General features: G+C 36.1%; 6 protein-coding genes and 1 long non-coding RNA gene across 8 annotated transcripts; 2 read left to right on the top strand and 5 right to left on the bottom strand.

Moving 5' to 3' along the window:
* Window positions 1–159: 159 nt before the first annotated feature.
* On the bottom strand, window positions 160–9,431 carry plpp7a (phospholipid phosphatase 7a (inactive)). Its single transcript, XM_056458697.1, has 2 exons — window positions 8,830–9,431; window positions 160–1,146 (listed from the first exon to the last, which is right to left on the bottom strand). Exons 1-2 carry the CDS (start codon window positions 9,299–9,301, stop codon window positions 758–760), a joined length of 861 nt encoding a protein of 286 aa, XP_056314672.1. The 5' UTR covers window positions 9,302–9,431; the 3' UTR covers window positions 160–757.
* Window positions 9,432–11,956: 2,525 nt separating this feature from the next.
* Window positions 11,957–22,748, top strand: fam78aa (family with sequence similarity 78 member Aa). 2 transcript variants are annotated; one of them, XM_056458698.1, is made up of 2 exons: window positions 11,957–12,862; window positions 19,177–22,748. In XM_056458698.1, exons 1-2 carry the CDS (start codon window positions 12,603–12,605, stop codon window positions 19,703–19,705), a joined length of 789 nt encoding a protein of 262 aa, XP_056314673.1. In that variant the 5' UTR covers window positions 11,957–12,602; the 3' UTR covers window positions 19,706–22,748. The 2 variants fall into 2 exon arrangements, with proteins under 2 accessions (XP_056314673.1, XP_056314674.1); XM_056458699.1 differs by having other exon boundaries at window positions 12,782–12,866.
* Window positions 22,749–44,560: 21,812 nt separating this feature from the next.
* On the bottom strand, window positions 44,561–46,880 carry LOC130228700 (uncharacterized). The gene is made up of 3 exons (XR_008837800.1): window positions 46,774–46,880; window positions 45,710–45,775; window positions 44,561–44,676 (listed from the first exon to the last, which is right to left on the bottom strand). It is a non-coding gene; the product is annotated as an uncharacterized LOC130228700 (long non-coding RNA).
* Window positions 46,881–47,133: 253 nt separating this feature from the next.
* On the top strand, window positions 47,134–55,656 carry LOC130228655 (xenotropic and polytropic retrovirus receptor 1 homolog). Its single transcript, XM_056457085.1, has 3 exons — window positions 47,134–47,290; window positions 54,123–54,259; window positions 55,378–55,656. Exons 1-3 carry the CDS (start codon window positions 47,180–47,182, stop codon window positions 55,541–55,543), a joined length of 414 nt encoding a protein of 137 aa, XP_056313060.1. The 5' UTR covers window positions 47,134–47,179; the 3' UTR covers window positions 55,544–55,656.
* A 3,040-nt stretch (window positions 55,657–58,696) lies between these two features.
* On the bottom strand, window positions 58,697–61,751 carry LOC130229741 (nucleus accumbens-associated protein 2). Its single transcript, XM_056458696.1, has 6 exons — window positions 61,476–61,751; window positions 60,338–61,182; window positions 60,074–60,250; window positions 59,834–59,939; window positions 59,533–59,630; window positions 58,697–59,303 (listed from the first exon to the last, which is right to left on the bottom strand). Exons 2-6 carry the CDS (start codon window positions 61,134–61,136, stop codon window positions 58,768–58,770), a joined length of 1,716 nt encoding a protein of 571 aa, XP_056314671.1. The 5' UTR covers window positions 61,137–61,182; window positions 61,476–61,751; the 3' UTR covers window positions 58,697–58,767.
* Window positions 61,752–64,438: 2,687 nt separating this feature from the next.
* On the bottom strand, window positions 64,439–105,585 carry qsox2 (quiescin Q6 sulfhydryl oxidase 2). The gene is made up of 12 exons (XM_056458695.1): window positions 105,256–105,585; window positions 90,313–90,413; window positions 87,587–87,635; window positions 87,372–87,477; window positions 84,998–85,088; window positions 79,626–79,771; window positions 79,389–79,532; window positions 76,504–76,633; window positions 76,286–76,408; window positions 73,948–74,098; window positions 71,424–71,612; window positions 64,439–66,736 (listed from the first exon to the last, which is right to left on the bottom strand). Exons 1-12 carry the CDS (start codon window positions 105,488–105,490, stop codon window positions 66,228–66,230), a joined length of 1,974 nt encoding a protein of 657 aa, XP_056314670.1. The 5' UTR covers window positions 105,491–105,585; the 3' UTR covers window positions 64,439–66,227.
* Window positions 105,586–109,942: 4,357 nt separating this feature from the next.
* On the bottom strand, window positions 109,943–125,424 carry LOC130228729 (centrosome-associated protein 350). The gene is made up of 9 exons (XM_056457166.1): window positions 125,303–125,424; window positions 122,449–122,711; window positions 117,453–118,981; window positions 115,691–115,765; window positions 114,717–114,869; window positions 111,640–111,876; window positions 111,415–111,555; window positions 110,235–110,360; window positions 109,943–110,125 (listed from the first exon to the last, which is right to left on the bottom strand). The coding sequence occupies exons 1-9, from the start codon at window positions 125,323–125,325 to the stop codon at window positions 109,985–109,987; spliced, it is 2,688 nt and encodes an 895-aa protein (XP_056313141.1). The 5' UTR covers window positions 125,326–125,424; the 3' UTR covers window positions 109,943–109,984.
* Between the last annotated feature and the right edge of the window lie 18,755 nt (window positions 125,425–144,179).

Genomic DNA, 144,179 nt, shown 5'->3' with positions numbered 1-144,179 from the left:
AATGTACAAACGATATCGTACAAATTCAGACGAATTAGCCACTAAATCAAAAAGTTACAAATTGGCGTGAGATCTGGGCCTTCCATATCAACATACAGTTTCATATAAACAGCAACTCAATTTCTGTTGCAAACAAAATGTGCTTGAAATGTACAGTACGAATGCTTAAGTTACTTTATTAATATAAACGTGACGCATTCAAGAGTATCGTCAACTGTCAGTACTTCTGAATTCAAACTCAAGGCAACCAAACCAGTCCAAAGAGTCTCACAACGGTTGTTTCATTCACAACACATTGTAAATATTACGTACGATTCCAAGAAAATAGAAAACTGAACTCCTTGTGTTGCTTGATAAAAGTCCCTGAGCAAACGTTTCGCTCGCTTACTGTGATCAATAAAATCCAACAGCCGACCAATAAAAATCACACCTACCCAAATGGCCTTAATCAACGTTAGCAATATAAAAAACAAAATAAAACAAACATACTTGCGTTAACATCCTTTCTTCTTAAGTGAAAGGATCAACTGCACCCAATGCTTTCCCAAAGCATTCCTCCAAACTTTATATTGCTTTGGCAGAAATGGAACAAGAAATTGAGCTTATGCATGTGTGTGTTTGCTGCTTTGAATAACGTTTCTAGAAAAGTACATGTATCTCTCATGCACTTTTCAGTATAGGTGGAGGGCACTTAACATGAACTGATCAAAAACAAACATGCAGCGACTTTTGAAATCCTTCAAAAGACACGCAGCAATCAGTAAAGGGGGCTCCAGTTGAACGTTCCAATGGATATTAGAGTCTGGCAGGTGTTGGAGGACAGCCATACCATCTCCACTAAACTATAATGGAGGAATCCCAAGGCGAAGCCGCAGCCGACGTCTGTCAGATGGTGGCGGCCCAGCAACACACGGGACATGCCGACCAGGATAGCCCATAACACCAGCAAAATACGCAGAGGGACTGCTAGCACCAAGTGCGCTAGCAGGAATTTCGACACCATGACTGCTCGGCTCGCATGGGCCGCTGGGAAGGAATAGATGTCCATGGCCAGGTAGTCGAAGAAGCCGGGTGGCATTTCCCATGGGCCTTTACGCTTCACCAATTTCTGCATGCCTGATACGGTCATCACGTCCAGCAGCAGAGCTATAAAGCAAACACATTTAATGAAAGATTAATGAAAATAATTTGTCACAATTTACAAAAGTATTGAATAGTTAAGTTTTTCTGCCATGATTTAAAGCCATAACACACTTTGGCACTTTTTTTTCTGCATTTGAGAGCTCACAATAGTTTTCCATGCAGATCTTGTTCATGTTTAAGTTGGACATGCGAATTTGCCATCCTAGCAGAAAGCTGTCAGGTTTTAAAGCGAGTTATTTTTTTCTTATAAAACAGTTCTATCTGGTTCTCGAATCTAATTGGATGATAGTCGTGCGATATTCTGCTGTAACAGCACTCCTACAGCCTCTTCACCCTTGTGTATTACTCCACCAACATAGAGTGACAGCAGATCAATAGACTCAATACAGTTTGACAAATTTTACAGCTGTTGGACAACATAATGTACTTCCGAGGACTTTTTAGGTGTGAATGTGGTTGTTTAAATGGCAACTACGCAGTTTATTTATAAGAATAGTGCCTTTTAAAATATAACTGGAAATTCAGCACGTGGCGTGGGAAGCAATCAGCCAGTCATACTGAGCAGAACAAAGATGGCTGATGTTCAGCCATAAGATGGCGACAGAGACCACAAAATAAGTCCTTAGGGGAGAAAAACTACCTGTAAATTTCAAACTACAACTGATCAAATCATTAAACTGGTTAGTGACACTCTAAGTCAGGCATGTCCAAGCTCGGCCCTGGAGGGCCGGTGTCCTGCAAAGTTTAGTTCCAACCCCAATCAGACACACCTGGGCTAGCTAATCAAGCACTTATTAGACTTTCTAGAAACATCCGTGCAGGTGTGTTGAGGCAAGTTGGAGCTAAAAGTAGGAAGAAAGTAGTAAAAGGAAGAAAGTAGTTCCTCATAAAAAAAACTCTGCGTTTTTGATTTTCTTTTTTATATACACAATTATGCAGCCAAACTGTTGTATAAACGCAATATCACACTTGTAACAGTGCGATATGGCTGTATATCTGCAGGCTCAAACCAACGCACGCCTCCCACCAGTGCCGATGTACAACCATATCACACTGCTACTCCTGTGATATTGCTCATTCAGCCGTGCTTCTTATATTGCTACACTAGGGACTATATGCACACTGACTTTTCATTTTCAGCCAGGCAGCCCAACTGTCTTTCCAATACAAAATTGTCACATTTACGTTGTCTGATTTCTATAAAAATCAGTGATCTTCACTGCCTGTTAGATATACGATATGAAGTGGGTCTCAGAACGGACAAGAAGCACTGCAATAAATTCAATTTCACCCCCGCCATGTCTTTAAAATATGACTGTTTATTTTACCCCAGTATTTTCAATGTAATTTCTGCAGTACCCTTTTGCTACTGACGGCGCTAGTGGTTACAACGGTCTATCTCGTTTTACGCTTGAACAACTAAATGAATGCTTAAGTCTATTTAACTGATTGTATTTTAATTACATTACAACAACGATGGTGTAAAAACGCTTTCACCGGAAGTTTATCGTTTGCGTTAAACACTAGCTGTGCATAGAGTCCATTGGAAAGACGATGAGCGTGGTTTTATTTAACAGAAATATCATTATTGTGACCCCACCATTACGCAACAGATTCAAATCTGTTCAATAGTTGTCAACATCTTGTCTTGTGTAACCAAACGGTCAGACTGATGATGGATGACTGATCGCAGATATCATTGGTCAAGTAACAGATATGTTTTGGAACAATATATCGTAAATTTATCCACATCGTGATAATAGTATATGCAATACATATATCGCAGATGTGTGATAAATGACATTTATTTTATGCAATGATTCTTTATTTAAATTTGACAAATCAGATGAGGCCTTGCTATCTTTAGCCCCGCTTCCCCAGTAGTTGCTATTCAGCTATTGGCTGGAGCAGCTCAAAGGTGAACCCAGTGCTGAAAATAAATACTGATTATCAAGACAGGAGAGGAAAATGACAACAGCATCAGACAATCAGAGTCAGAATTTCTGCTGAGGTTTTCACTCATTCAGTGTTTTAAAGACTTAATTTTTGCATCTCAGCACAGTTGTTTAGTCTCAATTTGAAATAATTAGTTTAAGGAGTTTATTTTAATATCATTAGATTAATTAATTATTTAAAAACATAGCTAATACAAATATATTGTAAGAAAAATTGTTAACAACAATTAAAAACAGCAATTTTGCATGTTTAATATTTTTCAGTATCATGTATGGACATACATGGCTGAAATATTTTGCTAAAGAAATAATCTCATACATCTGGAATGGCATTAGCTGTGAGTTCATGATTAGAAAATACTGTAGGATTTGAAATGTTTCTTTTAATAAAAAGTGAAATCAAATTAGTATTATTATTTAAAAGTAAAAAAGGTTTTCAGTATGCCAGCCTCAGTGAGATCACATATACTCGTATTCCCTCATCCACTGACCTACAAACCCAGCAGCATCCTTACAAGCTGCTGAAACCCTTAAGCACAATGTGCTTTCAAATTTAAATCTGAACACAAACACAGTCTTCCTTACGGTCTTGCTCATCTTTTCGTTCCCAGATATGAACATAACTGACTTGAATTCAACGTAAACAGTTGAGTCCAAAAATGTATATCATATCTGAATCTGCTGTCCGTCTATCAGACAGAACTTTTTAAAAATCCTAGTTTTAGTTACTAGTATAAAATATCAATGTAAGAAGTATAACATCCCAGCACACAACGTCATAAGATGTTAGTATTAGGTTAGATTTAGGTTGTGACATCAGGTAATCAAAATGTGATGTCTAGCCAGCGTCTAAGGACGTTATTTTGATGTCGAATAACGACGTCAAATGACGTTAATATTTGGTTGGTTTTAGGTTGTGTTGGAAAGTGACCAAAATCCAACATCATATTAATGTCAAATACTAACATTAGTTCATCAGGTATGGCGACCGAAATCCAACGTCTGATAGACATCATAGTGTTAACGTTCACACAATGTCATGCTGTAACATCATTAGATGTCGATATTTGGTTGATTTTAGGTTGGACATTGACATCGGCCTGACATTGGGTTCTGATGTCAACCGGATTTTTATTTCCAAACAAAATGCAATGTCCCCCAACCTTGGGGTACAGCAGCAATATGAAGTCATGTTGACGTACTGTGCCTGCTGGGATATATAGTATACTCTTCCTTATTACAATAAAATCATAGTCACTCTTATTTTGTTGCAAAATAACAACAATTTTAATGCAGATAATGTGGTAAAATTGTTCATTTAGTAAATTTATGATTACCAAATTAAAATTGGTTTAATTTTCAGACTAATAAAAGCAAGACTCATTTTCGTGAGGAGAGATTTGTGTTGGTTCAGAGGCAGACATTTCTCAATTACAGCAGCAAGTGTGGGACCAAAATAGTAATGTTTACTCTGCTGAAGGAAAAAAAAACAGTAGAAACCATTACATAAGTTCGAATGGTAATAAAGGACGCTGTATTGGTCCACTGGGTCTCTACTGGATTGCTTTTTTATTCTTTCTTTCTTTTTTGCCAATAAATTCTAACGGAATATGTGTTGAACCACATTAGGAACCATTAGGGTGTATCAATTTTGATGGTTAGTAATGCTTTTAATGAGGGTTTTTTGATGGTTTGTAATGCTTTTAATGATAGTTTTAGTAGAAACCATTATAACTTCTGAATTGTGCTTCATTCAGGTGAGTGGGCTTGATAAACCAGCTGTAGAAACACTCTTTGCTCTTATGCACCTGACACTTTATCTAAACTCCATCTTACAAGGACTTAATAATGAAAGCAGTGTTTACAATAAATGTCCCACAATCATGTTGCACTGCTTGCTTCAACCTTAAATAACCCTCAAATATTCACCTTTAATACCTCTCTTGCACAATATCCTGCACAACATTGTTCAGTCTCATGTAAAAGTCCTTGTATAGTCTTATGTGTATAGTTAGGTATTTTATAGTATATGTTAGTTATGCATAGTTCTTTTTAAAATAGCTCTTACTGTATGTCCAGTGTTGTGGTTGTATTTATGTATGTTAATTATGTAGCACCGTTGTCCTGCGAGACACAACATTTCGTTCCTCTGTTTGTCCACACAATAAAGCTCAACTTGTCTTCTGTGGTGATTTCTAATGTTTTGTTTCTTCTTAAAGAGATAAACATTCAGTGCTAATTTACTGTTCAAGAATGATAAATGTCGGAATACTTTAACTTCTATATTCTATATCTTCTATATTTGTTTTTCATTGGGGTAAATTTGGTTTCATATTATTCGCACATTCACAAATTTTTTGACCAGTGACAATTTCTGACATCCTACTATGAATACTGGGGCTGAAATCGTATGTAAGTATAAATAGGGTTGGACAATAATTTGAAATCAATATACAGTTGAAGTTATTTGAATTGAATTATTTTAAGGTCAAAATTATTAGCCCCTTTAAGCTATAATTTTTTCGACAGTCTACAGAATAAACAATCGGTATACAATAACTTGCCTAATTACCCTAACCTGTCTAGTTAACCTAATTAACCTAGTTAAACCTTTAAATGTCACTTTAAGCTGTATAGAAGTGTCTTGAAAAATATCTAGTCAAATATTATTTACTGTCATTATGACAAAGATAAAAGAAATCAGTTATTAGAAATGAGTTATTAAAACTATTATGTTTAGAAATGTGCTGAAAAAAATATTCTCTCTGTTAAACAGAAATTGGGGAAAAAAATAAACAGGGGGGCTAATAATTTTGACTTCAACTGTATATCGCGATTGATTTTTTTTTCAATAACAGTGATATGATTTTAAACCCATTTCTGATATTTTTATATACATTTGCATATCCATATTGTATTATATATATATAATTTTATACAGTATCCTTTGTCAATGAATAACATTCAGTGCTCAGCCGTCAGAAAGAGCGTAATGTCACTTGCGTGATGACATATCACAGGCACACTGCCAACGCTCAGCAGTTGGTTAGGTTCTGTTGCAGAAAGTTTTAGCTACAAATCAGTGCCCTGAACACATGTGAATGAACAAGCTTTTACAAGTAAGAATTCAGACGAAATAGTTGATAAGTGAGGAAAGACCAGTGGTGTAAAGTAACTAATTACATATACTCAAATTTCTCAGGAATTGTAATTTACTAAGTAGTTATATAAATGTGTACTTTTACTTTCCCTTGAGAACATTTTTAGTGCTGTATCTGTACTTTTACTTCACTAGTTTCCATCAACCAGCAGTCACTATTTTATTTTTTCTTGTCTATGGGGATTAGAAAAATCAGTCCTGTTGTGATTCCTGTTCAATCAAAATCGCACATAGAAGGTAAATCGCATCATAATGAACTACCTAAAGACATGGGCGATTTAGAATTGCAGCAAACTGTTGGAAGCATTGAAAGTGTCCAAGAAGATATCCAAAATCTTTACACGCATTGACCCAGAGACTGTTAAGATGCACGTCACTGATGAGAAGATGATGGATGTTTACTGTATAATGACCGAAATGGTCTTAAACACCCAGCAGGTACAAGATGTCAACATGACGTCAGATTGACGTTGTACCCTAATGTTGTGGAGACGTTGCATTTTGTTTGTAAATGAAAATTGGGTTGACATCAGAACCCAACATCAGACCGACATCAATGTCCAACATCCAACATCCAACCTAAAACCAACCACATATCAACGTCTAATGATGCTACAGCTTGACATTTTGTGGACGTTACCACTATGACGTCTATCAGACGTTGGATTTTGGTTGCCATACCTGACAAATAAATGTCAGTATTTGACGTCAATATGATGTTGGTTTAAGATTTTGGCTCGACGTTGGATTTTGGTGACTTTTTAACAACCTACAATCAACCTAAAATCAACGTCATTTGACGTCATTACTGGACATCAAAATAATGTTTTACTTAGACGTTGGCTAGACATTAAATTTTGGTCACCTGACATCACAACCTAAATCTAACCTAATATTAACGTCTTATGACACTGTGTACCTTCTGGGCAATCACTAAATGCACTACAGAATGTTACGTTTACACACATCCACAAATTACATGTAAATGCATCAGCTTTTAACAGCGTAATACTCACTACTCTTGAGTACTTTTGAAATGTCAACTTTTTACTCATACTTTAAACAATATTTACAACAGATACTTTTACTTATCTTGCACTACATTTTTAGGCAAGTAAAGGTACTTTAACTTGAGTATGATTTTTTAGTACTCTTTGCACCTCTGGGAAAGACTATTTCAGTGGTGTGGAAGTGGTTCGGCTTTTTAAGTTCCGATAAACTTCAGGCGCCGACTAGCACATCAAATCTGTTCCGCCATTTGAAGCAGTTCCACCCAATAGAACATACTGAGAGTCAGAAGATGAGGCATCATAAAAGTTTAAGCCAACCAACCTCACCATCACCACCATCAAAGTCCCTTTAAGGTAAGTCATTTCACTCGGCGGTCATCATTGAAACGCCTCTCGGGCAGTATGCTTGGGCACTCTGTTTAAATGGGGAAACATCAAATTCTCCAAAACTGCTTCCCAAGCTTACGATTACATTTTATATTATGAATAACAGGTAAAATTAAACAACAACTGTCTCTTGCCATCTCAATTGCCATCGCTTATTGGCTCCCGTACTAGAAGGTGGGCTTTATTTGCCATATAGTGATCGCTGATTGGCTCCTGTACTAGAAGGCGGGGCTTCATTCGCCATATTGACCATCCCCCTCCTCGACACCGAAACTGAAACCAGCTGTGTCAGAACAGCTACCTTACGGCAAACATTCTAAATGTCATAAAGACATTACTTTTAATATATAATAGTAATATGTAGTTAATTAGCTGAGACTTTTATTTATTTGATAGTTTGTTTCACATTTCTTGTTTGTAAAGGCTAAATACAAATAAAAAGTGAACATTTTTTTTGTACTGTTTTTAGAAAAAAATTTGTTTTGGCAGTTTTTTCTTAGTGTCTTAATATTGTCAATATTCATATTGAAATTATATCTTATCGACTGAAATTAAGAAATATACCGTGGTATCAATTTTTGCCATATGACTGTGAACAATGTTGTACTTTGATAGTCATTGGCTGCTCTTATGATTTTCCAATTTAGAATTTCCAAAGAATACTTTTCTGAAATTATATTCGGAAGGCAACAGTCTTATGTCTTATGCGAATATTAAGCCAACTTTACCTCAGTTTGTTTTTCCTACTATGAAATTCATTGAGGTAAAGTTGGTTTTATATTCACACATTCAGACTTTCTCCTTAATAAAATAATTTCAGAAAAGTATTCATTACAAATTCTAAATAGTGAAATCATAATATCAGCTAATGACTATCAAAGTACAACACTGTTCACAGTCAATTAAATAGTGCTAATGTTGTTTTGAAGTCATATTTACATGCGACTTCAGTCAGAACATTTAAAGTACCATGGTAAACAATGTATGGAGCTGTCACTGTACAAATGTACCATCAATATTAAAGTCAATAGCTAAAGGATTTTAGCTTTCTTCAAAATATCTTCTTTTGTGAAACTCCAAAAACCCTAGAACCACCTGAGGGTGAGCACATTTTCAATTTTGGGTGAACTATCCCTTTAAAAGAGCACCAGTCTTAACTCAGAAAACAACTCACCTAGCAGCAAATTGACCAAAACCTCTTGCCCTGCCAACGTGTTGCTTCTCATAAGGCACACAAGGGTGCCGAAGACCCACGGGATGCCGTGTCCGGTGAGCGCGAGCAGCTTGATCATGGAGCGCACGCTTCCCCACGACGACGAGGGGTGCGCGCACACGCCGAGCCGTTTAGACATGCAGATATCAATGGCCAGAAGAGAGTTCATGGCGATGCCTTTGAATGAGGGGTTTAGCTGCATGCAGTCTTCTTCTGGCAGCTCCTTCTTGTCTTTGTTGTTCTCGGGCTGCGGATTATCACCCTGCTGCTGCTGATTTTGCTGTTGTCTCTGCGACGGCCTGCGCGCGCCACCGCGAGATTCACCGCCGCCGCCGCCGCCGCTCTTCATCGGCTGATTTAGAGACATAAACTCGGGTCTGTTCAGCACATTGTTCCGTTCCCTCACCCTGGATCGAGTCTGGTTCGCAGGCATCTTGATTTCGTCCGCGCACCGTCTGCGTTTACTGTCCTGTTGTGCGCGCAGAGAGACGCTCTACCGTGTCCGTTCCCGGATCATGTCTTGCTCCGTTCTCAGTGTTGCGACTTCTAATTCCAGTTACGCTATAAATAGACATTCCAGCCGCTCGGATACATGAGACGCGCGTCCACATGCCGCCTCATTACAGCTCAAAAGCAGGATAAACAAAGCACACTCACGGTCCACCTGCTTTAATGCAAATGAATTAACAGACAGACAGATAGATAGATAGATAGATAGATAGATAGATAGATAGATAGATAGATAGATAGATAGATAGATAGATAGATAGATAGATAGATAGATAGATAGATAGATAGATAGATAGATAGATAGATAGACTCAAAATGACTTCTGCTTGTTTAAACTACTTATTTAAAATGAGTTGAATCAACGCAATTACGTTTTTTTGACAACTTAATTGTTTTATGTTCACTTAAATTTGTAAAAACAATTAAGTTAACTTAATCGATAAGTGTTGGGACAACATGAAGGAATTGTGTGAAACCCAGCATTTTCACAGTGTACACCAGGAGCGTTGACATAAAGCTCTACTGGGGCACATCCTCCCTCAAAAAATTAATATATTTTTATTATTATTATTATTATTATTATTATTATTAATAAATAAAAGTATAATTGTTATTATACAATTATTATTCTAAATAACAGAAATGAATCCTTAATGTAACTGGAAAACAATCTAAAGCCACAATTGGAGTGATAATAAGATCATTTAAGAAATCTTTTGCATAAATATTAATTTCATTAGAATGAAATTCTATAGAAAACAAAAAGATGCTTTATAGAATTATCTGTTGATTTACTTGACACATGGCCAAAAATTGGGTATATTAAGTCTTACTTCCCTGACTCATCATCCCTCCTTTTTGCTTCATTCAAAAAAACCTATCAGGAGTTGTGCTTAGTCAAAATAAGATCACATCATATTATTTAAACTTTAGTTTTGATGATTTTACCCACATAAAAGGCCGTTACGCTGGTTTCATGTCACATGAGCAGCACATATTTTTTCGTCACACATGTTCAGAGTCGGGAATCATTGTATTTACACAATGCGGTGTGTGAGATGCGCTGAAATGCTTTTTTTTTTTTCTGCGCACATACATCAGTTTGCTTTTTGATTAAACCACATTGCTTTCACCAGCGTTGGTTCACTGTAAAATGCAATCAAAGCACTTACTGGGGCACGTGCCCCAGTAAATGGGTCTAGCAACGCACCTGGTGTACACTCAAAAAAATAACTCATTGGATGAACTCAATTTAATTGAGGGCAGGATCAGTAAATTTGTTTAGCACCAACTAAAAACAATTTTTACAAAATTAAATGCAATTGAGTTTGTCCAACATGATTTTATCAAAAGTTTAAATACATTTGTATTTTTATTTAACTTCTATTAAACTCAAAGGTCTGATAGTATCAGGTATGTCTATCAGGGGCGTAGCAACCAGGTGGGGATGGGGGGATACGTCCCCCTCACTTTTAGATACAGAACATTTAGAAACAGCTAATTAATAATAAAATGAACTTAAAATTTTAAATCTCATTCAACTTTTAAAATGTCCGCTGCACCCCTGATGTCTATTATGTGTTGTACATTTCGAAGTCTCTAAGTTTTATTTGAGGTTCTCCTAAGTGAACTAAAACTAAAAGTGACTGTGGGGGAAACCGGAGCACCCGGAGGAAACCCACGCAAACACAGGGAGAACATACAAACTTCTCACAGAAATGCCAACTGACACAGCCGGGGCTCGAACCAGCGACCTTCAACGCCACAGCCTACCTGAGTATTGTTGCTCACCATGTCCATCCCTTTATGATCACAGTGCCCATCTTCTGATGGCTACTTCCAGCAAGATAACGCGCCATGTCATAAAGCGTGAATCATCTCAGACTGGTTTCTTGAACATGACAATGAGTTCACTGTACTCAAATGGCCTCCACAGTCACTAGAGCTCAATCCAATAAAGCACCATTAGTGGAATGGGAGATTCGGATCATGGATGTGCTGCCGACAAATCTGCAGCAACTGCGAGATGCTCTCATATCAATATGGACCAAAATCTCAGAGGAATGTTTCTAGGACCTAGTTGAATCTATGTCACGAAGGATTAAGGCAGTTAAGAAGGCAAAATGGGGTTCAACCCGGTACTAATAAGGTGAACCTAATAAAGTGGCCGGTGAGTGTAACTTATTAGCAGCTAACAAAACCAATTGTATTGTCTATACTGACTTTTTATTGATTTATTTTATTTAATCTCATTTATACTGTTCGCTACACTCAAAATATTGTTGCTTGTTCAAACTACTCATTTAAAATGAGCTGAAACAACACAATTATTGAGATTTCGTTGGGACAACTTAATTTGTTTTGGTTCAATCCACACAAATTAGTTAAATCTTTAAAGTTAACTTAATCTATTTGCGTTGGGACAATATGAGGAACCCTTCATTTATACAGTGTTGAGTACCTGCTTTAAAACTACACTTCCCAGGATGCAAAACGTCGCCAAGAAGGGAAGTCTAATTCTAAGCCGCTTGGATAAAAAAAGCCAACAGCTGAAGTATTGTATTACACTAGAGGAACCTGACCACCCTTATAATAGGGCAAGGGCGACACAAAATAACCCGACCGGTCGCCCTATTTAGACCTCTCAGAAATGAGGCGGAAAATCACACAACACCGGCAATTAATTTGACACCCACAATTTTGGACTCAACTTGTGCCAGAAGACGCAGCGTGCAGCTCGAGCTGTAAAAGAGCCTCAGTCAATGGAATAAATAAACTTAAAGTAAGGCTAATGTTGCATATTTATCCTGTCATCCGGATGGACTCTCTGAATTATGGAGCGACTCAACGACATACGACTTTTGACAGGAGCGGAGCGTAATAACAGGTCGTAATGCCGCACAATTGGACGACACCTAACAGGTGCTACTCAAACATTTCTGATTTTAAATACAGACGACATATGAGCTGACATCATATATGCTATTTTTTTAGGGAAACCAACACGTCATAGCTATTTATTACTGGATCGAACATGTAAGGTTTGTTGTTGTATGTTTGCTCGACTGAAAGAGGGGAAAGACCTAGGATTTATGTTGGGAGAGATTACAAGAAATACGAGGTGATCCAGTGATCTTGTTACCAGAGACTTTTTTTCTATCATCATGAATTTGACTTCTTTTGGATACTGATGGGTGTTTGTGCCACCGCTCTGAGCCTCTATCATGGGATGTGTGCAGAGTGTCAAACTCAAGCCAAGTTTTCATGAGAACATCACAGTCCTGGAACTACAAGCCTCCATCGATCCCAATCCGACAGTCCTGGATGAGTCCTCAAATGTGGTTCTGCGGTACCGCACGCCTTACTTCAGGGCATCCGCTCAGGTGCAGGTGCCACCCATGCTTTGCAAAGAAATCTGGACTGTTGGATGGATCCAGGCTTGCAATCAGATGGACTTCTTCAATATATATGGAAACGAAGGAGTGTAAGTGAGTTCACATAACGCGAGAAGATATGAATAGTCTTTTGGTGCCTTTATTGGTCTGGGCTTCTACCTTTTTAAAAATAAAAGCAGGGTCCTTGAATATATAGCTAATATTTAACAGCTTACCAGCATTACTCTTAAGCCCTTTAATGGCATTGGTGTTCATGATGTTGTCATAAAAATAAGCATCAACACATTAATAGTGTAGAAGCTTTAAATCCCTCCACATGTTATAATGTGTCAATTTTACGTTTTTACCATTATTTATGGAATATATAAAATGTTGTTCATTGAAACAATAGTTTTGCAAAAATGCATATTTATTTATTTATTTATTTATTTATGCTTTTTAGAACAAGAATCTTTTGATGGCATGTATTAAAAGCCTATTATAGGACCACAAACCTCCAAATACTACACTGTTAACCATTTCTAGTACTATCTACAGTACCTTATGGGCAGCAGTTTGCCAGTAACTTACTGTAAGTCAATTACAGCAAAAAATACAGCATTTACATTTACAGCACCTTTTATCTTGCTGTATATGTATTCACAATATTGTATATATCTTTACTGTAAAATATATACAGTCATTTTTAGTGCAACTTTAAAATGCAGTAACATACTGCATTACTGTCCTACAGTAAAATTCATATTACAGTTCATATTACAGTTAAATACAGTGTAATTTACAAAAATTGTTAACAGTGTTGTAATTAAAATATACTTCTACCTTTCATATCTATACATTTAGAAAAGTTTTGTTAGAAGACATATTTAATCATTTATAATCTATTACAAATTTAGAACATTCACATATCTTTTGATTAATTTATTAACCACAGGTCAGAATTAGTAAGATGTTTCATATTAATCCAAATACAGTTATGCTGAACAACTATGGAACAATAATATATACATTAACGGGGACATTTTAATTGAATTTATTTTGTTTTGCATATATATATATATATATATATATATATATATATATATATATATATATATATATATATATATATATATATATATATACAGTTATATATATATATATATATATATATATATATATATATATATATATATATATATATATATATATATATATATATGTACAGTTGAAGTAAAAATTATTAGCCTCTCTTTCAATTTTCTTTTCTTTTTTAAATATTTGCCAAATGGTGTTTAACAGAGCAAAGAAATAATTTTCACAGTGTGTCTGATAATATTTTTTTCTTTTGGAGAAAGTCTTATTTGCTTTATTTCAGCTAGAATAAAAGCAATTGTTTTTTTTTATTTATTTTTACCCAATTAACCTAGTTACGCTTTTAAATGTCACTTTAAGCTGTATTCAAGTCTCTTGAAAAATATCTAGTAAAATATTATTTACTATCATCATTGCAAAGATAAAATAAATTAGTTATTAGAAATGAGTAATTAAAACTATTATGTTTAGAAATGTGTTGAAAAATTATCTCCATTATTGGGGGTAAAAAATAAACGGGCTAATAATTCAGGGGGGCTAATAATTCTGACTTCAATTGTAAATACTTTTGTCGATTTAATTTGATGCGGACACAAAAGTTTGTGACCATATGTCATTGAAAGTAAATGTAACTTCACTTTAAAATATTGCTTCACTAAAAAAAGCAGAAATACAATAATAGTAAATACTTATTGTTTTTTATATATATACATTTCTAATAAGAAAATAAATCTTTTCAAAATTTGTTTTCGCTTTTTGCCCCACTCGTTACCCTTTTGCTTGTTTTCTTTGAGTGCAGTCAATTACTAATACATTTTAGAGCTAATACATTGACCAGTACCAGTATACACCATTTCAGGTACAAATGTGTACCTTTTAAGAGATAATTACTCAATGACAGCTCTTGACCTTTATTTCTGAGTGTATATATCATATAGGACAAAAACAAACCATGTATATATGCATCTCATGTATCATATAAATATATATTAGGATAACTTTGATAAACTATTTAGATCCATGATGATTACTATAATTAATTTCTGCTGTGTAGTTTGGGTGGCACGTGAGACTATGTAAAAGTGATTTCTCAGGATGTTAGTAATGTTTGCGAACCAATTTCCTGAGATTGTTTCCTCAACAGCAGAAAAAGTTGAGCACACCCCAAGCAGGACAAAAGGCTTGCCATTTACTAGCGTCAGTCTGGGAAAACTAGCTGAAGGCTTTATTTTGCTGAAGGCTTTAAAGATTGTATATTCAAATTTCCATGAAATTAATATTCAGTCTCTTGCAAATAATGGATTTTTGCACTGATGTCGTAGAAAAGTCTATTTAGGTTCCCTAATGAACTTTTTATGCAAAGTACTTCAAATAACCATTTAAAGCGTGCATTTTTATGTATAGGTTTTTTCAGAAGCCCAAGCAAGAAAATTTGAGTTTAGCGAGCTAGTTTGAAAATTTTAATTTGTAACTTTAATTTAGTGGCTAATTCCTATAAATTTGTATATCATTCATATAGTTTAGTACAATTTGCTCATGCCTCCAATAATGGGATACAAAATGCATACATTTGAATTAGACATTTCCCACCAGGCATTTCTTTGTTTTTGAAAGACATCTAATAGATGCCCAAACAATATCTAATAGACATTTTTGCTGATACAAGGCCAAATGAAAGTTAAAATCTAATAGACATCCAATAGTCCAAAAATGAAATAGTCAATAAATAGACAGATACAAATACAAAAAAGCCGGCCTTTTAAAAAATACATCTAATAGATGTCCAAACATATATGTATTTGCAAAAACAAGGTTAAATAGAAAATTAAAATCTAATAGATGTCTAAAAGTAGTCCAAAACTACTACTACTAAGCAGGCTTTTTTTTAAATACATCCAATAGACATCCAAACATAGACGTTTTTGCTAATACAAGGCTAAATGAAAATAAAAATCTAATAGACATCTAAAATAGTCCAAATATCAACTAGCCATCAAGTAGACAGAAAAAAAAGCAGACATTTGCTCAAACAAGACTAAATAAAAATCTAAATCTAACAGACGTCTAAAAATAGTCCAAACATAAACCAGTCATTGAATCGATATACAAATACAAAAAGCCGGCAATTTTTTATTTTTTTAAAAAGACATCTAATAGACGTCCAAGCAAAGATGTTTTGCTAATACAAGGCTAAATGAAAGTTAAATTTAATAAACATTTAGCAATAGTCCAAAAATGAACTACTCAATAAAGAGACAGATTCAAATACAAAAAGCAGGCATTTTAAAAAATAGATCTAATAGACGTCCTAAATTAGATGTATTTGTCAAAATGAGGCTAAATGAAAATAAAATTCTAATAGATGTCTAAAAATAGTCTTAACATATAGTAATCAAATAGATGGATGCAAATACAAAAAAGCTATTTTTTGCTAATACAAAATGAAAGTGAAAGTCTAATAGACATCTAGCAGTAGTCCAAAAATGAACTTGTCAGGCATTTTTAGTTTTTTAAAATACATCTAATAGACGTCCTAAAACAATGCTAAATGAAAATAAAAATCTTATAGGCGTCTAAAAATAGTCCAAAAATAAAGTAGTCATCAAATAGACAGATACAAAAAAGCAGGCAATTTTTTTAAAGACATCTAATAGCCGCCTAAACATAGATGATTTTGCTAATACAAGACTAAAGGAAAGTGAAAATTTAATAGACATCTAGACATCCAAAACTGAACTAGTCAATAAATAGACAAATACAAAAGCAGGCATTTTTAATAAAAAATACACCTAATAGATGTAAAAACATGGGTGTTTTTGCTAATACAAGACTAAACGAAAGTGAAAATCAAATAGACATCTTTCAATAGTCTAAAAATGAACTAGTCAATAAATAGACATATACAAATACAAAAAGCAGACTTTTTTAAAAATACATCCAATAGACATCCAAACATAGACGTTTTTGCTAATACAAGACTAAATGAAAATAAAAATCTAATAGACATCTAGAATAGTCCAAACATCAACTAGTCATCAAATAGACAGATACAAATACAAAAAGCAGCCATTTTTGTTTTTTAAAAATACATCTAATAGACGTCCTAACATAGATGTATTTGCTAAAACAAGGCTAAATGAAAGTGAAAATCTAATAAGCAATAATCCGAAAATTAACTAGTAAAAAAAAAGACAGAAACAAATAAAAAAGCATTTTTTTAAAATACATCTAATAGCCGTCATAACATAGATGTATTTGCTAAAACCAGGCTAAATAAAAATCTAATAGACGTCTAAATATAGTCCAAGCATAAATCAGTCATCAAATAGACATACAAATACAAAAGGGCGCCAAATTTTTATTTTTTTAAGAGACATTTAATAGACGTCCAAGCATAGATGTTTTTGCTAATACAAGGCTAAATGAAAGTGAAAATCTAATAGACATCTAGCAATAGTGCAAAAATGAACTTGTCAATAAACAGACAGATACAAATACAAAACAATGCTAAATGAAAATAAAAATCTTATAGGCGTCTAAAAATAGTCCAAAAATAAAGTAGTCATCAAATAGACATACAAAAAAGCAGGCAATTTTTTTTAAAGACATCTAATAGCCGCCCAAACATCGATGATTTTGCTAATACAAGACTAAATGAAAATGAAAATCTAATAGACATCTAGACATTCAAAAATGACCTAGTCAATAAATAGACAAATACAAAAGCAGGCATTTTTAATTAAAAAAATACACATAATAGATGTAAAAACATGGATGTTTTTGCTAATACAAGGCATCTAGCAATAATCCAAAAATTAACTAGTCAATAAATAGAAACAAATAAAAAAGCAGGCTTTTTTATACATCTAATAGACGTCCTAACATGGGCGTATTTGCTAAAACAATGCTAAATAAAAATCTAAGTCTAATAGACTGGTCCAAACATAAACCAGTAATCATATAGATTAAAAAAAGCAGGTAATTTTTTTCTGTTTTTTAAAAGACATTTATTAGATGTCTGAGCATAGATTTGTTTGCAAAAACAAGGCTAAATGAAAGTGAAAATTTTATAAACATCTAGCAATAGTCCAAAAATGAACTACTCAATAAATAGACAGATACAAATACAAAAAGCAGGTGTTTTAAAAAATACATCTAATAGATGTCCTAACATAGATCATTTTGCTGATAAAAGGCTAAATGAAAACTAATAGATGTCTAAAAATTGTTTAAAATAAACTAGTCTTCAAATAGACAGATACAAACAGAAAAAGCAGGAAATTATTTTTTGTTTTTCACAAGACATCTAATAGACGTCCAAACATCGATGTTTTTTCTTATACACTGAAAAAAGTGTTGCATGCAAAACTGTTGCAAACAATTTACTTGTGTTGAATTTAAACAAACAAATTAAATTGAGCAATGTTCAATCCAAGGAATCATCTTTGAATATTTTTTTTCAGTGTACAAGGCTAAATAAATGAGAAAATCTAATAGACATCTAACAATCGACCTCTTATTCTGCGATGCGGAAGTGTGCTTGTTTTTGCGATTGTCTTAGAACTTCCAATTCATTTGACTATGGGAGAAATGACTAGGAGTAATGAACAGCAGAAATGCGGTAAAACTACTTGCTCTAAAACCAAGTATGTTCATGAATATACATAAAAAGTAGAATAATATAATAAGAAAATATCAGTTTGCGACATCGAGCAGCAGAACGAGCTGTTTTCAACGTCTAAAAATTAGTGGAAGTAAATGAGACTGGAAGTGTCGAGCCAGAAACAATGGCTGCGTCCGCTTGTACGTGAAGATAAAGTGATCAAACAGACAAATACAAAAAGCAGGCAATTCTTTTTTGTTTTTTAAAGATGTCTAATAGACGTCCAAACATGTCTGTCTAATGTCTATATGATGAATATTCTATTGTTCAACTAGTGTAGAAGAATAAATCAAATCTTTTCATCTTATAACATGACCATGTGTCTTCTGAAGACCCTGGTCAAACGTTTTAATGCATATGGATTTAATTCTTGTTTGCTTTATGCACTTTTTGAAATGAGTTTTGAGTGAAGGCACTGAAATCTCCCAGTTGCATCACTCAGTATGTTTACATGGACAGCAATATTCCAGTATTCAAGTCTGCGTGAATCAGAAATTACAAAGACTTTTATTTCAGTATGGCGATGTATTGAGTAGGGGGCGGGGCTTTCTATTTGCGCATCTTTCCCTCAAATCATGACCAATCAAATGCTCTCTAGTACGTGACAAGCCCCGCCCCTTCAAGACGCTTCTCATTTGAAAGATAAGTGTCATCTTCCCTTTTCAGATCCAGCTGGGAGCTGCCCGAGCTTAGATGTGGGCAGATTCAGGCCATCAGTGATTCGGATGGCGTGAACTACCCCTGGTATGGCTGCACCACCGAGATGTACACCATAGTGGGTCCCACCAAAAAGAGCACCAAACTCACCGTCAGCATGAACGACAACTTCTGCCCGAGTGTGACGTGGAGTGTTCCGGTGGGCACCACTAGCAGCCCTCCTCTCCTGAGCGCCATCCAGAGAGACCAGCGCTTTACCACCTGGCTGGTGGCCATGAATGAAACCACAGCCGAGATGGTGCTGCTCCGGACCATCCGCTGGAGGATGCAGATCTGCGTTAAAGTGGATCCCAAGAGGCCTCTGGGTCAAAGAGCTACAGTCGTGGAGCCACTGGTCCAGGAACAGCCTCAAGTCCAAGTTCGCAATGAACCCATCCCAATCAACGCCTTGGTTAAGCCTAACGCCAACGATGCCCAGGTTCTGATGTGGCGGCCTAGAAACGGGGAACCCATTGTGGTCATTCCCCCAAAATATTGATCCCATGAAGGATTTTTCCTTCCAACTTGAACTGAAATGATTTGACAAATGAATTAAAATGGGCGAATTTGGGTAAAATATGGCAATCTTAAAAATTTTAACCCAAACAGTCCTTATTTTATTTACCCAAAATATTTTCTGAGAACATGGAGCAAGTCAGAAAATATTAAAACAGGGTTACTGATTTATAATTATGAATGAACGAAGTGTATTTATTAATGACTTATTGTTGAATTAATTCTTATTGTGTTTTGTTTTTCAATATTTTAGTATTTGAATATTTTTAGTGAGAAATAAAAAACCGTGTGGCCTTTGCTTACTTGAGATGTGGCCTTATACATTAACTTAAAATGATTTGCTAACACATCATGTATGTTGATTGTGTGATAAACACTGTAAAAAAGTGATTAGTTGGCTTTACTTAAAAAAAATGAGTAAACCTGTGGACTTAAAGAGCATCTATGATGAAAATCATCCTTTGTAAGCTGTTTGGACAGAGCTGTGTGGTGTTATAGTGTGTCCACTGTCATATTGGAATGATATAAACCCAACAAGTCTTTTTTTTTTTTTTCAATACTGACGTTAAAATAGGACCCAAATTCCAGTGATTTTGAGGCCCACCGCAACGTGACGTAGGAGTGCGGTTTTCCCCACCCAATGAATTGATTGACAGGTGCCATGTTTCTTTAGTGTACACATGTCTACAGAACATTTTTTCGCAAATAAACTGGGATTAAAATATAACTCTCAGATTTTTATAAGATTAAAACAACAAAGACAGTAAGATCGCTATGTAATTCCTTACTGATATAATCACCACGGCCGCATGGTGTCAGTAAACGCGCATATACGTGTATAAAACTCACATTTCAGAAAGGCTTGAATAAACTCCACCACACGTACATCAAATAAACTCACTTGGTGTTTTTGACTAATGAGCTGTATTTCCAGCCTGATCTCACGAGAAATCGTAAGTATTTTACGTTTTGTCAGTTTAGTGGCTAATTCGTACAAATTCGTACGAGTTCATTCGTTTCGATTTTAAAAAGGAGGCGTAGCACCTGACCCCACCCCTAAACACAACTGTCATTGGGGGATGAGCAAATCATACTAAATCAGACGAATTAGATCGTACGAATTCATACGAATTAGCCACTAAATCAAAAAGTTATGAATTGCCGTGAGATTGTGTTGGTATTTCAGCTTCATCCAAGTTTGTCACTGACTGCTGTTTATCTGACAACGCATGATGAGAAGCAGACGCATGTGGGAATGGTAGGCGGGGAGAAGCAGCTCATTTGCATTTAAAGCCACGGGCTACAAAAACAGCTAGAATGTATTCAGGCACCAAAATGGGCAGATTCTGGAGGCTATAATAAATAATCTGATGAGTATTTTAAGCTGAAACTTAACTTTATTCTGGAGACACCAAAGGCTTATCTTACATCTTGTAAAATACGTGCCCTTTAAAATTAGTAAGCAAACAAACTATGTGCATAATTATGAAATTAAGTAAACTTAACAGTACCAAGTACCAAATTTACTCTCTTTAAGTAAAGTCAACTTGTCGCTTTTAAGGCAATTGGTTTACTCAGTTTTTTAGCGTAGTAACTAATCACTTTTTACTGTGTATTTATTTGGTAACGCTACATAAGGGTTTCATGTCAAAAGTTCATGTAAATCAACATTTATGAATGGGTCAAAAATGAGACATCAGTTTTAGCGTCTGCATTACCACAGGGATTTCTATACACAGAAAGCACAATAAATCTATTGTGTGTGATAAAATGTCAAAAATAAATAAATAATTAAATATTATATCATTTCAATCTTAAGGTAAGCAACAGTATGGGGTCTTTGTTGTCGCATTTTACGCTTCAAAATGCACCACAGATTCTCTATTGGAAACAGGTCGGGACTACAGACAGGCCAGTCATGTACCTGTATCCTCTTCCTCCACAGAAGGGACTTTGTAATGTGTGCAGAATGTGGTTTTGCATTGTCATATTCAAACACACATGTACAAATATCCCTGATAAAGAAGGCAACATATTGTGCTCTAAAATCTCTATGTACTTTTCAGCATTAATGGTGCCATCACAGACGTGCATGTTACCACGGTGATTTATATACATAGAAAGCACAATAAATCTATTGTGAGTTTAATAAAATGTCAAAGTATAGATAATATATCATCATCATTTCAGTGAAACAGAAGTAAAAACAAAACAACATTCTTATTCTGACTGTACGCATTAAAATATATACGTCAATCCTTTTATAGAGCCTCTTAATGTGATTTTCCCTTTGGGGATTAATAAAGTCAAACAAACAACAAATAATATGCCATCAATAGATCATTATTAATATGCCTGACAAGATATTTAGCCATATATAGCTTATTGTTGCACCAAATTACAGGAAAAAGTCAAATGAAAGAGAAGACAAACACTGAAAAATAAAAATGTAAAGACAAAAAGTCAAGACAACAAATACTTTTATGTTGTTTTAACTTATTTTAATAAGGTTTCAACTAAATTGTTTGAGTTATACAAAGTTTAACTTAACATTTTTAGTTTGATGTAAGTTGACATGACTAGAAAAGTTACTTCAACTAAAAAATGTATCAGCAAGAATTTGTTTTACAGTGTACTAATAGTTGAAAATAAATAAATAAATAAATAAATAAATAAATAAATGAATGAATGAATGAATGAATGAATAAATAAATAAAAGTTGTTAACATCGTAAGTTCAATGATGCATAACCCAATGTTGAAACCAAATGAAACCTTATTGTACTGTTTGTAGTCTGGTGTGGCCAAAGTGTGTCAAACAGTTGCCTTTTATTTTGTACAAGACATTTGCAACGTCACTTGTGTCTTGTAGGATGTTCCCTGGACTAGAACTGTGAATAATTTAGTTGTCTTCTCATGTTGTAAAAGGCAGCTTTTCAGGAGCACAAGCTGTAATTTAGGTACTTCTTTTATTTAGGCATGGAGAACTGTGAGAACTATACAATAAAATCAACATGTTACACTTCACTGTGTTTTGTGTGATCATTCCAAATGCTCAGAAAGCATAATTGTAACTTTAGCTGTGTTATATTATGCTTCACAACAGCATTTGAGTTTCATATTTATTTGATGACTGTATGACCGACAACGCAAACGTTGTTCTTTGTTTCAGAGCGTCTTCTCAACAGGGACTATATGACCTGTTTCTAAAATACTCCAGGATGCCCTATTTTTTTTACTCTTATGAATTCATTGAAATCTCCAAAGCCTTGCATCTGCAGGGACTTTTATTTGTCATTTTTTGGTTTTATTAATACATATTGGTAGGCCCACATGGAATCTGTGCACACAGAAATCCACAGATTTTTAGCCCATCATTGAGTCTATGTATTTACTTGTGTAAATGTGTGTAAATTTATATTCATTCAGTTTTTAAATTAATTTCAGTAATATTATTGTGATATAATAATAGTAATATTAAAATGTTCATATGATTTATTTACAATACATTTTAAAGTAATATTTTCTGTCTTTTAGTGGATATATTATATGAGAGACTTGCTTTATTTACCAAATAAGTGGATCTAATTGGATTTGCACTCTAAATATTAAAAGTTAAAACAGTACTATTTTTCATTTCATTTATTACATTTTTAGTAATGATACTCCTAAAATTCCACATAAATCCGCAGATTCTTTTATGAAATTCTCTGCAGAATTAGCAAAAATGTCCGCAGATTCTGTCTGGCCCAACTTGTCACGTTGTTTTGTAATGAAGTATAAATGATCCAACACGCGACTGAAAATTGCATTAAGAAAAAGTGCAACATTTAAAAGTTGCAATGAAAAAAAAATGATAACCATGATATTGGTTATTGAAAAAGGGGGAAAAAGGGTAGGTTCTTGATCCTATACAACAAGCACAGGATGTCAACATAATGTCAGATTGAGGTTGTACCCCAGCATCGTGGGGTGTTGCATTTTGGGTGGAAGTGAAAATTGTGTTGACGTCAGAACCCTATGTCAGACCGACGTCAGTGTCCAATGTCGGACAGACGTTGTATTTTGGTCACTTTCCAACACAACCTAAAAACAACCAAATATCAACGTCTAATGATGTTACAGCTTGATGTTGTGAGGATATTAACACTATGATGTCTATCAGACATTGAATTTTGGTTGCCATACCTGACAAATAAATGTCAGCGTTTGATGTCAACATGACGTTGGTTTAAGATGTTGGCTCAAAGTTGGATTTTGGTCACTTTCCAACACAACCTAAAATCAACCAAATATCAACGTCATTTGACAATTTTTGGACACCAAAAAATGTACATTGAATTTTGGTCACCCGAAATCACAATCTAAATCTAACCTAATATTAACGTCTTATGACGTTGTGAACCTGCTGGGTATTTATTAGTTATTGATTGGTTTTCTGTTTTCTTTCTGTAAAGTGTCATCGTCCGCTACTGGGCTGGCATGCATAACACAACACTTTAAGTAGTTTTTGCATGTCCAATTGAAGTAGGATATTCTTAATATCGATTTTTAATCTATTGTTTAAAAAGATTCACATAATGGCTTTGTGTGTTCCTGTGCATGAAACTTTTCAAACACCTCAGTGAAAATTATTCTACATTATATCATACACTTGTATACACCACCTAACAAAAGTCTTGTCTTCCATCCCAATTGTAAGAGCAACACATAATAACTTAACTTGAATAACTTGACTTCTAGTTGATCATTTGGAAAAGAAGCAGAAGGTTTTTCCGATGAATCATCTGTTGAACTGCATCCCAATCATCACACATTCTGCAGAAGACCTACTGGAACCTGAATGGACCCAAGATTCTCATAGAAATCAGTCAAGTTTGGTGAAGGAAAAATCGTGGTTTGGGGTATGGGGGTGTGCGAGAGATCTGCAGAGTGGATAGCAACATCAACATGGACATTTGTGCTGCCTATTACATGACAAACTACAAGAGAGGGCAAATTCTTCAGCAGGATAGCGCTCCTTCTCATACTTCAGCCTCCACATCAAAGTTCCTGAAAGCAAAGAAGGTCAAGCTGCTCCAGGATTGGCCAGCCCAGTCACCAGACATGAACATTATTGAGCATGTCTGGGGTAAGATGGAGGAGGAGGCATTGAAGATGAATACAAAGAATCTTGTACTTCTAGACAAAGTCAGAACTTACTGTCCTAATGAAATAATTAAAAATTAGGGCATGATCATGTTTTATTTTGGTAAAATAAGCGTAATCTAGAGGCCTTTGTCTTTCATATAAACCACTTCTGATACCAAATGATCGACTAGAAGTCATGTTATTATTTGCTGTTCCTAAAACTTGGATAGGCGACAAGACTTTTGTCAGGTAGTGTATGACTGAATTACAATCTATTTATGAGGTAATTTGACAATAACAATCCCTTATATACATTTCTCACCATCATGTTCTTGATTTCAGAAACATCATTGACTTGTGTTTATCCTGTTGATTTGTCAAACGTATTTGGGTACTTTTGAAAATTTCTGGATTGTTCAGTCACTAGATACATTTATTCATTACATATCCACAGTAAACTATTCCTAAATGGCAGATTTGATTTTCCCTTTAGAAAGAAAATGATAAAAATGTTAGTTTAAACAGTGCATGTGAGCTTTTACATAAGATTAAAGATATACAAGTCCATGACAAGTGTGTTTAAATGCTTAGACGACCCATTAAATTATACATGGCTTCAGTGATTCTCTGTGCTCCTGCACTGTGACTGCCCTCCCTCCACGTCTCATACTTTCTATTGTTATGACACACACACACACACGCAACACACACACACACACACCTGGAGAAAGCCTGGAAGTCTCACACTCAGTGTTGGTAAAGCAGTCCAAATGACATTTTCGGAACATTCGTCTTTACAAATGATCCCTGAATGGAAGAAACAATATATTAGCTTTGAGGTAAGTGAATGCATTACTTACACACTTTTAAGTCTAAGTAGTATAAGTCTAACTTTTCATGAATAATTAACCAAATTAAGGTCCGCTCTTTATTTTTCAGAGTCTGAAGTCAATGCTGAACAAAGAAGATAGGCTTAATCTCATTCACTATGGTAAGACACGACCAGCTTGTTGGTGGTTTTTGTTGGTGAATTTCAGAATTCCAGTGAGAGAATTCTTGTATTAAAGTAATATTTGTTGTGCTGTGCAGTATTAAGATGTTTTTGTAGATAGGATTTTTCAATTAATTTGAATTCTATAGCGCTTTTTACAATGTAGATTGTGCCAAAGCAGCTTAACATAGATGAAGAAAAAAGAGTAAATACCGCATTACATCAAATTGTGAAACATTCCAATTTTGAGCTTGTCCATTTTTGATTGACCACATTAGTGCTGCCACTGCACCGATCCGCTTGTCAATCTCACGTTCCATCCTTTCCTCACTTGAGAACAAAACCCCAAGATACTTGAACTCCTCCACCTGGAGTAAGGACTCTCCTCAAACCTGGAAATGGCAAGCCACCTGTTTTGGTTAAACACCATGGCCTTGGAGGTGCTGATTTTCATCCTCATCCCAGTGCATGCAGGAGGTCCAGATCTGACAAAGACAACAGGACAACAAATAGCAGAGATGAAATCCTGTGGTCCCCGAACCAGACCCCCTCCACCCCTAGGCTGTGCTTAGAAAGGGCAACCCTGCCGAAATCCAAAATGCACTGGGACCAAGTCTGACTTATTGCCGTCAATGTGAACAAAACTTCTGCTATGTTCATAGAGGAACCGGAAAGCCCCTAACAGAGCGCCTCCGATCCCATACTCCCAGAGCACCACCATAGAATGCCACGAGGGACATGATCGAATGCCTTCTCCAAGACACACATGTGGACTAGTTGGGCATATTCCCACGAACCCTCTGGAGCTGGTCCAGTGTTCCACAGGCTGGACGAAATCCCCATTGTTTCTCCTGGAACTGATGTTCAACCATCGAACGGATCTTCCTCACCAGGACCCAGGCACAGACTTTCCAGGGAGGCTGGAGAGGATGTGATATTATAGGGTGTGATCCCCCTGTAGTTAGAACACAACCTTCAGTCATCTTTCTTAAAAATGGGAACCACCACCCTAGTTACCAAGTCCAAAAGTAATGTCCCCGACCTCCAAGCAAAGTTGTAAAGATGTGTCGGCCAAGACAGCGCAACATCATCCAGACTTATGTTACATAGGGTTTATCTCATCCACCCCGCTGCTTTGCCACTGTGAAACTTGCAACTACCTCAGTGACTTCCACTTGGATGATGGGCCAGTCCACCCCTGCATCCCCAGTCTCTGCTTCCTCAATGGAAGGCATTCAGTGGGATTCCCAAATTATTCAGAGTTCAACAGTTTCCCATGTCCACTATAAAGTGTTGGTGTGGAACTGTTTTCCCATCCTGAGGCGCCAGATAGTTTGCCAGATTCTCTTTGAGGCCAAACGGGAGTCTTCCTACATGGTCTTCCCAAACTCTTCCCAGGCCTGAGTTTTTGCTTCCACGACTACCTGGACTGCAACAGGACAACAAATAGCAGAGATGAACTACCTGTGGTCCCGAACCAGAACCCCTCCAGCTCTAGGCTGTGCCTTGAAATTCTGCCAATAAAATTAATGAACAGAACCAGTGACAAAGTGACAAACTTCCTGCCAGAGTCTAACATGCACTGGGAACAAGTCTGACTTATTGCCGTCAATGCGAACCAAACTCCTGCTCTGTTCATACAGGGACCGGACAGCCCCTAACAGATTACCTCCAACCCCATACTCTCAGAACACCCCAACAGAATGACACGATTGAATGCCATCTTTAAGTCACACATGTGGACTAGTTGGGCATACCCCCATGGACCCTCAAGCACCCTAGTGAGAGTATAGAGCTGGTCCAGTGTTCCACAGGCTGGACGAAATTCACATTGTTCCTCCTGGAACCATGGTTAAACCATCAACCGGATCTCCAGTACTCTGGCATAGACTTTCCAGGGAGGCTGGAGAGGGTGTGATACTATAGGGAGTGATCCCCATGAAGTTAGAACACAACCTTCAGTCATCTTTCTTAAAAATGGAAACCATCACCCAGTTTACCAAGTCCAAAGGTAATGTCACCAACCTCCATGCGAAATTGTAGAGCTACAAATTTAAAATACATAAGGTGTATCTCATCCACCCCCGCTGCTTTGCCTTGGCGGAAATTGCAAACTACCTCAGTGACTTCAACTTGGGTGATGGGCCAGTCCACCCCTGCATCCCCAGTCTCTGCTTCCTCAATTGAAGGCATTCAGTGGGATCCACAAAGTATTCAACAGTTTCCCATGTCCACTATAAAGTGTTAGTGTGGAACTGTTTCCCCCTCCCGAGGAGCCGGACGGGTTGCTCAATCTCATTTAGGCCAACCAGGAGTCCTCTTACATGGTCTCCCCAAACTCTTCCAAGGCCCGGGTTTGCTTCCCAGCTACCCAGGCTGCAGCACGCTTGGCCTATTGGTTCCCATCAGCTGCCCCATCAGAGTCCTACAAGCCTACCAAGCTAGGACTCCTTCTTAGGCTTAACGGCATCCCTTACTTCCAGTGTCCACCACCGGGTTCGTTCATTGATCAAATCAATCAGTGAGTTGAGTAAAAGAAAAAAATATGGGTGAAAGGAAAGGAATATGTTGGAATTTAAACAAATGTGAAAGAAAAATAGAAGAGAACAAATCTTTGGCCTTTTCTTTCAGTGGAGTACGGAGACAGAAGTCCATATGTTAATACAATGTGTTTGTACTGTCCATATGTGAAGAGATCAAAGCATCCAAGGATTATTTCAGTCTTACAATATCACATAAATATGCACTGTGTGTTTGCTTCACAATAATAAAATAAACACAACCCAAACACGGAAAGAAAGCAGCATGAAAACATCTGATGATAATGATACGGAGATGTTTGAACAAGCTCCGCAGTTAACAAAGCGTAGACTATTGACTATATATGAGACTATAATTAATATGGAAAGAATGGAAGTAATATATTCTCTGCTTGACACATTGACATTAGTGTAGCCTACAGAATAGCTTTTTCGGTGTTAGATTTTCATATGAATATTAGTCAAGATTTTCATTAGGAATTCTGGCAAGATCCAGTCCAATCTCTCAAAGAAACGTAACTGTTTTTTAACGTATTGTCAAAAAAGTGGCTAATTTGTAAGAAAATGTGTGATTTTTAAAAGGATTCATGCTAACAAAGCGTCATTGGGGGATGAGAAAATCTAACTAAAATGAACAATGAGATCTTACAAGTGCAAATGAATTAGCTAAAAACTCAAAAAGTTTGAAGATCTTTTTTTTTTTTAATTTAATGTATGCTATTCAAACTTTGGCAATAAAAAAGGCATTTAACACATGAAACGTCTCACATGTAGACTCTTTAAAATGTTGCCAAGGTATATTTTGACCACCATTTTCATTCATTCATTCTTTTTTTCAGCTTAGTCCCTTTGGGTCACCACAGCGGAATGAACCGCCAACTTATCCAGCATATGTTTTACGCAGCGGATGCCCTTCCAGCTGCAACCCATCACTGGGAAACATCCATACACACTGATTCACACACATACACTACAGACAATTTAGCCTACCCAATTCACCTATACCACGTATAGTTTTTGGACATGCGAACATGGGGAGAACATGCAAACTCCACACAGAAACGCCAACTGACCTAGCCGAGGCTCAAACCAGAGACCTTCCTGCTGTGAGGCGAACGTGCTACCCACTGCGCAGCCACCACCATATTCAACACAGTACAACAAAGTATAAATTACTCCCATTAAAATGAAATGCATGATAGGTTTAATCTTTCTATAGCAGGTTATCCTCTCAATATCAAAGGTGAAGCAGGTCAAATAAATCATTAATAACTTCACAAAGTTGAATACTTAATGAGGGAGAGGACTGAGATGTTGTGAACGGCTGTATATGCACGGAGTAAGTGCAACATTACGACAATATTTTCATTCATCTCTCAGTAATAATGCAACATTTTTCTAGGACACAGTCAAAAGTCTGTGACCAAGGAGTTCTTCAAAAGCTGTGAGGGAGAGCTGGACAAGGTGAACCTCTTCTATTCAGGTAATAAATAGAGAACATATTGAGAATGAATCATTCACAACACATCCATGCACATTCACATTTAATGTTGTCACGATTATTGGTTTCAAAGTAAAGCATGGTAAATTTTCTGATGGTTAGTATCACCAGTCAAAATGAACATTTTCATCAAAAACCATGAGGGTTTTTTTTGCGATTTTAAAAACTTGCCGCAAATACTGTTACATTGCAATTAGCTGTTATATATATAGGCAGTTAATAAATAGACAATTATCAATGTCTATTTAAATTATGGTGTGTTCCTTTCATTTAAAACATGTTATGCACATTATTCAGAATGCTGGGTTAGGTCATATATATATATATATACATATACAGGGATGTTTTTTTTGTTGTTGTTGTTGTGCCAGAGTTAGCTATGAAGCTAATTTACATCTGTAGTCCTTGGGCAGGAAGTTTATCAGTATAAAACAGGTTAGGGTTTAGTCAGGGTTAGGGTTTAGGGTTAGAGTTAGGGTTATGGTTATTTTAGAATTAAATTTAGGGTTTAGAGTTAGAGTTAGGGTTATGGTTAACTTAGGGTTAGGGTTAGGATTATGATTAGAGTTAGAATTATGGTTAGCTTAGGTTTAGGGTTCAGGGTTAGGTTATTATGGTTAGCTTAGGGTTAGGGTTCAAGTTGGGGTTAGACTTTAGGGTTGGGGTTATGGTTAGGGTTAGCGTTAGGTCTCTTTTTAATACAGGGATTTTTTAAATTACATGACATGTTGTGCCAGAGTTAACTATAAAGCTGTTTTACATATGTAGTCCCTGGGCAGGAAGTTGTAACAAGTTTAACAATATAAAAAAAAGTTAGGGTTTAGTTAGGGTTAGGGTTTAGGGTTAGAATTAGGGTTAGAGTTAGGGTTATGTTAGCTTAGGGTTTAGGATTAGGGTTATGTTTATGGTTAGAGTTAAGGTTAGAGTTAGGGTTTAGGTTTATGGTTAGCATTAGGGTTATGATTAGCTTAGGGTTAGAGTTTAGGGTTGGGGTTATGGTTAGAGTTAGCTTAGGGTTAGGGTTAGAGTTAGGGTTATGGTTAGCTTAGGGTTGTGGTCAGGGTTAGGGTAAAGGTTTAACATTATGGTTATGACTATGGTTATGGTTAGGTTAGGGTTAGGATTAGGTTGGGGTTAGTGTTACGTGTGACTTCACAAGACTAAATCGCAAACAAATTTGCAATATCAGTCAGTAAAATCTTTTGTCAAATCGCATAACACCTTTTGTATTTTATAAAGCAGCTTTATGCAGTGAAAAACAAGATAAACATGGATCCCTGTCAGGTAGTTTTCCAAGTGTAGGTTTACAAACAATAAGTTAAATAAAAATCAAACATTCCTATAACAACACACAAAAAAACGACTTAAGTATAAGAAATGATACAAAGATAAGTAAACAAAGTCAAAATGCATAAATGCTTGTTTATGTTGTTTGCCAATGAAGTGCATCAAGCTACAAATTGTATTTATTGCAACACAAAACTTGGTGGAATGCTGGAGTGTGTGTAAAACATTTTCAAACATTTTTAGGTTAACAAAACTGTTAAAATTGTAAGTTATTTGTGATCAATTTATTTAACTGTAATACATTTCACTGTAATCATAATAGGAATTTTAATACATCTGTATTCACACTATCACCCTTTTCTGTTATTAGAGAAACTATCAGAGGCTCACAACAGACTTTCAGCATTTGGGATTGTAGCCAAGGAAGTACATAATTGTACTAATAATTTACCTCAAATCAAATCAAGAACCACCAATATAAAACAAATCAAAATGGCAGTTGGTGAGCTCTACCTGAGCCTGGCCTTTCTGCAAAAATACCAGGTGGACTTTAACAATCTTGAAGATTTCTATTTTGTAATAAGCATTATGAACTATTCTCAACATTCACTACGCCTGATTCCCTGCAGGAATTTAATTACAAATGCCTCTACAAGATCACCATAATGTATGATTCAAAGTTTGGTTCTGAACGTGGAATAAAATGGAGAAATGAGAGGCTCGACACATCTGTGCTCAACACAGACAAAGACAAATGTGTACATCTCATGTCCAAACTGGAGGTGAGAATACATAACGCATCTTTTTATTTCATGGCAGTAAACCTAAACCATGTATCAGTGACTGTATGTGATTCTACAGACATTCATGATTCAGTTGGAGGGGGGCGACAAACTGAGAGCGGCAAAAAGACTTGAAGTCCCAAACCTGGACAAAACACTGGTGAGAACAATCAGCCTCATATTTAAAAGGCAGACAGTAAAGGGTCAGTTCACCCAAAAATGAAAATTCTGTAATTAATTACTCACCCTAATGACGTTCCAATCTTCCGAGACCTTCATTTATATTTGGAACACAAATTAAGATATTTGAGATAAAATCCAAGATCTCTCTTATACTCCATCAATGCTCCCAAGATGTTTAAAGTCCAGAAAAAGAACCAAAAGTTTGTCATAAAATTTCATGTTACTTCAGTAATTCAGTGTAATAAAACACTCCAAAAAAAAAAAAAAAAAAGAGGACAAAGCATGTTTTGACATTGTTTTTGGTTCCTTTTTCTGGACTTCTCCAATGTCTCGGGACCATTGCTGTAAATGAAGGATGAGAGAGGTCCTGGAGGTCATCTTAAATATCTTAATTTGTGTTCAGAAGATAACCGAAGGTCTTAAGGGATTGGAACGACATGAGCGCTAGTAATTAATAACAGAATTTAGATTTTGGGGTGAACTAAGTCTTTAATATTTCAATAGATCATTTTTTTGTGGGTAATGTTATTATTTTTGTACACAGAAAGTTGAAGAGTGGACCATATTTCGAACTGGCTTTAATTGCGGCATCATCCTGGCGTTACTCACCACTATAGCTTTAAAAAGTTAGTAAGGTTTTTCTACCATTTCCCTAAATAACTGCAAACAAATGGAGTTTAAGTAAGGGATAATGTACGGAAGGCTGTTGTATACGACTGAAGGTTTTATTCTTCAAGAACCAGCTGGATGTACATTATCCCATCTATTAAACTGCCACAAAACTAATCAATTAGACACAAAACACAAGCCATGTTTCTATCCAAAGATGCAAATTAAATGAATGCGCAAAACTGGAATATTGCATAAACATTTCCGAATAAAGCACAGTTTCCGTCCAACGAGTCTACAAGAACAAAATTGTTGTTTAATGATAAACTGGCACCAAATATCAAAGAAAAGTTTCAGAGAAGACCTTTTTTCTATATAATAACTTATTTTTGTCATAGAACATGGAGACAAAATGCAATGTGCACAGTCAAGTCATCTTGCTTTTAGAGGCGGGAGACTTTTAGAATCATCTCCAAAAACAACCTGCTGGATGTACATTATCCCAATTATTAAATTGCCGCAAAACTAAATAATTAGACACAAAACACAAGCCATGTTTCCATCCAAAGATGCTAATTAAATTAATGCGCAAAACTGGAATATCGCATAATTCTTTCTACGAATGAAGCACCGTTTCCATCCAATGAGTCCACAAGAACAAAATTGTTGTTTCCTGATAAACTGGCACCAAATATCAAAGAAAAGTTTCGGAGAAGACCTTTTTCGTATATAATAACTTACTTGTGTCTTAGAACACCTAGACAAAACGCAATGTCTGCAGTCAAGTAATCTTGCTTTTGGAGGTGGCTTTTAGAATCATCTTCTCTTCGTAAGATTCTTGTAAGATTTGCATGTTCCGCTGATGTTTTCCATTAAAGGTGGTCGTCACTTCTTTCTCAAAATGTTCGGACCTCATCATCCACCTAAACATACCTGTCACTTTCCGGAATTTTTGTTATCACATGACCTGTTGAAGCGAAATCACATGACTTTTTTGATGCGCATGCTGGAATTTATTCGTTAAATGCATTTCCATTGTAGTTTATGCACATTTTTTCTTATCGGATAAAAAGTTTATTATAAATTATATATATAAATTATAATTTATAATTTATATTATATCATAATTTTATTTCTGCGCATTTTCAAAATATATGCGCACCTTGGCACTTCCTTCCAAGTTATTTTATGCGATATTCCAAAATGCGCATAAAAATAGGTGGATGGAACTATTGATATGAGCTGTAACAATTCACTAGCTCTTTAATAAAAAGAAAATTTGTTTTTAAGAAATGGCTGGATGCAGCCTACATTAACCTACTTATTATTATCCAATCACAAGATGGTGCTAAACAGTCAAGAACAGTGGAGTGACTCACATTAGTGTAAGCCTGCATTATTAGTTTCAACAGTTGTTATCAGGGAACAACAATGTTTTGATTACCCAATCGAAATCAAGAATTCTCAAGAGCTGCGTAATAGTATCTAATACCATGTAGGTTGGTTGTCAGGGTCTCCTTTCTTTCTAATTAAACCATTAACTAAGAATGCAATTATGAAACAACTGTATATACACTCACTGGCCACTTTATTAGGTACACCTGTCCAGCTGCTCGTTAATGCAAATTTCTAGTCAGCCAATCACATGGAAGTAACTCAATGCATTTAGGGATGTAGACATTGTCAAGACAATCTGCTGCAGTGCAAACTGAGCATCAGAATGCGGAAGAAATGTGATTTAAGTGACTTTGAGCGTGACATGGTTGTTGGTGCCAGACAGGCTGGTCTGAGTATTTCAGAAACTGCTGATCTACTGTGATTTTCATGCACAACCATCTCTAGGGTTTACCGGGAATGGTCTGGAAAATAGAAAATATTCAGTGAGCGGCAGTTCGTGGGCACAAGTAACTTGTTGATGCCAGAGGTCAGAGGACAATGACCAGACTGGTTCGAGCTGATATGAAGACAACAGTAACTCAAATAACCACTCGTTACAACTGAGGTATGCAGAAGAGCATCTCTGAACATACAACATGTCTAACCTTGAGCCAGATGGGGTACAGCAGCAGAAGACCACACTGGATACCACTCCTGTCAACCAAGAACAGGAAACTGAGGCTACAATTTGCACAGGCTCACCAAAATTGAACAACTAAAGATTGGAAAACCGCTGCCTGGTCTGATAAGTCTCGATGTCTGCTGCAACATTTGGACAGTAGGGTTAGAATTTGGTGTCAACAACATGAAAGCATGGACCCATCCTGCCTTGTATCAACGGTTCAGGCTGCTGGTGGTGGTGTAATGGTGAGGGGGATATTTTCTTGGCGCACTTTGAGCCCTTTAGTGCCAATTGAGCATTGTGTCAATGCCACAGCCTACCTTCTTCTGAAGGCTACTTCCAGCAGGATAACGCGCAATGTCATAAAGCAATGTCACAATGTCATCTCAGACTGGTTTCTTGAACATGTCAATGAGTTCACTGTACTCAAATGACCTCCACAGTCATCAGAACTCAATCCAATAGAGCACCTTTGGGATGTGGTGGAATGGGAGATTCACATCATGGATGTGCAGCCGACAAATCTGCAGCAACTGCATGATGCTATCATGTCAATATGGACCAAAATCTCTGAGGAATATTTCCAGTATCTTGTTAAATCTATGCCATGAAGGATTAAAGAAGTTCTAAAGGCAAAAGGGGGTCCAACCCGGTACTAGTAGGGTGTACCTAATAAAGTGGCTGGTGAGTGTATTTTGATCCATATTGCTCTGGATCTGTCCATTGGTAAGTCGGCACTAACAGTAGCTAATTTGTTTTGAAAGTGATGAACGAAACCGATCTGGAGCTTCTAAAGCCTCAACTGCAGCTTTACAGAGGAAGCTTCCTGCTGATTGAGTTTCTGTTCCTTATCGGACTTAACATATACTGTTTTAATACATCAAAAATAAATCACCCACTCATCTTTGGACTGGATCCCCGAGACCACCTGTCCTGCTACCATATTTTTGAGGTGAGCTGTGCAATCATGTTTCTCTTCATGTTTAGTAACATTGTGATGACTGTGCTGAGGCCTTATGTGCTTGACTGTACCGCAGATGGCCGTGGGTCTGACTGTGTGCTGGTGCGCCAGTGTTCTGGCTAGTCTTCATGCTCCTGTGATGTCAATCCCACGGCAGCTCCACCCACTGCTTTTTCACAGCTTTCTCCTGTTTCTGCTGTTAAACCCTTTCTCCATATTTCAGGCTCGGGCTCGTCACTGGCTCACAGTCACAATGGTAAGATATGACTAAGATATTATTATGTACAAGGTACAGACTTGGGTCCAATCTGAGTTTTAGTTTATACCCCTTAGCCCAAAGAAAGGGCAAACTCTGTCCTTGAGGGCCAGTATCTCTGCAGAGTTTTGCTCCAAAACTAATCACACTTGAACATGCTAATCAATGTCATTAAGATCACTAGAAAGCTATAGGCAGGAGTGTTTGATAAGGGTTGAAGTTAAACTCTGCAGGGACACCGGCACTCAAAGATCAAGTTTGCCCATCCCTGCCTTAGCTTAGGGCTCTTTTGTCTACCACTTCCCCTTACTCCTTAAAAGGATAGTTCAACCCAAAACTTTTAATTCTGCCATCATCTACTCACTCTTGACTTGTTCCAGGGGATAGGTGTGAAGATATTCCCCTTAGGACACCACTTCACCCTTACACATACTCATATTTTATCAGAGCACAAGAATAATGTTTACATCATGTTTTTATAATCATGGATGTAACCATAAGGATTCAACTACAAGAAACTCACAGAGTAATAAACATTATGAATTATCATTAAAAACATTTGGCCCATCCTCTACCCCCTCCAACCAAAACAGAATCAAAACGCCCTTACTACTTTATACGAGCATGCAAAGCAGAGATGGAATGGTTACAGATAAGAGGTTAAATTAGGATTAGGCCTTCCTTTTATTTGTGCACTCCGCTTGTATAACCCCTCTCACCCTGGTCCAAATGAGATTTGAACCATTGTTTCCAACATGGGGGGCAGTTGTACTAAAACACAGGACACACCAAGCCAACATCAAAGAACGAGCAGCGATGAAAACCAACTGTCAGCTGTATCTGGTACCATCTGGGCCAAAAAGCTTTGCATGAATGCACCTAATTGGACAAAACCAATGAGAATGTACAATTTGCACCAGCACAAGATTATGTTTCTTACCATCCATACCTGCAGGTGGCAATATCTGTTTTGTCATTCCATAAAGATACTAGTGCTCCACACATATAAACTGTAACAAAACGTGTACCATTTTCACATTACTTCTTGCTCACCACAGAGGGACTTGCTTGTGCAAATGTATCTGATAATCCAAGTATGGTGTGTTTCAAACAAGATACATTGCCCTTCAAAGGGCACTTTTAATGGAAAAAAATCATGGCCGCCGTATTGAAGTGTTGTTCCAACCTGAAGTGATCAAAATTGGCTACTTCGAAGCACCCTATGGAATGAAATAGTTTGAAAAATACAACTGATGGACACTTTGGGAAATTATCCTTTGCGCAGGAAAGCTATTTGGTGTCACACATTGCACTTAATTTGGAAGGGCTCATCTCTATGCTCTAATTCCCTCAGAGGGACCCTCGGAAGGGATTAGGGCATAGAGATGAGCCCTTCAGAATGGAATCCACCTTGCAAACGGCAGCCGGCTTCTTTATGTTACTACTTGATTTGCATCATTTGCTTAGTTTTGTCGCTTCAGTTGTTATTCTCATGATCTGATTAGTAGCTGAACAGCCAATCAGAGCACTCTCTTTCACCAATGACCAATTCTACTTGCTCAATCGGACAACCTCCACCTGATGAGAGCCTGACGAGAGGTGACTTGTGGAACCCACCAAACAAACCAATAAGACAGATGCTTACGATTGGTATGACACCGCCCAATGGTTTGGTGTGTCTTGCCATCAACTAGGACACTAAAGACTATTGTCTCCTCTGTGAATCACTAGTGCACATCTTGAGGTTGAGAGTTGCTACTATTTGGCCTTGGTTACATTTACCACCCTACACTTCCCTCGCATCTGTAACGAGACCCGTTTACACCCTCAGGTCCTACTCAGCCCATTTAAATGAGATGCAAACTAGTCTTTTTTCAGCTTAGGTGGCATGTGCACCATTAAGTATCAAGTATACTGAAGATTACAGACCCTCTCTGTTAAACACACCTCCCTGATCCACTTACCTACTCTAAATGGGATCTAACAGGCGTTTCCTGCATGGGAGATTAATGCACTTACGAGGACATTAAACTCTGCATTTACCAAAAGTTGCTGAAGACATTTATATCAGTATGATGATGTATTTACAGGTGAAACGTAATATTAAGAAGGGCCAGGTTTTACTTCATGCTTTTCCTCTCATCTTTCACTCGTAGCAAACTAACAGTTGCAGGGGCGTGGCTAAGGATAATTTAATCAAGCCGTCAAACTGATGTCATTAGAGAAGGTTGTCATTCCAGAGCAGAAGCAAGGGGTTAGATTTTGATTCAAGATTACCAAAGCAAAACGTTTTTTAAAGTGGATCGATTAATTGTTTACCTTAAGATGAACAATGCACGCTAGCGAAATAAACATTGATTGAGGTTTGACAGCTCATACTAGCTGGCCTCTGTTACTTTTGTCTTTTTAGCGCATTTCAAAGTCCAATTCTCACCACACTGACTTTGTTGTCCACAGCTCGCTGATTAAGGGGTGTGTTGCTTCACATGTAGATTAGTTTCGGCTTCCCGCCCAACGTAACAAGGGGGCGGAGCCATGAGCTCACCCGCTCTGTGTTTGCAACATAGACAGGCAGACTGAGAGAAGGAGCAGGAGTGAGAGGATCAGCAATCAGTCGTACATATACGACTCGGACACAGACCAAGCAGAGAGTACAAAATCAATTGTGTCTTTGTATAGTTTTACAGCCAACTGTGTGCTAGTTTCAAGTACCGAGCTTGTACACCGAGACTAATAACCACGCACACTGAATTAACTTTGACTGAGGCACGGGATGCGTTGCTCGAATCCGTGACACGGCACACCAGACACTCTCTGTGGCGCGGCAGAAACATGAAGTGTCCCGAACCGTCGCGCCGTTGTGTGTACCCTGATAGAAACCTATGTTTAGAATTCTAAAATGCATGGCACAGCGTCAGGTACAGCAGCACCTAGTTAAGACCACAGGGAGCTTCTGTGATTGTGGGAAATGCAAACGGCTGAAGTATAAGGTAGACTCAATGAGAAGTACACATATTTGCAAACCTACCTAAAGATACAACCAATAATTCCGATTAGAGCGATAATGTGGAGAATATTGATCTTGTGTTGAGCCCAATGAGCCTTGCATCTAAAAATAGAGCTAGGGTGTTCCTTTAGTGACATCGCTTAGACTCACGCTGAAAATGGCGGACGTGAACAAACAAACTGAGGATATGATGACGTGCCTGTCAATCAATATTGGTGGGCGGGGGGACCGCACTCCTACATAAAGTTGCGGTCGATCAGAAAACCGCTCCAATTGGTCCACCGTTTTTTATGTTGTAAAATTGAAAAAAAAAAAAGCACTGGGTGTGCTTATATCCCCCCAATATGACGGTCTATACACCATACATGCACATATGTCTGTCCAAACAGCTTGATAACAGCTTGAATTTTTTGCCATAGGTGCACTTTAATGGAGAATCAGCAAGAGTTGTAGAATGTCTGAGAATGTCTAATGGGTTTTGTCTAGTGATTGTCCATGCCATTCTGTGCAGTGTTAATTTGCCTTTAGACAGTTGCATTAGTAGTGTGTTATCAGTGTCTTTCTCTGCAGTTACACTGACATGACAGTAGGTGGTGTTTTAACAAGATAGTCACCGAATAATTCAATAAACAAATTTTCATGGTCACATCTGAAAAAGCACATAAACTGACCACCGACTGTCACCTATCTACCTCTGTTTGCTGCCTGCAGAGACAGTATTTATTTTAGCTTTGAGACTTCAGATGCATCAAGGACACCAAGCATTGGCATGCTTCCCTTAGATATATACACACTGAAGCCTCATTAGCAGCTGTTTCTATGGGCTGCTAGTCGTAAGCTGTTTGCCATATGGAACAGACGAAGCCGGTCCTTGAACACCCAAAGCAAGTTAACTAAGTCTGCAATGATAGTTATAGAAATGTATGAATATCTATGTCTACTGTAGACTTCACAGATGATTTGGCTAAAGTACCACAATGCAGCAAATCGAAGATGTTAGCTGGAAGACGTGATGTAGTGACAGAGCAAAACAACAGTGTGCTCAAAACACACCAAATATAAAGTTGGACAAGAGAGAGCGAGTGATCGAAGTAATTTAATTGATGGGAATTATAAGTAGGTCAATATTAATAAGGGTCATCATTCTTATACCACTCTTTACCAATGGATTTCAGTGGCCTCAGGGCCTCATGATAGCATGTTACCTGTAGGACAGTACTTTTTACTAGGGGTGTAATGGATCACGGTTGATCCGTGATTTGTACAGATCACAACCCACAGTTCGGAACACACGGATTAATAATTTTTTTTTACTTGTAGTTTAATCCTAAATTGGTAACAATCACAGAGAGATTGCCTCTCGCTTCATTCAAATCACATGAGGCTTTCTTGTAAAATACAATGATGACGGAAGAAGTTGTGGTAGGTTATTTGGCATGTGATGGGTTTCTTAGGTTATTAAAGGTGTTTTCTGTCACTACTTGTTTAGCATGCATTGATGCATTCAATGTAAGCTGCACGATTAATCATTAAACTCTATAATAGTTTATAGTTTAGATAAAACCACTGATGTTTATGGTAAAGATTAAAATCACCGTCATGTGCATTTAAACTGACGCTCAAAATAGGTGGTGACAACCAGCCATCAAAAATATGCCACTGAATAATTACTGTACTTATATGCTGCAACAGCCCCTTTAAATACGAGATCAATGTTGCTAATTTTGACGCTCTCGCTGCCAGGGCTGAAGACAGACAGCTTTGTCTCCATGGTGGCCAGAGCGACCTTTGACTCTCTCACCGCCTTTGGTGTGAACGCATAGTTACTCAAATATGAAGCATCTAACAATGAAACATGAAGATTTATGAGTGAACTGAATTATTTATTAAAAATGAGACTAAAAATAAATATGGGATGTAAAAATTCTAATGTTTATCGATTTAACGTTGTCAGCAACAGTAGTAGTAAGAGTGAATTTTTCACATTGCTGAATATTTTACCATTTATTTTTATAAATTAATTTTTTTAAATTAGCTGATTATTTCTTATATTTTATGTGTCTTGCTGTACTGTTTTTGTAATAAATGGAAAGCAAATTACATTTGTCTTCTTTTTGGCTGATCCGAAAAATGGTCTAATTCGTGACAAAAAAACTATAATGTAATCCAAATAATGAGATTAGTGATCCGTTACATCACTACTTTTTACAGTATCATGCCCCCATACTGGGGTATTAGAACCCACACCGAGTGCAAGGTAAACACCCCAATGTCCTCACTGAAAACCCTTCTACTGTAGTAGCAGACTATTTTTAGCAGAAAATTGAGCCATATCAGGCCCAACCCAAGGGTTGCCAGATCCAAGAAAAATTTCCAGCCCAATAAATCGTGACCGTGATGTTTGGATCAGTTGAATGTGGCTTTACCTATATATCTTTTTTTATTTACTGACCAATTACTGTTCGTGACAGCAGAATTCACATTTACAAAATCCAATTTGTAAATTCAAACACAATTCATAAATGCAACACACAATTTGTGAATTCCCAAGTAAAAATCATAAATATTTTTGCCAAATGAATTGGATTTGTGTATTTATGACTTGTGTATTGAACTTACGAAATTGGATTTGTGTATTTATGAATCATCTCTTAAATTTACGAATTGGATTTGTGTATTTGTGTCTTCCATTTTGAATTTACGAATTGGATTTGTGTATTTGTGTCTTCCATTTTGAATTTACGAATTGGATTTGTGTATTTATAAATCACGTTTTGAATTGATGAATTGGATTTGTGTACTTATGAATCACGTTTTGAATTCACGAATTGGATTTTTGTATTTATGAATCACGTTTTGAATTTACGAATTGGATTTGTGTATTCATGAATCACATATTAAATTTACGAATTGGATGTGTATTCATGAATCCCGTTTTGAATTTACGAATTGGATTTGTGTATTTATGAATCACGATTTGAATTTACGAATTGGATTTGTGTATTTATGAATCACGATTTGAATTTACGAATTGGATTTGTGTATTCATGAATCCCGTTTTGAATTTACGAATTGGATTTGTGTATTTATGAATCACGATTTGAATTTACGAATTGGATTTGTGTATTTATGAATCACGTATTGAATTTACGAATTGGATTTGTGTATTTATGAATCACGTTTTGAATTTACGAATTGGATTAGTGTATTTATGAATCACGTTTTGAATATACAAATTAGATTTGTGCATTTATGAATCACGTTTTGAATTTACAAATTGGATTTGTGCATTTATGAATCCCGTTTTGAGTTTACGAATTGAATTTGTGTATTTATGAATCACGTTTTGAATTTACGAAATGCATTTGTGTATTTATGAATCACGTTTTGAATTTACGAAATGCATTTGTGTATTTATGAATCACGTTTTGAATTCACGAATTGGATTTGTGTATTTATGAATCACGTTTTGAATTTACGAATTGGATTAGTGTATTTATGAATCACGTATTGAATTTACGAATTGGATTAGTGTATTTATGAATCACGTTTTGAATATACGAATTGGATTTGTCTATTGAACTGTTCTGTGCATGTATGAATTTTATTTTGTAAATGTATTATTTTTTTGGGACTGATCTAGCTCCATACTTTAATGATTGTGTTGAAAATATTTATAACTGAGGCAGGTATATTTCCATCTGTAGCTCCTTGCTTTCTAATGTTTGCTGTAAAAAGTTTTTCAGCCTCTCACATTTTATCAGCCGTGCTCTCGAGAGAATGCACCATCATATCATTCTCGTTTATGCAATAAAATGTTGATATTACAGTGTAAGGTCTTGGCAGGCCCCTTCCAGCCCGTGGGCTTTGCAGAATGCTGGCTAGCTGATCAATTCAACAGTCTTAGCCCTCTGTTCCTTGGCTTGAGGGATCTGCTGTGCTTCTATACCCATCAGATCAGCTGGAGAGATATGTTGTCTGACAGCTCTCCAATCGCGAGTAAGAGGCTAATGCTATCCATTTAATTGTTATCATTTGCGCCTCTGGTATTACAATAATTATATTAGGTTTGTTTTGTATATTTACAGCATATTTTAACACATTGCTAACATGTCAAAGCATGTTTTATCAGGAATTAGCATGTTTTAATATGCTGCTAACATGCTTAGTATGCCACTAGCATGTTTCAACATTATGCTAGCATGTTTCAAGCATGGTTATTGTAATTAGCATGTTATTAACATGCTTTTAACATGTTTTAACACCTTGCCTGCATGTTTCTAGCACGGATATCACACATTATTGAGCATGTTGATGGTAATACTAACATGTATCACAACATGGCTAACATGCTTACATTTTTTTACCATTTACACAGTTTTAGAGTAATGAATATTTTATATAATAATATATTTTATAAGCATGTTTAGCATTAGGTTATATCATTTCTATCATTAGTTAGCATGTTGCTACCCTATTTTAAATGTTAAACATGTTATTTAAAAACTATTGCTACTATGTTTTAAAGTAACATGGTAATAATGTCATTTAGCATGTGAACATGTTTCTAACAAGTTTACTATTTTGCTAGTCTGTTTCAGAGATATGCTAACATGTTGCTTGCATTTTTTAAACAAAGAATAACTCACAGTTATTGCTAGCTATGCTATGCCTTAACAATTTAACAACAAGCTAAAATGAATCTATACGTATGCCACTAGCATGTTTTGACATTGTTGTTAACATGCTTCTAACATGTTTTAACACCTTGCCTGGATGTTTTTAGCACAGTTAGCACACAACATTAATGAGCATGTTGATGGTATAATTAACACATCACATGGCTAACATGCTTACATTTTTTCCACACCATTTTACATTGTTTTTAGAGTGATGAACATTGTATTAGCATGTTTAGCTTTAGGTTTGATCAGTTCTATCATTAATTAGCTTGTTGCTAGCCTATTTTAAATGGTAAATGTTATTTGAAAGCTATCGCTACCATGTTTTAAGTTAACATGCTAATAATGTCTTTAGCATGTTTAACATGTTAGTGTGTTTCTAGCATGTTTACCCTTTAGCTAGTATGTTACAAAAATATGCTAGCATGTTACTTGCATTTTTAGAACAATGAATAACTGCTAGCTATGCTATGTCTTAACAATTTAACAACATGCTAAAATGATTTTACCAAACACTTCTAACATGTTTTAACAGCTTGCCTGCATGTTTCTAGCACATTTATCACAAAACATTTGGGAGTATGTTGCTGATATTATTAGCATGTATCACATGGCTAACTTACATTTTTCCAACAATATTTTACATTGTTTTTATGAGAATAACTAACAGTTATTGCTAGCTATACTATGTCTCAACCATTTAAAACATGCTAAATTACTTAGCTTGTTGCTAACAAGTTAAAACAATGCCAAAAATGGATACAGTAGTAATTCAGTAGTACATACTACTAATTTTATAGTTACTCACCAAAAATGCTTATTGATTATTTTCTTGTTTGTTCCAGCGAGTCTGGACTGTGGACAGTATAGTATGGCTGTAACCTGTCTGATCCAGTGTTTTCCACCATGGCTGAGATTTGCACAATGCCTGAGGTGCTTCTGGGACAGTGGCCACACGCTAAATCTCCTGAATGCAGGAAAATACTTCACTGTCTTTTTGATGGTCACATTCGCCGGCCTCTACAACATGGCCAGAGGTATACCCACACAAATTATTATCTATAATTTAAGATTTTTGTCTATCTTCTAATAATGTTTTTGTATCAAAACATGTTCCTGCATCGGTATCAAGATATGTTTCTGAATTGACCAACCTGTCATCAGGATCCATATTTTCACTACATCCATAATGCTTTGCTTGAATGATGAGAGTAACTTCCATTAAACTGTAAAATCATCATTATTCTCCTCACAGTTCATCCATCAAAAAATAAAATCCAGCTTACCGACTTAAGGCCTGTGCACACCGGGATGCTTTTTGCTCGCGTTTTCCATCGAAATTTAATGCCTCGTGACTAAATAAAGAGCGCCAATATGATCGTGAACTCTAACGCGCAAAACGCCAGACGTAAAAGTGTGATTTTTAAAAAAACGTCTCAAGCTTTTTTTTGTTTTTGTTTTGATGTGCCGTGTCAAAACCTTCTCCGCCAATCAGTTTGGCATTTTTGTTCATGTGCCCAGAGTTGCTGAAGTTACAGTAAACAGCACTTGGAGGCACTCAAGCGCAAAACTGTTAATGCGAGCGCACATTGAAGATGCCCAGTGGCAATATAAACGTGGAGCTGCTTATTGCATTGGTGAACAATAATTATTTCTTCATCGCTAGAGCTGGAGCTGCTCCTTGAACCATCCATGCTTGTTCGAGCAGTAACTTTAACAACAAGCATGTTAACTTCTCTTCTTCTTCTGTCACAAGTTTGAATCAGAAAAAACGTCTCGAAAAACGCTGACGATAAACGCAAACAAAAAGCACCCTGGTGTGCATGAGCCTTTACTTCTGTAGACCATGTCATGAATACAACATAGGCTCATTCTGAAAACGTAGCCCTACATACGTTTCTGGAGATCACAAACTATGTAGCATGAAGTACTTATGGCTGCATTTAATTTTTAAAACAAACGGTGCCGTTCCTTTTCGTGCTTACCAGCTGACTGCTTACCTCTGTACGGACTGCTTTCCCGCTGTCAACAGTTTGTCCAGTTAGCTCGCCATGTATGTCGGTGGACTTAAGACGGAGAGAGGAGATGACCATGATGACGGGGTTCGAGTGCGGTAAAGAACGGTTTCAGAAAGCAGGTAAGACAAAAAACAGAAAACAAAAAATAAAGTAAATAGCAGGGTGAGAATGTGGTAAAATCTGCCGAGGGCTTTTCTTTTTCTGGATTGCATTTTAAATTTGTCTGTTGGGTTTAGGAAATTGGGTGGGCGGGTCAATCTGTGCTTTTTAAAATACTATTGGTTGGGTTTAGGGAAGGAGGAGGGTGGGTCAGTCGATCGGTTAGTCAGTCAGTCAGTCAGTCAGTCAACAGTGGCCTCTGGTGGATTTACACGAGAACAGCAGATGAGATCTTTTTTGAGATCTCAGAAAGCATAAACAGCTGTCTCTGGTAGATTCGCAAAAACAAAAACTGCAAAAAACATACCTCCTACGACATATTTGGCGCTCTCCAGAAATGTATATAGAGGTACATTTTCAGAATGAGCCTGTGTTGTATGAATAACCCCAAAAACTCAAAGAAGTCATTCTGCAGCAACATATTGAATATACATACAGTATATTGACTGTACTACTGTAATACAAAGAAAAAAACTTTTAAAGCAACCAAACACAATGAACTTTTGTGGTCAACCCAGGCTCATTCTGATTACATACCCCTATATATATTTCTGGAGAGCGCCAAATACGTCCAGGAGCTACGTTTTTTACAGTTTTTGTTTTCGCAACTCCTCCAGAGACGGCTGTGTGCTCTTTTTGAAATCTCAAATTTCTCTCGCGGGTGCCATTTGTGTCTGCTGTTACCGCGTAAATCCACCAGAGGCCACTGTTGACTGACTGACTCACCCACCCTCCTCCTCCACTAAACCTAACCAATAGTGTTTTCAAAAGCAATCCAGAAAAGGAAAAGCCCTGTCTGATTTTTACCACGTTTTTCAGATTTTACCATGTTCTCACCCTGTTTTTAACATGTTTATTATATTTTTTAGATTATGTTTTTGTCTTACCTGCTTTCTGGAACCGTTCTTCACCAGACACCATGTCGTCACAGTCAACTCCACTGTGTGTCTCAAGTACGCAGATGTACAGCGGAAAAGCCGTCCACACGAGGTAAGCAGTCAGCTGGTAAGCAAGAAAACAAACGCCATAATACCGCTCTGTAACATTCGTTTTAAAGACTAAATGCAGCCATACGTTCCTCTGGCTACATAATTTGTGATCTCCAGAAATGTATATAGGGGTAGGTTTTCAGAATGAGTCTATGTTTCATTGTGGTGCAACCTTATTATTTAAAGTGTTTTGTTTCAGTTTTTTTTCAAGTGATGACACTGTACTATTTTGTTTGTGTGTATCTATGTAATAGAGAGATCTGCCCTGCTTGTGGAAGTGAATGTATATCTGTATATATGGGCCATGGTTACATGCACAGGCATTGTAGTTACTGTGAGCTGGGATATAAGGATGGACTGGGGATTACTTCAGGGAAACGGCCTACTCAAAGATGAGCTTCTGTACTCCCAACAGGTAAAAATGAATATATAAATAACGTTTTTGTTAAAAAATTATAGAGATATACAGTTAAAGTCAGAATTATTAGCCCCACTGAATTATTAGCCCCGTTTTTTTTTTTTTTTTTTCAATTTCTGTTTAACGGAGAGAAGATTTTTTCAAAATATTCCTAAACATAATAGTTTTAATAACTAATTTCTAATAATTTATTTATTTTTTAGATATTATTTATTTTTTTTATTTATTTATTTTATCTTTGTCGTGATGACAGTAAATAATATTTGACTAGATATTTTTCAAGACACTTCTATACAGCATAAAGAGCCATTAAAAGGCTTAACTAGGTTAATTAGGTTAACTAGGCAGGTTAGGGTAATTAGTCTACAGAACAAACTATCATTATACAATAGGCCTATCAAAAAAAAAAAATATATATATATATATATAGTTTAAAGGGGCTAATAATTCTGACTTCAACTGTAAGTGTATGTGGAAATATTGGACTAAAACGACCATGGTGTGTTAAAAGAACATTTAAAAATACAAAATTGTGCTTTTTTCCTCACATAAAGGTTATATGGCTTGACAATACTACAGTGTGTGTGTGTGTGTGTGTATGTGTTATGGACTTTGACAATTTACACATTGACTGTGAGAGTTGCCAATTCTTTTTTTAAATGTATTAAATTAATGTATATAATTAATGATTAATGTATATAATTAATGATTAATGTATATAATTAATGATTAATCAAAAAAACATACAAACAAAAAAAAAATAATACCCAGTAATGACAGTTTTGTCTGTGACTTTAATTATAAGACCTAAACTTTCAGTTCAAAACACTGGTCTCAAACTGTGCCACAGCCCTGCACAGTTTACTTCCAACCCTTATTAAACCCACCTGATCAAACTAATTAAGTCCTTCAGGCTTGTTTGAAACCTACAGGTAATGCCGCAGTTACACCAGAGTTTGTGTGTGAAATTCTGTAGCACGGCACTGCGAAAAGGGGCGGGATTAAACAAGATGATTAGACATTAAAAAAGCGAGCGATTGGTCCATGTTTTAAATTCCTGTCCAGAGAGGTCAAGTTTTGATCTTCGATTGGTCTCACGCAATCATGTGATGTGATTTCGCAGGTCAGAGTTCACCAAGCTTGAACTTTCCAAGGCAGCGAACATGCGTTTTCAGTCTGCCGCATTCGCGTATGTATGAATGGAAGTCGATGGGGAGAAAAGTGCAGTGTGACCGCAGCTTAAGTGTGTTGAAGCAGGGTTGGAACTAAACTGTTTAGGGCTGTTTGTCACCCCTAGTTAAAAAACATATTCTAAAAGCAAAGCATTTCATTTGTTGCCACTAGAGGGCACGCATTCACAACAAACAAACAAACTAAAAATGTACACCTTTTTTTCATTTACACCAAATTTGCACACCATTTTGCTTGTGCTTATCGTCAGCATTTTTCTTTATTTATTCAAAAGCAATTTTCACTGTAGATGAATAGAGTAAATGTGCAAAATCACTCCCTAACATTAGAAGTCACTAAATGAAGTCATGAAAGAAAAGTGAAATGAAACTCACCATCGAATCCGATTTGATTTGCAGTTACTCTTTATAATAACTCCCATGTTGGTGTGGGTTTCCACTAGAGCTGCACGATTCTGGCAAAAATGTAAATCACGATTTTTTTTGCTTAAATTCTAGATCGCGATTTTCTCATGATTCTGTAAATGTAAAATAAAGGTTAATATAATTAGCCTATTATTATTGGTAATTCTCAAACATGTGGTAAAACAACAATAATAATAATAGGCCTGTGTGTAGGTCTACTATTGCTTAAAATGCTCAATTTTGTATGAACATTATGGTGGACTTGAACAGACTTTCAATATGTCCTGTTAGTTAATTCACAGTAAAATGATGACATCAGAATATAACTATTCATAATCATAAAGTTGATTTATTATGTTTAAGAAATGTGCTTGTCATCTGTCATTAACAGCATTATTAGACCATTTGATTTCACTGGTAAAATTGGAATTTTGTCATTATCAGATTCCTTCTTGCATTATATTCAACATTATATTTAGGCTAGGGGTATTACACTGACAGTAAAAATGTATTTTCATCCACAACACTATGTTTCCCCCACAGTCCAATCACATGCGCCATACGCTTATTTCACGCGACCATTTTAAAACACGAAAGCGAGGCTGGGGTGGGAAGAAACCCAGAAGTATAAGATCAGCACTGTAAACATTGCAACAACATGTTGTGGACTACAAACCTCCAGCTGTTGCCTAGATTTCAAAATGCAGATGTGGTGTAAACATCACTTTAATATCCTTCAGTTCAGTTTAACTTAAATTAAAAGCAGATTAGGCATCAAACAACTTCACAATCTCTTTAAGAGTGTCCTCCTAGGCTTCAGTTCATGGCACCAGGTAAACATAGCGGGGACGCTTCCCTGCTTAAGCCTATGTAACCCGGTGAGCGCTAAAACATTTCAGTCCTCCATAGCACACCCTCGTGTTGTCTGTAATAGTGTTGTTCCGGTTCTAAAGTTTTAAAAACCTCCATTTCCCGCTAACATTTGAGTGCCGCTGAGCGCGTTCTTAAACAGCGCTGATTTGCCATAGTATTCACCAGTGCTCAACAGAAATGACTGTGATTGGCAGTGACGGTCATCAGTTCACCGCACTTCACTGAGTGCAAACACAGACACACGGACACTGGAGTGTTTTAAAGCTGCGAAGATCAGTCGAGTCATCAGTGGCTCACTCGTCTGTGTTTGCACTCTGTAAACAGCGTTTAAGTGCAGTGAACTGATGACCTTCACAGCCAATCACAGTCATTTCTGTTGAGCACCGGTGAACACAATGGGAAATAAGCAGTGTTGCGTTCAACAGCACTTAAATGTTAGTGGGAAATTTACTTTTTTATAAATTTCAGTAACGAAATTCAGTATCGTGACAAGTCTAATATAGTGAAAGAATCAGTTCACTATCTTGAGTTTGATAAATGACATCTAAAATGTGTGTTTGGGATTTGCCGATTCCCTTAATTTAGCTGAAAATGAGGTATGATATCCCTTTATATTTTCACTTTCCATTCAGAACTGACCTGCAGGTCACTTGGAAGACGGTGAAATGATAAATTTTGTGTCGATTTCTCTTCGCTGATAAGATACACAGCCAGGTAAACAACATTGCTGTGTGACTCAGGCGATACTTACAGGTTTCTTCCCACCGCAGCCTCAATTTAGCTGAAAATATGGAGCAATCACTCACTTTTATTAATGTCTAATCATATTGTTTAATATCACCCCTTTTTGCAGTGCCATACGATAGAATTTCTAGTTTCTAGTGTGACCGCAGCTTAAGTTGGTTTGCAAAAAAAAACGTCTGCTAAATGACTAAATGTAAATGGGATTTTCCATGACTTTTCCAAAAATCTTGTGGGTTTTTCTGTTTTTCCAAAACTTTTCCAGGCCTGGAAAATGCCATGTCAAAATTCCATGACTTTTCCAGGTTTTCCATGACCGTATGAACCGTGCTGAATCATTGGTAAACCAGATTTTGACGCTGCGCTTCAAACCAAATTTTTTTAATCTAACAAGCCTGATTCCTTTAAAAATCTTCTATGCTTGGCATTTTGTGCATTGATGTGCATGATCGTCACATTGGCGCCCTTTGTTTTATAACAAGGTGTTAAACCTTGAAAAATAAAACATAAAAATTAAAGCAAAACTAGCGTGATGCGGCATGAAAGCAGTGGAGCTTTTATTATGCCACAGAAGCAGCAGCGCTGTTTTATCCAGTGTTAGTTGCATTTAACGCCGTTACGTAAGTTAAATACAAAATAAATGTAACCGTAATTTGTTACAGTTAATGAGAAAAAATGTATAACTAAATTACAGCTACTAATGAAAATGTTAAAGATTACAAATGGGGTTACATCTAAAAATATTCCTTAAAAATCTGGTATATATTATATAATATTAATCTGTTGCTTTGCCTGTTTTTGATATGCACTATGCCTTTTGCTAAGGATATTTATTAAATCTGCTATTCTGCTATAACTACATTTCTCAGTTGTGTGGCGATAGCTTCACTACTTTCTAAATCAAATAGCTTTTCAGTAGCGAAGATATTTTATTAGTGAAGTAGCGTCCACACAAGCTACATTTACCGATCACAGGTCAATAAGTGACGACACCGACATTCACGGAACTGTGAGGCCGGTGTCCAGCCGATGAAAATAAAGCCATATGACTGCGAGAATGACGATTTCTTCTTCAACCTGGTTTTCGGTGGTCGACAACAAACTTTTTGGTGCATTACTGCCACCTCTGACTGCGGTCGGTGATGTCGCCAACCAATTAGGCTAACACGAGAAGTTTGCTTGATGGAAAGATGACTGAGGGAGAGGAGGTCTAAATATACTGTATAGTTTACTGTAGTAAAGGCTTAAGTATACTATGTTAATTACTATTAGTTCATGATAGTTACTAATGATGCTACATTATGGAGTGTAATTTATTAATGAAGAGTTGCAGGGGCGTAACAGCCATTTTAAAAGTGGGGGGGACAGCTGAATGGTCACCCAAAAGTGATTAATGATTTATTAGCAATAAAGTTTATTTAATAATCTTTTAACCAAAATTCTAAAATAATTACAAAATATTAATAATAACAATAAATAAACAGAACCACACACATTTAAATTAAGCATTACTCTGTGTGAAAATATTTTTAAATACTACAATACAATTGCAAAATTGCAAGTTGATACTACAACTATAACGTGAGATGGACATCTCCATGTGTACTTGCGCCGATGCGTCATTCATAAAAGCAGAACACGCAAATTCTCCAGTTACTCCCCAAATACATGCAAGTAAGTGGTTGGTGAACTTAGAGAGGAGTAGATTCAACTTTATAGTTACTTTCAGTATGTGTATCTGATCTGATTAAAACACATCGGCAAATTATATTTTAATGGATTGTTAGACTACCTTGTGTGTTTTACAAACGGTAAAGTTCTTGTTTTACTAGTACTTGTGTGTATTTACATGTTTAAATCATAAATTAAGCAATAGGCCGTAAAAAAGGCTGCATAATTATAATTGTGATACTATAACACGTCTTTCTCAGCAGAGTTAAGTTGGTCTTGTTTTTGGAAAAAAAAAAAACGAAAAAAAAGAAGCACTTTTACGACGGTCCCTTACTGAGAGATTAGCTCAGCGCTCTCTCTCTCTGGCTAAACACATTTTGCGACTGCTCAAGCAGTGCTCGTAATATTGAGCGAAAAAAAGAAAAAGACAGCTGTAAAACATAACCAGCTTTGTTTTTTTGTAGAGAATACAGTTTAGATCTTTTTAGGGTGAGAGGTTTTTTAGTTAATGTCGTCTGTCACTGAATGTGTCAGGAATACCGAAAACAAAACCAACTTAACCCCGCTGTCTTTTTCTGGCTCAGCGCCAGACAAGACACCAGCACCAGGGACTTTACGGTTCTCACTTCGAAACGGATCAAAAGTAGGATTCTGTAACGTTAGTGATTTACCGTGATTTACCCAGCTGTAGCTATTGCTCCCTTCTGCTTCATCCGTCTTTGACTGCAAAGTGAATGAATGAAGCTCGTGGCAGAAGCTAAAGAGATTCGCGCTGTGATTGGCTGAGTGATCGTTCACTCAAATCAAGTAACAAGTCAGAGAACACTTGCGGCCGCTAGGTCAAATAAAACGTGTGGGCCAGTCGGGGGACAGAATAACCTGTTTCCAAAAAGTGAGGGGGACGTGTCCCCCCCGTCCCCCCCGGTTGCTACGCCCCTGAAGAGTTGTAAATATATATATATACAATATAGTCCTCATTCCTAAATATTTCCCATTAATATAAATTACTATAGTATTTTGAAGGTGTAACACCTGGTTTTATTGGATTTTTTTGTTTTTGCTGTTATATACTATAATTTGTTTCTGTTTAGTACAGCATATTATTTACAGTAAATAACTGAACTGAAATATTATCCCTCATATGTTTCTTTGACAGTTTTATTGATCACTAAGATATGATTGACTTGGATTTAAGTTGCTTCGATTTAAAAATGAAAACTGCAAAAATAGCTTAGATGTATTTTTTTTATTGCAAATGCCACAAACGTCGCCCTGCACAACTAACTAAAATTTAGATTTTGTAACAACAGTAAACAATGTTTTTGTTATAAGGTCTGGTTTTGTGGCGGGTGTACTCTATTAAATTAAATTAATATAAACTTAATTCAGGTGATAAGAGATTTTGAAACTCTAACAGTAAACAGAGCTACTGTAAGGACTCACCTGCTTGGTATATAAATGCTTGAAAATGATTTAGTTGAAAATATCCATAAGAAACTTAAAAGTAATCAAAAAGTAATCAGATGTAATCAGTTACTTTACTTTTATAAAGTAATTAAAAAGGTAAACTACTTCTTACATTTTAAATAGGATAATTTGTAATCTGTAATCTATTACTTTCCTAAATAAGCTCCTCTTATCACACTAGAGACATTTTTTGGGTTCTGTTATAATACAACATATTAAAGCTGTTTTTGGTGTTTCCCTGTTTTCTGTAAAGACAAACTAGAAATCCAGGGTGTGTGACATCATTAGCACGAACACACAGGACACGGTCCATGTCACTAGATAACATTGCGTATTTCTCTGGATGTGAATATTCTTCGTGCTATTAATTATGCTATTAAACTTTGACTGTTTAACAGTGTGTCGAAAGCTATAAAGGCATCAAACTGACCTGCAACTGCTTATGAATAGTCTTGAATATTGAGAGAGATGTGCTATTTCAGTGGTTCTACTATGCAGCCATGCTGGCGGATGTGCTGTTGCGGGTCTCCTGGGCTATAAATATCCTCCTGGCTCAGATGAAGGATTCAGCTGCAGCTGCCACAGCAAGTGCCCTGCTGGCACCACTGGAAGTTCTCAGGTTCGATTTCAGTCACATGCTTTAAGCAGCACAAGGTTTGAAAACTTCATCAAGGCAAATTACATTTCGCTAGTATTTTATTGTGGCTGCAGATTTATAAGAGGCACAACCAGGATTACGTTGTTTCTGTTATTGGGAGATGTCTCATTGGAGGTTATCTGATTTACACTTCCAAAAGGGGTAGAGATTTAGAATTATTAGTTAAACAGGGGCATCACAGTGGTGCAGTGAGTAGCATGATCACCTCACAGCAAGAAGGTCACTGGTTCGAGCCTCAGCTGAGTCAGTTGACATTTCTGTGTGGAGTTTGCATGTTCTCCCCGTGTTCACATGGGTTTCCTTTGGGTGCAAGTCCAAAGACGTGCTATAGGTGAATTGGGCAAGCTAAATTGTCCATAGTATATGTGTGCATGAGTGTATGGGTGTTTCCCAGTGATGGGTTGCAGCTAGAAGGGCCCCTGCTGCGTAAAACATGTGCTGAATAAATCAGTGCATTTTTAATCAATGAAGCCGAACTTCGGGTCTGATGGTAGCGGTTTTAGCTTAGCTTAGCATAGATCATTGAATCGGATTAGACCATTAGCATCTGGTTCAAAAATAACAAGTTTAAATAATTGTTCTATTTAAAGCTTGATATTTAATGGTAAAACTAGAGTTACTAGTCTCCAGGTAACAGTGCTGCATAATATCATTGTACCCGCTACAGCCATGATGTCCCTTGATTATTACGCCAGAATGAGAGCGTAGTTCCTAGCCATATTGACATAGTAAAATATCCTTTTTCATTTACTGTGGGTGTTAGTACACAACATAACTACAGAAGTGTCAAGCTTTAAATCGGAAAATGATTGAAACCGTTTTTTGAATTTTTGGACTAAGATGCTAATGGTCTAATCCAATTCAATGATCTATGCTAAGCTAAGCTAAAAGTGATCCTGACATACCCGAAGATAAGCTGAATGGATTAAAAAATGTTGTAAAATGAGCCTATTAACAAAAATGTTGAGTGTTTCTTTCAAATAAAACATTTCAGAATGGAAAACATTTTGGGAATGGAAAAGCTCCATGGATGCTGATGCTAATGAAAGTGTCACTTTGCTTTATTTCTGTTCATCCAGACGTTTTATCTGGAATCTCTTTCGGCTAGAGAACGAGCAGCTGAAAAACTGTGAGAAATGCTGCGCTGTTCGTGATTTCTGGAACATCTGGAGGCATCTGGAAGAAGACCAAGATGTGCTGCCAAAAGAACATCACAAAATCACCCTCTCGAATCAGAGGTGCTGAATCTCTTCCACCTGAGCAGTTTTAGAAAATAATTCACAGTTAAAAATACCTGAAAATTAATGTCATTTTTTTTTGCACTGTAAAAGAGACAAAATTGGCCTTTAAGGGCAGAGATGCAGAGATTCATCAGTGTATTTAAAGAATAAAATCTCTGATATTTGCATAATGCAAGTAGGCAAATGAGATGTTAGATACAAAAAATATATAATCCTATCCACCCCACAATGAATTCTATTTGTCTAAACCTTGCTGAGGCATTTCACATGTATTTTATCATCTGCATTGGAGTGAATTAGTATTTTTATGCTTCATCAATAATAAATTCTGTTTGATTTTCAGTCTGTTGTCTTGCCATAATAGTATGACCAAACAGACATGAACTAATTATCCCTCAAAATAATCCTTTCCTTTATTTCTCTTCCAAAAAACAATCGTACAATCGCATTTCAAATGTCCAGACCAGCTGATATGCAAAAAAACAGGCAAGCATTTACTATACAGCAGCTTGAGAACAAGAGTGAGATTAAAAAGCTTGAGAGGGAAAACTGAGAGTCCGGGCTTCTCTCTAGAGAACCGTTGTTCTCTGTTCAGCTTCCCTTACTGTACTGAACTCAGCAGTACCACAGTCAGCTTTGTACATTGCAACTCCACTGTCCTTTCGGAGTCAAAGCGGTATAGTTGATTTCTGAAGCATGTAAGTCATGTTATATTAAGGAGAGCCTTTGTCCTTCACTTGGTTTGCCATGCAGAAGTCCATGATCCGTTTGTTTCTGTAATTGGCGAGAGTATTTAGTCAGAAATGCCAGAGCTTATGCATCACATGCACTCATAAAAAAAACGCACTGCAGATTGCCTTAATGTACTGGGCTTGTATATGTGCCTGTATTTACGTATGCTAAGAGGCTCAATGTAAGACCCTCACGATTCCATGTAAAATAGCGCTCAGATGTTTGCATATCCCTTGGGGAATTATTTTTTGTGGATAAAATAAGAGAAAAGGGATCGAGAAATAATTATTCTTTAATTTATTACCGCTCTCAAGAAGCTGCATAACAGATATTTGTGCTCCTTAACAAGAGTTTTACCATTTTCTCATTAATTTATCTGATCTCTGGGTCTGGTGGGAGCACTTTTAGCTTAGCTTAGCATAAACCATTGAATTAGATTAGACCATTAGCATCGCACTCATTTTAAAAAAAAATTGTTTAGATAGTTTTCCCATTTAAAGCTTGGCTCTTCTGTAGTTACATTGTATACTGTGACCGTCAAAACATGAAAAGCAGCAGGCACAATGATATTATGCAGCTCCTGAAAATAGTCCCCATCAAGGTAACTTCCATTGTGACTGGCACACGCTACCAGTGCAAGAAGGGTGTAAAGTTGGTTATATTGAGGGAAGTTAGCCTATTTTCAGGCATTGTATATTATCATTGCACCTGCTGCTGCAGCCATTGCACGGCAGCGAAATTTATTGATTATTACTCCAGAATTAGTATATAGTTCCTAGCCACATTGGCAACCAAATTAACCAATTTCCATGGTTCAACTGTAAAATTCATTGATTATTACGTCACATTCAGAGTATAGTTCCTATTCACATCAGCTTAGAAAAGAGCAACTTTTCATTTTCCATCAATCTTAGTACACAATGCAACTACAAAAGAGTCAAGCATTAAATAGAAAAATTATCAAAAAACCTAGCAAGATGCTAATGGTCTAATATGACTCAATGATTTATGCTAAGCTAAGCTAAAAGTGTTCTCGCCAGAACCAGAGATTGTAAAACTGGTAAAACTCAACTGTTTAACTCTAGGGGACTTGTAAAATTTGCCTTTTTTTGGTTTGTTTAGAGCAGGGGTGCCCAAACTCGGTCCTGGCGGGCTGGTGTCCTACAGATTTTAGATCCAACTTGCTTCAACACACTTGCACGTATGTTTCTAGAAAGCCTAGTACAGGGGTGTCCAAACTCGGTCCTGGAGGGCCAGTGTCCAGCATAGTTTAGATCCAATTTGCCTCAACACACCTGCACGGATGTTTCTAGAAAGTAAGTAAGAGCTTGATTAGCTAGCCTAGGTGTGTCTGATTGGGGTTGGAACTAAACTTTGCTTGACACCGGCCCTCGAGGACTGAGTTTGGACACCCCTGGCCTAGTAAGAGCTTGATTAGCTAGCTCAGGTGTGTCTGATTGGGGTTGGAACTAAACATTGCAGGACAACGGCCCTCCAGGACGGAGTTTGGACACCCCTGGTTTAGTGTTTCTTTAAATTAAATAGCAGTTTTGCACAAGCCTCTTACTTGTCCAGAGTGGCAAAACCAGATATCAGCAATTTTATAGCCACCGTAGGGAAGAACTCAAATGTGCAGTGCATGCTGGGAACCCAAATCAGCTTTACCACTCAGGACAAACCAGAAACTCTTGCGCAACTATCATAATAGACCACAACGGTCATAAATGATTTTCAAAATAAGATACATGTTCATTTTCATTCATTTTTCTTCGGCTTAGTCCCTTTATTCTTCAAGGGTCGCCACAGCGGAATGAACCGCCAACTTATGCAGCATATGTTTTACGCAGCGGATGCCGTTCCAGCTGCATCCCAGTACTGGGAAACATCCATACACGCACATTCACACACACTACGGTCAATTTTGTTAACCCAACTCATCTACAGCCCATGTCTTTGGACTGTGGGGGAAACCAGAGCACCCGGAGGAAACCCACATGAACACGGGGAGAACATGCAAACTCAACACAGAAATGCCTCTGACCCAACCAGGACTCGAACCAGCGACCTTCTTGCTGTGAGGCAACAGTGCTAACCACTGAGCCACCGTGTAGTCTAAAGGCCATGTAATCTTAAAAAAATATGAATAGAGTCGATTAATAATTTTTGTCTTGTGGAATAAATGTAAACATCTGTCAAACAGCTTCTTAAGAACATTAATAATTGAAATACTTATGATCCCTCTTTTTTTTAAAAACCCCCTAAAGATTTTGTAGATTCTGAAAGGGGTAGATAAATGTATGTTCACAACTGTATTTAACACAGATGTACTTCAGTCTATCCTGGGGGAGGAAAAAAAATGTATACGTCCAGTTCCCATGATCATGCAGCTTTAATGTAATAATGTTCAGTTGCATGAGAGATTTGCCTTTATTGAGAGTGATCCTTTTTGGTGTGAGAAGCTGCAGACCAGTTTTTAATAGTATGAAGTGGACGAAGTCACTGATCATCTTTAGGTGTTCTCTGTCTGTTCTGTTCCTCTCTCTGTGACCTGGGGCTGCTAGGTGCCCGCTCCTTTTCCCCTTTCTTGCTGGCTGGGTTGAGGGCGAGCACACTGGCGGCTCTCTCGGGACTCTCCGGAAGCCTTTCAACTTCCGGCGGGCTTTCTGACTCTTTGGCTCGGGCTGGCTCAGTCTTGGCCGCTTCACCTTTTTGGGGCCTTTCTTCCATATTGAAGTGCGAGCCATTCCTCAGTGTCTCTCGGCAGTCTCCGTAGAGATGCTGCTCCAGAGTTAGATTTGACGCTGCCAGGTGTTTGAACTCAGACTCAAAAGGGAAGCCACCGCATGGCTGAGTGGCTCCTTCCACCTGGCTCAGGACAGCAGTTCCCCTGTATACCTCGATAGCCTCCGGAAGCATGGACTTGATCTTGGGAAGCCAGCGCTTGCGAACTCTCCGAGCATTGGTACACATGTCTGCAGCAATCACATTCATCTCACTTTCTTTGAAGTTAGGGGCAAAATTCTGACAGTAGACTAATGACAAAACGGACAGAAAGAAAACATTTCAGTTCCACATCGTGACAAATGGAAAATGTTTGCAACTGATGAGAATGGCGACAAGGAAAGTTTTGATGAAAGGCTGCTCATATAAACCTTAATTAAGACATAGGATCATGCAATCTAAGATTACGAACATACATTAATCTTTTAATTGGTTCAATCAGCTTTGATTGCTGTGACAGGATAGAAGTGGGCCACTCACGTTTCACGGTGTTGAGTATGCGGCTGTCCAGCGGTTTGCGATTTGGATCACAGTTGGAGGAACGTATTCCAGTCCCACAGCTGTCAGCCAGTGTGTTCCTGCAGTCAAAATACCAAAGTCAGCCACTGGAGGGCACACACATAATATTTTTCCAAAACACCATGCGGTTCTTACAGTTATCAAAGACAATATACTGCAACATTTCAATGCGAGGGTATAGATTTAATATCTGCTTGGTCTTGTTTTTTTTTTTTTACTGCAGAGACAGGCATGCTTGTTATGCATCTGTAAGGCTTTTGACCTGTCAAAAAAAGCAGCTAGAAGGCGTCTCAGCAGGACTTTGTGCTTGACCCCAGCACAGAGGTGACAGTTCATCAGCTGCCCACGAGTCATGAAGACACCAGATCCTTCCACAGCACCAACAACAGAGAAACAAGGAGACCTTAGCTCTGAATCAGTGACTCAAATGACTCAGTCTGAACTGATAAATAATTCAGATGGACACGAAGTTTCAGACAGGCTGGTATTATTCAGGCCTCACCTCCAATCAGCTCCAGTCTCTCTCCAGGGTCGCCTTCTGTGTAGAGAGCAGGGTGGCAGCGGTAGCCGATCTGGCTGATGAGTCCGGCAGGCAGAGCCTCTCTGTCTCCTCCCAACAGAACACAGAAACGGTTCTCCAAGGACAGAGGCAGGGAGGACACCTCCATCTTCTCTTGCACTGGGAACAGACACAACAGATCACACTCACAGGAATGAATCCTCAGCATTTTGGGCTGCAATGAGAAGTCCATTAAAAGACATTTACTGGTATAAATCCCTGACGAGCCCCCGAATATCTTTCCATTTGTCAGACTCTCGTACGAGTCATCTTCAAAGTCCTCCTCCTCATTTTGGTGTGAAGTTGGGCTGTCTGTGGTCGGGAGGCTAGAGGCACCGGGGCTGGCATGATCTCGGGTTGATTGCTCATAAGCATGCATCACAGGTATGACACCGTTCACACCTGCACTGGTGTAGAAAAGAGTGCCATTCCTTGAAGATCTGCTCCTATGTACCCTGTCCTCCTCAGAGTGCTTTAGCTCCCCGTTCTGAGTGCACACCGGGGTCTCCAGCTTCTCTTCCTTGATCTTGCAGACAGTTGTGGGCTGGTCGCCTAGCAACAGGGAGGAGTTGTTGTTGTTTGGGCTAGGGGGATCGTCTGTGGCAGATGTCTGTGAGTCACAGTACGGAGCGCTGGCCTTGAACATGAGGTCCATTCCCCGCTCCACGATGTTCTGGATCTGAAGGTAGCCCGCCGTGTACATGACCATCAGCTGATCGCTGGCACTAACCGTCATTCGGCCCGTGTAGCAGAACGTCAGAATCTGCTGGAAGCAGGACGGGGCCACGGATGAGGGCAGCTCGAAAAGCGTCTGGGTACTACCACTGAAAAGATCGCGGAAGTAGAGGCTGCTGGCCGCCAAAACAGCACGGTGGGCCTTGAAGGCCTGTCCATTGACCATGATGGCCACATCGCAGTGCTGGCCCAGCAGCCGCTGTTCGTTCAGGCTGTCCAGAACCGTGCTGCCAAAGTTTGGAATCTCCATGTGCAAGAGCTGAGACATCATGCCTGTTTCAGATCTCCGGAGAAGACAGGATTTTCTCACCAGACATCTAAGACAAGAGAAAGTCAAAATGAAGGTGGACCAGCCTGATGAGGTAACAAACTGAAAATGACTAGATTCAAAAGTCACACAATGTTTATCTGGTGCAGACACAGCAGAAAAAATGCGACAGAAATGCTGCACAGCAACTCCCTTGGTAAACAGCTCTCTTCACCCCAACATTACTAGAGTCTGCATGTTTGGCAACTCAGCATAAGCTTGCCTGGAGTATTCAAAAGAAGCTGAAAAGTGACCCACAAACCCACCCACCCACCCTCCCTCTCCACCCCGCCACTACCTGACCTCTATAGCAGAATCTTCCCAGATGAGAGAGAGAGAATGCGGGCAGGCTCCTCACAGCAGCTCAGCATGAGGAAAGGTAGCTTGAGAAGCAGAGAGATACGTCTCAATCCGTCCTCTTCCTCCCCGCACAGGACTGAGCCAGGGAGAGGGAAAGCGAACGTCTGTGTGCAATCGATGCACCATCTACTGTATGTCACAGAAAGGGGGAGAGAGGCTATAGGCACAGACACAGAGACTAGGGAGAGAGGGGGAGGGAGTGAGACTGAAGGAAAGTCATTTAAGGACACAGAGTGAGAGAGAGAGAGAGAGAGAGAGAGAGCGAGAGAGAGAGAGAGAGAGAGAGAGAGAGAGAAAACGAGCAAGAGAGAGAGAGAAAGAGAGAGAGCCTGATGCGGATAACTGCCCTGCAGAGAGTAAACGTGTTCATGTGCGATGGAGACAAAAGACAGGCAAGACAGAAAGAAAGAGAGAGAGAAGAGAGAGAGAGAGAGAGAGAGAAAGAGCAATGGCTCACTTTTATTTGAGCGTCATACCGCACGAAGAAAAGACAAGAACGGGAGCGTTCACCCTGCATGCACCAACCCCAATGCGTGCAGACACATAATCCATCAGAAGCCGTCTCTGCCACGATCAGCTCCGTGCTCAGGATTATTTACATTAAGGGCAGACAAATGGTGTGTGCCAGGAGAGCAGCTCTGCATTGCAGTCCCTGTCACAGGCTGGCATGCTCAGTACAGAGTCTGCATACCCAATCAGATGTGCCAACACGGCATCAGACAGATACTCAACCGATAAGAGAAAGAAAGGAGGGAGACTCAGTCTCAAAGCTGCCCTGAATGTCAGATCAGTACATCAAACCCAGAGCGTTTTAAGACGGCACGTATCAGACGGACGGCTGAAAGACTGTAGTGTGCGAGGAAGAGTTGAGTACAGAGCAGTGGGGCAGTAAAGCAGCGTCTCTCAGCAAAGTGGGAAAGAAGGCGCTGTGCTTCTGTCTCCGAGTTTTAATGCTGAGACGCCGATGGGCTACAGCGTGAGTCAGCGCTATTAGAGATAAACTGCCGTGTTCCAGTCTTCTAATATCAACAGCAAATAAATTAGAATAAATCAATAAAGCGAGGCAGACACACGCCCTGTGACTGCTGCATAACTTGATTCCTGCCGTCTGTCTGGTCCCTAATACTAAAAAAAGAAGCAAAACGTGACACTTTCATCTCCAGAAACTCCCCTCAAACTTTGTTTCCAGCACCATTTAGGAGAATGTTCTGAAGAAACGAACACGGCAAGTTATTTCACATTCGCAAAGAAGAGTGCCTGTGCAGACATCTGTTAAGTTGACAGCTGGAGCTCTAGTAATAGACAGCGTTAGTATGGTCACATGTATGATGTCCCTGGGGAGAACAGACTGCAGTCTGAGCTGGTGGGGAGAGACTCCACACTGCCTACTAGAGGACAGACATGGACGTTACAGCAATCGAAAAACTTAAATGACCTCTCAATGTGCTCAGACTTTAAGTCGCAGTTACACTGTGTTCTCAGAACGGTACGTCCAACTGTTCTGCTGATAAATGGTCGTTTAAGAATGGCTCCTCAAAAAACTGCTTTACATGTAACAGCACAGTATTGTGGTGCATTATAAAATATTGAAGCTCACCCAAAAAAATAAATATTATTTACTCACCCTTTACTTGTTCCAAATGAGTTTCTTTCTTCTGTTGAACACAAGTGATGATATTTTGAAGAAACGTAGCCATTGATTGCTTTGTTTTTCCTACTATAGAAGTCAATGGGTGCAGGTTTTCAGCTTGAGAGTGAGCAAATTAGAATTTTTAGGTGAACTAACCCTATAAAATGACACACTTATGAAATAAAAAAATGATAATCATACATTTTATTTGAAAGACAACTTACAGTGTTTTTTATACAAAATGCACGACTCCTCTTTAAGGACAAACTACATATATACAGAACAACTGCCCCCAAAAATAGTCTTTACATAAAAATATAATTCTTAAAGCACTGGAAATAATAATAATAATAAAAATAATAATAATAATAATAATGAACAAGCAATGTAATTTACAGCCGTTCATTTGGAGCAGCTTAAAAGGCCACCATTATGTGCATCTACTGTCACAACACAGAAGCCAAATTTTATTCAGGAATATTTATCCTCCACAACAATGCTCCATTAAATAGTGAAAAATCACAAGGTGAACACATTACTTCAATTCAGTCCACAAAGCAAACTTCTTTCTAATAATGGCGTTTAAAAACGGTTCACAATATCAACACAATTGTAAACTTTGAATCAAAAACCGCAGTAGTGATATATGTTGAACACTGAACAGCCTAAAGTTCAATATACTTGAAAATTGATTTTTACAATCACTTGTACAAAAAAAAAGGAGAAATGTGTGATCAATATACTTTAGCACCAACTTTGACACTTTTATTTTGATTATTTTTTGAAATGTATTATTGTAGTTATCGTAAATCCCCCGGTGAAGAATTTACGAAGTTTAAATAAAGCCAATTATGAGGCAAAACTAAGGAAAAAAAGAAGAGACCACCTGAAAACTCTGGATATATTAGGTATGGGTTTAAATAAAATGTTAGTATGTGTTTTATTCAATAGTCTAATAACATTTCTTCTCAATTTCAAATAGAGATACTGCCGTTTAAAGAATATTTGGTTAATTTGTCGTCATTGAAAATCATGGTTATTCCAGCAAATATTGCTTTATTTATTTAAACTTGTACGATGTCCTCTGAAAATGAATATAAACATGTCTTAAGGTTGATTTATACTTCTATGTCAAGTTATCGACGTGACCCAATGGCACAAGCCTTGTGCACAGTTGTGCATTTATACTTCTGTGCACTGTTTGTGTTGCTCTGCCATAACACTTCAAAAACACTAGCTGGCAGGAGGTTATGTTCCTCTGTGTCGATTTTCTTAGAGAGTGTTTTATTTTGCTGAATGCTACTTCAATGTACAAGTAGCTAAAACTCGCTCATTCAGAGGTGGGAACCTCCGGTGAACGTGCATTAACTTTAATCATAAGGTAAACACAACAAAAGTTTCCAATTGGAGCAGCAGATTTTTTAAGAGTCGGCATCAGCCACGGCTAGGGCTAGGCAACCGCGCAAAGAGGACTCGACTTGACTTTTACTTGACTGTCTTGACTTGAGACTTGAATTAAATGACCCAAAATAACTTGTTTTTGTCAAATACATAACTGTTTGTTATATATTATACATTCTTTAAAATAAAACCTGAAAGTTCTAAGTCACCCACGGTCAGTATTATCAGCTCATCGGTTTTCAGATTGGTCCGAAAGTTAGGTTCTCTGTACAGTTCCGAATAAAGCACTGCAACTGACTCCTGACTCGAGTTGATGATTTAGGTGAGTGGATAACTCGGGATATTGTTTTTTTTCCATGTCAGAGGGAGTGCCAGGCAAGCTAAAAGATAAGTAACTTTAAGCAATTTGTGGATTAGTGTTTATTGGAAATGTAAAACATTTTAAGAGAATCAGTTGTATTTGCTGAACTGGACCAATCGGGACATTAAGAAGAACGACTTTAAACGATTCATTAGATAGATTCATTTGCTATTCGACCATCAGATGAACAGCATGTAGTAACAGAAAATGGAAGGCACTCCGCTAAAGATAATTAAATTCGAGTTTAAAGATTACAAGCAAAACAATGCCAAAAAAAAAGATCAGCAACATGCAAAGCATGCAACTCAAAAATCAGTGATTCAATTACCACTACTTCTAATTTCATTCGACACTTCAAATCACACCAAAAATTGTAAGTTACGAAGTTAGTTCTGCTGTTTTCAGCTTACATCTTGGCTAATCAAAGTTTATACTATTTGTATAGAAAAAAATTGCAAAAGAAAGTTGCAAAAGTTCGAAAATCGACAAAAATTTGATCGACTTGAGAGTGACTTGCTAGACCAAGCTACGACTTGACTTGAAATAAGCAGTGACTTAACTTAACTTGACTTGAGTCTGACAAAAATTGACTTGACTTGCTTGAAACTTGCAGGGTATGACTCGAGACTTGTGACCCACCTCTGCTAAATGTCAACATTTCTGTTTTAAATTCAGAAGAAATGTCATTAGTAGTTTATATAACTGTACTCATGTAAATCCAGAATAAATCAGATTTTTTAAAAGAAGTCTATATACAGCTCTCTTTTCTGAAAAAGCAACCTTTATATTCTCAAAACAAAGGGTTTTTCCTTCCACCTCTGGTCATTGACAGGCAGTGTTTCGTGTCACTGGTTTCTCAGCGAGCGACCTTGGGCGACAAAATAAATCAAATTCCCAAGTGTTTTCTTGGACCATCAAACAGAAATATGGGGACAGAGTGACTTTCATAATATACCCGGCGAGAAACTTAGGATATATTATTTCAATAAAAATCTCTATAAATAATGTAGAGTATTCCATAAAAAATAGACTTTGACCCAAGTTGTTCATTTTGCCATAATAAAATAGTTTCTCATGTTCAATCATTCCCTCGTTTGGTTTAGAGTAGAGCAATACTTGCTAACAGGTGCTTGTTCACCAACCAAACCAATCAGTCAAGTTCTTCATTACAAAATACTTCACAACAACAACAACGGAACGAATAAAAAGTAAATCAAATAAATTAAAAGTCTCCTTTAACACTTGGCAGGGGTTTTCATATATTACATTCACCTTTTTTTCTCCTCACAGCGTCCCATCTCCGCTATACATACGGCCGGTAGTTTTTGGATTTCCATCTCTTTGAGCGAAAGCGAAAGAAGAAGAACATGAACATGAGGAAAACGCAGGACAGAGCATATAGCAGCACGCAGAGGCTCATGTCCACGCTGGAGAATCCCAAACCCAGGAACGTCATCCCCGGCCTAGCTTCAATTTGGACGCCGCTGTGCTTCTCTGCTTCACCACCACTATCAGTCCTTTTCTGATGTTTGGGAAGGATCTCGGGAGACTTGAGGTTCTTGTTGATGTGGATTTTGCTGTTGGGTTTGGTTATGGCTTTGGGTTTGTCGGGCGCCGGTGGGCCTGGCTCTGATTGGCTGCTGCTGGAGTATTTTGGAGAGATGTTTGAAGCGCCGTAGTGTTGCTTGAGGAAAGCGAGCACCATCTGTTCATTCCAGACATGAAGGCCTTCCTGCTCCTCGTGGCATGTGGGACAGAGGTCAGGGGTTGGCCACTGTGTTTTAGGAAACATCGGGTCCTCGCTCATCGAACCTGCAGGACAAGTCATTCAGCCATGAGCATGCTGCAGACTGTGCCTTAACATGTGCATGTTTGATAATGAAAAGGGCTGCGTCTGAAATCACATACTTCCCGCATATATAGGACTATATATTTAAAAACAGTATGCGAGCCAAGTAGTGTGTCTGAATTCATAGTATTCCAAAAACATTATGCGAAAATAACTGGCCAACCAACTATTTTTGGTCAGATTTTAAAGTGCACATCTAATGGACATTACGCTACCCCAGGATGCCCAGAGAGAGAATTCATGAGTAAAAGTGAAGCAACTCATGCAAGTAGGTTAGAGATAATGACAAAAGGCTACTATATGGTAGTACTATATAGTGAAAAACAGTATGCGGGCAAAGTAGTATGTCCGAATTCATAGTTTTCAAAAAACAGTATGCGAGAAGTACCTGGCCAACCTACTACTTCTGGCGAGATTTTAAAGTGCACATCCGATGAACGCTACGCTAACCAATGATGCACCGCAAGAGAATTAATGAGTAAGAGTGAAGTGACGCAACTGATGTGGGTAGGTCTTGTGATAATAAAAAGTGGATACTAAATAGTATATATAGTACTATATAGTTAAAAATGGTATGCGAGCCAAGTAGTGTGTCAGCAATCCTACTATCCGAAAAACGTTATGCGAGAAGTACCTGGCCGACCTATTACTTTCAGCAAGATTTTAAAATGGACATGCAATAAAGGCTACGCTATCCCATATGCACTGTAAGAGAATTCATGACTAAGAGTGAAGTGATGCAACAGATGCAGGTAGGTCATGCGCTGATGACAAATGGCTACTATATAGTAGTACTGTATAGTTAAAAAACAGCATGTGAGTGTAGTAGTATGTCCGAATTCATAGTATTCGAAAAACGGTATGCAAGAAGTACCTGGCCGACCTACTACTTCGGTGAGATTTTAAAGTGTGCATCCAATGGATGCTACGATATCCCATGATGCCCCGCGAGAGAATTCATGAGTAGGGGGTAAGTGACGCAACTGATGTGGGTAGGTCATGCGTAAGGCCAGATGGAATCTGCGAACATTTTTTTGATATTTCTGCACAGGTTTGTATTAAAAATCTGCGGATTATGCGGAATGATTTTTGGGAGTATCAACTAAAACCTTAATATATGAAATAAAAAGTAATACCTTTTAAAATTTTATTTAAAGTTTGCAATGCAAATCCAATTAGACCCACTTTATTTGGTAAACAAAGCAAGTTTTTCTAAAAATCTGCAGAAATCTGCGCGCACAGATTCCGTGTGGGCCTAGTCATGTGATAATGACACATGGCTACTATGTAGTATATATAGTACTATATAGTTAAAAAACAGTAAGCAAGCCAAGTAGTGTGTCCGAATTCACTGTATTCGAAAAACGTTATACGAGAAGTACCTGGCCAATCTACTAGAATTCACGAGTAAGAGTGAAGTGGTGCAACTTATGCAAATAGGTAACGTGATAATGACAAATGGCTACTATATAGTAGTACTATATAGTTAAAAACAGTATGCAAGCCGAGTAGTGTGTCCGAATGGCCGACTCATTACTTCCGGTGAGATACTTCCAATGAATGCTACGCTATCTCATGATGTCACGCAAGAGAATTCATGAATGCGAAGTGAATCGATGCAACTGACAATGTGATATTGGATGGCTGGTGTAGTACGTTCAAAGACTATGGAATACACAAGATCTAGCACTCGTATGGTTTTGAATAGGGAAAAGTGTAACGGTCAATAAGGGGAATGGCGCCCCGCCTTTTAGTACAGGAACCAATCATCGATCGCTATACACTGACAATTCTCTGGGGGAGGGGCTCAGACCAGATGTGAGTTTCTGCAGACTTTGTCCCATTCGAATATTTAGAAATGAAACTAAAGAGACAGTTGTTTATTTTATTGCCGATTCCTAATATGATATTTAATCGTAAGCCTGGCAAGCAGTTTTGGAGAATTTGATGTTTCCCAATTCAAACAGAATGCCCGAGCATACTGCCCGAGAGGCGTTTCAAAGATGGCCGCCGAGTGAAATGACTTGCCTTAAAGGGACTTTGGTACGTCCGAGTTCCATTCATTACTACTATACTTTTCTAATGATCGTGTAGTAAATTTAAATTATAATGTAGTACCTACTCAAGTAGTAGGCGATTTCAGACGCAGCCAGTATCATTTTAGTTATTCCAGACTTTGTCTTTGCTCATCAGTGTAGACTTCATCTTCCGTATTTCTTGTTATATTTTTCCTACCATTTGTTTTTCTTAAATTTTTTTGGCCTGTCTTTGATTTTTCCCTTATTCTGGTACTTGGGTTCATTCTGCGTTTTATTTTTCCTTCCTTTCAATCCAACTTCCTGTCACCCTTTCTTTCTTCACTCTTTGATTTGAACCTTTTCTTTCCATTTTTCTTCCAGTCCTTCTTTTAATTCAGTTTCCTTTTTCTGTCCATACTTCCTTCTTGTCCATTTCCTTCTGTTTTGTCCTACTTTCATTCGCTCTGCCTTTCTTAAATCAGTCCTTTCATTTTTTTAAATACTTTAATACTCGTTCCTGTCTTTTGTTCTTCTTTTCTCTTTCTTTTAAATATTTTCACTTTCATTCTGTCCTACTTTCCTCCCATCTTTTCCTTTTCTTCTTCCTTTCTGTAAGTTTTCCTTCTTTTGTGTTGTACTTTCCTTCATTTCTTCCATCACTCTTTTCCTTCTATCATTGCTTTCCTCTTCATGTCTTTTTTTATTTTTTACAGTACTTTGGTTCTGCTTTTCTGTCCATACTTCCCTCTTGTCCATTTCCTTCCTTTCTGCCTTCATTAAATCACTCCGTTAAATATTTTATTGCTTCCTTTTCCCTTTCTTTCCTCCCATCTTTTCCTTTTCTCCTTCCTGTCAAAGTTTTCCTTCTTTTGTGTTCTACTTCCTGTCTTTCGTCCTTGCATCACTTTTTTCCTTCTTTCATGCATCTATCCTCGCTTTCCTTTTTGTGTTTTTTCATTTTTCCTCACAGTATTTTTTTATTTTTTATTTTGTTTATTTTACTTTTTCAGTCCATACTTCCTTTTTTGCTTTCCTTAAATCCCCCCTTTCAATTTTTCTTTTAATACTTTACTCTTTCAAGTCATTTGTCCTTCTTTTCCCTTTCTTTCAAGTATTTTCCCTTTCTTTGTCCAACTTTCTTCTCATCTTTTCCTTTTCTCCTTCCTTCCTGTCAAAGTTTTCCTTCTTTTGTGTTCTACTTCCTGTCTTTAATTCTTGCATCACTCTTTTTCCTTCCAAATACTTTATTCCTTCTTTCATCCATCTATCCTTGCTTTCCTCTTCATGCCCTTTTTCATTTTTCCCCAAAGTTTATTCATTTGATCTGTTTTACCTTTTCTGTCCATACTTCCTCCTTGTCCATTTTTCTTACATGTTGTCCTACTTTCCTTCTGTCCTTTCTTACATTTCTTCAAATTCTTTATTATTTCATGTCTTTTGTCCTTCTTCTTTACCCCCCCCCTTCCTTTCTATTCAACAGTCTTTTCATCTTTTCTTTGTCGAATCACTCATTCCTTTTCCTTTAAGTACTTAATTCTTTCTAAATGTCTTAGCCTTCAGATTTTTCTTCTAGCATCAATTCTTTTGTTCCTTTCCTATACTTCATTAATTCATGTTCTTCACCCCTTTATTTATTTTTTCACTTCCCTTTTGTCTTTTCTCCTTCCTTCCAGTCAGTTTCCCAACTTTTGTGTTCTACTTCCTGTCTTTCTTTCTTGCATCACTCTTTTTCTTTTTCCTTCCAATAGTTTACTCTTCGTTCACATCTTTTCTTTTCTCTTTCTTCTTGTCTTTTATTCATACTTCCTTGATGCAGCTTTTCCTAATTTTTTCTTTCGTTCTTTATGTTTTTCCTGTTCATTCTACTGATTTTATTCGTTTAGCCCTTTTCCTTTTATTCCTGTCATATCACGGTTCTTCTTGTTTCATCTCCCTACCTTCCTTCCTTCCTTCCTTCGTCCTTTTGCTTGTTTCTCTGTTCTTACCTCTCTTTTCATTCCGATACTTCCTACCTGCGTTTTCATGCATTCTTTATATCTATCTTCCTTTTTTCCTTCCAAGTTTTATTGCTTTTCCAATAATTTTTTCTTCCTTTATTTCAGTGGTTTCCTTTATTTAGCTTTACTTTATTTTCTTCATCTAACTCCTTTCTTTTTCTTTCTTTCTTTCTTATACTTCTTATGAGCATTTTTCATATTTATGCCGTTTTTCTCTTATTACAGTGGTTTCCTTTATTTTGTTGTACTTCATTTTTTTCATCTAACTCTTTTCTTTCTTTCTTTCTTTCTTTCTTTCTTTCTTTCTTTCTTTCTTTCTTTCTTTCTTTCTTTCTTTCTTTCTTTCTTTCTTTCTTTCTACAGTTTTATTTAAACGTTTTTCATAATTATTACGCAATACATACATTGATTTTTTTCCTGTGGCTTAGTCCCTTATTTATCAGGGGTCACTACAGCAGAATAAACCGCTATTCCAGACGCCCTTACAGCTGCAACCCTGTACTGGGAAACACCCCCCCACACACACTATGGCCAATTTAATTTACCCAATTCACCTATACCGCATGTCTTTGGACTGTGGGGAAACTTTTTACTTAAATTTTTCCTTTTTTAATTCATAAGCTCAACTATCTCACCTGTCAGTCTTGCGTTAACCTGGTTGTGTTTTCTCCAGAGCCACAGCACTGCCTCATCAACAGTCTTGACCTGGTTCAGAGACTCCTGTGCCATCTCCTCAAAATGCTTCCCACACTCTTGGCATCCAAAGAAGGTCCCAATGTAGCGACGCATGGTCTGAAGCACTGCCAAGGGATCGTCCTCAAAACCTGAATGAAAGAAGCGGGGGTGGTGGGGAGGGGGGTTACATTATTGCCCTGATGAAGACACATAAATTCATAAAAAAAAGCTTATAAATAGAAATCTCTGCTTGCTACTGTTATATCTAGGATCTAGGGCTGAGCAATATATTGTCGGAGCATCGATATCGAAATGTGTGTATCCGCAATAGTCACACTGCAGGATTATATGATTTATTCATTCATTAATTTTCCTTCTGCTTAGTCCTTTATTTATCAGGTGTTGCCACAGTGTAATGAACCACCAACTATTCCAGCATATGTTTTATGCAGCAGATGCTCTTTCAGCTGCAAGCCATCACTGGGAAACATTCACACACACACACTCATACACTACTGCCAATTTAGTTTACCAAATCACCTATACTGCATGTCTTTGGACTGTGGGAGTAACAGAGGAAACCCACGCCAACACGTGGAGAACATCCACAAACTCCACACAGAAATGCAAACTGGCCCAGCTGCGACTCGAACCAGCGACCTTCTTGCTGTGAGACAATCGTGCTACCCACTACGCCACGCATAAGACAAAACAAAGTATCGCAATGTCAAATATTTCCAATATCATGCAGCCTTAGTTACATACATACTTATCAGTCCAAAAAGTATTTGATTTTTAGAAATTTTGCAGCCTACACTGACTTCTTTTTAGTGGCTTTTCTTAAAATTTGTGGCAATATTTGCTGCATTTCTCATGCTGTTTTTTTCTGTAAAAAATAATAACAGACATCAACCTATAAAACAAATTTTGACCTTAAGAGCGATTAGGATCTGTAATTTATATAAAGGAACACTTGAGAGAAAATGAATATTTACATATTGATTATATTATATAACACCCCCTATATATTATATTTACACCCTATACATCCTAATAATATCAAATTTGCTATATGAAAGACTCTAAATGAACAAAAATTAACAACATTTTGTTGAGAAATCTCTTCTACATCTGTATTTTTCATTATGAATATGTTATGCGGTTATATTTCCTTGTATACGTCCACCCTGTTAGCAACACATCTGACCATGAATACAGTTTTTAATCCCTATTTTAATATTTATTTCTAGTTGTTTATTTGGTTGATCTTATTTTTGTAACATTTTTTACTAATACTATTAATAATGTTATATTAATAATAGTGTTAATTCCTGTTTTTGTTTTTTGACCATGTGATTTTTTGTTTTTTAACTGTGTATTTGACGTGATGTATATATACACAGTGTCTCAAAAAAAAAAAACAAGCAATAATATACATTACAAAAATACGACTGCTTATCGTACAACAGGGATACGAATGACTACATTTTGTACAGGATTAACAGCTCAATCTCTGCATTAGAATAATCCTTTTATTTACTTTCCATGACTTGATGGCGTAATGGTGACGTATTTATTTTTAGCTGCGTAAGGCTTAGATAAAAATGGTGTTTTCGAATGAAGATAAGAGTTTGATCAAAGGTTTACGAGAACTGAAAGGCTGCAGTGCTTCACGTTCTCTTTATGAATTTCGGACTAAAAACTGGACAAACGGTGGATTGCATTACTTGTTGGTGAAAATCGATCGCACTGGATCAGTATGTCGTGTGGCTGGGAGTCGTTGTCCATGCACTGCCCGTACTGTAGAAAATATCACCACTGTCGAATACGGTACTAAGAAGACACACCATGCACCCATCGCACTGTCCAACGGATTGCAAGGGGGTCTAGCAATTAAAGACTCTAATATGTATACATTGCTGTATTTCTGTGGGTGCTCATTTAGTTTGCAAGTAATAAAATGGAAGCATTCTGTCAATATTTGGGTTATCATTGTTTAACAAGGTAATGTGGTGAAATAAATGAGGTGAGGTGAAAAACTTATACATATCACATAATTTCATGTAATTGCCTTCTAATTACAAAATATAATTAAAGTTGGAGGTATTTTGAGTGTACCCAATAGCTTTTTATGGTCCAAATTGATCCGCTAAGTAAATCTGATTTGTTTTCGTTGTTGATTTTTTTTTCTCCATATTTTCTCTATTAATCAAACGGGCCCTTAAAAGCCTGATAATGTCACATGATGTGTCCACAGCTGCCTAAAACATGTGCCAAATCATTGCAAAAACTATTCATACATTTTTTTTTTAATATAGTGTTAAATTCTGTAATCCCAAAATGATCCTTGAGGAACTGACTTGTATAACAGCATGATTATGCTTATATGCATCTCATTTTAATGGACTAATCTACAAAACGCAGCTGAAGAGATCTCCAACATGCTTCAGGTTCATGGAGAGGAAGGGATTTCCCTGCTCATACCAGTGTTGGCCAGAGCATCAGGCCGGTTGGCAGCTTGCACTGTCAGAACGTGAAACAGAGTCCAGAGGGAGCATGGATATCCTCTTAGTGCCACACTGCTACCCTGGCATCCAACCCACTGCACTTGTTCACTCAGGTACAGCCCCGAGATCTGAGAATAAAACGAACAGCACTTTAAAACCTCCAACATGCTGATTTATGCTTCTGAATTGTATTGTCATGATTAGTAGTCATTCAGTAGTCTGAAAAAGTACCACTTAAACTTAAATTTTAACACCAAAAGTAGTACCATGGCAAGAGTAGTGTAATGTTTAATGTCAGTGCTTTATCATATACTATGAAATATATATTACTGTCCATATGCAACCTAGCAGTCAAGTGACGGCTATAGGTTTTTGGATTTCTGGTAACATCAATCGATTTTTGGTATTATCAATTGGTATTATCAATTGATTTTGGTAATATCGACTGACTTATTTTGGTATTATCAATTGATGTTGGTAATATCGACTAACTTATTAACAATCAATTTTTGGTATTATCAATCGATTTTGGTATTATCGACTGACTTATTAACAATCAATTTTTGGTATTATCAATTCATTCAGGTATTATCGATCGACTTATCAATTGATTTTTGGTATTATCGATCGATTTTGGTATTATCGACTGACTTATCAATTGATTTTGGTATTATTGACTGACTTATCAATTGATTTCTGTATTATCGATCGATTTTGGTATTATCGACTGACTTATCAATTGATTTTTGGCATTATCGATCGATTTTGGTATTATCGACTGACTTATCGATTGGATTTTGGCATTTTTGATTGATTTTGGTGTTATCGACTGACTTACCAACCGATTTTTGGTATTATCGATCGATTCTGTTATTATCGATCGATCTTGGTATTATCGACTCATTATCAATTGATTTTTGGTATTATGAATAGATTTTTGGTATTATTGATAAATTTTTAGGTATTATCGACTGACTTATCAATTGAATTTTTGGTATTATTAATTGATTTTTATATTATCGACTGACTAACTATCCATCCATCCATGCATCCACCCATCCATCCATCCATACCTGGTTTATGAAACCAGGAATGAAATTATGAGATTTAATGGTTTAACTTAAAAGTAATGTTAATTATTATATGAATTATCATATTAAGCTGTTAATTTTTTTAATCAAATTAATTACATGACACAGACATTAATCTTTGCCTTAATCAGATATTGAATTTGGACAATAAATTACCTCCAAATGAAAATTTAAAGCCATGCAGTATTTGTGTTAAATGAGCAAACAATAAGATAGAAGATAGATTAAGTTTTGCTATTCAGTTCACTTCCAAAACTTTACAGTGTGTACTTTGTAGAATGATAAATAAAACTTTATGAAAGATTGGTTATATACAAAAAGTGATCGAACAGTGTTGCCTCTATAATCAATGAAGTAAATATCACTTTAGTAAAAATGCTGTGTTTTTGTACTTTTTTGGGCCCAAACAGCTGAAGATTGTAAAATAAAGAAGCATTTTTTTAGACAAGATAAAAATATTGTCTTGTTTTGAGAAAAATATGTAAAAAAAAGAGCTTTTCCTTAAAAACAAACAAAAGAATCTGCCAATATGGTAAGTAAAATAATCTTATTTCAAAGAGAAAGCTAGATTATTTTGCTTACCCCATTGGTAGATTACTCTGCTTATTTTAAAACTTTCTTTTTTACATTTTATTTCTGAAAACAAGACAATATTGTTTGCTCGTCTAAAAATGGTTCTAGATTCAAGAATTTTTAGATATTTGGCAAGAAAAAAGGCAAAAATATTATATATAAGAAAAGCTTTTTTTGCAGTGCAACTGCAAACCCTTATTATAATACACACACACACAGACACACACACACACACACACACACACACAAATCTTTAATAAACAGTATATCCTTCCTTTATATTGTTTTTATACCTTGCTGATTATAAGGAAACGTTGAGCTCAAGCTTTGAAATGATCTCTGTGTGAGCCGTTCTTCATACATCAGTGAACAATGGGGCTTAAGTGCAACTAAAACGCTCAACAAACATGGCCATAATTGGCTAAAATGTTTAACAGGGAAAAAAAAAACATTGTACACAGAAACCTTTGATGCTCTTCACAGAGTGCTCACACAAAAACCCACCAGACTAATGCTACAGGAAGGCATGTACTGTTACATTTTTTAATTGTGAAAGTGTTGACTTGCTATCAAGGTACTAGGTATTTTAAATAGAGGTGTGTTGTATTTATCATGTACTGTATGATCTGAAAATGAAAATGTCAATCTTACCCTCATCTTGTTGTTAACTAGATCCAGGATAGCATCATAGGGAATCTTCTCCAAAGGTAAACTGACTAGCCATTCCAGTAACGTCTCCAGGAGTTTCACCACAGACTGGTGGCCTGGAAACAGCTGAAATCAAAAATAAGATACAACACTGTATATGATTTCAATGTGAGAAGACACCTTCAGTGCAAAGAAATGCTGCGTTTGTGTTAAAACACTACCTTGGCAACAACAGTTACAAAGTCCTTGAAGGTTTTAAGCTCTTCTCCTTCTAAGGTCTTGTGGGTGGCTAGCTCAACCCTCAGGAGATAATGTAAGCCAGACTCCAGATCTGCCATGTATACCTTAGACCTGAAGAAACATTCATTTTTGAGTCAACTCGTCTTTGTTAAAGGAATAGTTTGACAGAAAATAAAATAAAAAGTTGTACCATTTCCTTGGTGTAAACACGTTTTTTCTTTCTTACAGACAAACATAACCTGAATAATATTAAATAATAGCCTGGCTCTACCAAACTTTGTGGTGGCTGTGATTTTTTAATGCCCCAAAAAGCTCATTCATTTAAAGTAATCCATACGACTCCAATGTGTTGTAACCTATGAACATGTTTAGCAGTTGCTGGAAGCCATTGATAATAGCTTATGTAGTTTCAAATTTGGATATTCATTCATTCATTAAAATTCTACTGCTTTTTCGTGGCAGGGTCGCGGGGCAGCAGTCTTAGGAGAGAACCCCAGACTTCCCTCTCCCCAGACACTTCCTCCAGCTCCTCCAGGGGGATCCCGAAGCGTTCCCAGGCCAGCTGAGAGACAGTCCCTCCAGCGTGTTCTGGGTCTTCCCTGAGGCTTCCTCCGGTGGGACATGCCTGGAACACCTCCCTAGGCAGGCGTCCAGGAGGCATCCGAAACAGATGCCAGAGCCATCTCAGCTGACTTCTCTCGATGTGGATGAGCAGCGGCTCTACTCCGAGCTCCTCCTGGGTGACAGTGCTCCTCACCCTATCCATAAGGGTGCGCCCTACCACCCTGTGAAGGAAACTCATTTCAGCTGCTTGTATCAGAGATCTTGTCCTTTCGGTCATGAGCCAAAGCTCAAGAGAATAGGTGAGGATAGGAACGTAGATTGACTGGTAAATCGAGAGCTTTGCCCTTCGGCTCAGCTCCTTCTTTACCACAATGAGCTGGTACATAGACCTCATTACTGTTGCCGCTGCACCGATCCACCTGTCAATCTCACGTTCCATCCTTCCCTCACTCATGAACAAAAACCCCAAGAAACTTGAACCTCCACCTGGGGTAAGGACTTTCCTCCAACCTGGAGATAGCAAACCAACTTTTTCCGGTAGAGCACCATGGCCTCAGACTTGGAGGTGCTGATTCTCATCCGAGCCGCGTCACACTTGGCAGCAAACAGAGCGCCTAACAGAGCGCCTCTGACCCCACACTCCCAGAGCACCCTCCACAGATTGCCACAAGGGACATGGTCGAATGCCTTCTCCAAGTCCACAAAACACATGTGGACTTGTTGGGCATACTCCTATGAATCCTCGAGCATTATTGGTGAGGGTATAGAGCTGGTCCAGTGTACCACGGCCTGAACAAAAAAAAAACAACAACAACAACAAAAAAAAAAAAAAAAACGCACTGTTCCGCCTGGATCTTGAATATTTAAATATATTTGGATATTTTCCTTACAAAAACCAATCACTTTGCTTCAGAGGGCATTCATTAACCCACTGGAGTTGTATGGATTACTTTTATGAAGGATGCTCCTTTTTTGGAGCATTAAAAACTTCAGCACTATTTACAGCTGTTGTAAAATTAGGTAAAGTCAGGATATTATTTAAAATAACTGTAATTGTGTATAAATAAATCTATATATACACATATCATATACATACATATCGGTATAGTGCATTTCCTACACACTTCTAGTTTCAGATTTGCTCCAAATAAACTTGATACTTGATGTATTAATGTGGTTTGTTTACATTCTTTTTATTCATTCATTTATTCATTCATTCATTAATTCGTTTATTTATTAATTTGTTTATTGATTCATTCATTTACTTATTCAATAATTCATTCATTAACTTATTCATTCATTAATTTGCTTATTCATTCATTCATTCATTCATTCATTTAATAATTTAATTAATTCATTAATTCGTTTGTTCATTCATTCTTACATTCTTTTAATAATTTGCTTATTCATTCATTCATTCATTCATTCACTTATTCATTAATTCAATATTAACTTACTAATTAATTTATTTATTCATCAGTTTATTCATTCATTAGCTTGTTCATTCATTCATTCTTTCATTCATTTGTTCGTTCATTCAGTCGCTTGTTCATTCATTCATTCATTCAATCACTTAGTCATTCATTCATTCGCTTACTGATTCATTTATTATTTCATTTAAGTTATTCATTTAATATTTTGTTAAATCATTTATTAATTAGCTTATATTAATTCATTCTTTCAGTTGTTTATTATTTCATTTGTTAGTTCTTTCATTTGTTTATTCACTTATTCATTCATTCATTGATTCGGTAACTCACTCATTTTTTTAACTAATAAATTTATAGGATTTAATGTGTGTGAAGGAACAAAATGTTTGTAAATGTTTTCTTTTAAGGCTACCAGTAGACTCTTTTTCTGAATTACATTATAAACTGAGACTTAAATCACCATAGCAACTTACCTGTTGTTGTTTTGTTATTTTAACATAGCATTTTTGACCCAGTTTGACATGACATGCTTATTTTCCAAAAAATATTATGCAATTTGGTGTTCGAGGAACCTTTTAGATTTAGTTGTACATTTAGTCATTTTAGCAGATGCATTTGTCCAAAGCGACTTACAATTGAGAAGGCATAATATAATATTTATATTATAATTGTTTAAAAAACAGCCTTGCTGCTTAATATTTTTGCAGAAACTGTGAAAAAAACTTTCTGGATTCTTTGACGAATAGAAAGTTTGAAGAAACAGAATTTGCTGTCACTTTTTAACAACTAAATGCATCCTTGCTAAATGATTAGAATAAATATTAATTATAATTTAACTTTTGAGCAATAGCATATAAACAAATAAAACTTACTTTTTAAACTCTTTCCACTCCGCCTGGGCTCCCTGTCCATTATTCCCTGGCTGAGGACGCTGCAGGGACGAGGTGGACTGTTTCCTGTGTACTCCAGGGAGGAGTTTTAGGAAGGAGGAGAAGAAAAAACGAAGCTTCTTCTGCCTGTGAACAACAAAATAAAAAACCCATAAAATAAACAATTAATCTATTTAATAGTTTGACCAAAATGAATTCAGCAGAGGCCATTTAACGTACACATTCATAACAGTGTGTGTGCCGTTGGGCTGGAAAAGGTACGCCGAGGGAACTGAACTAATCCCCAGCTTGTCCATTAGAAGTTGGTCTGAGCTCAGAGCTCTCTTCACCACCAAACCCTCATATGGCATTAGGTCCAAAATTACCTAGTTAAAAAGAGCACAAAACACTTAATCAGAGCATTATAATTTAAGCTGGAACACTAATTATCCCCAAAGGGATCACTTAGATCATCATCTACTCACCCACTCGTCATTTGAAACCTTTGTTATTTTCTTTTTGCAAGGAGTTCAGTTTTTACTGGATTGTCTAAACCAGCGACTATCAACTTTTTTTGCACTCCAAGGCCCCTTTAGGCCATGACAACATTTGAAAGCTGTTCTATCAGGCACTATTTAAGTATCCCTGTTACTTCTGTTGTACAACATTATTTAATACATGAACTAAACATATGATATAGGAACTAAACGGAGTTAGGCTGACAAAAGAAAAAAAGACTATTCTAAAAAATCTATTCTAGAGCATTAGTTGCACACAGTCAATGTTTTATTTGAATTTTCTTGCGAACACCAAGCTGAGAACAGCAGGTCTTTCTCTTGAAGGAACAATCCACCTTTTTTTGAAAAGGGCTCATTTTACAAGTCTCCTTGAATTAAACCGTTGACTTGAATTATTTTTTAATCCATTCAGCCGATTTCTTGGTCAATTTCAGCTTGGTTTAGCATAATGTATTGAATCCAATTATTCCATTAGCATTATGTTATATAAAAAAAAAAAAAAAAAAAAAAAAATGTTTTGGTCTCATTTTACACGTCTCCTAGAGTTAAAAAGTTGACTTAAACCATTTTTTAATCCATTCAGTCGTTTTCTTGGTCACTTTGCTTAACTTAGCATAATATATTGAATCCAATTAGACCATTAGCATTACGTAAAAAAAAGAAGAGTTTTGGGCTCATTTTAAAAGTCTCCTAGAGTTAAACTGTTGACTTGAACTATTTTTGAATCCATTCAGTTGATTTTTGGTCAATTTTAGCTTAGCTTAGCATAATGTATTGAATCCAATCAGACCATTAGTATTACATAAAAAAAAAAAAAAAAAGTTTGGGGCTGATTTTACAAGTCTCCTAGAGTTAAAAAGTTGACTTAAACCATTTTTAAATCTATTCAGTTGATTTCTTGGTCACTTTTTATGTGCGCTTATAAACTTTTTAATATATTAAATCCAATTAGACCATTAGCATTACGTAAAAAAACTAAAATAAAAATAAAAAACAATTATGTTGATCGTTTTCCCATTTAAACTTAAGTCTGTAGTTACATTATGTAATAAAACTGAGGCGTAATGATATTAAGTGTTCCTTGTACCATAAGTATTATGCATCCTTTCTTAAATTATACAAGACTCAAAAGAGTTTATGACCTTCTTTAAAGGAAAAGTTCACCAAAACATTGCCAATTTAACCATTTAGTAACCCATAAATGGTTCCAAATGCTTACGAGTTTCCTTTTTTTGCTGTTAAAAAAAAGAAAAGAAAATGAGGAATGTTGATTATATATAACCATGGACTTCCACTGTGGAAAAATTAAGTACTTAATGAAATTATGGATGTCCATGGCTAGTTATGAACCTTCTTCAAACTATTTTTTCATCAACTATCAAAATCATTCTTAACAGTAGAAATAAACCTAAACAGGTTTGGAACAAGTGAAGAATGAAAAATTGATGACCAAATTTTTATTTTTGGGTGAACCATCTCTTTAACAACAGAAATGATGATGGTGTATCAAATGTAATTGGTGCTACTAAGTCTGTTTATTTCCTGACAATGGATAACAGGTATGTAAATCAAGACGTATATGTGGAAGCTAGTGTTGGATTAACAATATAGACCATTTCTTTTTAATGTACACAATATGGATTCCTTAACCTCAAGATCAACCTTTTCATATTTGCTAATCATGATTTGTAGTGTAGCTGGCATTTAGTAATTGCAGGCTTTGTGATTTGTTACTTTTAATACGAAACATCTCAGCCTTTACATTCAGCCATGAAATACAAACAATAAATGCTTTGATGCTCTTTATGTACTTCACTTTACGAACTTTGAATTATGTTCAGATGGTGGAACAACGTCAGTGAATCAGTAAACGATTATTTTACATGTCTTTATTTTTTTAAATGCATAGACTTTTTGCTTAAAAAAATATCACTATATGTTTCACAGTGCTTCTTGTCTGGTGTGTCTGGATCAAGCAATTTATATAATCTATTTAGTTATATGAAAAGGGCAGATTATGTGTATAGAAAGATTATAGGCATTCGATTAAAAAATATGCTGTAAAAACGCTGGGTTTCACACAATTCATCCATGTTTTCCCAACACAGACTTAATTGTTTTTACAAATTTAAGTGGGTTAACCATAAAACAATCATTTAGTCCCCAGAAATCTCAAGAATAGTACTGTTTAAGTGTTCTGTTCATAACTATAATTGATAACTGTTAGTTGTTAACTATAATATAACCATAATTGACTAATGAAGATTTAAAAAATGCATCCCTGGGTCATACATGTTACATTAAGATAATTTCTGTTTGTTTGTATACATCTGTTATTCATTATGTGTGTTCACTTGGAAATTGTTTAGTGAAGTGCTTTACAATTTGGCAAGCCTTTGGTTCATTACAATATAATGAAATGTACTGGCAGAGTGAAAGGTAAAATTAACCTTGTGAGAAACAAAGAAATAAAATTTCTACTCTGTTCTCACACAAAGCTATTGTACAGCTTTGTTTTACTTGTTTCAGCAGTTCAATACATCTTTCTCCTTTTAAAATAGTTGCTGAGACTGTTTCAATTTATTTTTCAAGCTAGTTTTGTGACCCTGGACCACAAAACCAGACACAAGTGTTGTTTTTTTTACCTGAAAAGGTTTAAATATGCTTAAAATAGCATTCAAAATAAATTTAAAGGTGCAGTATGTCACCCAGTGGTTGAACTAGATATTGCACTCCTGTTTCAAAACACACGCAAGTGCAGGTTGCCAGATTGACGACCCTAACAGGAGTGTGCCTGACTATGGAGCCTAAAGGCTGATTTAAGACTGTTTTAAATAGAGGCAGTGGCATGGGATAGAAGACCAACACCTGAAATATATATTTTAGAAACAGCCTATTTTTTGCAGCTGAACAACAGGATACACTGACAATGATCACCTCAGGTGCACCTCAAGCGCTTTATTCAGTGTTAAATGCTAATAATGTGGGTTTGAATGACATTTTACGTGACATTTATTGCCATTCTACTGAAAGCAGCAGCAGATAGTTCACTTCAGATCTTGAAAATAAACTTTAGAACTGTGACTCAGTACAAGCCAACAAATATCAGTCATTCAGCATGTACATTTAATACTATTAAAGAGGTTTAATATGTATTAATTAGATTATAAACCTTACCATTTCACTTGATTGCAGTAAGTGCACTATTCTGTGCTTCTGAATGGCTGTATTTAAATTTCTGTCGCATTTCATCTGGTGCAAACAGCCAAATTGCTCATCACTGAGTATCTCTTCATGTAACATGTTGTTAGGACATGGGGTTACAATGAAATCTGCTCACCTAATGTTTACATACGTAATATTTATATTTATTTGCTAATTAAAAGCCACCTCATGTCGAACTCTGTATTTGAATCTCTTAATTTGGAGGATGTTACTGTCCACTGGAGGTCACATTTTCAGTCACGGATGCATACTTTAAGAGCCTTCCTTTCCACCAAGGTAACCCGGGGTGTTGAAATATAATTGGCTAAACTGGAATTGGACGGGATAAAAGAACCAAAACAAAGACAGCCATTCCGGTATGGAACACATGTTCAAAGCAGAATACCTGACTTCAGCATTGTTTTTGAAATAAACAAAAATGTTCATTTAAAATGTTTCCTAAATATCTGCAAACATATTGCGTTGTTTTTATGCTTTAGAAGAGTCAAAAACTTACATACAGCATCTTTAAATAATGTTATGCATATGATTTGTCAGGATAAGAAAATATATAGCAACTTTACAACTGTTTAAAATCTGGAATCTGAGGGTTTAAAAATATATTCATATAAATACTGAGAAATATAAAGGTATCTAAATGTAGTGATTATCAAGTGATAAGAAATGTAGTTTTGATATTTTTAATGTAGGAAATTTACTAAATGCCTTCATGGAACATGGTCTTTACTTTGTATTGATTTTTGTTATAAAAATAAAATTGTCCAGCATCACATTTGTACAAGGATATATATATATATATATATATATATATATATATATATATATATATATTTTTTTTTTTTTTAGAACTACAAACATCAGTGCCACACTGTCAACCAGAAAACCTAACAAAACTGTACACTCCCGGTCAAAAGTTTGGGGTCAGTAGGATTTTTAAATGCTTTAAAATTTGCTTATTGTGCTCACCAAGACTGCATTTACTTCATCAAAGATTCAGTGCAAATTGTAAAATTGGGAAATGTTAATGCACTATAAAATAACTTTAGTTTATAATTTAATTTAATAATTTATTCCAGTGATTTTAAAGATGAATTTTCAGCTTCATTACTCCAGTCTTCAGAGTCACATGATCCTTCAGAAATCGCTCTAATATTAATTATTATTATTATTATTATTAATGGTAATAGTAATAAAATCAATAATGACTGGAGTAACAATTTCATTTGAAACTGCATACAATAAAGCAGTTATTTAAAATGAATCAATAAAAAAACATTCTTTACATTTAATAAATGCCACCTTGATGAACAGAATCATTTTCTTAAAAAAAAAAACATGAAAACTGACCCTAAACTTTTGACCGGTAGTGTATATCACAAAACTCAGAAAGTACAGAAGTACATTCATCACCTAGTGCAGAAATACATCACCTAGTGCCTAGCTCGCGCTCTGTAGTTTGTCTTTAATTAATTTTTTTTTACATGCATTTGCATTATTTTTCCTCTCTGTCTCTAGCTGAATCATTCCAGTTAACCTTGAATGGGCACATTACGATTCAAACATTTAATACCAATAAAGCAAAATGGCATACGCATCTGAATTAAGGCATGTCTCATCATCTAAGTCGTGATTGCCTACAAAAACAATTTGCCCTCCAGTGCCGCAATGTCATGCTTACATCACTGAGAAATGCAGAGTTAGAGTATATATATATGATTTTTGTGCATGCTGCTAATAAAAAAAAATGCACATCATCTAATATTACAGCTAACTTTAAAGTTAATAACAATCAGGTCAGTTTGGAAAGACAAATGGATGAGTAAATGATGATCATATCCTGTCCTCAAAGCGGAAAACCATTTTATATACCTCTCTCCCTATGTAGGAGTTTCCGTCCTCAACTATAACTGCAGTGTAATGCTCTGTTTTCTTCCCCATTAAGGACAGGACGTCCTCAGACCTGCAACAGATGACAAATTCAACATTTATGAATAGGAAACAAAGACACATTCCACTTGTTCCTAGAAATGAAGTGCTAAACACACAGTCCCTTTGAACCTGGAGGTTTGTAAACACTCCACTTCTTTTAAAAATAGGCTCATTTTACAAGCACCAAGAGTTAAACAGTTGAGTTTGAACATTTTTTTAAATCTATTGAGGTGATCTCTGGGTCTGGCGGAAAAACTTTTAGCTTAGCTTAGCTTAGCTTAGATCATTGAATTGGATTAGACCATTAGCATTTCAATTAAAAAATGGTCAAGGAGTTTTGAGAATTTTACCATTTTAATTTTGACTAAATAGAACAATTTAAGAGTTCGCACTTAGCTGATGATTGATTTTAAAGCGTGTTTGGCGTGCTGTCCCGGGAGAAAGCCCTGAACTTGTAAGAGCCTCGAGCCCATGGCTCCCTCCAGTTTGCATGGTGAGAGGGGAGTTTGAGCTCAGGTAGGTCTCAAGAACTCCCCTGCTTGTAAAGGTAAATGGCAGATTAAGGATTGCTATGGAGATGTACTACTGGTTAAGAGTTCATCTATGGTGCTGATTTGTTTTGGTCAAATACCTATGTCGCATGTCTTTGGACTGTGGGAAAAAAACGGAAAGGGAAAACCCACACGAGCACAGGGAGAACATAGAACAGGAAAGAAAGAGTACGGGTGGAAGGAGGGATTCTTCAAGATGAAGATGGCTGAGGTAATGAACTCAGGTTATTTATAGTGAGTTAGGAATTATCTGATTGGTGAATCACGCATTAGCTAATGCGGGACCAGCTGTGGTCAATCATAAGCACGCGCTCCTCTCGAAATTAGTTTGTAAATTAACAATAAAAAAAAAGAAATTTTTCATTTTGATAAAACAACAAACTAAAAGTCAATGACATTTCATAACTTGGACAAAAAAAAAATATTTAAAACTCACCTTAAAACTTTTAATGTCTGGAGAAGACCTTTTAAAACTCCATGATTTTTCAGAAATACAATGAGACTGGGAACCATGAAATATGGTATAACCCAAATGTTTACATCTAGGGGAGTTGTAAAATGAGCCTATTTCCAAGTTGAGTGCTCTTTTAAAATTAGGAATAAAATCAAAATGTACAATGTTTAAACTGCTAGCTCACATTGCTATTCTTTAAGAGGATAATTAATCCACTGAAAAATGTTTGCTTTGGTAATCTTTAATCAAAATCGGACCATATTTGCTTCTGAGATTGCAGCGACAATCCTTCCATGTTAATGTCAGTTTGATGGCCTATATTATCGACAATATTATTTACCAAACTCCTCATACCCATGGGCATAAATGTCCTTTAACACTAGGGGGGGACAATAAATTTAAAAAAATTCTCATGAGCAATTTTTGAAGGGGACACAAATAATAGTTAAGTTGTACATATATAAATGTACTTAGAAGTGTCCATGTTAATTAAAACACTTAAGGACAGAATTGAAATTGATTGCACAAAAAATACAGTGGGGTCAGTTCAGATGTAGTACAGTGCTCATTTAGTAAACGCACAGCTGAACAATACGCTAATTGTAGCCGTTAATGTTAAGTTAACATTATCCCAAGTCATCACAAATAAAACAATGCATGGGAAATGGTATGTCAGTTGCAGTGCACTAAGCAACAAGCTATTTAAACACTCATTCATTCATTTTCTTTTCGGCTTAGTCATTAATCAGGGGTCGCCAGACCGGAATAAACCACCAACTTGCCATTTTAAACAAGCTAACCTTAACTAGACAAGTAATTTTTCAATCGTAAGTATAGCAGATTCATGGAAAATTACATCGGTAATCAGCATTTTTGCCACAATTAATTTATGAGTCTGCATCGACTACATTGAAGAGAATCGCTTTATTTAAAGTGAATAAAATACCCTACTTACTGGAGTTTAACTGCCAAACCACTGTGAGAAAAGAAAGGGGGAACTCAACTGTTTCTAAATGCATGTGTTGCCTTTATTTATTTTTTCTACTTACTTTTTCCCCTCCGTCCCCCCTGGAATTTGCGCCCATGCTCATACCGTTAATTTGCTAGAAGGGAATGATGCGCAAAGAGAAAGCCCATGCGCCCTACTCAATATTTAGTTTTAGTTGGAAGAACATCAACATACTGAAATAAAAGTCTCTAAAATAAAATAAAACCAACTTCCGGTTCATGCAGCCTTTAAGTATGTCTGGAATGAAAATATCTACGCAAGATGTTCACAAATGGGTGTTAATGTAACAGACTTGGGCACCTGGCAGAGTGAAGCGGAGGACAGCCCACAGGCCAGTCTTGCCTAGTGTGGTTCTGGATGAAGTTCACCATCAACTGCCTGACTGTCTGAAGCTCTCTGTCAGCTCCTATCAGTACACAAAATGAGAAAAACAAGTCAGTTACACACCAAAACAACAATAATAGCAGAAGTCAACTTCACTTCTAATCAGAGAAATCAGAAATGATTAAACCTACCTTGATATGTCTTTCCAAAGTCATTTGTGGTGTCATGTGCCTTGAAATACTAAAACAAGAAAAGAGGAGAGAACAAAATGAATCTCTACAACAACGTGCCTATGTAGGTCAGTTTTACTCAAGCATAACCTTTCATGCTTCTGGCAACTAAATAATGTAATATTGCTTTTTTGTTGCAATATATTGTATTGCAATGCAATGTATTGTTACAGACACTGGTTTCAGATTTACCTGACCTTGATTAGACAGAGATAAGAGGCACAATAGATATAAAGGAGTACAACAAAATGATATAGGAGACAGGGGTCACAGAATTATACAAATGCACAGAATCTGACTTGACATTCGAAAATGTTTACGAAATTTTCAATGCATGAATTTAAAGATGCAACATTTCCAAACAGTTATGCCGTTTCACATAGTATGTCGAAGCACACAGATAGCAAGATGATGATCTTAGGTCTTGGCGATAAAATCGGTATCGGTATTTATTGACCGAACACCATTGTCAATATCGATTTAAAAAAAAATAAAGTTTGATATGAAGTTTTGGTATGATAGCTAAAGATTTATTAAAATGTGGCTGCTGAACGCATGTCATGGAAAGAATGCCAATAAGCTTAGGGTGTACGTTTGTCAATTCCAATGGAGGCACACGACTTGCACGACACGCACATGGGAGCGTGTGACATGCACAAATTTTTCCGGAGATTGTAAATAAAAAAGGATGTTAAAATGTTGCCAGAGTGGCTTTTTGGTTTCTTTTCTCGTCCATCCCAGCCACAAGCACCTCATCTGAAAGATGTTTTTAGCATAGGGGTGAAATAGTCATTCAACTTCACAATTTGTAATGTTGCAGTATGTATCTGAATAATGATGGCTGGTTCATTTACTTGAAAGCTCAGATTTGATTATCATAATTTGTTTTGTTTACAGAATTTGAGGTTTACTGTATCATTATTGACACCTTACATATATTGATCTACCTTTACCATTGCACACACTTTCTAACATTTATTTGTCAAGTATAGGAGTCTCTTTAACACTTATTTTATTATAAAGAGATCAGATATTTTGTTTAAATATTTTAGATTTTGACTAATAAAACTATTTACCTCGGTAGTGTTGGTAAGTTTAAATTAAGTGGTTGAATAAAAAAAATCCTAATATTTCTAAATGTATTATTAAAAGTATTCAATAATTAATTCATTCATTCATTTTCTTTTCGGCTTAGTCCCTTTATTAATCTGGGGTTGCCACAGCGGAATAAACCGCCAACTTATCCAGCATTTGTTTTATGCAGCGGATGTGATGCAACCCATCACAGGGAAACACATACACACTTATTCACACACACATACACTACGGACAATTTACCCTACCCAATTCACCTGTACCGCATGTCTTTGGACTGTGGGGGAAATCGGAGCACCCCGATGGAAACCCACGCGAACGCAGGGAGAACATGCAAACTCCACACAGAAACACCAACTGACCCAGCCGAGGGTCGAATGAGCGACCTTCTTGCTGTGAGGCGACAGCACTACCTACTGCGCCACTGCATCAATCATCAATATCAAATGATATGAAACATGATATCGTGATATTTTTTTCTCAATATCACCCAGCCCTTGATGATCTCATATCAAAACTGAAGAAAATACAAATACATAATTGTTATCCAAATAAGTGGGGCTGGGCAAAACCAATCAATCAATCAATCAATCAATCAGTCAGTCAGTCAGTAAGTCTGTCTATCTATCCATCTCTTGTTTAATAGAGTAGATTACATGTGACATGATACATCTATGAAAGGTGTTGGCCTTGGGCCTGGGTGTTAGGGATTCTGGTTGAAACTTGAAAAAAGCACAATTAAAACAGTTTATTTTAAAATAAATAATACATTGTTTAACAAAATAAAAAGTAAGAAGAATACAAATATAATAAATAAACAAGTATAAATATATATATATATATATACAGTGGTGTGACAAAATAATAACTGATTTCTTATTTCTTTGCATGTTTGTCACACTTTAATGTTTCTGATCATCAGACAAAATCACATATTAGTCAAAGATAACACAAGTAAACACATCATGCAGCTTTAAAATAAAGGTGCATATCATTATTAAGGGAAAACTACATCCAAACCTACATTACTGTGTGAAAAGGTGTTTGAGAGCATGCTCAGTGTGATGTATCAAAGCGCAATCAAGTTTAGATTTTGCATAATAGAATACACTTATGGAACATCACACAGACATGACTGCTGTTATCATCGCTGATAATCAGCATAATTGCAAATGTGAAATTAACAGCAATAAACAAGTTTATATTTATATATGATGTTGCCTATTTTGGTTCCACAGAAAAATCCTAATCAATCATTCTGAATGAACACAGAAGCAAAATGATTGAAGCATCAATGATTCAGTGATCTATTCATAAAGACGGGCACTCATTTAAAATGAATTATATATATATATATATATATATATATATATATATATATATATATATATATATATATATATATATATATATATATATATATATATATATATATATATAATTCTGACTTCAACTGTATATGACAAATCAATCAATGTATGAATAATTAAGATATGGATTTTTAGCCACACATTAGAGGTTTTGGTTTTATATTTAAAGCATTATATAACTGAAAAAGACTCTTTATTGTGCTGCAATATAGAATGACGTACCCTGAAGGTGGGATAGAAGTGGATCCCGAACTCCTTACAGATGTCGAAGTTCTTCTCATGAGCACAATCCACAACTCCAATGCGAATGGCCTGCGCCCAGTCTGTGAGGGACCAGAAAAGTTCAAATTAGTTTTTAATTACTTTGTCTGAAAGTTACTTAATCTTAGGTCATTTAATTACTTAATTCAATACTAAAAATCCAAATAAATCTCAATGCACAGACAACAGAAATCAAACTTTAAATTCCTTAAACTTGAGGCACTGTACCTTTTAGTTTTGTATAAAAATCTAATGCTTAAAACTTAAATAATACTTATCAAAATACAAAATGTTTCAAATTTATTTTATATATATATCATAAATTGACAGGAATTTCTAAAATATTTCATTGGCAAAAATAACTTATGTAAATATCTAAACAAACAAATAAACAAACAAACAAACAAATAAACAAATAAATAAATAAAATAGAAATAAAATTCAATTTGTGTTTTCAGTGTCAATTTTCTTTTCTTAAGCACGTCTTGATAAACTCCACTACCTGACAAAAGTCTTGTCACCTATCCAAGTTTTAGGAACAGCAAATTATAACTTGACTTCTAGTCGATCATTTGGTATCAGAAGTGGTTTATATGAAAGGCAAAGGCCTCTAGATTACGCTTATTTTACCAAAATGAAATATGATCATGCCTTGATTTATAATTATTTCATTAGGACAGTAAGGTCTGACATTGCTTAGACAAAAGTCTTGTCACTAAACAGAAAAAATGTACAGTATAGAATATAAAATCATGGTGCAGTGGAAAAATAAGTAATAAAGTTATCTGGAATGTCAAAGAAAACATCTTGCAGGACTCCCAGAGTTCATCAAGATTCTTTGGATTTATCTTCAATGCCTCTTCCATCTTACCCCAGACATGCTCAATAATGTTCATTTCTGGGGACTGGGCTGGCCAATCCTGGAGCACCTTGACATTCTCTCCTTTCAGGAACTTTGAAGTGGAGGCTGAAGTATGAGAAGGAACGCTATCCTGCTGAAGAATCTGCCTTCTCCTGTGATTTATAATGTAATGGGCAGCACAAATGTCTTGATACCTCAGGCTGTTGATATTGCCATCCACTGTGCAGATCTCTCACACACCCCCATACTGAATGTAACCCTAAATCATGACTTTTCTTTGACCAAATTTGACTGATTTCTGTGCGAATCTTGGGTCCATGCGGGTTCCAATAGGTCTTCTGCTGTATTTGTGATGATTGGGATGCAGTTCAACAAAATCTACCTTCTGCAACTTTTCCAAATGATCATTTAGAAATCAAGTTATTATTTGCTGCTCTTACAACTGTGATCGACGACAAAACTTTTGTCAGGTAGTGTAAATAAATGTTCTTCTTTCGAATTATTCTGCATAATATCGTTCTGCCTCTCTGAACTGATTTATATAGAACTGTTCAATACATGTTCAGTATTTAGGGCAAATATATTATACCTGTGATTAAATTACCTACAAATGAAAATTAACCCCTTACTTTACTTTTCAGCAAAAAAGTTATTTAATTACAGTAACTAGATGATGGTGATGATGTATTTTTATTTAATGGCATGTCAGCAACAGGTTATTTCCATGGTAAAAACATTGCATTAATCAATATACAATTAAAAACATCAAACAAATGAATACATAAATTGGATAAGATTTATAACATTAATGCATGATAAACTTTAACTGAATATCTCCTTAAGTGAGCTCATTTCATAAAAAAGCCTTCTGCAGTCATTAAAAGCAGGACAGTCCAGTAGAATGTGTTTTACAGACAAGGGAATTGTGTAGAACAAACACTGAGCGGCGTTTTAAGCACCTTTAAGCAAAAAAAAAAGTTATTGTATGTCCAAAATGACATCTGGTAAAAACCACTTGATCAAATCTAGTCTTAAAATGTATTATAATTGTATTTCATACTAGGGCTGGGAGGATAAAACAGTATTGGTGATTACTGACCGAACACTATTGTCGATAACAATAAAAAAAAAGTTTAGTATGAAGGACAATAGTTTTATTAAAATGTGTCTGCTGAGCGCGCAGCTTGAAATGAATACTAATAAGCTTAGGGTTATTTCCACTTGAGACACATGGCTTGCATGTGCAAATAGGGAGCGACGCGAACATAATGATTCTTGCAAGTAGAACTTACCAATCTGCTTCACACTTTGTATGAAATATACACGTTTTAAGTAATAACAGTAGACTAACACTGGATTAACTGTCTTCAAAAATAAAAACTTGTATCAGAACCACCGCAATAATTTGACCATTTGTCATCCGCTGAGAAAACAGTTTATGGTCACCTAGTTACAAGAGACGCCAGGGGAGCACAAGTGCAGAGCGCATCGAAAATGGTGAAGGAAACCACACGCTCACACTTTTCACACGCGAACATGAGTGCTGTGACAAGCAGCAGTGAGCATATTGTAAATAAAAAAGGATGTAAGGATGTCGCCAGAGTGGCTTTTTGGTTTCTTTTCTTGTGCATCCGAGCCACCAGCACCCAATCTGAAAGAGTTTTTAATATAGGGATATTATAGTCATCCAACTTCACAATTTGTAACGTTGCAATATGCATTTAAATAATGACGATTAGTTCCTTTACTTGAAAGCTCAGATTTGATTATCATAATTTGTTTTGATTACAAAGTTTGAGGTTTCCTGTATCATTATTGACACCTTACAGATATTGATCTACCTTAAAGTTTGCTTTGATTGTTCAGCATTTACACTTTACCACTGCACACACTTTATAACATTTTATCGATCAAGTTTAACAGTCTCTTTAACACTTATGTTTATTTTATTATGACATGAGTGGAGATATATTTTTTATTTGTTTTAGACTATTAAAACTATTTGCCTCAGTAATGTTTGCAAATTAAAATAAAGTGGTTAAATAAATAAAAAACCCTAATATTTCTTAATAGATTGTAATAAAATATTCAATAATTATCGGTATCATTATATCATGATTTTTTTTTGCTGTATCGCCCAGCCCTATTTCATACAATATGTTATTTTTCCATGCATCCAAAAACATTGATGAAATGTCTCATCTCTGAAGGAGGAAGTTCATTACAGTAACTACTAACTACTCTGTAACTAATTACATCCAACACTAACCCTGTCACATTTTTGTTCTGCAATATATTGTCACAGAAACTGTTGCAATAAGCAATATTGCTGTCATCTTGAGATCCTTTTATGCCCCTGATTATAAAATAATTATATATCAGCATAATAATGTAAACATCATAAGCATTATCATTTATAAGGTTATTTAGATTCTATAATTTGACGTTAAAAAGGTAAATGTCCAATTTTAAACTTTGACACCGGTGAGGTAGAATGTAAATGTCATTGTAAAATGGCTTTAATGTTCTATGCGAAAGTGTAAATATATATTACAATGCTAAAAAATGACTAATTATGACTAATGACTAATTATGAGGACTAATTATTGTGACAGGCCTATCCAACACTGATGAGGTCAGGAAATCTGTATATTATAATTATTTTTGAAGCATAATGTGACACTGAAGATTTATGCAAATAAATATAAATATTTATTTTAAAGAGCCCATATTATACATGAAATAGGGTCATACTGTATGTAGGTTGTAAGGGTCTCCAACAACAGTCTAATATGCATGCAAGGTCAAAAAACACTTTTATGGTCTTATAATCTGCATTTATTTTACCTAATTATCCCAGCGACTCCCATATGAATCGTTCAGCGATTCATTTGTTCCCAACCCCCTCCTCAGCGCGAAGCTAATCTGCGCTGATTGGACCAATGACAGCCTGCTGCGATTGGTCGACAGTGACAGGCTTCAGTGCGAGACAGAGTGAAATGCCCAGCTGCTAATCAACAATATAAAAGTAGTCACAGTGCACACGCGCTTCATAATGTAAGTGTCAAACACACACACCCCTCCTCAGAAGAACTGGGGAGATCGACGCGAGTCTCCTAGCCCCTAGCCGTCACACACTCTACCTGCTCTTTTTCTCTCTCTCTCACAGAAAGTGGGTGGGACAATTATTATTTGAACAATGGCAAAATTAATAAAGACATGAAGCTCAAAATGAGCTCAAAACCTGCCTGAAAATAGCATTAACACTAGGGCCTTATATGCTATGTATTGACTTGAAGAGCCCAGTAATACTTCTTCATTTGCGTAGTATAACGCATGCTGACATCCACACTAAACGTCTTATCAGTACTGACACACAGAACGGCTGCCAGACAGCCTAAGTGGACAGGTAAAAAAAAAAAAGAAAGTCTGGCAGGAAGCCTAAAATCATTTGATGCATCGCATGCTTTTGAGCTCTGACATCAGACACGTAGATATTAAGTCTCTGGCATAAAACTTTGTGAGACGAAATACAGTCTTACAGCCTCAAAGCACGATTTCATACATTTTATATGGGGTTTGAGAAGCCAGGTGGTTTGTTTTTAATGCAAACTCGTAAAAACTGCGAGCAGCTGTAAAACCTGTGTCAGATAGATGAAGCAGATGGGGTGTGAAGATGAAGGCAGCTGATGTAAAAATGTTTCGTTTTGGAGAGGGGGGACAGGCAGGGGAGGTGCTTTAACCCTCTATTCTTCACCTGAGGGTGGGACTGTGGGTTTTGGGATGTGTGAGGGAACGCACAGCGGGGTCGCGGCCTCACAATAGGGCCATCTGACCCTCATTGTGAAGGTAACAGCTGGTAGGCGGCCACTCGCGAGCCACCCAGCCGACAGCTTGTGCCAACAAAGGCAGACTGAAAGCATTCAACAGAGGACTTGTTCTCGCAGCGTTAGTCAACCAAAGGCCACAATCATCCCTTCCTTTTTCTCAGTGCACTGGGGAGGAAAAGAAAGCATGGCATTCCACAACATACATACCCTATGATATGATAATGACGCATACATTTGGGAGCCAGCTGAACTGTAAAAAGATATTTGTTTCTTTAAAGGCATGGGACAATAACAAGTTTACCGCAATTTGGAAAATAAATAAATAAATAAATGTTTAGTACCCTTTTCCCAAAGTTTGTCAATAGGTACCAAACTGACTCTTTTTAAACTCTTTAAACATTACATTTTATAAATTATAAATTAATAATTAAATAGGAGATTATTTAAAATAAACTAAAATAATATCATAAGTCAGCATATTTATAAGGATAGTTCACCCAAAATATTACATTAAATAAAAAAAAACATTATTGTTAAAAACAATTATATTAATTATAAAAAAAATGTTACTTAAACCTGTTGCCTTAAAGGCAACAAGGTGACATTAATTAAAGGAGTAATAAAACATGTTGGAAATGTCAAGTTGACTTAATTTTTTTCATTTCAAACATAGTTCATTTACTTAATAATTTTAAGGCAATGGGTTTTTCCATATATTTTTTTTAAGTAAAGCCAAGTTATTGCTTTAAAAGCAACTTGGTTTATTTACTTTTCTAAGTTAAGTCAACTAATCGCTTTTCATTGCGTGTATAAGTGAAAATAAACAAAAATAAATAAATCAATAAATCAATTAATAAAAGATTGTTTGCTACCATTCTGCCAAGTTGGTCAACGGGCACTAAACCCCAGTCTTTACAAGCTTAAAAAATATAAATCAATAACAAATTAAATAGATAATTTATTTCATAAATGTTTATTTCATAACATCATAAGTCAAAATATTTTAAGGGATAGTTCATAACACAAGGTTTACATGAATTAAAAATAAGATAAAAAATAATAATATACATAAAATTTATTTTATAAATAAATTTTTTATCATTTAAAAACATTATTATGGCAAGTCATTAGAAAAAAACTCTGGAGTGTTACTGTGGGTTATTACTAAACTATTACAGCTTTTATGACTTAAAAACAACACTAAAAAAATGATTTAAAGATGATTCCTTAGATTTAGCACATTTTTACCATTAAGTGGTTGTAAACTATTTACTTGGGCTAAATTTAAACAAACAAATTAAGTTGAATTTATTTGTTTAACTTCAACACACTAATTGTTTGCAACAAATAAAATATTTTTTTTCAGTGAATTGTGTTGAATCCAATGAAGTTATGATAAATGGTTTTTCGCCTAATATGAAGTTAAAATGGAGAGAATATTAATCTGTAAAATATCCATTCGATTTTCGTATTTAAGCTTACCTTAAGAATATGTATAAAAATAAATTAAAACTCCACTGTAAAAAAAAATGGATTTGTGTTATATATCTATATATATATATATATATATATATATATATATATATATATATATATATATATATATATATATATATATATATATATATATATATATATATATATATATATATATATATATATAAAACAGGGGTGTAATGGATCACAGTTGATCCGTGATTCAAACAGATTACAACCTACAGTTCAGAAAACAAGTCACCTGCGGATTAATACTTTTTTTTTGTTCACTTGTAGATTAATCATTAATTTGCAACGGCCACAGAAAGAGCGCCTCTCGCTTCATTCAAATCACATGTATGAAAGCATTTAAGCTTTCTAATAAAATATAAAGAAGACGGAAGAAGGTCAGTTATTCGAGATGTGGTGGGTTTCTTTAGTTATTAATCTGTCACTACTTGTTTATTAATGCATTCAAAGTAAGCTGCATGATTAACCATTAAAAGATCAGGATCTCAACACCCACGCAACAAATGATAAATGATGGTGATTTGCATATGTTTATTAATCCTTCAAATCCCTGCATTCAAAAATCAAGAAAGAGATTCAGTCAAACAGTCAACTAACACAAAAATACTGGGATAACTGTTTATAGTTCAAATAAAACCACTGATGTTTATGTTAAAGATTAAAATCACCGTCATGTGCATTTAACTTGACGCTCAAAAATGAATGTTGTAGGCAGCAATTACATTATTTAACCAATAGGTGATGACAATTAGCCATCAAAAATTATATGAATAATTCTTCGAAAATGATCATGTAGAATTGAAACATAAACTTTCATAAATAACTGAATTAATTGAAAATGAGACTAAAAATAAAGGTGTACAAATTATAATGTTAGATTTATAAATTTAGTGTTATCAGCAACAGTAGTAGTAACAGGCAATTTCTCACAGTACTGAATATTTTACCATTTATTTTTATGCATTTCTTCATTCGATTTTTTATAAAATTACATGTCTCTAAGTTCTGTTTGTTAAAACCAAAAGTTCTTGCAGTACTGTTTTTGTAATAAATGGAATGTAAATTACATTTTTTCCCTCCCCTATTTGGCTGAAAAAAAAAAAAAAAAAAAAAACGATAATGTAACACCACTAATATATAACCAAAGCACTGCCACAGATTACCACCACGGTAGGTTTTTGAAATGGGTCATAAATCAGCTAACAATAATGTGAAAGATTGCAGAAGCGGTCACATTGATGGTTAAAAAACTGACCGTACCTAATTTCACGACTCCACTTTTAACATGATTGCGACAAGGTGTTAAACGCACTTGCCCTCGTTTAGATTAAATGTGTCAATCAACAGTGACCTTTTCCTTGCCGTCATCCTTCACTGCACCCTACACAAGTATAGCTTCCTCCACAATAGCGCTGATAATCACAACAGACACGTAGCACTGCTGTCTAAGCATTTTTATTCGCAATTAGACATGTCATGTAACTCTGAGAAGGTCTGAAGTGAGAGGGACTGTTAATCCCATTATTTATTCAAAGTGGCTTTGGGAGCAACAGCCTGAACCAGAGGTGTGCTTTTCCAATCCATCCAGAGTTGCTTAAAGAGAGCTCCTAAATTGAGGAACAAGAGGAAATCTTTGGGTCTGTGAGGTCTAAACTTAAAATCAACATCATCAGCACATACAGTATGCTTGGAATATGCTGAGCTCCTGTTTTCTGATCATGGAAAACAGCAGGAAAAAACACACTATGCTATTTGTGTATCAGGCTGACATTTTATGGTTATTAAGGGATAGTTCACCAAAAATTACCTCATCATTTATTTTCTCTCATGTAGTTTTAAACCTTTATGAGTTTCTTTCTTGTGTTGAGCTCAGAAGGAGATACTTTGAAGAATGCTTGATGCTGGGGCCAATTGGGAAAAAAATTACTATGGAAGTCAATGGGTTACAGTAGTTTTTCAAATTATATTATTTTGCGTTCAATGGAAGAAAAGGAACTCAAATCAGTTTTGAACAAGTAAAGAGTGAGTAAATAATAACAGAATTTAAGTTTTTGGGTGAGCTACTTCTTTAAAGTCAACCCAGGCTCATTCCTAAAACGTGGTCCAGAGGACGTTTCTGGAGACCGCGAAATACGTCCCGGGAGGTACGTATTTTTGCAGTTATTGGTTTTTGTGAATCCGCGAGAGGCCGCTGTGTGCGCCTTTTTGGCTTCTCGGACGTCTCCCACTAGTGCCGTTCGCACCCGCGCTGTGAACCCGGTCGTCGTCGTCGTGGTCAGCTTCTCTCTGCGTCTTGAGTCCGCTGACGCACAGGACAAGCTAACCAGACAAACTGGTTGCGGTGGGAAAGCCCTCCACACGAAGGTAAGTGGTCAGCCGGCGAGCGCTAAAAGGAACGGCGTCATACCGCCCCGCAGCGTTCGCTTAAAAAACGAAATGCAGCCATACGTACCTCCGGCTACATAATTCGCAGTCTCCAGAAACGTCCTCGGGACTACGTTTTCGGAATGAGCCTGGATTGTTTAAAGTCCATGTGAACCGGAATTTGCTGAGACATCCAAATGAAATGGAATATTGAGTAGGGGGCGGGGCTTTCTTTTTGCGCATCATTCCCTCATAGCAAACTAATGGTAAGAGGGGCGTGGTTAAGAATGTTGCGGCTGAAGCTGTCAAACTCACAGAGATAGACTGGCCACTCCAAATGCAGAAGCAAATGGTCAGACGTTGAAGATTACTAAAACAAACTTTTTTCCCAGTAGATTAGCTTAATTGTTCACCTAATGAATAACAATCTAGCAAAAAACACGGTACATTTTGATTTTACACAGACTTTCAAGTCCATAAGCTTAAGTAAATGTTTCTATAATTTAACAACATGTTCTCATGTTCTTGTTTCTATGATGTTGGTTAATATGAATACTTTATTTTAAAAGGTCTTCAATTCATCTTAAAAATCTTGTGTTTTATTGTTTAATTAAATAATCTGATCTATTTAATAATTATTATCAATTATTATCATCAATCATAAAAAAGCAATATTTAATAAATACACCATGCACTTACAGTCAACAATCCCTGTAGTATTTATTATTTAAAATTATATTATTTTATATTTCAATTCTTCTGACAGAATGAAATATTTTGTCTAAAGACAAAGTTCATAATTTTTATTATTCTCTAAGATTCACTATTCACTGCTGTGACACATCATTGGGTCAGTATTACAGTAAGCCAATTTTGAGACATTTCAGACTGATTCATGAATAAATCACTCCTGCTTTCATGATCTTCTTGAATAATGTCTTAATGATGACTTTTGACTAAATGATCAGTCACACAAATCCATCATATGAATCTAGTAATATTGACTTTTTTCAGTTATCAAGTTTTAAAAGCTTGAAAGCCCACACTGTGAAAAGAAATACTGACAAATTTACAGCAACCTACTGGCAATTTTGGTTGCAAGACTGTAAATTCACTATCACACTGTAAATAAACAATTACAATTGTGCTGTATTTTTACATTTCACTGGAATTATTAATTTACAGAGAGCTTGTAAATTTACAGTCTTACTGGCAACCAAAATTGCCAGTGAAGTTATTGTAAATTTACAATTATATTTTAACAGTGTAGTCATCGCTTTGACCAGGATATTTAAATTCTGAGTGATTTATTTCTTTAAACTCATCATAAAAATAAATAGATCATTAAAAAACATTGCAAATGATTTATATTATATTATATTATATTATATTATATTATATTATATTATATTATATTATATTATATTATATTATATTATATTATATTATATTATATTATATGCTTGAATAAATATATAACCATATAAAAATATATCTAGGTTTCATGTTTGGGTAATTTTATTTTTGTAAAAATACATATGAACTCATGAGCAATTCCAGCGTTTTGAATGTGACATTTGCAGTAAAATCTTAAAACATAAATTCACATAGAAAGTATACGTTTACAATATATTGAAACATCTGTTTATATTTTCCAAAACAACTAAGCACAGAGTTATGGGATCAGAAAAATATCAATATGTAAACATTTTTTAGATTTTAAATGAGGGAAAAAACATGCGTTATGGATGTGACCAAAAATTCTGTGAGTTTACAACACACAACATATTTTGTAGAAATTCTGTGAATTAAACTGCACAACCCAAAGAAAATAATGCTAATCAACAGGATAAGAGTCGGCTCTCTAGAACAAAAATGATTGATTTTATTTTATTTGACATTTTTGCATTTATAAGGGAAAAGCTTCATTATGGATGTAACATCTCTCTGTTGTGGATGTGACAGATGTGGAATTGCCACGTGTGTGACTTTGGCAAATATAACTGTTTGAAAACATTACACGCCTAAAAAAAAAAATACACGCCTAAAAAGGATTTTGCTATTTTGGTGAAAGTTTACATTTTTTTTGATGACAAGGCTGACATTTGTATGGAATTGCTCTTATGCTATTGTTGAAAAATTGTCATTTTTATAATCCATTTAGCATTTCCCACAAATTTCAAATAATTTGTTAATAAACATCCACTACCGGTCAAAATTTTGGGGTCAGTTTTTTCCCTGTTTTTTTTTTTTTCATCAAGGCTGCACTTATTAAATGTAAAAAAAAAAATTGTAATTGTTAAATACTTAGTTATTAAATATTTATTTATTACTTATTGTATTTAATTTCAAATGAAATTATTAGTCCAATCATTATTGCTTTTATTACTATTATCATAAATAATAATAATAATAATAGTAATAATAATAATAGTAATAATAATAATAATAATAAAGTGATTTCTGAGGGATCATGTGACTCTGAAAACAGGAGTAATGAAGCTGAAAATTCATCTTTAAAATCAGAATAAATTATTAACTTAAATTATAAACTACTTTTGAAGAGTTATTTTATAGTGCAATAACATTTCACAATTTTACAATTTACAATTAAATTTACAATTAATAAAATAAATGCAGTCTTGGTGAGCAGAATAAGCTATTTTTAAAACATTTAAAAATCCTACTAACCCGAACTCTTGACCAGTAGTGTAAATATGCATGCTTAATGACAAACTACTGCAGCTTGAAAAACTGATTAGGAATTTAATTCAATTCCAGTCATTCAAGTACATATTAGTAATTCTGAGATTATATTGTTTTATACCTTGATATACCTGAATGACAACTTATTTAAAAACAAAGAAGAATAATGTCTTTTAATTTTTAAATGAGTAAAGTACAGTAGCAATATTGTAATACCACAGTAACCTACAAATATCTGACATTCTTTTATATTCAGTCATTAATTAGAAGTTGCTCATCAAGTTATCTTTCTGTTTTAATAAATAACAATTCTAAGTTTACTATGTTTGGGTTAAACTGTAAATGTTTTGTACACCATCTCAGTCTCTATTTTTTTTTTTTGTTGGTCAACATACAGGCCTTGACCTTAGTGATAAATAAAGAAAACGGTCAGCAAAAGCCGTGGATTCACATGCAGGTGTATCAACAAACCAGGGATTATCGACTTTCCACGCTCGCCTCAGGTGCTCTTAAAGGCACAAACACTGTAAGCCTCATTAAGTAAAGCCCATAAGATAAGATACGAGGAAATAGACCATTTACACCACTATACTGTCAAAAAAACTCACATGGTATAAGAAACAATTTGGAAAGCAAGTAGAATGGCAACTTTATTATTTTAGATATGAGACTTTACCATCATATAGTACGAGGGCTGGGCGATATGGCAAAAATGCAACCTCGATAATTACTTTACATATTGAACGATAACGACATATATTTCGTTGTTAAGGCTTACAGATTTAAAAGAGTACCGAAACAATGACTAGAGGGTCCAATAAATGGCATAACATATTTTTGGTTGATAAATTTGGTACATCTCTAATAATCAACAGACTTTTGGAAAACCATTTTTGCACATTTCTGCTATGTGATTGGCTCTTAGATCAATACACAGTTAAAAAGTTCAGAGTTTATCATTGTTATTGACAAATTCTATCACGATTTGATATAATATCCTTTATCTGCCCAATATAGTACAATGGTGTTCATGGAGATATGGATATGTAATAATGCACCACAGCATAACCCTTACTGTATTAAGGTATACCACTATTTTAGTAGATATTAACTATATCTATGGACTTTACCATGGTATTTGTGGAGATGTGGATATTGGATATGTAATATGGTAATGCTATTACTTTAAACATAAAATAAACATCCGTGGAACATCTTATGCAAATATAACTGTATAACTCTGCTGTATTGGAATAATGTGTGTTTGTAATGATCTGGGTGTTGGTCTGAAGCCATGTGATGTATTGTTGTGATGATGTTGTAGACACCGAAGTAAAGCACGCTTGATGGCATTTCTTGGTGTTTGCCTCATAAATATATAACAAACTGGCGATGAGGAAAATTGTGTGGATATGGCCCAAATCGGAAGATTGGATGAGTGTAAACCAGAAAATGAGTCCTGCTCAGCGTATATTGAGCGAGTGGAATTATTCATGATTGCTAATGATGTGGATGATACAAAGCAAGTGGCGACATTGCTAAGTACTGTTGGTGTTTTCACTTATGGGTGAATTTGGTTCAATCTTTAAAGCCAAAGGATAAGACATTTAGAGAAATTTTCGAGATTCTGCAAGCACACTTTGAACCCAAACTGCTAATAATAGCTGAACACTTCTGATTTCAGCACTGTATAGAAAAGCCTGATGAAACTGTGTCCCAGTATGTTGCCGAACTCAAACAATGTGCTTCAAAATGTGATTTTGGTGCAAGTTTGGATGAAGCATGTCAACGAAGATTGCTTTCGGAGGATGCGCTCACATTTGCACGAGCATTTGAAATTGCTCTCAGTATGGAAACAGCTGACCGGGACACGCAACAGCTGGGGAAAGCAGAGGATGCAATGGCTGTGTACTATTATATTAACATATAATGGTAATAGGCATGGGCCGGTATAAGATTCAGAAGGCATGATAAATTTGGAAACAAATTCACGGCGTCACGGTATTGTGCTCACTGCTCTAATATATATTCTTTTTAAATGTCTGGGTAAAAACTAAACTTTTTTCCCCTTTGAAACCAATATATTTCATTTTTTGAATGATTTATAATATTTTGGAGCAGTAAACAAGTCAGGCTTAATAATTAAAAAGAATAATTGACTTCTGCTGTCTTAATTTGTTTCAAAACCACAGATTTCTTTACAATTTAAAACGGCATCTTTGGATATTTCTTTTTCTGGAGTTACTATTGTCCTAAAAAACAAAACAAAAAAGTAAATAAAAAAAATCGTACACATACCTTAGGAACGGTATTACAGAAAATTTTGGTGGTTTTAAAACCTTGACTTTCCCATGCCTAAATGGTAATACTATTTATTTTAAATATTAAATAACATCACTGTAAGACAGGGATATGACAATGTAAAGTTACCAGGATATTACTGTCAATGTAGTCTGGTAATTAAAGATTATTTTAGACAGGAACTACATTTGGACGTTAACATGATAGTGCCATGGTATTCATTATCGATTTCAAAAACTACACAGCATCCTAAAATTTTAAACTATAATTTTACAACTGTATAATCAAAAAAGATGCTAGATTCAATACCTTGTAACAGCCTTTAAGACTTTTTAAGGGCCTTAAATTTCTCTAAATTGATTTATGAACTTTTAATACTTTTTAAGACGTCGCGGACACCCGGTTTAAAAATATCGAGGTAAATCTGTTTTTTGTTCGCATATTCATTCAGTGACAACTTGTTGCACTCTCCCTATATTGTTTACTATGGTATTTAGAATTTTCGGTCTGAAATATGAAAGTGTGACTGAACAATGTTGTACGTTTATAGTCATTGGTTGGAAAGATGATTTCCCAATTAAGAATTTGCCAATATGTCTGAATCTACTGTATATTATTAAAAAGAAAGTCTGAATGTGTGAATCTAAAACCAACTTTACCTCAATTTAAAAAAAAAAAAATTAATTGTTTGTTTTCGTTATCATTGAAAAATTAATTGAATAAAGAATTTTAATTTACTTAAGTTAATAAAAAATTAATAGAAATAATATAGCATTGTATTTTAAAATCTAATATCTGTATTTTAAACACCAGTAAGTGTCAATATGGGTATAATAATATGATAAAAACTAAAACATTTCTTTCCACATTCATATAAATGACTCGCTGAATATTTTTTATAACACGAACATGGTCTTTGTGGTACACATAAAAAAATTAGTTCCTTCATTTACAATTTCTGTTAGAACCTCCACTTAAAGACTGCTCTAAAATGGTGGTGACTGTACTTTATTTTTTACCTATTTATTAGTTTTTTTTATACTAATTTCTTTGTTACTTTCCATTTAGAAGACTGTACACTGTAACATATTTATACATTTTGATATTAATATTTTGTGAATGTGGGCATACAATAAAAAATATAATTGTTTTTATTGATTTGTTATAGAGTCACTGTACTTAATAACAACCGTAACGTTACACATCCCAAAATAACATATTTGCCTACTGTTCAAAACACTTGTGAGCCTGGAATGAAGGAGGAAACAATGTACGACACTGTTTATTCCTCCGAGAGCGGAAAAAACAGGAAGATGAGCGTGTAAATGTACTGACCTTTCACATCTCCAGCCAGTGCTTTCCATGTCGGCGAGTACTGGATACAGTGTCCGCACCACGACGAGTAAAACTGGACAAGCCAGGCGCTGGAGGAGTTCAACACGGTCTGCTTCAAGCTGTCGCTGCTTAATATTACAACCGGATCCTCTTCGGTGTATAAACGAGCGGGCTGAGCCCTTCCGAATAGCAGCCCAACAATAATACTGATCTTCAGGCAAAACGCGGCTGCCATTGGGAACGCCGTACAGTTCGAGTACGCGCACGTAAATGAGTTTTTCCTCTACATTCAGACTGATTCAGCTCGCTCCTCTGGATGACTACATTTAGTGGGGACGTGAGCCTTCGGGAGTGTCGTCACTGCGCAAGGAGGACGCAGACGGCTGTTTTGCGCATCCTGTCTGCGTATGGTCGACGCATATCATGTATTTGATAAAAGGGCTAAATGCAGTTTTTCAGCCAAAGATAAACTTCCGGTGAAAGGTTTTAGGTGAGTATTGTTAGTTTCATAAGGTTCCTTTTACAGCATCGATGTTATTATGTAATTAAAATACAATCAGTTAAACAGACTTAAGCATTCATTTAGTTGTTCAAGCGTAAAACAAGATGGAAGACTGTAAACGCAAGCAGCGTCAGTAGCAGCAGGCTAGCACAGTAACTACAAAATTTTCATATTTTTAAGACATGGTATGGAAAAATTTAATTTAATGCAGTGCTTCCTGTCCGGTCTGAGACCCACATTATCATAGAGGTAAAGTTGGTTTTATATTCACACATTCAGTCTGTCGCATTAATAATATAATCGCAGAAAAACATTAATTGAAAATTCTGAGAAATCATATTAGCAGCCAACAACCATCAAAGTACAGCATTGTTCACACACAGTCAATTAAATTAGTGCTAATGTTGTTTTGAAGTCATACTTGCTTGTGATTTCAGTCTGAATATTCAAAGTACCACAGTAAACAATGTATGGAGCTGTCACTGAACGAATGTGTGAAAATAAAACCAACTTTATCTCAATCACATTATCTCGTATCTCAATCAGGGTGAAGATCATTGATTTTTAAAGAAACCAGATCTTAAAAGTGGGATTTTGTTATGGCGTAACAGTTCACCTGAAGCACTTGGGCTGGCTGACTGAAAATTAAAAGTCTGTGTGCATATACCACATTTACAAGTTAAATGTTAAGGATGGTCTGAAATGTAAAATGACCACACAAAAAAACAATGAATAAAACATGATTTAAAAATTAATAAATACAAATTAATAAACATTCATACAAACTGCTGAACGTTTATGCAATTTTGAGTCAGCGAAATCAGCATGTGAATGTAAGAAGGTTTTAGTTTTCATCATATTACACACATATTCACACACTGTAAAAAAAATCCTGGTTGCCTTAAATTATTAAGCTGAACAAAATGAACCTTATGAGTAACATTGATCATGTTAAACTGACTTAAAACTGCTTGCATGACTTATCAAATGAAGTTAGAACATTATTAACTAGTTTAATAAATTACAATGAACAAAAAACATGCTGTCATGATTAATTGTTATATTTTTTTACAGCGCACTTACTTGTATTTTAAAATAAATAGATTAGGTTTTTAAAAGATAATACAGTACTACAACATTATTGTTTACAGTTTATTACCTTAATTCCATTTGAATTCTTTAATAATAAACAAAAGCAAATTTATTTTGGTTTTATTTTTTAATAAAAATGGTCCACCAATGACATTTAACAAAGCTTCATATTGTTCACATTTGTAACCTTCAGAAGGTACTTTAGTAAAAGTCAACAATTTCTATTATTTTATATTTAATTTCATGTAATCATAATCATGCATATGAACTTGAGATATTTTTAGTTCATATTATATCATATTAGACACAGATTTACACTTACTGGTAGTTTAAAATACATATATTAGCTTTTAAAAGCTACAATTTTACAATATCACATTTTTGTTAACAACTTATTAGGCTACATTAATTCAGTTTAAATACTTTATTAATTTATTTATGTATTATTAAAAAAACAAATATCTTTTGGTTTAATTTGTAAATTAAATTGGTCCACCAATGTTTATGACATTTAACAAAACTTGATATTGTTCAAGTTTGTAACCTTCAGAAGCTAAAAAAATTCTTGCCTCAGCAAGAATGTTGCGAGACGTGGCTGGGTCAGTTGGCATTTCTGTGTGCAGTTTGCATGTTCTCCCCATGCTCACATGGGTTTCCTCTGGGTGCGCCGGTTTCCCCCAAAAGTCCAAAGACATGCACTATAGGTGAATTGAATTAACTAAATTGGCCGTAGTGTATATGTGTGTGTGTGTGTGTGTGTGGGGGGGGGTGTTTCCCAGAACTGGGTTGCAGCTGAAGGGACATCCGCTGCGTAAAACATATGCTTTCCACTGTGGTGACCCCTGATGAATAAAGGGACTAAGCCAAAGGAAAATGAATGAATATATTGTTTACCGCTATTTTGATCTTAAAAAAATCAATAAGAATATGAAATATTATTGACATTTTTATAAATTTTATTTGAACTCATTTATGGAAGCTTTAAGAACAGGGAAACTGTGCTTTTGCAGTTTTCTGAAACTTGGAACATAATTCTGGTCTGAAGGGTTACACTAATATTGTTGTTGTTGTTAATATTGTGATTGTAGTTGTGATAAAACACAAGTGCTGCCAAGAATGAAGTCGAGTATATTTTATCTTGATGGTAGTTTAATGTACACAAACATGTTAAATTATTATTTTTTTTAAATCATTACAGGATTTTAGGGATAATAATTAAAGGCAAAAATAATTCTCACAAAAACAAATTCATGTCAAGTCTCACCCAATAATAATTATAATAAAAAACTTATTTTACATACAAATAGTATTCTGACATTTATTAAGCACATTTTGTTTTGAAATGAATACTAATGTAATCATTTAAGTGATGGGCAAAGATTAATCATGATTAATCACATTTAAAATAAACGTTTGTTTTGACATAAGATATGTGTGTATGTTTTATATTTTATTAATTTTTTATGTGGTAAAAACTACATAAAATCTAAATTATACAAAACCTTTTTGCATAGATATTTAAACTTATATATAATTTGTATATGAATATATAATTCATATACATATATATTTTATATCTAAATATAAATAAACATTTTCTCAAATATTTGCAAGCATGTGTGTATTTATATATACATATTAAATATTCACAGTGCACACTCATATACTATGTAAAAACTAACCCTTTTTTTGGATGTGATTAATCACTATACATTTTTACCCAGCACAATTTATTTCATGATTTAATGTGTTGTATAATTAAATTTAATTTGATGTTTATTTTTAATTTATTTACTTATTTTCCAAATGGCTCTCAGCATTAGGTTCTCATCATTACTCCAATAAAGTATTTATAATACATTAGATTAAACAAATAGCTATTACTTTTTTAATACAGTTGCAAGAAAAAGTATGTGAATCCTTTGGGATTACTTGGATTTCTGAATAAATTTCACAGAAAATGTGTTCTGATCTTCATATAAGTCACAACAATAGAAAAACACAGTCTGCGTACACTAATACACACAAATATGATATGTTTACATGTTTTTATCGAACACAACAGGTAAACATTCACAGTGCAGGGTGGAAAACCTAACTGGTTTACACTCCTTTGGCAGCAATAACCTCAAGCAAATATTTCCTGTAGTTGTCAAATTTATGCAGAAATTTAACTTATCACACATATTTTTTCTTCAACTCAGATTCATTATGAAAAACATACCCCTATATACATTTCTAAAGAGTGCCAAATACATCCAGGAGCAACGGGGGGTTTTTTTCAATTTTTTTTCGCAAATTCGCCAGAAGCTGCTGTGCACGCTTTTTGAGATCTCCAATTTCTCTCGTGCGTGCCTTTCGCACCTGCTGTTCTCGCGTATATCCACCAGAGGCTGCTGTCGACTGACTGACTAACCAATCGACTGACCCACCCACCTCCTTCCCTAAACCCAACCCACAGTGTTTTGAAAAGCAATCCAGAAAAAGAAAAGCACTTAGCAGCCTGGTTTTTACCATGTTTTCGGATTTTACCACATTCTAACCCTGTTATTTAGTAGTTTATTTCATTTTTTGGCTTCTGTTATTGTCTTATCTGCTTTCTGAAACCGTTCTTCTCCAGACTCGAGCCCCGTCGTCGCAGTCAGCTCTTCTCTGCTTTTCAAGTCCGCCGATGTACGCTGCAAGCCACTGGACAAACTGGTAACAGCAGAAAAACCGTCAACACAGAGGAAAGCGGTCAGCTGGTAAGCGCTAAAAAGAAAGGCACCATAGCATTGGTTTTAAAGACGAAATGCAGCCATAAGTACCTCTGGCTACATAATTTTGATCTCCAGAATTGTATGTAGGGCTACGTTTTTAGAATGAGCCTGCATTGCCGGCATTGCAGCCAAATACTTTCCAGATTTTAGTAATGAGAATATTTTTGTTTTTATTTAACTACACTTTTAATTTTCATTAAAAATGGTATTTAAGCAAAATGTACTCAATTGTCATAAAGAAAAATAAGAAACAGGAAAAATGAATGTTCCTAAAAATACGTTTGTATACTTCCAGCAAAATATCATTCATGAAATGCAATAATTATCCCAAAAACAAGAGATTTAAAATATGAACGTGTCATCAAAGACTTTTGTGTTAAAAGTGCATATGATTAAGTGCTAATATTGTGTCATCCAAAAGAAGGCTGAAAATCTCTTCAGTCAGATGCATTTTCACAGTGTACTGGTCTGCTCTGTAGTCCAGCCAACGTCTCTCCTCGTTATGAAGTTCCTGAATCTAAAACAAAGGCAAAATGAGATGTTTTCAACTCTACGGTTCAGATTTTTTGCAATGAAAACCACTAATTTCATGAGCAAGCATATTATAGGAGTGCCTTTACACACACCAGTATAAAGTCCACTCTGTCTCTCTTGGCGTACCAGTATTTGCACAGTTTCTGGAGCATCTCTGTCATCTGGTGCTCATTTCTCTCTAAATTCAGAAGTTTCTGGATCTCTTTTCTCACTACAGCCTGAAATAAAGAAAAAACAGTAACACAATGCAAGTGCTCAACGCAGAAATCAATAGAAAATATATGTAAATTACATATATGACATATTGTTATTTGGATTTTACATGTAATTTATGTCATATATGCAACATACATTTCAAAGTATTGCACAAATGGCAGATTACATATATTTTTTTAACCATTAGAATTACAAATATGTGCAAATATGAAGAGTTCAGATGCAAAACCCTCTAAATCCATCAGACCTCTTTTCTAATAAATGAGCATTTTCTATCAGGCTCCTCTGATTAGGTTCAAAAGTTTCATTTTATAGGTAATGATAAGGTTATTAGCTAGTAAATAAAATACCCTTTTTTCCAAAAATGTCACTTCAGACAATTCTTTGGTTTTTAACAAGGTAGATTTTCTTTTGCATCAAAACCAGCTAAAACCTATTGGGACAAGACAGTTTAATTAGTTGAAAAATCACTAAAGATGCAATTAGAAATTATTTTACTAAACATAAAACACATTACACCACCTAAAATTTAGTCAAGTAAGTGGCGGTTCATTCCACTGTGGCGACCCCTGAAAAATGAGGGATTAAGCCAAAGGTAAATGATTGGATGAAATCTGTAGTCTGAAGTCAATAACATTAAAATGTGTGTCCCACCAGTGCCGATATACAGCCTTATCCCACTACTACTCGTGTGATATATATATATATATATACTCACTCACTGGCCACTTTGTAGTACTAGTACTTCAGAACTGCCTTAATCCTTTGTGGCATAGATTCAACAATGTAAACTTAAATCCCCTTTCTTCCTCATTCTGATGCTCGGTTTGAACTGCAGCAAATCGTCTTGACCATGTCTACATGCCAAAATGCATCGAGTTGCTGTCATGTGATTGGCTGATTATAAATTTGCGTTAACGAGCAGTTAGACAGGTGTAATTAATAAAGTGATGGGTGAGTGTATATACACTGTAGATTTCTAAGTGGAAAATATTTTGTGCTCAAAAGTACCTTCATCAAAATGAGAAAAAAATAAGCTGATTTCAAATCTTTTACCTTTAAAAATGTGACTGTAATTGTACTCGATCGCAGAGCTGAAGCAACAGATCGATCATGTATATACTGTGTAGATTGTTTTGTCCATAATAGATCACCCAAAATCTCATGAAGAACATCAGACGTTAACTGGAAGATCACCTGCAGTGTACAGTGAATAAGGTTTATATTCAAGTTTTGTTTCTATCCTTTAGACATTAGTTAGACACACATTACTTCACTAACCTGTCGATAACGTTTGCGGCTGTCATCGTCTAATAGATAGCTTGGTGTTTCGTAAAGGTCAAGAGTGTCTTCATTTGCTTGGCTGTACAGAATCTCCACCGAAGCGTCAACTAATCTGTACACAATGCTGTCTTCATGGGGCGCCACTTTTATCTTTGCTGGCATTTCAGTTTGGGCCTGATGCCATTGCTCCAAGACACATGGCATAAAATAGCCATCCTCTCCTTGTCTGACATCCTGGATATCAAAAAGAGAAAATTCCATCAAAGGAACACTCCACTTTCTTTGGAAATAGGCACATTTTACAAGTCCCCTAGGGTTAAACAGTTAAGTTTTACCATGTTTGAATCCATTTAGCTGATCTCCAGGTCTGACAGGAGTACTTTTAGCTTAGCTTAACATAGATTATTAAATCTGATTAGACCGTTAGCATCTCGCTCAAAAAAAAATTAAAAAAGACATTTTCGATTATTTTCTTTTTTAATTCTTCACACTTATGTATTTACATTGTGGATGCTTTAACACCTGTAGTTTATATCCTTTTTTCCAGACCAAGGTTAAAAATTGTACATTGTAGCATTTTTCAGCCATTTTGGGTCAGTTTCACATCAGACTGACTACTCTGAATCGAACCAGTTTAAACGACCCAACATTTTTCATCCCAGAATGCACATCTCAGTTGACTAAGGCAGCTGGTTTAGTCCAAAAAAGCATTTGGTTGCTCCGGTTCTTACCACAAACAAACGGTTCCAGGGTTTGTTTGAAAGTGTACCGATACCACCTCTTCAGGCAGGTCTCTGTACGCTTATTTGGTCCAATTTTGGTGCGCACCTGAGTAAAATTTACACTCGTTTCTTTTTGTTCGGACCAAGGTTAAATATGATACATTGTAGCATATTTTAGCTATTTTGGGTCAGTTTCACATCAAACCGACTACTCTGAACCAAACCAGTTTAAACGACCCAAAAAAACACATGACAACATCCACATCAGTCGTTGGCTAGACAAATTTCCTGAACTGCATTAATTGGTCAGAACAAACATGCGGGAAACTCACATGCGCAACAAACAGAAGTAAACAGAGCGGAGGAAAAGTCAGCAGGCAGTATGGACCACCTCACAACCCTACATTTGTCTAAGACCTGCCATAATTGCAACCTTTTTTCATTGCAGAATGCACGTCTCAGTTGACTATGGCAGCTTGTTTAGTAGAAAAAAGCATTTGGGTTGGTTCGATGTTTCTCCAGTTCTCACCACCAATAAACCATTCCAGGGTTCATTTGAAATGCTACCGAGACCACCTCTTCAAGCAGGTCTTGGTACGCTTGTTTGGTGTGCTTTTGGTCAAGTGGTGCGCACCTGAGTATAATTTGCACTCTTGTAGTATGTTTCCTTTTGTCCGGATCAAGGTTAAATATGATACATTGTAGCATTTTTCTGCCATTTTGGGTTTCAGACATTATTTACTCTGAACCGAACCAGTTGAAACAACCCAAAAAAAACACGACAACATCCCATCAGTCGTTGGATAGGCAAATTTCCTGAACTGGATTTGGATTGGTCAGAATTAACATGTGAGAAAATCACATGTGCAATACACAGAAGTAAACAGAGCGGAGGAGAAGTCAGCAGGCAGTTTAGACCACCTCACTACCCCACGTTTGTTTGTGACCAGCCATAATTGCGGTAAAGTGTCTAAAAACCTTTTTTCATCCCAGAATGCACATCGTAGTTGACTACGGCAGCTACTTTAATCCAAAAAAGCAAAGTACCTTTTGCATTTGGGTTGGTTTGAGGTTGTTTCAGTTCTCACCACAAACGAATCATCCCAGGGATCGTTTGAAAGTGTACTGAGACCACCTCTTTGAGCAGGACATGGAACAATTGTTTGCCCCACTTTTGGTGTGCACCTGAATACAATTTACACTTTCCCACCTGCCCAAATAAACTGAAACAAAAAGGCAACGTCACGTTTTAACCGAACTAAATGAGGCAGATGTGAAAGCACAAAAAATTAAAATTAGTTATTTTCTAGATAAATATGGAACTATACTCTCAGTCTGGTGAAATTATTAAGGAACTTTGTTGCTGTACCATGGCTGCAGCAGGCACATTGATAATGGCTGTTTCTCAGTTCCAAGAATGCAGAGAAAGGACTTGTGTTCTTGTGAAGAGCGGCCTTGCCAGGTTACCTCGGAAGAATGAACTCGGGAGACCGCGAGAACCCAGAATGCATCCTGTGAGAAATGAGATGCTGCGTTCTTCCTGATGGTCACATGACCTTCACTAATTTTTTAAGGTAATTAAATTTTTACGAAATGATTCAAACATTATGGCAAACACATACAACGATTTATTGTTTTTCCCCCTTTTACAATATTCACTATGCCTGAAGACCTTACAAATATACTTTTGCACAATATAAATAAAACAGATTTTATACAAATTTCAGCAAATAAACACTCTTATTGTGTTTATGCCTTTTTTCATATTCTCATGGTAATGTTTACTTTCACCATCTCGTTTAGGGAAACTCCTGAGATAAATAGGTTTAATCTCTGAACTTGAATAATAAATCTATATAAAATGCTGCGCTTCCCACCTCCTTTATTCAGTCGCAATGACTTCTGGGACTTCTCGAGCGAGTTCAGTGCTCAAGTCTGCATCGGTGCATCCTTAATATCAACACATCCGGGAACTTTCACCCATCTTCTGTTCTTGCGGTCTTGAGTTTTGGGACTGAATTTTGGCGGTCAATAATGGCGTTACGCGAGGACACAAGATCGCTAAAGAACGCATATTGAGAAACAGCCATTACCCCGCAATGTTACTTAGCTGGGGACTATTTTCGGGCACTGTGTAATATAATTGCGCCTGATGCAGCCATAATATGACAGCAAAGTTCCTTGATTATTAAACTAAGATCAGCTGAATTTGATTAAAAAATGACAAAACAAGCCTATTTTCAAAAAACAATAATAACAATACAATAAAAATACAGAATTCATGCATAGATACTATTTTACGCCAATTTTGTTTTGATTAAATATGTTTTCGCAGCTTTTTTTGCAACTTACGATGTCTGTAGATTGACTGTCAGTCAGTGATTTAATTCTTTGTCTCTTTTTGGTATCCTGTGCAGAGTCAACTCCATCTTTATCCAGATCTTCTGTCAGCTTAGCATCCACATGATGCCTAATTTGTCCATTATGATGGAGCTTAACTGTGGTCTACAAAAAAACAATAAAAAAAAACAGATGTATAGTTAGGGATGCAGTTCATGTTATATGATAAACAGGACTTCATTTCTACTTTTAATTTGTTAAAATAGGAATCATGCTGAAGGAAATGATGTCAGTGTTTGCAACTGAGCACTTTAAAAATATACTGTTGAAGTCAGAATGATTCGCCCTTCTGTGAATTGTTTTTTTTTTTTTTCAAATATTTCGCAAATGATGTTTAACAGAGCAAGAAATTTTTTTACAGTATTTCCTATAACATTTTTTCTTCAGTAGAAAGTCTTATTTGTTTTATTTCGGCTACAATATAAGCAGTTTTTAGTTTTTAAAAAAAACCATTTTAAGGTCAATAGTATTAGCCCCCTTAAGCAATATGTTTTTTTCAGATTGTCTACAGAACAAACCATCGTTATACAATGATTTGCCTATTTACACTAACTTACCTAATTAACCTAGTTTAGCCTTTAAAATGCACTTTAAGCTGAATACTAGTCTCTTGAAAAATATCTAAAAATACCTACATATATGCCACTTTAATGAACTACAACTCCCAGAAGTCTTTGCACAAACACACCCGTTCCTGATTCCTCATGATTATACACACACAGCTAATGATGGACTGATAACCAGGACTATGAATACACCTCACTCACACATATACTTTGCTGAGTCTTGTAAACTATAAGTGAGCAATACAAAGTGTTTCCTTGACTTGCCTGGCTGTATTTTTGACCTTTGCTTTGTTTTATTGTTACGTTGTTTTGCTGCCTGTCCCGACCATTCGCCTGTACTCTGACTACACTTTGGATTACCCACATGCTCTTGTCTGTGCCTGTTTTGACCTTTGCCTGCCTGTAGTCGTGGGCAGATCGAGGCTTCATGAAACACTGAAACAGTTGAAGCAAATGTGTCGAAGCTTCGAAATGTTTCGAAATCTGTCTCTACAGGGACAAGTGATGGTCATTTTTATGTATTGCTCTGGAACCGCTTAAGCAAAGTCAAAGTTACGCAAATTGAGATATTAAACCCCACGTCATAGAGTTGAGGTTTCAAGTGATTTAGGGGAGCGGTAAGAGTTCCTGACTAGCTTAATGGGCTTCAAATCCAGGGTGGTACAGCTATAGATGTTAGTTTTTAAATGCTCTGTTCTTGTAACGTGTTTTGTTTTATTATTGGTCTGAAATGTGAATAAACACTTGTCTTGTTTTGATCAATAAAAAGTAACATTATTAAAACACATCAAGTCATAATTTCTGAGTATTTGTACAAGTCGGGATTTGAACTCGGGCCATTTGTAGCATCCCAGCAGGCACACAACATCATAAGACGTTAATATGTCTAGCCAGCACCTAAGGGCGTTATGTTGGAAAGTGACTAAAATCCAATGTGTAATAGATGTCATTGTGGTAACGTCCCCACAACGTCAAGTTGTAACATGATTGGACGTTGATATTTGGTTGATTTTAGGTTGGACGTTGGACACTGACGTCGGCTTGATGTTGGATTCTGACGTTAACCCGATTTTCATATCCAAACAAAATCCAACATAATCCAACGTTGGGGTACAACGTCAATATGACGTCATGTTGACATCCTGTGCCAGCAGGAATAGTTACACGCACATGTTGCACACGCACAGTCCACTGGGCAAGATGAAATCGAAGTTTTTTTCCGACCCTGTCAGTCAAACGCAGATTCGCCAGGTCTCGAAACGCTACTGAAATGACAGATGCTTTGAATCGCTTTGGTCACATGATCTGGTGTTTTGAAACACTTTAGTCACATGACCTGGGAATTTTAAATCACCTTAGTCATGTGACCTGGGTGTTTCTGATCATGTTTCAGTGCAGTGTTTCGAAACACTTCAAAACAGTGTTTTGAAACATCAGTTTCACATCAGCCATCCCTACTTGACTTGACTTGCCATGTTTTTGACCTTTGCTTTGTTTTATTGTTTATGTTGCTTTGCCGCCAGTTCGGACTATTCGCCTGTACTCTTTCTACACTTTGGATTACCTACATGCTCCTGTCTGTCACTGTTTTGTCAATGGCAATGATAAAATAAATCAGTTAGTAGAAATTACTTGTATAACTATTATCTTTAGAAATGTGTTGGAAAAAAAAACTTCTTTCTATTAAATAGAAATTGGGAACAAAAATATATTTTTTGCCAGTGCTTAATTTGTAAATTGCAAGTTCCCAGAACAGATTGGATCCGGGCATATTACCAGAGGAGGGAGAGGTGTCGCAGGCGAAAAGTGAAGAGCGGGGCGGGGTGGGGAGTATCGTGGACGAACGTGAAAAGGGTTGGGGAGTCGCGGAAGAAAGTGAAGAGCGGGGCGGGGTGGGGGTGCATATGAGGAGGGAGATTGGTAAAATGAGGTGCAGGATCAGATTTTTAGAGGTGCTGGATCCGGATCTAGCTTGTTCTAGCACAAATTAAGCCCTGCTGGGAGCTAAATAATTCAGAAGGCCCAATGACTTCAACTGTATATTTTTTACATTTTTTTATATTTTTTTAAGTAAATAAACGAGGACAGCATTTTCATCCCTTTAAATGCTTGTATTGCTTACTCTTTTCAATGACATTTCAGAGGGATGTGAAAGATTTCTTACACCAATTGATGTGCCATCACGAGTTTCCTTTTGCTGTATCTGTATAGTGTCAATAGGCATGGTCTCATCTCTATTAAAACACTGACTATATCCTTTTTGTCCATCTGCTCCCAATGCGTCCTTCAGCAGTTTATCTCTCATAGCGCAAGTCAGTTCCTCATCTGAAAATGGATCTTCATCAACCCCAGTCTCTACATCGCTACCATGTTCTCTGTGTATGTCCTCAACTCTGACCAATACACCGTGGCTTTTTTCACAGCTAAAGTATTTCACACCTCGAAATGTTCCATTGTGGTTTCCACAAGGGGCATCCAAAGCCACACCAGCCCAAAAACCAGTCGCGAATGCTGTAAGGCCTTTATATTTCAGCACACCTGCTCTACAGTTACACACTAGAACTCTGTCTCCAATCCGAAAGGAGGACAACGGATCTGATGTTTCATTTCTCAGATCTTCTGCAAGTGAGCTAGTGTGATCCGAACAATTGTTTTCATCAGCGTCCTCATTAGTATCATCGTTTTCCTGTTTTTCCCTGGTAGAGCACAAACTTTGAGGCTCTTTTATTTGCCGAGCGAAGTCCACAGGGAGAGGTGGGAGGTTCTCGCTGTTAATAGAGAGATCTTCTGCAGAATCTGCCGGTGCTTGATCTTCACTCGTCCATGTGATGATCTCAAAGGCAGGAGCATAACCGTAGCTGTCAAGACCTCCTCCGTTAGCAGACGGGGGAAGTTCTGCACTTCCATAGGACAAAACCTCATCTACAGGTGAGAGAATTTCTGACAGGGTTGACTCTATGGTGGGCTGTCTTTCAAAATGTGATTGTCCTTCTGGTTTGTCATGATGAGATTCATCAAAAACCAAACAGCAACTATTTGCTTGAAGAGCTTCGTTCTTTTCTTCATCAAGAAAGTCTTCTTCAGACCAACCGAGCGCTTGGTCACTATGAAACGAAATGGCTTCTGACTTCTCGTCTATTTCAGACAGACTAACATCACAAGATGGACTATCCTCTGCCTTTCTTATTTCCACACTTACAGCTTCCAGAATCAAGCTCTCGATGAGCGGATTGTCTTTGGCTGTGTCGTTTGTGCATGTTTTTTGCACATTGGTTTTGGAGTATGAAAGACATGAGCTCCACTGCCCCTGGTCGAATATATTGTGGTTGTTGTTCAGCGCCAGCACACTGTGCAGTCGCTGGTTATTCTGGACATTTAGAGCTGTGGTGTCTGCTGTTGCGCTGCCATTGACCACATTCATTGTCTTTGCGTCGTCCTTATGATGGCTCTTTCTAGAGTCCAATTGGAGATCCTCTTTCTTGTCAGATGACATTTTTGGAGCTCTGTGTGAGTCTGGCTCACGGTTGAGTGTGAAATGCTGGATATTTAATACTGGCTTCATTGGCGTTTTAGATGAATGCTGTGGTCTCTCTCTCTTGGGTGCGCAGGTGTCCTCGTAAAACCCTTGTATCTTCTTCTGAGCGTTTTCTTCTGAAAACAACAAAACAGTGGTTATAGCTTTATTATAGATTCAAATGGTTATAGATGATAAATTAATCATACTAATATTAGTTTAGGGCGGCACAGTGAGTAGCACTGTCGCCCAACAGCAAGAAGGTCGCTGGTTCAAGTCCCAGCTGGGCCAGTTGGCATTTCTGTGTGGAGTTTGCATGTTATCGTGGGTTTCCTCCGGGTGCTCCTGTTCCCCCACAGTCCCAAGACATGCACTAAGTGAATTGAATAAACTAAATTGGCCAACAGGCCAGGAATCGAACCAGCGACCTTTCTTGCTGTGAGGCGACAGTGCTAACCACTGAGCCACCACGTCGCCCATTCTTAATAGATATATAAATGTATAAAACCAAGGAGGGCTGAATATTTCTCTGAATTTTGCTTCATGTTTTCCAGTATGCATTGCTTATGTACAGTCATATGGTATAAATGCCACAGTCAATCAGTATGGGCATTGAGTCCGTCTGCCAACAGCATGAGTCAGCAGAAACCCGACATACAGTAAATCAGCACTCACAATGAATTGCAGTCCTCTCAATAACAACAGAAAGACATCTATCAAATTGACAGAGTAAAATCAGACAACATGATGTCTGACTGTCTGAAATGATGAAATCTGTATGAACTGTATGACTGTATGAAATGTTTTTAATGCCCCCGAACCTTTCCCTCCCACCTCTTTGAATTTATTTATTTTTTATATTTCCCAAATGATGTTTAACAGAGCAAGGAAATTTTCACAGTATGTCTGATAATATTTTTTCTTCTGGAGAAAGTCTTATTTGTTTTATTTCGGCTAGAATAAAAGCAGTTTTTTATTTTTTAAACACCATTTCAAGGACAAAATTATTAGCCCCTTAAGCTGTCTATATTTTTTCGATAGTCTATAGAACAGACCATCATTGTACAATAACTTGCCTAATTACCCTAACCTGCCTAGTTAATCTAATTAACCTAGTTAAGCCATTAAATGCCACTTTAAGCTGTATAGAAGTGTCTTGATAAATATCTAGTCAAATATTAATTACTGTCATCATGACAAAGATAAAATAAATCAGTTATTAAATGAGTTATTAAAACTATTATGTTTAGAAATGTGTTGAATAAAATCTTCTCTCCATTAAACAGAAATGGGGAAAAAAAAATAAACGGGGGGTGATAATTCAAATGGGCTAATAATTCTGACTTCAACTGTATATACATTTTTCAATCAGCATAACCCCTTTTTTTGCCAGCAGATGTACTCAGTGTGCTACTAGCGAATCTGACCACTGAATCCAGCTACTATTTCCTCCAAGGAAGCAACACAAAGATGCTGAAACTTGTCCCAGATACCTGATGTAGTTTTATTTTTTATGCTTAAATTTGCTAGCCTGGCTTACATAACTTCAATGTATTTTTTTATGATTCTTTCCCATGGTATAACCAAGTGTTTTCTAGATATCCATCATCTTTAATTAATCTTTGAAAAAAGGGCTTAACATCAAGAAGTGAACTTCTCCACAATCTCGTCGTCTGTGACTCTGTAGCTTTAAATTGCGCAACCTTTTTATATTTTAATGAATTCTGGCTGACAGTGTTTTATCTTTTATTTGCTGGAAATAAATTAATCCAGGCTCATTCTGAATATGTACCCCTATATGCATTTCTAGAGAGCACCAAATACATACCAGGAGGTACGTTTTTTTGCAGTTTTTGCTTTTGCGAATCCACCAGAGGCTGCTGTATACACTTTTCATGCCTGCTCTTCATGCATAAATCCACCAGCGACCGATGTCGACTGACTGATTGACTGACTGCTCAACTGACCCACCCTCCTCCTTCCCTAAACCCAACTGATAGTGTTTTCAAAATCAAAGATTGATGATTTAAAAAGAACAGCCTCGTGTTGTTCACTTTAAATGCAGCCATACGTACCTCTGGCACAATTCATAATACATAATTTACGATCTCCAGAAATGTAAACAGGGTTTTCAGAATGAGCCTATGTTGCATGAAATCCTTCTGAAATTGATATCAGTGATTTTGTTTCTACACATCTTTATTGTGATTAGTTGAACTCTGTTGTTGTTTTAAATTTATTTTTGGATCTCTATCGTTATATTTATAGTTAATGTGCATAGTGTGTACAGTTATTTATGCCATTTTGTACTTAAGCTCCAAGTACATTATATTTATCTCTGCTTGTTTGTGACCAACTGTAATTTTATTTATGAGAAATATCTGTTAATGAACAGTTTCCGTAGTTTGTGATTTACAAGTGTTTTCTGTTTATTTACGGTTGTGAATTGCATTATGGGAACTTGATCTCTGCTCTGTCGACTTTCGATGTTGAAAATTCAACTCTACAGCTTAACAAAATGACTTTTATTGACATCTTATTAGTTTGAAATAATATATACAGAAATAAGTCTGGAAAATAACAGAAGATGTACTGGCAGTTTATTACAAGTTTACAACACCAACCCAGTCAATAAATCGCTGTTAAAGATGCTAATAAAAGTCACTTTTTTAAACTTTTCAAGGTTAAAATAGTTTTTAAGAAAGATTAAGGTCCCATATTGCAATTTAAAAGGATAAATAAACAAAAAAATAAAAAATAAAAACATGAATCACAAAATATGGAAAACTGCTAATTTACGAATATTTCTCTTCCCATTGCAGCATTTGTTGCAATCTCACGATAATTTACTGCCTTACTCAACATGCTGGTGTTAGCTCTTTGTTTAATAGATGCCTGACCGCTGAGAGTACTTTAATGCACACATTCTGGATTTGCCCTAAATTAGAAACATTTTGGAGATCAATATTCCATACCCTTTCTGTTGAGCTTCAATATAAATTAGAACCATTATTTTGGAATCAGAAAACCCATGTTACTCTGCGTTAAAGTGTAAGATTCTTGTCTTCTCTTCTTTATTAGCGTACAGAGCAATTCTGCTTAAATGGAAAGATCCCCTTCCACCCACCTTTATTCAATAGACCAGAGAGATGATGTCTAGTCTTTACCTTGAAAAAATGTAATACCCTTTAAGAGGATGATAGAGTAAACAATTCTATAAGATATGGCACCCCTTTTATTGATTTTATTGATCATATTAAGTAATACCCTACAAATATATATGTATACATAATATATTTATTTTTTACATTTATTTATTTCTTTTTAATTCATTTCTTTTTGTTTTGTTTAGGTTTTATTTATTTATTTCTTGTTATTATTATCACTATTAACATTGCTATGTTTCTCCAAATACTTGTAATTTTAGACTGAAGTGATCGACAGCTATGTTTGTTCTATTCTATGTAAGGGTTATAGGGTTTGTAAATGGATATATTTGAAAATTAATTTAAAAAAATATTCAAACATAAAAAAATCTAACTAAAAACTTCAAAATATAAAGCTAAGTAAGTAAATAAATCAAAACAGAAAATCTTCTACCCACCAATAACCTCGGGTCCCGTTTTCAAAGGCTTCACAGAGTCACACTGACATGAAGCGCTTCCTCCTTCAGTGATGGTGATTCTTTCAGGACTGATAAGGTGAAGATGAGCCTGTTTCTGTCGGCTGTACCTGTGAGAGGGACTGGTTGGAGGATTGTTCGATTCCTGCTCAGCCGGGACAAATTCCACTTGGTTCCTCTTTCTTCCTAAAGTCCACACTTCATCTGACGACAATAATCTCCTCAAACCTGCCTTACTCAACAAGCTGAGGGAAAACAAGCAAAGTACAAGCACAATTTTGATAGCAAAGCCTCATCTTAAAATGTACATTTTACATAAGTTTTTACAAATATTGCATTATTAAAATCAGAAGTAATTTAAAATGCGAATTTATGTTTTGAGAAACTTTTACAGTTGAATTCACGATTACTAGCCCTCCTGTGAATTTTTTTTTTCCAAATATTTCACAAATTATGTTTTTTGGTTTTTATAATAATTTTTTTCAGGGAAAAGTAGATAGAACTGACAGGAAAGCATGGGGAGCAGAGAGAGGGGAAGGATCGGTATAAGACCGCGAGACAGAATCAAACTTGGGTCGCCGTGAGCACCAGAGTGCATGTGTCGACACACTAACCACTACACCACTGGCGCCGACTTCCCAAATGATGTTTAACAGCGCAAGGAATTTTTCACAGTATTTCCTATAATATTTTTTTTTTCTGGAGAAAGTCTTATTTGTTTAAGTTTTTACATTTTTAAGAAACATTTTACGATGAATATTAGGGGGCTTTTAAGCTATATTTTTTCTTCAATTGTCTACAGATCAAACTAATATGTTTAATAATGTGTTGAAAAAATCTTCTTTCCTTTAAACAGAAATTGGGGAAAAATATACAAGGGGCTAATAATTCCAGAAGGCTAATAATTCTGACTTCAACTGTATTATTATCATTGTTTTGTTTTAGTGGAAGCTGTGAAACGTTTTCCAGCATTATTTCATGAAATAAAAATATTTCAGCCAATTTTATAAAAGTTTACTTGTATAATTGTTTGTAGTATGAGTATTTTTAATATCTTACCCCAAACTTTTAGCACAAAAAAATTAAGCACCAAAAAAGATTTAAACAGTAATAATAAGTACAAGTGTTTGTCAAACACAAAATCAGCATGATCATTATTTTGATATATCAGTCCCTCCAGGATTTTGCAAGTCTAATTTTTCTTGAGATAAAAAAAACACACCTTTCACAGCAAAACATAATATCTGAAGCAAATAATGCCATACATTTTGTGAAAAGCATCACACAATCAGCAATTTAGGCCACAAATATATAGAACAGTCTAATATAATAATTAATATAATATTTTAAAGGATATAGATTTGTTTTTAATAATTTTTTTTAATAAATGCAAGCTTAGTATGTGACTTTTTAAAAAAAACCTAGTAACTAATAACATTAGTTGTTCCAAATTTTGGACCAGTAGTATATACACTTGAAGTCAGAATTATTAGCCCCCCTGAATTATTAGCCCCCCTGTTTATTTTTTCCCCCAATTTCTGTTTAACGGATAATAATTATACTAATATATTACTAATAATTATAACTAATAATTCTGATTCAACTGTATATGCCATATATACATAATTTATCACTCATATACTGAAGGTTCATCTAAAAGTAACTTCACTTAATGATGCATTGTTTTGTTAAATCACATGAAAAGAAAACAATATGAAAGAAAGCATCTTTTCTGAGATATAATTAGATCTAATCCAGTCTCCGTTCACTGTCATTGCTCAAAAAACAGATTTTTTTTTTTTTTGGAGAAAAATACTGCTTTAAAGGGATAGTTCATTAAAAAATGAAATTTGCTCACAATTTACTCACCAAACCTTTAAGAGCTTGTTTCTTCTGTTGAACATAAAAGAAGATACAGTACTTACTACTTTGAAGAAAATTGACAACCTGTAACCATGAACTTAGTGGGCTACCATGGACCACTGACCATAGTAGGAAAAACAAATGCAATGGGAGTCAATGGTTTAGGTTTCCCCGTAAAAACAACAACAACAACAAAACTTCTTTTGTATTTAATGGGAGAAAGAAAGTCAAACAGGTTTGAAATAAGTAAAAGGTGAGTAAATGATGATAATCATTCATTTTCCTTCAGCTTAGTCCTTTTATTTGCCAGGGGTCGCCACAGAGGAATGAACCGCCAACTTATCCAGCATTTGTTTTACGCAGGGGATGCCCTTCCATGCTGCAACCCTGTACTGGGAAATTATGCTAATTTATTTGGGTAACATATTTGGGTGAACTATCCCTTTAAGTCCATGTTATACACTGTAAAAATCTCTAAAAATTTATATATTTTTTAATGTTGTTATTTTACCCCATTTATTTATACTTTGAATTGCATTATGGGACTTTAATCTTTCCTCTAACTGCTTTTGACCCTGAAAAGTTCTAAAAACTGACTTTTGTTAACATTTTTAATAGTTTAAAGTAATATATTGTCTCGGTTGATGCTGTATATTACACTACAATAAACCGCCATTTTCTGTTATTCCTCCATATATTATTCCTTATACATTACATACAAAAATGTCAACAAAAAGCCACTTAGCTAAACTGTAGAGTTGAATTTTTGAGATTAAAAGTCGACAGAGCAGAGATCGAGGTCCCATGATGCAACTCACAATCTCTAAAAGCGCTTGTGAAATACAAAATGCTTATATTTACAGATGTTTGTAGTGTATTTCTCACACAGAATGCCTACTCATGCAAACAGAGAGAGTGAAAGTGCGAGAATCAGAAAGAGAGAGAGCGAGAGAGATAAATGCTGTCTACCTACCCTGACCTGTTCATGACTGGCATGCTGCCATAACAGAGGGGTTCAGTCGCGAGTAAACAGCCAGAGGAACAGTAGCCTGTCCTCCTTCGGGTCCCATGTGAGACGCTGCTGCCACTCCCCAAATACCGGATCGACTCGCAGCTGCAGTCGAGCAGTCATCCTGCATCTCTGTCTACTGCTATGCCCTCTTTTTTAATCTCTTCAACTTCCTCCGGCTTGCTCACTCTCTCTCCTCCCATCTAGCTGCCTCCTCTCTCTCTCACTCCATCTATCTCCACATTATCTCACCCACTTCCTTCCATTTTCATCTCTCTCTCTCTCTCTCTCTCTCTCTCTCTCTCTCTCTCTCTCTCTCTCTCTCTCTCTCTCTCTCTCTCTCAGTTCAATTCAATTCAAATTAGCTTTATTGGCATGACTCGCACAGTATTGTCACAGCTATTATACAATACATAAAAAAGAACAAGAATAGATCTGCAATTAAGTAAACATGTCCGTATATATTATAAAGTAAATAAATATAAGTAAATAAAATTTATAAAAACAAAAAAGACATTAAAATTTGTACAACAGTATAAGAATTTTTAATTGATTTATTGACATGCCAAATGACTCAAATGTATTGCCAAAGCATTTAGTTTACATTAAAAAGAGCATGTATATATATATATATATATATATATATATATATATATATATATATATATATATATATATATATATATAAATATATATATATATATATATATATATATATATATAAATAAATATATATATATATATATATATATATATATATATATATATATATATATATATATATAAATAAATATATATATATATATATATATATATATATATATATATATATATATATATATATATATATAAAACATAGTAAACACAGTGAATAATAGTAGTAGTAGTAAAAAAAATGCAATAAATAAATAAATGAATATATTTTTTATACTACTGCAACAACGTTGTATATTACATCGTCTATGTGGCGAGGGGGCGGGGCCAAGAGCTGTGAGAATGGAACAGGTCCCACGGAGGAGCTCTGGATTATAAGAGGAGGAGTGATGACAGCCACCCCTCCAGGAAGGAGAAGGCGGAGAACTGCCTAATGTAAAGAATTTATTAAAGAATAAACAAACAGACTGAAAACAAACACAACATACGCGTTGTCTCATTCTCTTCTGTTGTCATTCCTCTTATAACCCAGAGCTCCTCCACAGCTCTCGGCCCCGCCCACTCGCCACTACTGATACTACTACAACAATGACTACTACAATGTCTACTACTTCAACAACAACTACTACTACAACGTCTACTAGTATTGATACTACTACAACAACAACTACAACGTCTACTACTACTGATACTACTACAACAACAACTCCTACTACAATGTCTATAGTACTGATACTACGATGACTACTACTACTACTACAGTGTCTACTACAACAACAATGACTACTACTACTACAACATCTACTACTACTGATACAACGACTACTACTACTACTGATACTACTACAACAACAACTACTACTACAATGTCTATAGTACTGATACTACTACAACGACTACTACTACTACAGTGTCTAATACAAAAACAATGACTACTACTACTACAACATCTACTACTACTGATACTACTACAACAACGACTACTACTACAACGTCTACTACTACAAAAACTAATACTACTACTACAATGTCTACTACTACTGATACTACAACAACAACGACTTCAACAACTACTACTACAACAATGACTACTACTACAACTACTACTACAACGACTACTGCTACAACAACGACTACTACTACTTGTACTACTACAACAATGACTACTACTACAACAACAACCATTACTACATCTACTACTACAACAACTACTACAATGACTACTACTACAACGACTACTACAACGACTACTGCTACAACAACGACTACTACTGGTACTACTACAACAATGACTACTACTACTACAACATCTACTACTGCAACAACGACTACTACTACAATTTCTACTACTACAAAAACTAATACTACTACTACAATGTCTACTACTACTGATACTACAACAACAATGACTTCTACTACAACTACTACTACAACGACTACTGCTACAACAATGACTACTACTACTGGTACTACTACAACAATGACTACTACTACAACAACAACCACTACTACATCTACTACTACAACAACTACTACTACTACAATGACTACTACTACAACTACTACTACAACGACTACTGCTACAACAACGACTACTACTACTGGTACTACTACAACAATGACTACTACTACAACAACAACCACTACTACATCTACTACTACAACAACTACTACTACTACAATGTCTACTACTGCAAACTACTACTACAACGTCTACTACTACTGATACTAATACAACAACAACTACTACTACAACATCTACTGCTACAACGTCTACTACTACAATGTCTACTACTACTGATACTGCTACAACTACTACTACTTCAACAACCACAACTACTACTACAACCACTACTATAACAACAACCTGAATAATGGCAATGGTAGAAATACTAATAATAATGGTAACAAAAGTAGAAGTAATAATATTAATGACAATAGCGAGGAGGTGATAATAAATAAATAATAATAAATAAAAGGTGAAATAAAATAATAATAGTAATAAAAATGAAATAATAATAATAATAAATAAGAATAAACTGTACACTTAATCAACATTTATGGATCTCTCTCTCTCTCTCTCTCTCTCTCTCTCTCTCTCTCTCTAAGGGTAATTACTGAGTGCTGCATCCATCCTAAGGAAGAAAGACAGACACAGATAACAAGCTTGTGATATGCACACACTTCTGCCACGTCTCCTCCTCTGCTGTGTGTCATGCCGGATTTGCCAGACAGTAAGTGGTGCACTGCAGTATTTCTCCTTGAGGATGGCATACCCTACATAAGTGTGTTGGCACTGCCTCTGCTTCCTGTATATGCGGGAGCTTGAACATCCCACTGCTTTTCTGTGTAAGTGCACGAGAATTAATGACGGCACAATAGCAATCACACTTGCCTCCCTTCCTCTTTATCTGTGCTTCAAGCGTCTGGCTTAATCCCAGGCTGCAAAACACCCTCGTCCTCCTGTAAAAAAAAAAAGAAAAAAAAAGCATTCAAATCAGCACTGCTAAATGTGGCATCCGAGCATTATGGGTAATTAGCATAGGGTTTTGCACTTCTGTATAATCTATCACATTTTTTGCAGCATCTGGGAAATGTTGCATTTGAAAGTTAACTTGAACTAAAAAGTTGCTTTTCTTTGGTTTATTATTATTATTTTTTAATTAATTGGTGCAATGAACCTTTTTTAGCACCATTTTATATTAAGTGGCTTTAACTACTATGTACTTACATCAAAATATTCAGTAAGAACTATATACTTACTGCATGTACTGGGTTTGGTGGTAGGGGTAGGTTTAATGGTGGGTGAAGGTCAAACCAGGCTCATTCTGATTACGTACCCCTATATACATTTCTGGAGAGAGCAAAATATGTCCCAGGAGCTACTTTTTTTTTATTCTTCTTTGTTTTTTGTTTTCACATATCCACCAGAGGTCGCTGTGTGTAGCTTTTTCAGATCTAAAATTTCTTTCGAGTGCCATTCGCACCCGCTGTTCCCACGTAAATCCACCAGAGGCCATTGTCAACTGACTGACTGACCAACAGAATGATATCCCCAACAACCTTCTTCCCTAAACCTAACCAATAGTGTTTTAAAAAGCACCGATTGACCCGCCCACCCACTTCCCTAAACCCTAAAGTTTTAAAAAGCAATCCAGAAAAAGAAAAGCCCCCACCTGATTTTTACCACGTTTTCAGATTTTACCTCATTCTCACCCTGTTATTTACTTATTTTATTTTTTGTCTTAGCTGCTTTCTGGAACTGTTCTTCACCGGACTCGAGCCCCGTTGTCACGGCCAACTCCGCTCTGCGTCTTAAGTGCGCCGACGGACATGTCGAGCTACCAGACAAACTGGTAACAGCAGGAAAGCTGTCCACATGAAGATCAGCGGTCAGCTGGTAAGACAGAAAAGGAACGGCGTCATACTGCTCCGAAGGGTTCGTTTTAAAGATGTATGGCTGCCATACGTACTTCTGGCTACATAATTCACGCTCTCCAGAAATGTATATGGGGCTATGTTTTCAGAATGAGCCTGTGTTGATTAAGGTATAAGGGAAGGTCAACAGTGACAGTAAAGATCTAATTGCAAACGTAATCGCATGTATTTAATCAATCATAAGTACCTTGTAAAAACCCAATAAGTACATTGTAACAAACAATTCATTTCATTGTAAGTACAGTACATATTAGTTAAGGCCACCGAATTAAAAAGTGGCACCTGTTTTTCAAAATGGAATTGATACAAATCGATACAATAATGGCCTGTTTCCACTGAGTGGTACAGTAAGTACCAGTGGTGTAGTCCTTGCTATACGCACGTATACTCAGTATGCCTACTTTTTTCCACAAGCTGTTTGGGTATTACGGCTTCTGAGATCATACTCTCGCTATACTCACTTGTTTTGGTGATTAGACTTCCCTAATTTTTGTGTGTTGAGTATTTGAGTTTTTCGAAGATCACAACAAATCAGCTGAATGAAGTCTCGCTGAAACGTTCAAGTAAAATTATAAAACAGCTTGGGCGTCGCTTTAGCCCTCCATTCAGCCCCCCTAACACCTTTGCGATTACCTGTACACTACTAAATGATCTCCTCAGTCCCCTTTAAATTTGATATAAAAACGGTGGTAGAATCCTGCTCCTGAACTCGTTTTTTAGTTAGTCAGCAAACCACAGCTGTGCAGTGTGTGTATGAGTGTATATATATGTATGTATGTATGTATGTGTATGTGTATATGTATATGTATGTATGTATGTATATATGTATATATGTATATATATATATATATATATATATATATATATATATATATATATATATATATATATATATATATATATATGTGTATATATATATATATATATATATATGTGTGTATATATATATATATATATATATATATATATATATATATATATATATATATATATATATATATATATATATATAAATCAAATGAATACATTAATTGAAAGATACATTGGCTTTCGTCATTTCTTTGCCTACTTTTAAAATTTGGATTGGGTGAGTAATAGTACACCACCTATTTTTTTAGGACTACACCACTGGTAAGTACGGTTTGGTTCGGTACGCTTTTATGACCGTTTCCACTATTAAATGGTACCTAGAAGCGAACCATACCATACTACTTTTTGGGTACCATTTGCAATGGGTACCTAGCATAAAAAAAGGGTACCAAAAGGCGGAACAAGACACACAGCTGAACGCTATTGGTTTACAGAGATACATCACTCGCAGAAACAGGACAATGAATACAAAGGAACCGCTATTTTTAAAACTACAGCCGAGACATTACACCGTAATAATAGATGCATATAATAACACAAAGCCAAGAAAGAACAAAATCTGCTGTGTCCTGTTGTTGTTTTACGAGCCCGTCTCAAAGTGCGAGCGGTTTCACTTTCTCCAGAGAGTGTTGTTGCTAGCATACATTAGCATGTTAGCATGGTTCTGTTATGAATTAGCATGTCACTAGCATGTTTCTAGTATAAACTAGCATGTTGTTAGCATGAATTTAATATGAATGCTGCTTTTGAATTGCATTATGGGACCTTGATCTTTGTTCCAACAACTTTTAACTTTAAAAAGTTCCACAAAGTGTCTTTTGTTAACATTTTTTTCCCAGGTTCTGCAGGTTGCAATGTCCTGAATTTTGCTTGCCAATGTTAAGCCAATTGTAATGGATTGTTTTTGGTTCAATTTGGTTTGTCCCCAACCAGCGCAGAGCCCGGGGGACCAGAGTGAGTGCTCCGACTTGGCCGCTTCTTGTCCTTTGTTAGCATTTTTAATAGTTTAACGTGATATATTGTCTGGGTTGGTGTTGCATATTATAGTACAAAAACCTTGCAGTAAACTGCCAGTACATTTTCTGTTATTTTACAGAGTCATTTCTCTATATATTATTTTTTTATATGTTAAAGTACTAAAAATGTCAGTAAAAGTCACTTTGTTAAAGTTTAGAGTTGAATTTTCGACATCAAAAGTCAACATAGCAGAGATCAAGATCCTGACAACCGTAAATAAATAGAAAAAAACTTGCGAATCAAAAATATGCAAACTGTTAATTAACAGTAATTAAAATAGTTTTTACAGTGTACATAATGATTTACATTTTTTTACATAACAGCAAACAAATTTAATCTTAAAGTTGACAAATTCGTTTCTTTGCAATTACAGTTTTACATTTATAGTACAAGGCATGAAACTGAGTGGAGTTGGCAACTTGAGTGTGTTTGACTCAGGATCAGCGTGGGGTTTGTGAAAGCTGCCAACTGCACATGTGATAATCAGCACACTGATGTGATAATCAGGATCTGCCACTGCTAACATAATACCTTTCTTATAGAACCTGATTATAAATATCAATTCCTTATATCCTGCTAGTAACCTCCATATTCACTAAATGCATCTGCAATCTGATTACAGCCTTTCTAATGTAAATGTAACAGAATCTTTTTTAATGCGTGTATGTGTGTGTGCATTAGTGCATGGCCAATTTTTTCATCACATTGGACCCGTGGGCTTTTTTTCAACCTTTAATATGTGAAAATCAAACATGAAGACAAAAGTACAAGACGGTGCACTTGATGAAACTAGAAAAGTAAAGTTCGTAGACAAACGTTATGGTGTCTTGAGAAAGCCTTGTCTAAAAGTTTGAAGTAGATTCAGAAAAGTTGAAATAACTGAAGTAGATTTAAGAAAGTTTAAAACAGTTGGCATACAGAAATAACTACAAATAGATGAGCATGTTTCTAGTAGGGATTGGCAGATTTCTCGCTAGGCGATTGATAGGGGGTTCTGAGTGGTTGCTAAGGCGTTGCTATGGTGTTCTGAGTTGCTAAGGTGTTGCTACGGGGTTGCTAGAGTGTTCCAGGTAGTTGTTAAGGTGTTGCTAGGTGGTTGCTAGGGTATTCCGAGTGGTTGCTAAGCTGTTGCTATGCAGTTGCTAGGGTGTTCTGAGTAGTTGCTAAGGAGTTGCTAGGCTATTTTTGGTTGCTAGGGTGTTTTGAGTGGTTGCCAAGCTGTTGCTAGGCCGTTGCTATGGTGTTGCTAGGATGTTTTGACTAGTTGTTAAGGCGTTGCTAGGCAGTTACTAAGCTGTTCTAAGTGGTTGCTAGGCAGATGCTAAGGTGTTGCTAGGGGTTGCTAGAGTGTTCCAGGTAGTTGTTAAGGTGTTGCTAGGTGGTTGCTAGGGTATTCTGAGTGGTTGCCAAGCTGTTGCTATGCAGTTGCTAGGGAGCTCTGAGTAGTTGCTAAGGCATTGCTAGGCTGTTTTGACTGATTGTTAAGGCATTGCTCGGCGGTTGCTAAGCTGTTCTAAGTGGTTGCTAGGCAGATGCTAAGGTGTTGCTAGGATGTTTTGACTAGTTGTTAAGGTGTTGCTAGGCAGTTGCTAAGCTGTTCTAAGTGGTTGCTAGGCAGATGCTAATGTGTTGCTAGGGGTTGCTAGAGTGTTCCAGGTAGTTGTTAAGGTGTTGCTAGGTGGTTGCTAGGGTATTCTGAGTGGTTGCTAAGCTGTTGCTATGCAGTTGCTAGGGTGCTCTGAGTAGTTGCTAAGGCATTGCTAGGCTGTTTTTGGTGGCTAGGGTGTTCTGAGTGGTTGATAAGGTGTTGCTAGGCAGTTGCTAAGGTGTTGCTAGGATGTTTTGACTGATTGTTAAGGCATTGCTCTGCGGTTGCTAAGCTGTTCTAAGTGGTTGCTAGGCAGATGCTAAGGTGTTGCTAGGAGGTTGCTAGATTGTTCCAGGTAGTTGTTAAGGTGTTGCTAGGTGGTTGCTAGAGTATTCTGAGTGGTTGCTAAGCTGTTGCTATGCAGTTGCTAGGGTGTTCTGAGTAGTTGCTAAGGCATTGCTAGGCTGTTTTGGTTGCTAGGGTGTTCTGACTGGTTGCTAAGTTGTTGCTAGGCAGTTGCTAAGGTGTTGGTAGGATGTTTTGACTGGTTGTTAAGGCGTTGTTAGGCGGTTGCTAATCTGTAAATGTAGGTGTAGGTTATACACCGTGTGAGTTTATTGCAGAGTTCCTCTATTAAAAAAAAGAAAGAAAAAACAAAACTGAGTGGTTGATAAGGTGTTGCTAGGCAGTTGCTAAGGTGTTGCTAGGATGTTTTGACTGATTGTTAAGGCATTGCTAGGCGGTTGCTAAGCTGTTCTAAGTGGTTGCTAGGCAGATGCTAAGGTGTTGCTAGGAGGTTGCTAGAGTGTTCCAGGTGGTTGTTAAGGTGTTGCTAGGTGGTTGCTAGGGTATTCTGAGTGGTTGCTAAGCTGTTGCTATGCAGTTGCTAGGGTGTTCTGAGTAGTTGCTAAAGCATTGCTAGGCTGTTTTGGTTGCTAGGGTGTTCTGACTGGTTGCTAAGTTGTTGCTAGGCAGTTGCTAAGGTGTTGGCAGGATGTTTTGACTGTTTGTTAAGGCGTTGTTAGGCGGTTGCTAAGCTGTTCACATCACATATATTGATGTGTTTTTTTTTAAAGGTAAATGTAGGTGTAGGTTATACACAGTGTGTGTTCATTGCAGAGCTCCTCTATTAAAAAAAAGAAAGAAAAAACAAAACTAAGTAATGAAGTAAATGTAAGTAAAGTAATGAAACTAGTTAATTTTTGGGGAGTAACTATGGAGTCAATCTAGGGCCATATATACTTGCTAAATAAAATACAGTTTTGCGAACAAAAAATAAAGTATTGAACAAAAATAAATAAATAAATGCAAATCTCCAAAAATCGCAAACCGAAAATTAATTTGAGAAAAAAAATAGTTTTGCTAACAAAAATAAACAACTGCAAAGGGAAAAATTTAAGTTTTGAGAAATAAAAATTCAATTTGCATAAACATAAAAAGAACTGCAAATAAAAATCAAGCAGTGCAAACAAAAAAACTAAAATATTTGCATATATTCAACCGTGAGTTTGCGATACTGTTTTCACTTTGCACTTCATGTTTTTGCGTGTTTCACTTTGTGGACCTGATTTGACAAGGGGGCAGAGTCAAGGGAACTTGGGCGTTTACGGCAGGCCTTGAAGTGCAAAGAGAAAACAGCATCACATACTCAAGGTTGACTAAAACGCTAATCAAAATGAGCATTGATATTAACTAGATGGATTTTGTAAAGGCAATACATATATGTTTTTTTTAAATTGCAAATATTTTAGTTTTTTTGCACTGCTTGATTTTTATTTGCAGTTCCTTTTATGTTTGCAAATTTCATTTTTATTTCTCAAAGCTCAATTTTCCCTTTTGCAATTCTTTATTTTTGTTTGCAATATTTATTTTTTTTCTCAAAATTAATTTTTGTTTTGCGATTTTTGGAGATTTGCCTTTATTTATTTATTTTTTACTCACTACTTTATTTTTTAGTGTGCAAAACTATTTTATTTTGCAAATATATATGGCCATAGATTGACTCCATAAGTAACTCAATATTGCAATGCATTACTTTCAAAAGTAACTTTCCCAACACTGATTATAATAATAAATAAAATTCAATTAATTTTTGGAATAATTTTTAACAACTCTTTACATTGCTGTTATGCAGCAGACCTCTTTTACCCCGAAATGTATTATGTGTTGTCAACTAAAGCGTTTTCACCAAATATTCTGTATTTAAGTCTGCCTGTATTTTGTTTATTTCTGTTTCTAATGTATTGTTTTGTTTTTGGATAATACCCAATTGCTACTACAAATCATTCAACTGCAACAACACTGGTAAACTAAATTTCACAGTATTTAATCCTGGTGAGCCAACGTAATTTCGACTGTTGCTACAATTGATCACATTCAATTAGGCCACTAGAAATTCTTAAGGTAGCTTGTTACATTTTAAGTAAATTTTAAGTTCAATTGTTACATTTTCAGCCCCCTGGCTCACAGTAGCCCTGGGTTTAAAATGCTGGCTATAAGTTCTTTTAAAAAATCCAATTCCCTTTGGAGAAAATGAATCGAGTTTTTACTTCTGGAAGCCAGCTGGTGCACTGTAGTAATATATCATCATCATTACAGGTCTTCCATTACGTACTGTTCGCAGGCCTCAAACCAGTCGAGCTCAGCCTAAGTTTTCCTGTAGAGGGCGCTGTACTGTTGTGGCCGCAGAAAGTGCTGGATCTATGCCAGGGAAATGTGTCCGCGTGGAGCCGCTGGCTGTTCACTCTACTACAAATTTCATTAATAGAGGAGACAGACATACATTTGCAGTCTGAAAATCCACCACAGACTATGAGTCTATACCCTACAAACAGGCTAAGAACAATGATGGTATTGTGTGGTGGTGGGTTATCTAATAAACACACGCTAAGCACATTGATTTTGCAAGGTAATTCAAATAGTACAGGTCTAATAACACCTCCGAAATTCAAATAAAACGTTGTAACTTAGATTTTTTTGTGACAATGTTTTCATTTCATGTATGATAGGCTACATGTATACTAAAATGGTTCATTTATTGAACAATGCACAGCCTTACTTGCTGGTTAACTGTTGCTTCAGCCCAGCACACATATCTAAAAGGTAAAGTTGGACATTCGGACTTTCCCCTTAATATTATAATTCCATAAAAGCATTATTTGCAAACTCTAAATAGCGAAATCATATTAGCAGCCAATGACTATCAAAGTACAACATCGTTCACAGTCAAACAAACAGTGTTAATGTTGTTTTCAAGTCATACTTGCAGGTTTTTTTAGACCGAATATTCAAAGTGCTGTGGTAAATAATACAGGCAGTGTGTCACAAGTTGTCATTGAACATTGAACATGTCAGTGAATATAAAACCAACTTTATCTATATATCTAAAATACGAATCACACGCTATATTTCTTTCTCAAATTATGTAATCTTAGTGAGGTCCTAGTCCTCTTCGTGTTTCTCATCTGTAATCTTATTTTACTGCAGGACACTCCACTTTGGTTGTAAATGATCTTGCTCAAAAGTTAATGACCGCAAGCGTAGTTGAAGACGAAGTGTGGACAACATTAAAAAAATCTGTATCGCGTTAAATATTATTCATTTATACCCCTTTAACCAAACCTCTCCTCTTGACCGTGGGTATCACATCCGCCATGTCTGTAGTTTTTAAACCTGTTTTACCCTTGTTTGTAGTTTAAACACGCAGTGGGTTCTGGGCTAAAACCTCTCATGGGAAATGTAGTTTGTTTTAGTATAAAAAAGATATGCTGTGTAATTTGTTTTGCCTTTGCTGAAATTTGAATTCTTTTAAACATCCCTGATTAGTAGTTGTAAAATATGAATTTATAATATATTTTTGGTGACATTAAGAAGAATTAAAAGACTCAAAGCAATTTAAGGTATTTGTGTTTAATATAAGATGATTTTGATTTATTATTGTAATCCCCTGTGTCCAAGACATCTGCTTTGTACAAAGATCTGATAAACGTCTTGAAAACAGAATCAGAAAAGCTTCATGTTTACACACAATTCAAGGGAATTTTTTTGTGACAGAAGTATCCACAGTGTATCAAATTGACTAACAAAAACAGGCAAAAACACTGATAATGTATTTGTGATACAAACATGTATACATCAGAACATCCTAAAGACATATTCTAAATGTCTTTTTGACATCTGACAGGAGACAGTGTACACTGTTAGACATTTTATTGTATTTTTGCAGTAATTTACTGGCAGCACTGTTGCCAGCAACTTACCACATCTGCCCCTTTACAGTAACTTGCCTGTAAATGTGTTTTACAGTAGCAGGGCTCTACCACAATTAAATTTTTTTACAGTAAAACAGCTTTATCGCAACTTCCTTTTATGGTAAAAATTATGGTAATTTTACTTTATGAACATTTTTAACTGTAATTTATATACATTTTACACAGTACAAAACCTTTATTATCGAATTTAATAAATTCAAAAGAAGTTACACATTTTTTCATCAACTGTCTTCTTTTTTGTCTTCAACTACAGTAGCGAACCCAGGCTCATTCTGAAAGATTACTGGAGATTGCGAAATACGGCCCAGGAGACTTTTTCATGCTGTTTTTGTTTTTGCGAATCCATCAGAGGCCGCTGTGTACACTATTTGAGATCTCAAATTTCTCTCGCGAGTGCCATTCGCAGCTGCTGTTCTCGCGTAAATCCACCAGAGGCCGCTGTCCACTGACTAACTGAATGACTGACTGACCGATCGACTGCCCCACCCTCCTCCTTCCCTAAACCCAACCTATGGTGTTTTCAAAAGCACTGATTGACCCGCCTACCAACTTCTCTAAACCCAACAGACAGTTTTAATGAAGCAATGCAGAAAAAGAAAAGCCCTTGCCTGATTTTTACCACTTTTTCAGATTATACCACATTCTTATTTACTTGTTTATTTAATTTTTTGCCATTTGTTTTTTGTCTTATCTACTTTCTGAAACAGTTCTTCACCAGACTCAAACCCCGTTGTCATGGTCAACTCCTTTCTGCATCTCAAGTCTGCTGACGTACATGGGGAGCTAACTGGACAAACATAACAGCGGGAAAGCCGTCCATATGGAGGTAAGCAGTCAGCTGTAAGCGAGAAAAGGAACGGCATCATACCGCCTCGTATCGTTCATTTTAAAAACAAAATGTAGCCATATCGTCACCTTGGAATTATAAGGTTCTGTCTGCGTTCTGAATGATTTTGATATATTGAGCTTCAAAGTTTATGCATTCCATATAGCAAACAGTATGTGTGTAACATTTGTTTTTTAAATAAAAAGTCTTAAAATGTAAACAAATTATAAAAAAAACATCCCATAATATAAATAAGAATGTCAATAACTCAATTTTGACAAAAATGTCATAGGGTGATTAAAAATTCTAAGGTGACGATATGTACTTCTGGCTACATAATTTGCGATCTCCAGAATTGTATATAGGGCTACGTTTTCAAAATGAGCCTATGTTGACAGTAGCAGTACTTGATTACTTTGATTACAGGAGAATCCTGCAATATCCTAATATGCAGTAAGTTACTGTAAAAGTTTTAAAATGACCCACAATGCAGTGCATAATACAGTAACGAACTGTAAAGAATGTATGTGGTATTTTACTGACCGTATTTACAGTAAATAACTAAAATTGCGGCAAAGTCTAACAGTGTAGCTATATTAGAGATGTGAAAATGTTTTTAAAAATATTTTCAGATAAAAATGCACACGAACTATACATCTCCATAATGTACTTGGACTTTTTTCATTTTATTTGTATGCTAGATACTAGTATTCAGCTTAAATTGCAATTTAAAAGCTTAACTTATTTAACTAGGCAAGGTTAATTAGGCAAGTCATTGTATAAAGATGGTTTGTTCTGTAGACATTTGAAAAAAAAAAAATTGCTTAAGGGGGCTAATAATGTTATCCTTAAATGGTTTAAATGGTTTAAAACTTTACCTAGCCAAAAGCTTTTTTTCTAGCCAAAATAAAACAAGACTTTCTCCAGAAGAAAAAATATAGGAAATACTGTGAAAAATTTCGTTATTTGGAAATATTTGAAAAAGAAAAAATATATTTTGACTTCTGCTGTATTTAAAATGACCACGATTTAGTACACACTCATTATTCTTTGACTACTATAGTATGCGAAACTGGGGCACAGCACAACTCTCTATCCATAGGTCCACAATCAGAGTTTGGGCTCCACAGATGTTCTGTCCGGTGGGCTGTTGGTTCCTCAGAGCCACTTTTTCGTGTGTGATTCTAAGCCAGGCCGTCTCATCATCGTCCATGTGTGTATCTGAAGCTCTGGCTGTCTTCCTGAGAGCCTCCACTTCTGTTTCTGAGAGCCGCCAGAGTGTTTTCAGCCTAATCTGCCTGCTTCAGCACCCGTCTGAAACCCCGCCACACCTGCTCACATCTGCTGGATCACAAGCGTAACAGATGTATCTGAATCAAAGGACACACACATTACAGCTGAGAAGGAGTCATGCATAGAAACCACACATAGCACTGTTGTGAATCTAAAAGTGATCTACATTAACTGCATGAAATATACAGCTAAAATGCAGTTTAATTGCATCTCAATTGTCCTTTCACTATTCAAAGCCCTAATAGTTCACCCAAAAAAAGAAAGTTAGTTGATTACAATTTTATGATTTTTTTCTTTTGAATACAAAACAAGATATTCTGAAGAATGTTGGGGAAAAAACAGCCATTCATACACTGTTAATCCCAAAAAGTTAAGGTAACTCAAACCATTAGAGGAAACTGATCGCAACAAACCATTTAAATATAAAAACTAATTCTAATGAGTACTGTGAACTTAATCCATTTGAGTAAACGAAGCAATTTGAGCACAGTAAAACCCAAGTAATGAAGAGAACTCAAACCAACTGAGTACTGTAAAACACAATAATTTAAGTCAACTCAAATCATTTGAGAAAACCGATTGCTACAAACCATTTGAGTTAAACTAATCTATATGAGTACTGTGAACTTACACCATTTAAGTTGAAGTAATGAGGTATTTAATTAACTCATTATCTTCAACATTGAGTTCAAAACTCTTTTTAAATGAGTAGAATTAACTTTCAGTCAATTTTGAGAACGTTACTGTTGGGTTTTACAGTGTAGGACAAAAAAGGCATTCGTCACAATTTCTTCCTTTGTGTTAAACAGAAGAAGAAACTCAAACAGGTGTGTAACAAGATGAGGATGAATAAATATTGACAGAGTTTTCATTTTGCGATGAACTTATTCGTTCATTCATTTTCTTTTCAGCTTAGTCCCTTTATTGATCCAGGGTCACCACAGCGGAATGAACCACCAACTTATCCAGCACATGTTTCACGCAGCGGATGCCCTTTCAGCCGCAACCTATCTCTGGGAAACATCCATAAACATTCATACACTACGGACAATTTAGCCAACCCAATTCACCTGTACCGCATGTCTTTGGACTGTGGGGGGAAACTGGAGCACCTGGAGAACATGCAAACTCCACACAGAAACAGCAAGACCTTCTTGCTGTAAGGCAACAGCACTACCTACTGCGCCACTGCATCGCCTTGGTGATGAACAATCCCTTTAAATTCATAAAGTAATGATTTTAAACTTTGCATGCACTAAACATAGTTATTGTTGAATTAACAAACCAATTAAATATCTTAAATACAAGATAAAATGTAAATATTTTACAGGGTCACGACTTAATTGCCATTAGTTCTCAAAAATATCTTAAATAATACCATAAAAGTCATAGGATCTAAATGTTGCAAGCACTGTAAAAGGTCGACTACTAATATCATCTAATGGCACAGCGGGTAGCACGATTGCCTCACAGCAAGAAGGTCGCTGGTTCGAGCCTCAGCTGGGTCAGTTGTCACTTCTGTGTGAAGTTTGCATGTTCTCCCTGTGTTCAGGTGGGTTTCCTCTGGGTACTCCGGCTTCTACCACAAGTCAAAAACATGCAGTAGGCGAATTTGGTAAGCTAAATTGTCCGTAGAGTATGGATTAGAGTGGATGGGTGTTTCCCAGTGATGGGTTGCAGCTGTAAGGGCATCCACTGCGTAAAACATATGCTGGATAAGTTGGCGGTTCATTCCGCTGTGGCAAACCCTGATTAATAAATGGACTAAGCCAAAAAGAAAATGAACGAATGAATGAATGAAGCTGCCCCTCAGAATCGTGCCATTTTGGTGACCATAGCTTTAAATTCAAATAAGATTGTTCTTTTCAAAAGAGGTTGGAGCTACCAGTGACTATGCATCTGCGTATAGTCATAACAGGACTAACGTGAAAAACTGAAATGTTCAAGAGTAGTGGCTCAGAAAAAGAGTTCATTTGAGCATCCTAAAACTCAACATTTATATTAATAGTCGCTGCCATTATTTTTGGCAGACAGCGCACAAAAACAACACAGGCTCATTCTGAAAATGTAGCCCTATATACATTTCTGGAGAGCACAAATTATGTAGCCAGAGGTACGTATGGCTGCATTTCATCTTTAAAACGAACACTATGAGGCGGTATGGCACCGTTTCTTTTTGCGATTACCAGCTGAACGCTTACCTCCATATGGACGGCTTTTATTCAGTAGCTCCACATGTTCATCGGCAGACTTGAGATGCTGAGCTGAGTTGACTGCGACAACAGGGCTCGAGTCCGATAAGGAAGGGTTCCAGAAAGCCTGTAAGACAAAAACAAAAGCTAAAAATAAAATAAATAAGTAAATAACAGGGTGAGAATGTGGTAAAATCTGAAAATGTGGTAAAAATCAGGGGGCTTTTCATTTTCTGGATTGCTTTTTAAAACACTGTGGTTGGGTTTAGGGAAGGAGTGGGAGGGTCAATCTGTGCTTTTTAAAACACTATTGGTTGGGTTTAGGGAAGGGGGGGGTGGGGGGATCAGTCGACAGCAGGTTCTAGTGGATTTACATGAGAACAGCGGGCGCGAATGGCACTCGCGAGAGAAATTTGAGATCTGAAAAAGTGTACACAGTGACTTCTGGTGGATTCAAAACAAAAACTGCAAAAAAACGTAGCTGATATGTATTAGCTTTCTCCAGAAATGTATATAGGGGCACGTAATCAGAATGAGCCTGGGTTGCACAAAATTCTAATGACAGAAGGCTGCTTTTCACTCAGGTCTGTCTATGCTAATAAGGAAGAGATCGTCAATAATGGACAGGACTTTCCCCATCTGATGACATGTAATAAAAAGGGAGAATGTCAGTCAAAGTTTTTTTGCGGATTGTTTTTATGAAGTGTGTTTATAAAAAATTGAATTAATTAATTATTACCATTAGAGGCTTGCTATATGCCTCACAACTGTGTTTCAACCTCTTATAAAAGTTTTTATTTTTTACCAAAATAGGTCTTTATTAGGTATTCTTTAATATTTAATGTCAAAGGTGATTTTCTCAGTTGATTTTTTTGAACCCTCAGATTCCAGCTTACCAAATAGTTGTATATCTGCCAAATATCGTCCTGTCCTAACAAACCACACATACACAGAAAGCTTCTTTAAGATGTATAAATCTCCAAAAATGGACATTAATGGGTAGTTTTGTGGTTCAGGGATGTTAAATCAGCACAATTGGGTGTGGTATCTCATGTCTACATTTCTTCAGCCATGTACAGTACAGCGTTTAAATCAGTTTGCCGACTCAATCCTGCCCACTTGAGGCTGTAAGAAGGAACATTTGGCTCTGCAGCAAAACTCACACTGTCACACTTTTGCCTCTGTCTAGGAAAGACAGGCAATTATTCCTCAGTTGTGTCAGCCACATGAGCACATCTCTTCTGCTCCACGGACGCGCCTCTGTCCTGTGTAAGTGCACATTTATATTGCATTACTATAACAGCATTTAAGGTGCTCATGCTTGAGTTCTTCATTTGTCTAGGTAAGAACATTCGTTTTTTCCAGACAACATTCATTTACATACCTGGTGCTCCTGTTGCTGTTCTCTCGTGGCCCTGTGGAGCACTTGCATTTGTTTCTCAAGTATTTCATGCATATTTCTTTGCCTCGCTCTGCTTCTTTACTCATTCCCAGCACCTTTTTCCAGTGTCCCAGTGTTCTGCTGATGCAAATTCATACATATTTTGGATTATTGTGTTATCAATTTTTCTATAGAATTTACAGTAACTTTCTCAGTACTGGTTTGCGGCTGTAAGGCATCCGCTGCGTAAAACATATGCTGGAATAGTTGGCGATTCATTCCACTGTGCGACCTCTGAAATAGACTAAGCCGAAGGAAAATGAAGGAATTTACAGTAACTTACTGTCAGTCAATTTACTGTAAAACAAACTTACAGGAAACTTATCTTGCTGTACATGTTTTTACAGTATTGTACCCTTACTGTAAATATACAGTATTTTTAGTCTTCTCACCTTCGCAACATATTTTCAAAAAATATAAAAATGTAATTCATTGTTAGCTTACAGTATCTATTTACTGTAAAGCAATCCAAACGGCAAGTTACTGTATTTCCTATGATTGGCCAGGTTTCATGCTCTTACTTTTTACTGTTTTTTTGATTCACAACACATCAAAGCTAATGTTTTAATGATGGCAAAGAGGATATTTTCCAGAATGCAACTTTACGGTAACAAATCGTATAGCTGTGATACAGTAAAACTCAGTTCCTATTACAGTTAAATTGTGTGTAATTTACAAAAATTGTTAACAGTGTACTGTTTGATTATTTGTCCTACGGTACCATTTATCTTGCTGTACATGCATTTACGGTATTGTATACTTACTGTAAATGTTGTATTCTTACTGTAAATATACAGTATTTTTAGTCTTCTCACCTTCTCAATAAGTTTTCATAAAATAAAAATAAAACCTTTTAATTCATTGTTAGTTTATCTATTGCTGTAAAGCAGTCCAAAAAGTAAGTTACTGTATTTCCCATGATTGGCTAGGTTTCATGCTTTTTTTTCTTTCGATTGACAACAATTTTTTGTAAAGCTAATGTTTTAATGACGCACAAGAGGATATTCTCCAGAATGCAACTTTACAGTAACATATCGCATAGCTGTGATACAGTAAAACTCAATTCATATTACAGTTAAGTTGTGTATAATTTACAAAAATTCTTATCAGTGTACTGTTTGATTAATTTGTCCTACAGTACAGTTTATTTTGCTGTACACGCATTTACGGTATTGTATGCTAACTGTAAATATACAATATTGTTAGTCTTCTCGTCTTCTCAATATATTTTCATAAAATAAGTTCTCTTTG

The sequence above is a fragment of the Danio aesculapii genome, chromosome 5, assembly GCF_903798145.1.
Source record: "Danio aesculapii chromosome 5, fDanAes4.1, whole genome shotgun sequence".
Classification (NCBI taxonomy): domain Eukaryota; kingdom Metazoa; phylum Chordata; class Actinopteri; order Cypriniformes; family Danionidae; genus Danio; species Danio aesculapii.
Note: the sequence above shows the minus strand (reverse complement) of the source record. Positions and strands in the feature narration are given on the sequence as shown.

Bases quoted from the DNA above. Each gene is read 5' to 3' on its own strand.
- plpp7a (XM_056458697.1), bottom strand. From the start codon at position 9,301: ATGCCTGCGAACCAGACTCGATCCAGGGTGAGGGAACGGAACAATGTG. The intron at 1,147-8,829 runs GTGAGTTGTTTT...TTTGCTTTATAG, and splicing joins TTTGGTCAATTTGCTGCTAG to CTCTGCTGCTGGACGTGATG.
- fam78aa (XM_056458698.1), top strand. From the start codon at position 12,603: ATGGGATGTGTGCAGAGTGTCAAACTCAAGCCAAGTTTTCATGAGAAC. The intron at 12,863-19,176 runs GTAAGTGAGTTC...TTCCCTTTTCAG, and splicing joins ATATATGGAAACGAAGGAGT to ATCCAGCTGGGAGCTGCCCG.
- LOC130228655 (XM_056457085.1), top strand. From the start codon at position 47,180: ATGGTTACATGCACAGGCATTGTAGTTACTGTGAGCTGGGATATAAGG. The intron at 47,291-54,122 runs GTAAAAATGAAT...GTGCTATTTCAG, and splicing joins AGCTTCTGTACTCCCAACAG to TGGTTCTACTATGCAGCCAT. The intron at 54,260-55,377 runs GTTCGATTTCAG...CTGTTCATCCAG, and splicing joins GCACCACTGGAAGTTCTCAG to ACGTTTTATCTGGAATCTCT.
- LOC130229741 (XM_056458696.1), bottom strand. From the start codon at position 61,136: ATGATGTCTCAGCTCTTGCACATGGAGATTCCAAACTTTGGCAGCACG. The intron at 60,251-60,337 runs GTAAATGTCTTT...GTCTGTTCCCAG, and splicing joins CTCGTCAGGGATTTATACCA to TGCAAGAGAAGATGGAGGTG. The intron at 59,940-60,073 runs GTGAGGCCTGAA...GTGCTGTGGAAG, and splicing joins GAGACTGGAGCTGATTGGAG to GATCTGGTGTCTTCATGACT.
- qsox2 (XM_056458695.1), bottom strand. From the start codon at position 105,490: ATGGCAGCCGCGTTTTGCCTGAAGATCAGTATTATTGTTGGGCTGCTA. The intron at 79,772-84,997 runs GTATATAAAATG...CTTTTTAACTAG, and splicing joins ACTCCTACATAGGGAGAGAG to GTAATTTTGGACCTAATGCC. The intron at 76,634-79,388 runs GTAAGTTTTATT...ATGTTTCTTCAG, and splicing joins GAGTGGAAAGAGTTTAAAAA to GTCTAAGGTATACATGGCAG.
- LOC130228729 (XM_056457166.1), bottom strand. From the start codon at position 125,325: ATGCCAGTCATGAACAGGTCAGG. The intron at 122,712-125,302 runs GTAGGTAGACAG...GTTTTCCCTCAG, and splicing joins CCAGTCATGAACAGGTCAGG to CTTGTTGAGTAAGGCAGGTT. The intron at 111,556-111,639 runs GTTAGTGAAGTA...TGTACACTGCAG, and splicing joins GCCGCAAACGTTATCGACAG to GTGATCTTCCAGTTAACGTC.